We start from the raw sequence: 144,179 nt of genomic DNA, 5'->3' as shown, positions 1-144,179 counted from the left end.
GAAAATACCAAGATATTGATTTGAAAATTCTACATCGCCTCATTCTTGAGTTATAGCATTCACAAACTGTGGTGTCCACGCTGCCCAATCTCTTACAAAACTAAAATAATTAAGAGCCATCATTTTTGTCTTCATAAAGATTAAAACTATTATCACTATTATCATTTTTGAAAACACCATTTTGATTTTATCTAATGTAGTGTGATTCTATTCTTAGAAACTGCAACAGGTCATCCAACGAATGAGCTTGTTTTTAAGGCAAGACTAATCTGTACCCATCTGAATGAAGGTTTGTGAATGTGAAAATGATCAACTACGTTTGCAAACAGCATATCAGGGGCTGGGCCCCGCTAAAGGTGTGATCCTAGAAACTCCCCTTCTTTTTAACAACCAAATCTGTGTGAGATACATTGCTATAGCTGTATCTCACGTACGATTAAATAACCTGTTTGGTACTTGAATGAATGTAGGATCTTAAACTGAATAATTTGTGTCCTTGCATCTCTTGACATTCACACATTTTAATGCACCTACATATCCTGTCCCATTCCTCATCCATGTAAGTCTGAATTACTTACTGTTATGTATTATTAAGAAGGGAAGAAGCTTCACTGCCCAGTGAACCATCATAAAACATGACCTTTTTCAAGTCAACAGATGCATCTTACTAACCAAGCTTGCTAGCCAAGTGTGCTAGCCAAGTGTGCTAGCTAGCTTAAGATGCCGTTAAAGACAAACAAATACAATGGCCACAGGCAAAAATCCAAACTCAGTGTAGTTTACAAAAGTTAACAAACAAACACCACATCCATCCATTAGAGTGAATTGAACATAACTAAAACTTTCTAATTCTTAACCTGTATCATTAATAATCAAGGTATAAAAATTTCAGTTGTTAGCCAAGACTACTTTTTGACTCCTGTAGATTTCTTCTTTTTTTAAAAAAAATTATTCATATGCCTTAATTTAATACTTAACCTGTGCATCAGTGCTTCCTCTTGTCATTTAGCTTTTTGCAAGTAAAGTTCAGTACTGTTTGTCTCTTAGAGGCCTGAAACTTGTTTTCAACATCCAATTCATCAGTGGGGGAGAGGGAGAGAAACTCCCAGATTAGCTTTTTAATAGCCTGCAAACCCCTTAATTTAATTTGTTTGTTGAGGACACAGAGGCCCGTAGGAGGACTGAGGCTTTGAGCAGCAGTGACACGTACAGTTCAGCAGGAGATTTTGACCACCAAACAGTTTTCCGGGAGCACATTAATTATCTTCATATGCCAGTGCACCCTGCTTGTCTTATGTATGGCTATCAGAGAAAAAGATGAAAGTCATTACTCTGAATGATGAGTTTGTGTTCGCCTGGTTTACACAGGAGTTCAATTACAGCGCATAGAGCTACTTTCAGCTAATGTTTTCTGAAGACAAACAAACCTCCAACTTAATGAGCAGCTCGCTAGAACAAATTTGAACTAAATTGAATTAGGCCTTGTGCTGATGCGGCCCGAGCTGAGCGTTGCACAGGCTCGGTCGTTCGTCAGTGCCACAGAAGTGATGACGTTAACGTGACTTAAAAAACAAAACTCGGCATGTAACAAGCTCAGGACCTAGTTATGAAATGCGCAATATAATTACGAGTCATTTTAAATCTCATGACAATTATTGTTAGCTATTATCAACCACACAAAGCAGCAGCCACTTTACAGATGGACTGGAGGCTACTTCCATTTGTCACTGTCACACACACACACACACACACACACACACACAAAGAAAAACATACACACACGCACACACACGCAAACAGACACCAATAGGCATGTACTCACAGCTAAAAGGATGTATAGTGTAATACACAAAACCTAATTTAGCGTTTTGTGTGGCAGGCCCATTTACTCTGAAGGCCAGCAACACAACAATCCTGGTTTTGGAGGTGATGAAATTTTGGGAAAGTTTGGTTAAATTATTTTTAGGCTGGTGAAAACAAAGAATGGTAGAACTGTTGTTCTGGTCAATAATGAACTACACAGTATTTATAGACAACAGAAGTCAACATTTTTATGCACACAGCAGTTTGGCTGACGACCACATACATGTAAATCTGCATTTAAAACATTTCTATTTATTCCTGATATTGTTGTGAGCCAGGCCGGCTAAACAACAACAACCGCTGCTCATAAGCTAACATTATGCTAGCTAATGGTTCCCACTGACAAACAGTTGATTACATTCTCACATCATATCGGAGTTCATTGGCCTGAGTCTGACAAAAGTAGATCCATTTCGAAGAATGAGTGAGTGATTATATAAGAAGTACACATCAAGTACACATTCTTTGCTTTAACCAGCTCATGCCACTTACCTAACAACTACTCCTGGCCTTTTCCATCATTTCTGAATTTTTCATTAACTCCACCCCTTTAAATTTGAAAGGATTTTACTTTGTTATAATGTCTGTTTGCGATAGAGAGCATTGTATCAAAAAAGAATAACACTGTCTCCATCTGCTTTATTCACCATGCAGCCAATCACATTCTACGACAGACTTGGATCATACCATTATGTGAAAGGAGGAAGGGGGGCAGACGATACAAGGTAGCAAGTGTAGTGATAAAGGCTAGGCACACAGCTAAACAGGGAGTCAGAGCGAAAACGTAAAATGAACAGCGTCTAATAATGGAGTCTGCAAAAGCTGAGTGCAGATTTTATAAAATTTGAAGCTGGTTAAAGCCCGTTTTTATTTTTAGTGATTCTTCTAATCATGACTGTAACAAAAGGTTTCAAACGAGGCCTTAAACCTGGTGTGTGTGCTCCTCAGTACTAGCCAATGCATGAAAATGAGGCTTTCATGAAAACACTGAATAAAAATGTATTTGAAAAAGAATGAATTTACAGTTGAGTATTGAATATTACATAAACTACATACATACATAAAAAGTTTAGTTGACTCTTTTTAAGGTATGCCCCAATAAATTTACTATAGTAAGTTCATTATTTTGAAGTCATATATTGGCTTTTAAATATTTAAAACGTTTATGTAATGTTTCAAAAATAAATAAAAGCATCAGAAAGCAAACAAATAAAAAATACAATTTGTTAAATTTTGTGCACAATGTAAGTGCAAGAAGAACCTGTCAGCAACTGAAAAAAGACAAAGATTACTTTTTTTCATCGTCTTTTCTTAGATTCTAAATCAGGCATTATGTCAGACTAAAGATGAATATCCTTTAAGTTGACTGCCATGTAATCGAAATAAATAAGTAAAATTAAATTATATTTTCTTAGAAGGACTTAATGTGCTATTTAAGTTAGTTGGACTGTTTTTAAATGATTAAGTTTACATTAATTCATTTATTTAATTAATTGAGTGTTTGGGTTTACAAAGAGGAAACATCTGGATAAGTGTCCCATTTGTATAGGCTTTATTTCTCCAGGGGTAGCAGGGGTGATTTTAATGTTACCTGCCCTGGTCAGTCATTTTAATCAAGACTGGAGCACATATGGGTGTAAATGTCCACTTGGGAGTGATAATTAAAAGCAAAGTCATAGTATTTGATCAATTTAGTCCTTTTAATTAAGCCTGTGTTCCTTTCTTTTTCTTAACGTAATATAGTTCCCTCATGGTTGCTCTTAAGCCCACTCCAAATGAATTTGCAATTAGAGCATCTGTCTTGATTCTTTTTTTAAATGTGCAAAATGAATACAGAGAACTTGACTTTGCTAGTCCTCCTTTTATTTAAATACCATTAAGAAACAGTCTTGTTTTGGGGGAGTTTTTTGTAAGGCAAGAACATCCTGCTCTATTTTAGCAACCAGTGTAAAATTTGGCTTTTATGTGAACAGGAAATAGAAAAGAGTGAGAGTTGTTCTTACCAGACCATATATGCTTATTGAAGGAACCAAAGAATACAAAACCCCCCAACAAACTCATCAAACAAGCTTTTTTAATGTCCCTTGCAGGTAAGGACCATCCTCCCCTGGCTTTAACTGTTTTTCTGAAGTGCACAGGTCCCTATAACAAAGAAGAGATAAGATTTGTGGTAGAAATATTTCAACCCCCAGCTGCTACTAAACCAATTTTCAGGTTGTTGTTCAGAAAAATCTTCACCCAAACTGAAAAACTGGAACAAAAGCAGATAAATCTCTTCCTTTGAATCGTATTTGATCCGTCCGGTTAAGAAGCGGGACTCGCAGTCAAGTTCCTCTGTTGATGTCAGCTCCTTCTCCACTTCACATTCCAGCTGCCTGTCACTGTGTTTTACAGTTTTTCTCAGTCGCTTTGGTGCATTTCTCACAACAGAATTGAACTCTCCACCACTACTAAGGCACTTCTCAAAACAATTAGTGCAAACTGCAAAACATGGTGGATAACTTGCAAAAGTGAGTCACTCCATCAAAAAGAAAAGTCAGGTGTCCAAAATAAGTTGTCAATGCATCAACAACAAATCCCTTGAGCAAAACAGACAATACATTCATCAAAAGCAAGTACTGATACCAAACAAAGTGTCAGGGCTGTCACAATTACAAGTCATTAGACCAGCACCTTTGGTCACAAAATCACATGGTCTGAACATGTTCCCATTGTGACGGATGTCTTTGTAGGTGCTTCCCAATGACATGTCAAGTCCGGACCGCATGCATGGCATGTTGAAAACCATAAATTGTAAAGGACAATCAAGACACTCCATATGCACTCTTGATAATATTTAATTGAAACTGTTCACAGCATTGTGCAAACTGGGGAAATACAGTAAATCAAACATTTTACAGCAAACAAACTCACCTAGACAGTAAACCTCACTGCAGTAGTTACGACTCAAAAAAAACAAACTGAAAAACAGACACTGCTGCATATCAATCATTGATATCTAGACGCTCCCGTCTGTCTGCCCACATATTTGCATCAACATCACAGCGTATGTCAGCTCTATCGATGCATCGGGGAAAGTATCTTCTGGAGTGTCGAATCCACCCTCTGCAGGACTCTGCTGTGATGTCATCACAAGCTGCATCCATAGCTGCTAGCAGGGTCATTTGGGTATGTGGATGCCTGTCATATACCTTCCACCTCCAGGAAGAGAAAAACTCCTCAATTGGATTCAGGAATGGACTGTAAGGAGGAAGAAACTCCATAAGCATCCTGTCGTGTGCTGCAAACCACTGCCTGACTACAGCAGAGTGATGGAAGCTTACATTATCCCAAACCACTACATACATTGTCCGATTGTCACCAGGATCATCCCTTCCATTTTGTGGGATCAGGTCCCTATGAAGAGCATCCAGAAAAGCCAACAGGTGTTGTGAATTGTATGCACCAATACGAGGAATATGGGTGTGAACACCATTCTCTGAGATTGCGGCACACATTGTAATATTCCCTCCTCGTTGGCCTGGGACATCAATGGTGGCTCTTTCACCAATGTGATTCCGTCCACGCCGTCTGCCTTTTGCGAGATTGAATCCCGCTTCGTCAAGATATACAAACATGTGCAGGGGTTCCCTGGCCTCCAACTCCAGGATATGCTTTACAAAGGATGAGAATCAGACAGGTCTGTAATGGTGCATTTGGCAGAACAGATTGTACAGTTGGAATTGTACATAGGATTACAGTAACATGCATAAATGTAGGTTGAGTACATGGCCTAAACTGTTACAGTGAACAGAGGTACATATGCGAACATGTGTTACCTGTACATACTGGTGACGGAGCTCCTTCACTCGATCACTGTTCCGTTCAAATGGCACTCTGTACAATTGCTTCATGGACATTTCATTCCGTCTGAGGACTCTGTCTATGGTGGAAATTGATATTGACTGAATATTTCCGAAGATGGTGTCATCGTTTACGACAGTTCTTTGTATTTCTCTCAGTCTCAAAGCGTTGTTTGCAGCCACCATTGCACAAATTCTTTCCTCTTGCTGCGGAGTCATAAGTCGACCTCTTCCACCTCCTCTAGGTTGTCTGGCAGTCCTTTTTGAGATGCAGATGGGAAAACACACACATGTAAGCGCAAACATGCTTACAGTGATTGTCACAGGACTATCATTCAAAACTCCTTTCTTTACAGCATTACTGTATTGTACCACAGCACACTATGCCACACCTGGGCCAAGTCTGCGCTTCAGTTACAGTACGTCTATGTGTAAGGATCTGTAAGGTCATGTCCTAATGCAAGTCTCCTGTATGACTATGAAAGTGCAGAGCAAATTAGTTTGTGCTGCATACTGTAACTAGATTACGGTGTGCTCACCTGTTTTCCCGACGAAATGTCTGGATGATAGAACTTACAGTAGTTCTCCCAACATTTGGCTGCACCCTTCGACCAGCCTCGGCCATTGTGAGGCCATGGTTTATCACATGATCCACAAGTGTTGCCCTGATTTCGTCAGGAACGTGTCTATGTGGTTGGCCTCTTCTCACCCGGTTTTGTCCTCGTCCTCCACCGATCCTCACTCCTCTTCCACGAGGCTGACGTTCCATGTTCTGCTGTTTTGTAGATTCAGTATGCACCTCATGCCAATCCTGTCTGTTGGTTTACATTGCAGTATATATGTACTTGTGGAGTGGGGGATGCTGTGCCGCGGTTCACCTGTGACTGGGTAGGAGAGGCTTTTCATTGGTTGCAAGTAGGAGTGACACACACCAATTTTCATTAGTGTGAGATAAGGTTCACCTGAGACATGTAGTTTATGGAGATTTTCATGGGAACTCCTCCAAAATAGGGTTTTCAAAATGGGTGTATGAATCGTTTGACAAGCTGTTCAGCAATTTTGAGTGCACTGACACAAGCAATGCAATGAAGACTATTAGTTGTAAGGACAATGACTATTCAGCCGGTACAAGTATGAATAATTGTGACATTCATGATGAAAGAAAGGAGATAGTGATGAATAGGAAGTCAAACGTGACCATTCTTTAGATATTTGTACTCACTCAACTGCTTCATGTCCAAAGGCATTTGCCTTTGGACGCAGTGAACGTGAAACCGCCACAGGGTTGTGCCAAAACGACTACATGTTGTGGTGGTTGAACTAACTGTTGTGCAATGTTTAATTCTGTTGTGAGAAATGCACCAAAGCGACTGAGAAAAACTGTAAAGCAGCTCGTTATTCAGTGGTTCTCATTTACACATTTTTATGTCTGCATTATCAGACAACTTGATGAGCGAAAAAACTGTGATTAAACACAACTCATAAATTGTATGTGTTAACCAGTCAAACAGTAAACCCCGTTCTGCTGCACTGATGAATCAGTCAAATTGCTGCTATCATCAGAAATCATGTGACAATTTGAACCTGCAGTAAAAGAGACTTTACGCTGGTGGTCTCTTTTGGCTCCAATAATGTCAAACCATTGCATTTTCTTCTGGTCTTCTGTGTTCTCTCAGCCCTGATCTCTGTCTTCATATCTGCGTGGTACATTTTGTACAGGACACAGGTAAACAGAATTTGTTTCGTGCAGATCTTAACACAAGCTTGTCCAATTTATTTTGAAACCACAAAGCAAACACAAGCACACACACAAAAAAAAAACCCTCACAGACATTTATAACTGCATCCATGGATACTGTCGACTGGGTAACAGGGAAAAAGCTTGATCACTGGTTTGTTACTTACAGAGGAGAGGCACAGAAACGCTTTAAAAATAGCACTGAGGGTTGTTTAGTCCTATTAATGTAAATTCTGGTAGTTTATTTAATGTTCTTTTTTTCAGCCCCTCCCCCCCCAAAAAACAAAACAACCAAGATCCCAAAATACATTTTTAAATAAATGAAGAGCAATCACTTTTGAAGTGATCTCTCCATCACTGGGGGCTTCCTGCAGACATCCTGTGTGTGTAGGTGTGTGTTTTGTTGGTGGATACACTCACCTTCACCCATTTCCTTGACCCAGTTTCAGCGCTGTGTCTCTGCTGAACCTTTTTTAAAGCTGAAATCCCATTTAAATCCCCTCCAACCCCAGCCCCCCAACATCACTGACCTTCCCTATTGCCCCTTCCCACACACACACACACACACACACACACACACACACACACACACACAGAGAGAGAGAGAGAGAGAGGGGGGGGGGACAGACACTGCATGTTGTCCTCGTTCTGCCTGGCTTCACCAAAGAATTTGGACAGAACACTTGAATTATTCAGTATCACCCCTCCTTCACACACACACACACACATACACACACACACACACACAACGCCGCTCCATCTTCAGGTCTTCCATAGTTCTGAAGTAAATTAAACTCAGGGTAGAAAATATGAATAACTCCACGGATTAAAGTGTTTTTGTCTGTTCACTTACATTTTTAAAAATTTTTTACTCTTCCTCTTTCTCTCTCCGTTAAATGACAGAGTACACGCACTAGAGATTTTTGAACTAAATTTTAGGGAATGTTATTTCGCTGCATTATATATGCTAAATTAGAAATATATGTATGTATAGCATTAAAATGCCTTCCATGACCTGCTTCACAGCTTGTAGAGACACAAAAATGAATGAATACATAATTCGACACAATAAAGATGCTCATTACATGCGTAATGGTGACACTTATTTTGTAAGCCTAAAATAATAATAATCTTTAATTAAATGTTTAGCTTCCATTGAACAGTGGCTTGGTGACAACTACTTACAGTTGAACTCTGAGAAGTCAGAAACATTAATTATTGCCCGCGACAACCAGATATCTCTAATCAAACAGCATCTTGGTTCTCTTGGCTCATTTGTTCACGGAGCCTCAGGTACCTTGGTGTGATGTTTGATTCTGCCATGTCCATAGAACAACACTCTCACCAGTTGATTAGGAAATGCCTTTTTCAGCTAAGAAACATCTCCAAACTGTGAACTTTGCTGTCTAAATCTGAGTTAGAAATGGTTATTCTGCCTTTTCTTTTTCCTTATTAATAAGGAAAAAGAAAAGGCAGAAAATTCAGTTCAGGTTTAGTATTGTGTGGGTATGGAGAAATAGGCTAATAATTTAGTGTAACTTCATCTTGCTTAGATTATTGTAACAGCCTTTTTCTTTGTTTGAGCAAAAGGAATCTTGACCGTCTCCAGTTAGTCCAGAATGCTGCTGCAAGGCTTAAGACACGAAAAAGAGAGCACATTACACCATTTTAAAATCTTGGTACTGACTTTTAAAGCTTTGAATTGTGATGCCCCTGCCTACATTTCTGATCTTTTAGAACCCCACGCTCCCTTCGCAGCCTGAGATCATCTAATCAAAGGCTGTTGGTAGTCCCACAAACTCGTTTTAAGACCAGAGGTGATAGATCTTTTAGAGCGGTGGCCCCCAGGTTGAGGAATGCTCTCCCTCCAGCATTACGTTGCCTTGATTGTATTTATTCTTTTAAAAAGCAGCTTAAGACTCATTTATTTAGGTTGGCTTTTAATTAGATTTGTGCTGTATGTTTGATTATTAATGTATTTTATGTATTTCTGTTTTATATTACTGTGAAGCACTTTGTGGTTTTTATCCTGTGAAAAGTGCTATATAAATAAATTGATTTGATTTTGATTTGATAATGTCGAGCTGGCAGACCTTGGCAGAGAAGATATAAAACCACATGCTATGAATAACTATGAATTAACATATTTAGTCAACTGAAACTTTTTTTGTTTTAGTACTCAAAGTTCCTTCTTTAAAAAGTGCTTCTCAGTTAATCAAGTGTTCTTCCACAGAGCTTTTTAAATACAGCAGCCACTCTTAAAGTGGCTCGCAGGCGCACGAGAAGATGACCTTGAAGGAGAGACGGACCAGATTTAAATGAAAAAAGCTCTTTGATTTCTTTTGACCGTTTCCCTTTGGATCTTTGATATCTTTCTCTAAAGGAGATCACTGTTGTTCCTCCTTGATGCCTGTCCTGTTGTTTTGAACTGACATTGCTACAACAAAGAAAAAAATCCTTAAACAATCAACCTGCATGATGGTGCGCTGGGTAAGTTACAACAACTTGGTTTTCCCTGGTGTTGGTTGGGTTTGGGAGGGGATGCTGTGAGCAGCGTGTGGGGAAGGGGTGTAGCATTGAGCCTGTTTGCAAATTTGCAAATCATTGGTTGAGGCAGGTGTTGGTGTGATTTATCTCTATATGAATAGAATAGAATTGAATTAAATTCACTTTTCCATTTGTTACATCAGTGGATTCATCAGAGACAAATATAATGGAGCTAGCTGGTTAGTGCGCTAACTTCACAATACACTGAGGTCTTCAACATAAATGCAGAGCTGTTATTTCTTTAATCATTTCAGTTAAATTCTGAATGCTTACTGAAGAATCATAAAATTTGTTCTTAAACACATCATCAGTTTTATGATTATAGATCTAGTTTATCAGCGTGTATCACACTGTGGTCTGTTGGTCGTTTGGTAGGCCCCCAGAAAGATACCCTCGGAAACAAACAGCAACAATATCAACAGTCACATAAGAAGATTCCTGTCATCCAGAGTCTGTTATTTAGCTGTTCGTGTGGTTAACAGACGTCCAATAAAGATCACACTACTTTAAATCCCCATACTTTGAAACAACAGCGGACCCAAACAAACCAGAGAACAGGCTGTTAGCGTGGTTATTCATGGTAATCCATATTAGTGGATCATTTTTATTTAAAGGCAAAGTGAAATTTTGTCTTAATTTGGAAAAAAAGGAACATTCTCCAAGCACTTTGGGAATTAGCTATACTCTGTGCTGTTGTGCTGTCTTGTCATCTTTGTCCCTTGACATGTTTTTTTCTCTCTCTCTGTCTCTGGGTTGTTATTTTGGTTTAGTTTCTTCCCCTAGGCCAGGCTTATCAGACAGACCCTGAAGTATTGACGCCAAAATCCCAGTCTAGTTTCTATGCACTGCTCAGCAGGTGGCTGCACACACACACACACACACACACACACACACACACACACACACACACACACACACACACACACACACACACACACACACACACACACAGAAACAGATTTCAATGGTGATGTCCTAAGGGACAACAGCAAAAGAAAAAAATATAAAAAAATAATACCACTGCGGCCTCGCTCATATGGAATTAAAGAGCTTTCCGTCTTCTGTTTCAGATTCTTCTTTAACCTCCAGCTATCCTTCTAACAAGACAGATTTTATAGCCTGTGGTCCATCTTAACACACACACACACACACACACACACACACACACACACACACACACACACACACACACACACACACACACACACACAGATACCTATTAGATTAATGTTTTGCTACGAAAAGCTGCACTTCACCCCTGGGCTGATGAACGTTCTGCCAGCTTATGGCTCAAATATAATTACATTTACTGTAGAATATAGGAGCAAATGTTTTTAATTCTTAACACAGAACAGCTTCAAGCTACAACAATAGTTGTGTTTCACGTCAGGCTCTTATACCGTCAGAGCTCTGACATAAGCAGGGTTGTGAGGGTTTGAAGGAGAGAGCAACGAGCCAAATGGGTAAATAAAAATTTCAAGTTTGAGATTTCTTTTTCTCCAGCTTCAGATTTTCTTTCCTTTATTCACAATACACTGAGGTCATTACTTCATTTATGTGGAGTTTTCTGCTGTACCTCATTAGTACAGTCATGGTGGCAGCAGTTATGTTTTAGGACAAGATAAAATAATTTTAAAATCAAGTAAATACAACCTTAAATGAGTGAGAACATGATTTAATTAATACTTAAATAATAAATATTGAATATTTATTATTTTTAATACACAAGAAATTATTGATTAATACATGGGAAGTATTGCAATATGTCATATTTTGTTGTTCTTGTGCGATTTTATGTACCTAATTTTAAAACCTGCTATGTAATCGTTTCTACAAGTCAAAGACATATTAGTTGTTTTTCTTTTTTTTTCTTGTTTTAATCATTTTTGCTGATTTATTCAATTCCTAAATATTAGTCATTATACAAGAAAAGCAACTAATGTTGCCAAGCCTGCATTGAGAAAATACAATGTGTTCATATGCATCTGAGAAGCAGATGGTTTTATATCCTGATAGTGTCTTTCTTAGAGCTGTAGCAGATATTCAGGCAAAGATACCAAAATAAAAGCTAACTACCTGTGGCATTTATTCAAATGAATTACAGATGGCACAGAGGAGATAAGAAATCTGTAGAGTCTGTCTGGTGTCCTCATCTAAACACGGCAGTGTTGGCGAACAGTTCAGAGGAGATGAACTGTTGGCTTTGAGTACTGCTACAAAGGATGGTGCAGGTATCGTAACTGTCAGTACAAATCAATAAAGATTCCATATGTTAGATTTTTCTTCTTGCGTTTCTTGAAATTACAATATCAATAATATATTGTTTTCTTGTTTTGCAGAAAATGCAAGAGCCAATATAGCGTTAAGCTGAAAACATAGAAATAAATATATGTAATAAAATCAGCAGTTTAAATGCCTGGTATAAAAACCACCCACAAGGCTCATTACTTTTAAATAGCCCCCCCTTTTTGGTCCATTATGCTGCTTTTTACCACCTCTACAACAATGCGCCAACAAAGTGCTTTAGTGCAAGTGGGTTTTTGTTGTTTTTTACAATTGCTGGATAAATGAGATTTAGCTATCTGACACAGTATGAGGTAATATGCGGCAAATGGTTGGATGCATCTGTTGTTTTGAAGCAGGTACAGAGGAGCCACCAAACTTTATTACATTTAAGAAGACCACTCATTAATGCTCACTGGGTCTACTACGGTCTAAAATTTAAGGGGAGATCATCAATCATCTGTCTTCCTTTACCTCGATACTGATACACCGTGTGCTGCAATCAGTGGTTTCTATATTTTTTTATTCCCAAGAGAGACGTCCGTGCCAGGACCTCAAACAGCAGAGGAATTAGTAAGAGAGGAGGACGATACATGAGATATGAACCGAAAGACGGATGAGAGGATGGAAGGATAGATGGAGATGGAGTACAGACAGGAGGTGAGGAGGCGGGAAGCAGTTTGGGAGCTTTCAGACTGCACAGCGAAGAGTTTCAGAGGGGCAAATAGGCATGTGTGTTCAAGTCTATCCATGTGGGAAGCTCAACTGTGTGTGTGTGTAGGTGCGTGTGTCTGTACAGTATGTGAGTGGGTGGATACAGTATGTGCGATAAGGTTTGTGGTTCACAGAAGTTTGGAGAAAAGCAGCAGAAACACAAAAGTAGAAAAAATTATTTTAGAGCATTTGAAACAAAATTGTGTGTGTTTGTGCGTGTGTGTGTTTTTTAAATACAACCACACATACTTTGATTTCAGGCTGGTTTCTGCTTGACATGACCTTCAGTGAAGAGGGAAGCAAAGTCTTCCGGTAACATGATGTCATCTCTGAATAAAACATGCCAAAGCAGAGCAAGAGTTCTCCATTGGAAGAATGATCTCATCGTTTTAAAGCAAAAAAAAAAAAATCTTCTGCTTGGCACAAAAAGGTTTTAACACCGCCGTCATCACACCGTATCACATCTTCAAATATACTGTGACTTCATTTAAAATGCATTTAAAATGCAATAGCAACTCGCACACACTTGGACCCATTATGCACACACATTGTGATTGCAGAATGACTCATAACCCATCATCAAAACTTAATGGTGCACTCGCTGACTGTGTCAGACATTTCTAAAGGGTTCAACAGCTGCACCAGATCTTTGAATCCTGCCCATGGGTGAAGTTAAAAAGCTAAAAATGCTGTTTCTAGTCTTTATGCTAAGCCAGACTTTTGTCCTGTATATCAATCAGACACACGAGAAACATCTGCTGGTATTATTGGAGACATGATGTTTAAATCTTGTCCACCTTCCTATCCTATATTTACAGTATTAGTTGTTTTCACTGGCTGAATTTTGTTCGAAGGCAACTTTTTTTTCAGTGTAACCGGCACAGATGGTGGTCGGAGTTGATGGTGGGCTTGCAAAGCCCTGAAGAGACTGGACTGCAGGTGAGTCCCTCCAGTGGGTCAGTTTTAAATAACCCATTCTGTCCCTCATCTATGTATTAAACCACACCAAAATCTTTCCTTCAATACATTTCTGTGAGCAGTTAAATACCATATTTTTCAGACCCTAAGGTGCACCGGATTATAAGGCGCATTAAGTAAAACAAAACAGTCAGATAAGTCAAACTTTACTCAACTCATTCATCTTGCTTCCTCCACTTCCGTACCATTGATTCATTAATGTTGAATTCTCTCGCAGCTGCTCTATTCCCATGTTGTTGCAGTATATTAATGACTCCTGCCATGCGATTGCATTTGTCCCTAACCATCAGGTACTCTCACGTTAACTTTTATCGAGTGGAAAAAAAGTTAACGTTCATCCTCCAGCTTCACTGTGTTTATGTTACGCTAACATAGCTGTGTCGCTAGCAATCACGTAGCACATCATTATATAGCAGCTAGCCCAACTTCAGTAACCCTACAAACATCACTGCTGTTTAGTTTTCTGTCTTCATTTATGTTGGAAGTGATAGCAGAGCTGTATGTTTTCATTTTTTCACAAATCTCTCAGAACATGCTATATCATGCTTAGGTGGAAGCTAGCCAGCTAACTTCCTGCTAACTTCTAACTCTTTTCAATTTAATAAATTCTGTTTTCATGGATGCCTGGATGTTAAACTTATTTGTTACACCTCATAAAGCAGCAACACTGATCATTTAATTACAGATGAAAGAATTTAGATGGTATTTAAGTCTCAGTGATGTTGCAGTGTTCATTAGACTTTGGGACCTGAAGCGGACGGAGTTTTGGACCCAGATTACTATGAGACGTACCAAAGTCGAACTAAAACATTTTTTGACAGATTTCTGAGCACCGTGTACCACATAAAATCGGTTTGAGGTCAGTAAGTACAACCAGAATTCATACATAAGGCGCACCGGATTATAAGGTGCACTGTTGATTTTTGAGAAAATTAAAGGATTTTAAGGACGCCTTATAGTGCGGAAAATACTGTAATTGAAGTCACTACAAGTGGATAATGTGGTGCACATATTATAAAATGTAAAAAATACATGGTCGCTTGATGTATTGCAGTGTGACGGTTAGCACTGTCGCCTCATAGGTTTGAATCCACAGGCTGACTGGTGCCTTTCTGCTGGAGTTTGTATTGTCTCCTTGTGCCTGCATGGGATCTCCAGATTTCTCCCATAGTCCAAAGACAAGTATGTTAGGTTAGCTGATGATTTGAAATTGGCTATAGGTGTGATTAGTTGCCCATGTTAGCCCTGCAATAGAATGGCAGTCTTTTCAGGTCTTACCCTGCCTTTAAAACCTCTGACAGCAGGGATATCCTCCAGCCCACGGTTGCCCAGACCCTAATCATAGGAAAATGAGTGCATGTGGGGGTGGATATATTGTCGATATGCTTAGTGTGAAAGTGTTTGTGACTCACCTTCTGAGTACTGGAAGCGTTTCATTCATTATATTAAAAAAAACCCTCATGTTTGCATTACCTTTCAATGTATTTGTTGTTCATATTTATTTAGAAAGGGTGACATGTGACCTGCAACTAATAAAGAACAATTTGCATGGCTTTGGTTGGGAGAATATTTGAAAGAAGAGGGGAATTGCACACCAGTCCCTCTTTGTAGTACCACACACACACACACAAAACCAGTAATGACCATGGAAGCATAATGTGCAGCCAGCTCGCTCATTCTTTCTGCAACAACGGCATCATAAAATTATCCATGAGTGATTTGAAATCATCCTCAAGCCCAAAACTGCAGGTGCAAACAGACTGAATGTTTACAGCACCACATCAAAACAAATTTTAAAAAAGGGTGAAGAAAATCATTTAAATGTTCTGAAATAAAGTCATTTATGCTTGGAAAGTTGGCATCTACACCTTCTCAGTCATTTTCATCGCTGATCATTTTAATCAAACTAATGAGAGCAAAGAGGAGAAACTGAACATGCAGTAATTACAGGAGAACATCACGACCTCCTGCGTGCACACCCCGAGCACAGGAAGTGACACGTGAGAGCAGGCAGTGGTTAATTACTATTGGTCCTCCATTGCTGTCCCACCGGGCGTCAGCCTCTGTCGCTCCCGATGCTAAAATAATTAATGCTGTCGCCGTCATACCCGGTCCCTGTAGCCATGGCAATGAGAAGATTTTCCCCCAGGAGCCCTCCCGGTTGTCAAGCAGCAGTTAGTCAATGAGGAGAGTCAGTGAGTGTCTGAGTGAATATACCGTTCAGCAGTGATTGTTGTGAGTGATTTGAGGAATGGCTTAAAGCTGCAGGTACCAGCTGGCTTCAGTGAAGTCAGGTTCTTTGTCTTTTAGAAGGTAATTTGAAAATTTGAAACAATCTGCTGCATCTTATTAGCAAAGAATCATCTTGGGAGGTAAAATGGGACTCAAAACATCTTTCGACTCAACTCACTGAGTTTCCAACACTCAGCCGAAATTTGATTGAAAACTGCTTTCAACAGTCTGTAACAGTCCTGAAATGAAATAGTCCATGTAAGCATTGGATACTTTGAATTTTACGCCTGTGTTTTACTTTTATAATGCTTCCATTGTATTTACAGTGATAAAAGACAGCTTTCAGGCCAGTGTAACCGTGAAAACTAAACTCAAGAGGAGCTTCTATCCCCAAGCATCCGGGCCCTAAACACACACACACCCGCCCTCTCACATCATCTCTAATTGACTGAGACAGGACTCTTCCAGACACTCTAAACCCAGGCACAATGTACATTTCAAATTCCTTTAATTTTAAATATGTTTATATTGTCTATTCTGTAAGATAGTCAGATGTCTATTCTTATTAATGTACAGAATTCACCTGCCTGCTGCTACTACTGCACATTCACCCAATGTATATACTATATACATATAATGTTCTTCCTCTACCCCCCCCCCCCATTTTTGCACATGTCGAGGAGCGTGTCAGGCTACATTTCACTGTGTCTTATACTTGTATAACTATGCATGTGACAAATGTTGCTGAAACAACAAAGTAATAAAAAGATAAATCTATCTGATCGAGAAATCACTCATCTTTGGAAAAGAGAGTTTATTACAGAGAAATGGCTCTTTCCAAAATAAAAGCTATACTATACGCTTCTTCTGGGCTATATTCTCAGCAGCATATTAAACATATCAGGTCCCCATAAGGAGAATCCTGTGCTAACGGCTGTCTAAATGACTCGGGTAAAGTTTGTAGCATGCGTGCTTGTTGTTTTTGTCTGCTTCCACTTGTCTTTGCACTCGGATGATGTCGGCGTAAATGTGCAGTCATATTCGTTGTGTTCCCACTAGTGCTGTCAGCGTTAATCTCGTTGAAATGACGTTAACACCACAACACGGCAAATCTCCGTTAACGAGCTACCGCCGATCGCCCCGTGCGTGGGGCTGGATGGCCAACACGTTAACGAGCTAACTGCGCTAACACACTAGTTCCCACCAATGTAATTGAGCATTGCATGGCACATCCAACATACTGTTTTACTTTAGTCCATGACTCGCTTACCTTCAGGGTCATACATCACATGAAAACCAAAATAATTCCAAACGCCAGATCTGAATGAGGGTGGGGGAGGTTCAATTTGCCATGTTGCAAGGAGAGCTTAACTTCTGTCTCGCTAGCTTGCCCTGCGGTCAGTGAATCTGTGTTCGACTACTCCGCCTAAGCTGCACTGTCGAGCGCAGATCCACTGAGCGCTGAACACAGACAGCATAGTCAGAAGGAAAGTTGATAAAATTAATTAAACATTTTGTATTGTTCGATACATATGCGTACCGAACCGAAAGCACTGTATCGCTGTATCGAACGGTTCAATATCGATACGAATGTTGTTGCACCCCTAATATATATATATATATATATATATATATATATATATATATATATATATATATATATATATATATATATTAGGGGTGCAACGATATTCGTATCGATATTGAACCGTTCGATACAGTGCTTTCGGTTCGGTACGCATATGTATCGAACAATACAAATGGGAACACAACGAATATGACTGCACATTTACGCCGGCATCATCCTAGTGCAAAGACAAGTGGAAGCAGAAAAAAAACAAGCAAGCATGCTACTAACTTTAGCCGAGTCATTTAGACAGCTGTTTAATATGCTGCTGAGAATATAGCCCAGAAGAAGCGGATAGTATAGCTTTTATTTTGGAAAGAGACATTTCTCTGTAATAAACTCTCTTTTCCAAAGATGAGTGATTCCTCAATCAGATACAGGGCTTGCAATATCGCTAGCCCAACGTCCCGGGGCTAGCGATTCTTTCAGTCGGGCTACCAAAATCTATCTCTGCCCTGCCCGTCGGGCTATTGTAGGAAGGAAAAATATATGTCAATGCTTTTGCATTCTTTCAGAAATGTAGCTGGGTAATTATGTCATTGGCATCGGTGAGCCACTGTCAATATGTGACATATTGAAGTCGCGTTTGAATTTGCGCTTGTTTTTTTGCTTTCACTTTGCAATCGTGCGAACTGTGTATAGAGAGCGACAGCACTGATCTGTGAGTGATGATAATTTGTGCACCAATTCCTCTGACATCGTCTTATTAATTGTTAGCTTACTATGCAAACATGACAAGTGAAATCTCCCGCAGCTTAAACATGTGAGAGGTTGATCGCGCAGAGAATCGCTGAGCTTATGTAAGATAAGATAAAGATAAGATAACCTTTATTAGGTGAGTGCGTGTGTAAAAGCAGCAGGATTTATATTTGACTACGATGACCTGGATGACTGAGAATCTTCACAGACAGATATATATTTTAGTTCTGCTGAGCCAAATAAGACAGGTCAGGGTGAAGAAGTGACAGCCAAAGAAAAGCTTACCACAAAACGGAGAAGTTATGACAAATCAGACTATAAGGCAAAAAGAAAGTGCAGCTTTATGGTTTCATGGACAAAAGAATTTCTGTGGCTGCAATATGACGAGCTAAATAACCAGGGCTGCACATAAGTGGTCCGCAGGTGCGCATTCGCTGTCAAAATAAAAAACACGCACAAGGGTTAGGGTTAAATTTAAAAACTGTACTTTTGAGTTAAAATATATATTTATAATTTTAATAAATGACAAATTAAAAAGGCATGAACATTTTTTTTGTATCGAAAAAATATCGAACCGTGACACCAAAGTATCGAACCGAACCGAACCGTGAATTTTGTGTATCGTTGCACCCCTAATATATATATATATATATATGTGTGTGTGTGTGTGTGTGTGTGTGTGTGTGTGTGTGTGTGTGTGTAGAGAGAGATCCTGTTTCTGAACCATTACAATATGTATTTAAACTACTCATCTGCTGTCTACACTTGTTGTGTTACTGCCTCCAAAAGATTGTTATATGTCGTTGCTTCTATGATCATTTTAGAGAAACTGAGCTTCTCCAAGCCTCTTAAAACCACTGCCAAGACAAAGCCTTCCCACACCAAAGGTGGACAATGGTGCCCACACTGACCGAAGACACTTCAACATGTTCTCAAGAGAGCGTCTCCATTCTGAGTCACATTAGCAGCTCTTGTTCCGTCTGTGATAATCTTGCACCATTTCAAGTCACATTGACTGTCATTCTTCTTCCCCACAGTAATCTCCTACAATCTTCCCATGATGTCCTCCATGTTGTCCTCTTCCTCCTCTGCTTTCATATCCGTCAACTGCATTAGCCTTTATGGATTACACTGAAATGACTATACAGCCAAACAATTTGTGACAATGCACTTGAAAAAGATTATAGGACACATGACAAGCGCATGTGTGTGTGCGCATGTGCACGTGTGTGGATCAGAAGTTGTCCTGTGGTCCTCTGTTTTCTGCTGGACCCTCTAATCCTTTTAAATCAGCTTTGTTAATCCCACTTTCTTCTCACTGCGCCCGTGACTTCATGCAGGCACATACAAGAGTTCTCACTACTGTGTATGCGAGCTGTGTTTTCTTCACGTTTCAAAACGACCTTTTTAGATTTAACAAAATACATTTGTTAGTTTAAAAACAGAGAGTTCCCACTTTTTATATAATATACATGAAAAGTACTTGATGAAAACTTGCACATATGTTCAAGCACCAAAGGTTTTCCAGCAGAACATTGTATTATTTACAAAAAAAGGTTTTATGTTATTCTAAAGCACTGATCAGTCAGTTATAACACTGAACAAAGGTTTTAGGTAGTTTACCTGAGGAGGATTCTAACATATCACACAATACCAACACAAAGAGAAGGATTTTTAAAAAATCTTTTTTCATTTCATTTTGAAGCATGACAATCCCAGAAGTGGTGTTAAAGTCTATCTTCAGCTACATAAAATAAGAGTTCTGTCAGCAGATATTATCTAACTGTCGTGGACAAGAGGAGAGAGGAGATGAGACAACCTAAATCCTAAGTGTTCCTAAACGCTTAAACTCCCTACCTGCCAAAGTCTTGAAAGACTGAGCAAAGACGCACCAAAGCTGATCTGTGCTGTTTTTAAAGGGTGGTATCGAATAATGGTAAACAATCATAATTTTGTAAAAACCATTCATACCTTTATGATTAACTTTTACAAACATTGCTAATTAATGTAGGTTCAGAAACAATATACTGATTGTTAATGACCGCTAGTTAATATTAACACTCAATTATGAGTCAGTCACACTGGAGTAAAAAATTAAGATGGCAGCCTCCCTGTGCCCACCGACTGAACTGATCCTTTTGGGTTCGGCAACCAATTGTAAGTATCTTTTAATTCCAAGGTGACTCCACAGATCGGATTACCAATCACGAGTGATTACGATCACTTTTGGACAGACTGGCAAAAGGTTTCCAAATAACTGCCTAATCTAATATACAAATGCAGAGAGACTGCCAATAAAAAATAGATAGATAGATAGCTAGATAGATAGCTAGATAGATAGATAGATAGATAGATAGATAGATAGATAGATAGATAGATAGATAGATAGATAGATAGATAGATAGATAGATAGATAGATAGATAGATAGATAGATAGATAGATAGATAGATAGATAGATAGATAGATAGATAGAATCAAGGTTGTTTGTGGGAGCATTTCTGGATTTCTGTTCCAAACTTTACAAATCTGTTGATGTTTACATAAAAATGAATTAATTTTCACATATTTATCACAGTGAATTGCCCTAGTATTGTAAACAGTGCACGTTATTGACAACTTAACCCAATCAGTTGCAGACTAATTGCAGACTAATTCTGGCTTATTGCCCTTTCATCAACATCTTGATGCTCCAAAGTTACTTTTTAAAAACTGGGTGGTTGCAGACCTAGTCTACGAAGCAATCATATCAAAGGCAAATCGCAAGTTCATTGTATACGGTCACAGTAATTTTGGTCCTGCTCTGCACTTCCTAGTGCATTTTGAAATAAATTTTAATTTGTTATCTAAAATTGTTCTTAATAAGCTTATTTGCCACTGCAGCGATATCCTATACTTGATGTACTGTATCTATAAGATGTGATCACATGTCAGACTCCAACTTTTTAGAGCTCTTGCCATAAAGACAAGGTGTAAGAAAGAGAAGAGCAGCCGTGTTTTAACAGACAGAGAAACACTGTTTCTATGTTTGTGGCGTGTTTTTAATTTAGAGTCTGTTAAAAGTGTTAAGACTTTGGAGGAAAGAAACTTTTTTTGGCATTGCAAGTGTTATATGGACTAAATGGACGCCATCACCAGCACTCACCAGAACATGCACTCACACGCCACACTTTTCCAGTGCCATGTTCAAAAGCGTGCTTGAAAGTCAACCATGCAATTAGCCAGATATGTAGCCATTATGACATGTCATCAGGAGCAGGAAGAACAGCTTGTAATTATGAGCTTCTTAATATATATATATTTGCTTATTTCCCTACTGTGAGATAGTTCTTGTGCTACCACGGGGATTTTTGACTATTTTATTTTTTAAGTTCTGCAACTTTGCCCTGTTTCACCTTCACCAAATCACTTTCAGATATTCCCTGCAACTCACCCACCGCCCCCTTCCCAAAGATCTGTTTATGAAGGCAGAGTCTTTGAACCCCAGCAGTCTTTATAGTTCAGAGGCTGTGAGGTGGCAGCTGATAATGTCAGTGCTAATGATACTTCAACCTGGTAAACAGTCAAAACACTTCGGCGCTGCCAGCTCACTGAGGCCAAGGTGGCGGCGCTACTGAATTCTAATTTCGGAGAAGTTAGGTGGGGTGAATGTTTGAAGATTGCAATGAAAGAAGGGGGTAGTGCTTTCAGAATCATAAATGTATTCATGGGAAAACAAAGATGAATCAGACAAACAGCCCAAAGTTGCGATGCTTTTGAGTTGTTGCAGAAGTGACGAGAGAGTGTAACCCCAGGGACAGAAACCACGGGAAGCTCCCTTTTTCCAACTCAAATCCTGAGGATTGAAATAAAGAGAGAAAGGAGATTATAATGAGAGCTGTGTTTTGGGGGGATTTTTTTGCATGCAGCTGTGTCCCGTATCCGGCTCCTGCCCCTGTGAGGGTAGCAGCTCGCCCTTAAGGGCTGAAGGTCAGGGGGTGTGAACCTGCACGTCCCAATTTTTACAGTCTATAGAGGATTCACTGTTATTGTCAGTTCATGCCTTGGGCCCTCTGCACACAATCGCTAAAATGAGCAGTGCTCACCACAGGGTGGAGTCATTTTAGGTCACCAGTGTGCGGCACTGATGCAGCGTAGTCATCCTTCAAAGATCATGTTATGAAACAAAGAAAAACCTGTTTTGTTCGTCCCCGATGACATGAACCCAGAGTCTCATTGACTGTGCATTGAAGCTCTCTCAGACTCAGGTCAGGGGTGACGAACACTGAGCGCAGTGGTGAGGTGACCTTATTTGCATTGGAAAAAACAAAACAGCAGATGAACCATGAAGTAAACTTGACTATGTTCAGAGAGCATCTCAGTGAGATGTTACATTTTTATTGCTGCTTCTTTGATTTTTTTTTGTAGCTAAAGTGATGCTCAAACTTGTGACATATCCTGTATTCAGCCCTACTCCTCTTACTGCTTAGTTCAGGTTCTTTGTCTTTCGAAGGAATTCACCCTTTTCAGCTGCTTCCTTCGGTCTTCAGAGACGTCTTCCTACAGGCTGCTGCTGCAAAGCTGCTATCTAGTTATTTCAGGTTTGTGGATTCACTGTGTGTATTTCTGCCTTATATTTATCTACAGTCAATTTATGCCACGATTTAACCTAGTTTTCTACTCCCATGTTAGTTCTACTGTTCTTCACAATTAGTGTTCAACACTAACTGGCTGTTAGTTAGGAATTAGCGTCCTCTCCCACAGTAAAACGCTCTGGTAATAACTGTTGGTCTCTTCCCTCTCTCCCGTCTGAAAAAATACATAAATACATCAAAGCAATTCAATTAGATGCCCACGAAACACAAAAGAGAGATTATAAATTTAAGCAAATAAGGCTTCAGTAAATAGGCAGGTTCATCACAGGCTGGGTAATTAGGAATATTTTTGAATGGATTTTGAATCCAGCCCTCAAAGTGTTGCTGACTTGCTGCTGTCCTGCCATGTTGTTCTAAAAAATAATAAATTAAATGAAATAATACAGTTTAAATATTAAAATCCAATGTGTGATTTAAGTCATCCCTTATTTATTTTCAGGAGCATATTCAATAATGTAAAATAAGCTGTTGTCAAAGGCTCAAAGTTTTATTGTGATTGAGTCTTTTCCACAGTGTGAAGCAGGTTGCATGAACTCTCCAACCACGACCCTAAAGTGATTGTGCAGCTGTAAGGTCTACACCAGGTGTCCACATGAAGCTCTTTCCAAATGATTTTGAGTTTCAGTTTTGTGAAATGTTATGTCTGTCCATGGGAAATTTCACATGCTTTCGTACTCAGATGGGAATCAAAGAAAAATTCCTCCATTTACAAAACTTAAACAGGCCACACGCAATGCCGCCTTCAGACGGTGCTGCTTTTATGAAAGCTGCACTCATTACCCACAGACCCGATTAATAATGATTTATCTCCCGCTCCTGCTCGCAGGTTGAAGGATTCACTGTGTAGAAATGTGAGAAAAGACAAATAAATAAGGGCAAATAAATAACCTGCCAGAAACACATGAAACTGATAAGAGACACAGATTTAGTGTAAAAGTTAAAGTTATGGGTAATAACGGTGCTTTCAGACTTTCACAGAAGAAAATATCAACATTTTCGCAGCCTCGGGGGCAGAAAACCCAGATCAAGAGCTACTGTCTTTTTATCTTCCAGTGCAAAATGCAAACACTGAAGCGGTTGGCAGTTATAGAGCAATTAGAGCGAGAATAAATCAATACCTCGCAGAATACGACACAGTGAAAAGGTTTCCTTTCACACAAGCCATGAAGTATTACGCTAGGTTAAGAAAAATATTTAGTGATGAGAGATGTGAACTGTAGGTTGGTAATTACACTGCAGGGAGCTCACAATCAATAATCCCTGTCAGAACTGTTTATATAGCAGGAATACAAATATGTGCCAGTAACACGTTTAATGCAGAGTTCTGATCCTGTGTCAGGCCACGTGCTTATAATCAAACGCATTTGATTAACTGATCATCAGCGTGATCAGTTAATAAGTGTGAGCAGCTCTGGTTTTAGCAGTTTGCTGATCTGGCGCATTCAGGTGTGTGTGAACACAAGGCCACCATCTTCCCACGAGCAGACATCCCAGCAAATACACTCCAAGGTCAGACCGTGCAACAATCAGAAAAACTGCAAAACCAAATGAAAAATCTCAACAGCTCAGACTCTACAGGCCACAGGTAGCATGTTAAGTGTTAAAGTTCATGGCAGTACAGTTAGAAGAAATTTAAAGTGTGGTTTGTTTCTTCTCTCTACTGAGAGGATGGCAGCACAGCTTGGGTTTGCAAAGTTGCATCAGGATATAACAACAAGACAACAAATTAAACCAAAGTGGAGATTTTTTTTTACAATTATTGCACAGTGCAAAAAACATACAGTCATATAGAAAACCATTACTTCCAGTTATTGCTGCTAAGGCTGGTTACACAGTCTTGTGACCACTGGGACTGCATAGATGCAGTGGTGCTCATGATGTCTTGTGTGGCAAGTGGTTACACCCACCAACCTAAAAAAAATTTATATTTTGTAAACCCTTTAGATTACACCTTAATTGTTTAATTAAATCAAGCAAAACTACATAAATTGTGTCTTTGTTCGATAAATTATGGTCCCTAACTGTACATCAGCAGAAAACACAGTGGTATGATGTAAAAATAAAATAGTAGATGGAAAAACAAGACTTCCCATTTTCAAACAAAAAGTAAGTCTGCAGACAGAGTTTTCCTTTTTCCCACTTATTTCTTGGACTCAGTATGAGAAGAAAATGAGAATGTGACCCTGCAGCCTTCACAGTGCAGCATGTCGGTGATGGGAAATGGGGGGGAGTTCTGTGGCATTTTGTTAAGTTGGTGATTGGCCACAGCGGGAGCTGATTGATTCAATTAAACCAACACCTGCTGTGACATATGAACTCCATTCTAGCTATTCCCAGCCAAATGTTGCGCATGACACACACATGCACACACACACACACATCCTTATACATCAATATTATTTTGAGAACTTACAATATACAATGTCTCTTTCATTGTTTGCACTGAAATAAATCAAGCTCATACACTCGGGTAATCCTTATAGTTGGTTGTTTTTAACCGACTGCACTGTTTCTTTCAGTTTAATTAGTCTGACAGCACAGACAGAGAAATGTTACCGCTGACAAAATTGAGATTTTTTTTCTTTTTATTGGTGCAATGCAAATGTTAACCTTTTCCAAGCACTTGATTTATTTAATGAAGAAACGTTTCCCCGCTGTACCTACCACAGTCAAATTTCAGCACGTGTCGGCAGCAGGCTGATATTTCTCCCTACTTGCTTATAAAACAGGCAGTAATCATAAAGGATAAAGCCGGTATAATTTTTCTGCATTTTCTTGCTTTTAACAGGAGCTCCTTTCATTCAAATATAATGCTAATATTACATTATTACATGGATGCTAAAAACCCTATAGATTTTAATATTGCAATAACAGTTTATTAAAAAACAACCTATATCAGACATTAGGGCTTTGTCAAAAGTGGTGAAAGTGTTCTTATCCACTGACGTGGGACTTATTAGCTTGTAATATGTTTGGGCAGCAGTTGAGCTCTGTGGCAGAGTTGGGAATAAGCTATATGAGATAAGAGAAGATTACTTTATGGTCTTTGGTAGGAGAAAATCATCCTGCATTGGGCAACAAAATACACAGCAACAAATATCAAGACAAAAACTCTAATAGGTACACTTTCTTTAAAAAACAGACCTAGAATAAATAATTAATATACAATAATTACCTTGAAGCCTCTTTACTTCTCTGTTGTTCAGTCACAGGCTGAACTCTGTGTCAGACTTTGGCTATGCAGGAAACACTCGATAACAAGATCATTGTTTAACTCTTATAAAGAGATTTGTCGATTAAAAGTGGTAGATTTCAAAATGAGTTAAAATAATACCCTGATAGCACTTGAATGCTAAAAGTATTCCTTGCAATGCACATCTGGACGTCGCTATTTTAAGCCTTAAGTGAAGTGAAGGTGGTACTTCTACCTCTGCAAATAAATTTCGCACACAGGTGAGGACTGCACCAAAGGTCTGAAAATAATGATCACCCTCTCAATATAGACCACATTAGCATCACATTAACCTTTGGGAAGTGTGTGTGTGTGTGTGTGTGTGTGTGTGTGTGTGTGTGTGTGTGTGTGTGTGTGTGTGTGTGTGTGTGTGTGTGTGTGTGTGTGTGTGTGTGTGTGTGTGTGTGTGTGTGTTCAGAAAGAGAGTTTGAGGAGAAAGGGGTCAAATATTTTTCTCCTCCTCCTCTCTTTACGTCTTCTTCTACACACATACCTTTGTTCCTTTCTCTCCCCTAATATTCCTCTTTTATATATAGGTTGACTGAGTTAACCTTCCTGCCTTCTTGGGACCTTTTTGTGCCACTGCTATGTGTTAAATGGCTGCCATTTCCACTGTGTTCAGTGGAATATAACCAAACTTGCCACAGGATAGTTTTTACCTGTCAATGTTAATATTCCAGTGTGAATTCCTTAAATCAGCCTAAAATGGCTGAGCAGCAGAAATCCCCACACCCATCACCCTGGGGACCATTTTCTGCCCATTGACTTCCATTATAAACGCTATTTTTCAACCCCAAATTATCATCATATGATTTTATTTTTTCTTCTTTTCTTGGATGTCAATGAAGACTCAGGGCCTTGAAGTTTTAATTTTTAAATTGCAAAAAAAATGCAAAAAAAATAATGGCAGGTCAAAATGTATGTTGGTGCCAATCTTTGGTCCATCTAAAGGCCTACTTATAATGACAATCACATATTACTTCAACTGGTTTTTGTGGAAATATTTAGTTTCGTTTTTTGGTTTTTGGGGCTTATAACACAGGGCGCTCATGTAATAACACTGGGATTTGAAGGGTTAAAACAACGAAAATATAATTAAAACTTTACATGAATATTTCAGGGAGAAGTAGTTTTACAAGGTTGGCTAATTTAAAGTGGAATAAAATATGGATATATGGTCTTTTTATGGCGTGGCTGAGAATGGTCCCTAGGGTGATGGGTGTGAGTTTTTTAAAGGATGGCAGGAGGGTTAAGCCCACAGTAATGGCTGACTTAGGCTTCTCTGATCAGTCATTGTGGAGCTTTGTAGAGAGGAAGCTACGTAAAGTGGATGATGAAGTTTTCAGCAGTCATGCTTTTTGGTGGTGATAATAAACTTTTGGTTCCTGCTGTTCTACATGTGATGCCACCCATGATCCAAATAAACTTTTTTCCTCCTCCTGACCCAGAAGGAAAAAAGGTTGTTTAGTTTTTTTGTTTGTTTGGTTTTTCAAACATTTGTCCCTCAAGTTTTTGCACTCTCTCACAGCCATTTATTACAACTATGATGATTATTGCTTATACTGAAATAATGGTTATTTCTCTCAATGACCCAGTCATGCACTGTAACATTAAACTAGCTCTAATTTTCATGGTAGTTTCATGTTAATGGAGAGAAACCGAATATCAACTAAAAATCCAAAACAAGCACATGACATAAAAGTTCTAAATTGATTTATATGATTTATATGAGTGAAATAAGGATTTGATCCACAAGCAAAGCCTGACTTGGTGGAGAGGAAAGTTTAAGCCTCATCTTAAAATCTCCTGGACCCAAATTGGGAGCCGATTCCAGTGGATCCTCCCACTCTACTGTTGAAAACTCTAGGAACTACAAGTATCCCTATATCCAAATCCCATTGGGATAATATGATCCTTTATAAGTGAGAAGAAGCATTTTTAATTCAATTGTGAATCTAACAGGAAGCCAGTGGGGGAAGAAAAAGCTATCATGGGGGAAATATGATCTCTTGTTCTAGGCTCTGTTAGTGCTCTCACCTCAGTGTTTTGGATCAACTGGAGGCATTTCAGGGAGCTTTTAGAACAGCCTGATGAATAAAAAAGGAATGCTACTGAACAACCTGAGAACAACACCTAGAAACTGTAACAGCTGTGTGTAAAATTGAATATTAATTAAAAGTAGAATATTGTACACTTCTTTAGGAAGGCTGGCATTCAGATGGCTAGATGTTGTTGGTAGGCACCACAGAAGCAACATGTTTTGATGTCTAAATACTGCGTATAATGTAAGAAGCTGTTTCTCTATAGAAAGCAATAGTCAAAAATGTATTGCAATATCAAACCCCTGTGTGTGAAAATTTGAAAAGCACCTTCAAACCCAAATCTGTTTTTTTTTTCTCTTTGTTTTGTACAAAAAACTGAAAAGCTTGATTCTAAATATATCTTTGCTGCCATTTCTTCCTTGGTCTCACTTTTCTCTCCATGAAACATCTAGGGAGTGATTACACCTCCATCTCTCTCTGTCAAACTGAGACTCAAAGTCACACCCTAGTTTCACACACGCACACCTGCACACGCACACACACACACACAGAGGGGGATGCCAGTATGTTTCTGGTGCAGTGAACTGTCCTTGTGTGTCTGACTGACAGCTACCTCACTGTCAGTAAATATGGGATTTATGGAGTACAGTAACTGGCCTCGGGTGCCACATTAGACTATATTAATCCATCACACATTTATATGGCTGCAACTGACAAAAAAAGGCAACGTGTAAAATTCTTTTTGCCCTCTGGCTTTAACTCAATCAATAAAATGTTCCTATTTTTGTGGAAATCGGTTTAAGGTTGATAGTTTGATTTACGGGAAAAAAAAAAGATTGAACATGAACTTCACACTGCAACAGCTGAACATGGTGTAACTTTGGAAAATCTCATCAGTCAGTAGCAGTAATCACAGTCGCATCAGTTTATCCAACATGGCATGCGATGTGGAGTCTTATCATTTTTTTTGTACATTTTTTTTCTTGTGGATTTCACTGTGTAAGTATTTGAAAAATTGCTCATATAATTTTGACTTACTCTTAAAACTGCAATACACTTAGAGATGTACAGTATTTACAGTATTCGTTGAAGCATCTTTACCCTTCCCTATGACCACATTTGTCTCCGCCCATCAGGGACCCTCATGCTGACTTTAACATCGTCACTCTGCTAATGTGTTTGTATTATTCTAATCATAGCTCTGTAGCTAGCCACCAGCCAGCCCAAATTCAATACCCCTACAAATGTTGTTTTTCTATCTTCGTTTATGTCTAAAGTGGTGCTGTCAGCGATAATCTCGTTAAAATGACGTTAATGCCATAACCGCATTAAAGTGGCAAATCTCTGTTAGTGAGTTTTTGCGGCGGTGTGCGTGGGGCTGTACGCCGCTAGCATTAACGAGCTAACCGCGCTAACGCATTGATGCGGTGCAGCCCCATGCACGGGGCGATCCACACATACTCACTAACGGAGATTTACCACATTAATGCGGTTATGGCATTAACGTTATTTTAACGAAATTAATGCTGACAGTCTAAAGTGATAGCAGACCTGAATGTCACCTTTAGAGGGAAACTAGCAGGATAACTTCTTGCTAACTACAAGCACCATTAAACTTCACAAATCCTCTTTTTTTATGGTTGCCTGGGTGTAAAACTTTATTGCAACAGGAGTGCAGCCACACTGAACATTTGATTAGAGATGAAGGAATCTGGGCTATTTTGAACTGTGATACCACTGTGTTTGCTTGAGCGTGGGAACCGAAAAGAGTTTGGACCTTGAAATGGCTAAAAATGTCAGACTTCAGAGGTGGATTGGCCCCACCCACCACCCATACTGGATATGTGAAAGAAAATGGATGGATAATTTTTATACCTTCTTTCATCTTTTAAACAAAGCAATATGCACATGACAATCATAGCAGAATAATAAAGGCTTATTTTATGGATGAAAGTATCAAAGTTCGAGATCCTAATGTTTCAGTTCATGTGTTTTCTGTCCTGTTCTCATAGGTGTATAAAATCAAGTAGCCAGCCATAAAGTAAGCTTTTATGAGAGAATTGGATTTTTACATTTATGAAAGAATGAATTGTTCTAAAGAGCCCATTTAAAAATTCTACTGTAATAGGATGCCAGTGTTGGGACAAGCTAGAAATGTGTTCCCTTCGAGAGATTCCCCGATCGACTGTAAGTGGTAGTATTGCAAAGTGGTAACATATAGCAACTATAACTCAGCCACAAAGTTACAGAGTGTTGAGGTGCGTAAAAGTCGCTAACGCTCTGTTGACTCAGACCTCTGGCATTAACATCAGCACAAACACTGCCCCCCAGGAGCTTCACGGCATGGCTTTCCATGGCCGAGCAGCTCCTGGAGGTGCAATGTGTAGGTGGCCCAGTACTTTGTCCATGTAGTGCATCTTGAATGCTCATGCTGCTATTACATTTAAAAACTGCCTTTCGTTCAAGTGTGTGCGTGCACGTTTGTGTGTGTGTGTCCATCTTCCCTCCTCTCTTCTCCCTCACAGTTTTAAGCCAGTGCTGAGCCACTAATGGAGGACAGGCCTGTTAGAGCAACACGCTACGCTATACTGACAATACTCAAGGCATACACACACACACGCACGCACAGAAAAAAGATATCGCACAAAAATTCCCCAAATACGGAGGACATATAAATGCAGACAGCAACTATTTACTTCTACAAGAGCTGCACACAAATCCGACTACACAGCCTCACATGCATCCCAGCAGAGTACACCACCATGGCAACAGCCTCCAAAGAGTTAATCTATTCAGCGATGCAGCAGTGCGCCCAATTCTGCCTTCATTTGTTTGTCAGTCCTCCTGAAGGTGACGAGAAACCAGCAGAACAGACGTTTCATAGTTTATGTTGCTCGAAAAGCAGCATCATACAGCACAGTTTTATTCTGAGGAACAAAGTTCTTCACACCACAGGAAGATGGGCGCTGTTATAAATGCTGCTGAAGAAATTCATGATGTGTATTGGTAGCAGCAGTGTGCCATGAAAATATACATGTAAGCTTTGAGACACTGTTGCAATCCTTTAACGCACATCACACGTAGACATATATCCTCATTTAATGCAAGTATTAAAAATTGATTTCACACCTTTTTTTTCATTTTTATGTTTTTCCATGTCATGTGTATGTTTCCATGGATACCAGGACAAACATTTACCTTCAGATCATCAATTATTTAGTAAAGGTCATTTTCTAATTTTAACTTGAAATGCCAAATTCAGTATCTGACTTCCACAGTAATGAAAAACTCAGTCATCATTAGACTGACTCATCAATTCATTCTCGCTTTTGTCCTATAAAGTGTCTGTTTACCTCTGTGACAGTCAAACCTAATCAAATATAACTGGTCAATATATGATAGTGGACTATAAACGGAAACCAGGATGTTTACGGCTCTGTTGTCAAACGGTTCTGCATTTTAATATGCGGACATCACCGTATAGCAATTATCATCATCTGGAAAACTGGAACTTTGCTTCAGTTACTTCCATGTACACAGACTAATTCTATGATGGAGACGGAAAGTTTGGATGATGTCTTCCCTCTTTAATGCTTACAGCTCCAGGGAGGAAATGTGGGCTTTCTTTGAGGTGAGAAACAATAAGTTGCTCTTTCTATTCTTTTCACAAGCCTGGCCAAAATTTATTTCTGCCCATCTGACACTAGTTAGGACCTCAGGGTTTCAGTACACTTTTATCTCTGAGATGTGGGATGCTAGACAGTTAAAAAAAGGGGGGGTAGTGACAGAAGAGGGGGGAGGAGGGGGAGGCGAGTAGGAGAGAAAGAAGAGAGGATGTGAAAAAGGAAGGAGGGTTTCAGACACAGCAGTGTGTTAACGGGAGCCAAGCATGGCAAATTGGACTGAATTTTCCGCCTGTGTGATTTCAATACACAAACCCAGGCGTACATAACCATGTTTAATAAGCGCTGCACTAATGCATTGTATAATCTTCTCTAAATTAATATGTTAGACACAATTGCCTGGTAATTAATTTCTGTCACAGCATATCCAAATGAGAAGATTTATTCAGATCTGTCAATCATAATCTCCGGGGCCTGAGGCAGATTACTGCCCAGTGCAATGTGCTGTTGCAAGGATGATGATATGGTTATATGTGGTGGTATATGTCCAGTATGTATAAACATCCATTACCGGGGGTTTTAAAGAGCCCGTGAAGTGGGCTGGTCATCAAATGAAGGTCATTGTGGTGACGGGATGAAGGGAAAGGCAGCAGCCTTTTGTTTTATGGCTTCATAAAGAACATAATGTCTCTATGGGCTCCTTAGCCATCCAACATCCACCCACCATTCAGTTTCATGGCTTTTCCTTTCCCACACTTGTGTTTCTTCCTTATTGTTTCCTAAGATTCCCTTCAGATAAAAACGGCAGCTACAATCCACAAAGTGATAAGCTTCAACACTCACATATTTTCATTTCTGCAAATGAAGTCTTAAGTCTTTGTGCCCTAAAGCAGTAACTAGTGAATAATAACAGAGGGTGAAGGAAACTTACATATTCACTTTATTGTTAAGTTTTGTGAGATTTGGGAGGCTTTCTGCTCCACCTAAATGCTGTTTTGGATTATATTGTGTGGTATTTCTCAAAAGACAATTTTTAACTTGGCCTCTTTCCTCAATATTTTATATATGTTGAGTGATAGGAACTTATACTTAACTGAGCTTTCTATAGGTGTTAAACAAGAGGCACCCCAAGAGTCCAAACCACCGCTAAGGCAGCTTTCTGAGCAGTATTTTCTTTCTATTATACTGTGTGTAATACTCAGTGTTGGTCAGTTACTTGCAAATTGTAATTAGTTACTAATTACTGATTACTTCTCCAAGAAAATAATCCTGTTACTTTACTGATTATTTGAAAAAAGTAATCGGATTACAGTAACACGTCACTTTTAACGCGTTACTGCCCATCTCTGGTAACACTGTATTTTGTATATTTTCATTCTGTTTTCTTTGTTATTTTAAAGACACTTTGAGAAGTTTGTAGTGCAGTAAAAATCAGATAAGTGTAGCATGACTGATGTTTACCTTGTTTACACAAACATTATGTCGGAGAATGTGATGGATGATAGTTATTGATTTATAAAACTGGACATGAGTAACTTGAGCGTATTACATAATATTTTACTACAGTATATTTCTAACTAAATATAGCAGCTCATTGTCTTTGTTTTGACCTTACTTTCGTATTGATGCAACACATTTCAGGGTCAACTTGTCAACGCAAAAGGCACACGTGAAATAGAAAGCTGAAGTCAGAGGTCAAATGTGACATGATACCCGGATGTAAACTAAAAGTAAATATGTAGAATCCCCATATACCAGGATCATTTCCCAAATGTTGACAGTACAAACAAAGGTAGCAAGAATTTTAAGCATAATTTTGAAGATAAAAGACATTTTATGAAAGTTTGATCGTATTTGACCCCAAAGAAAAGGTCAAAGGTCAAATGTGACATGATATATTCAATCTTTATCCAGTAGAATCATAGTTTCTAAGTTGTTTCTAAGTTATAAGACTTTCTTATAAGTCAAATTTTAATGAACTTTAACTATGACCTCACTCTACACCCCTACAAAGTTTGATCAGAATTCATTTAAAACGTTTTGAGCTATCGCGTTTACAGACAGAATACTGCGCATGCATGCAAACACTATTAAAAACCCCGTTCGCCTCAGTGGAACTATTAAATATATTACAACCAGACTACAGAACTGACCTTGAACTTTTACTCCCTGCATGCTCCAAATGTTCGATTATAACCAATTCAGGCTGAAGGCTAATCCAGAATGTTAAACTCTCTGTTCGCCTTTCTGTCTTTCCCTGTTTTCCCACATGCTCAGCTACATTACCGGCAGTTGTCTCGCTGCTTTACCTATGAGTTGTTTTTTTCTCTCTTTTTTTCAGCAAGCATCGCAGTGTTAAGGCCAATATCTCTTACCAAGGCAGCCAATCAGGTCTGAGAGTAAATATTCTGCAGAGACAAGGACTAAACTCGCTCATTTAACTTTAATCACTGTGCCATTATTTGTTATGCTGGAATGATTATAATTTTAATTGTCTGATATAATTGATCAATTAATCACTTGGGTTAATCACCGAGTGAATCTAATTGTGCTGCTTCTGTAGATGTGAGAATTTTCTTTCCTTTTTTTATACGTTTTTTGTTCATCACTGCAATATATGTTTAATCCACCGGGGATTGAAAGAAGACCAAAAAGTGTTTGAGGTGGGATTTATTGACTAAATCACTGCCTGACTGGTTTTAAACCCTCTAACTGGTCATGAATGCATGGTCAGGGTCTCCTTGTGCACCCGGGGCCATCTTGCTTTTCTTTTTTTCTCCCCCTCCCTCCTGGTGTTGCTACTCACCACTTCCTGCTGGATTCCTGGTTGGCACAACTGCTCATCATCATCTATCATCTACCTGCACTATGTCAGGACTATTCTTCCACCCACTCTCTGCCTAATCGTTGTGGAAATCGTCACCGGCAGCAACTTTTAGAGTCGCCTCATGTTTCCGAGTTACTTTCGAATGTGAATAAAACATTTTTACGTCTAGCAGTTCTGGCTCAAAACCTTAACAGCCCTATTTAATAGTAACTAAGCTGAAAATAGGCAACAGACAACTGTTCCCCAATTGCTAGAAAATGATAGTCATTGCTCCTGCTGTGCATAATACTCTCACACACACATAGCCAAACAATATATCACTTTTTAACTGTTTCCACATCCCTGGCGCTTGAATACACACATGTACAGACGCACGCGCGTGCACACACAAACATGCACATGCACACAAGCCTGCAGGCATGTGGTTTTTCTTTATTAAAAACCAGAAAGCACAATTAGCTGCAGAATATGCTTAACCCTGTATCGCTCCCTCAGCTCGAGGATATATTGCTTCTTCTTCTCCATTATTAAAAAAATAACAGATGAGCGGAGGAGGGGAGCAGACAGGAAATATCACAGTTTCATGTTTAGCAAGTGGAGGCTGGGAAATGTGTTGTGGTGGAAAGACTGAACGTGTCCATATAGTATAAGACGCAGGCATTACATGTGAAATATGACAATGACGACAGTTATTGCTCGACCGTTGAGGTCCGTGAGCTACGACGGTGTCAGCGCCTCACTGACTGACATGGAAATGTGTATGTATGACAGTCTCACGGCAGTTTTTCAACCTGATGTCGTATACCTGAAACTGCAGCCATTAAAATTGTGTCATTTCTGCTTCCACTGGCCTGCTTCCCCCACTGATACTGTATTGTGCATGTTCACCTTTGCATAATCAGAGAAACTGCATTTTGTTTTATTAATTATTATAAATTAGAGATAAAAAAAAATTTGGTTTATTCGTTAACAAAATACAGCAAAGTGCATAAAAACACTTCTTCCACAGTGAGTTTCTGTCCTGTCTCCCTCCCTCCCCCTCCCCTCACCCACAACCAGTCGCATCAGGTGGCTGCCTCTCCCTGACAAATTTCTACCTGTTAAAGGGGAGTTTTTCCTTCCCACTGTTGCCATGTGCTTACCCATAGGGGGTCGTCTGCTTGTTGGGTTTATCCTGCAGTATAAAATGCCTTGAAGCAGCTGTTGTTGTCTAGGTTCTGCTACATGGCAGATAGGATATGGACACAGGACTCGGAAAACAGTAGGTAAACTCAAAAAGCAGCTTTAATGACGAGTACTTTCAAACAATACAAATCAAAAGCACAGCTGGAGTAAGGGATCCAAAACTAGGAAACGTAGGGGAAGCACAGAACAAAGGACCACACAGCCCAGACGGATGGTGTGACAATGAACAGATATAAACACACCAGATAACGAGGGAAATGGGGAACAGGTGAAAACATGGCTCAAGACAATTAACCTAATGAGCCTGATGGGAAGTAAACATAGACACGAGACTTAGAAAACAACCACTGTCAAAATGAACCAGGAAGTAACAAATATGGAGTAAGAACACACAACACAATGCCAGTGTACACAAAAGGAAACACTGGTGAGAACTGGGAGCTCCAGCTAAAAACATGGCAATAAGTAACAAAACAGCTCAAAATCCTCACAAATTCTAATAAAAAAACAAAACCACAGAACTACAGAGACCCTGGGACCATGTCAGCTGTTGTGATCTGGCGCTATGTGAATAAGACTGAGTTAAACTGAATTCAAATAGAGACAAAACTTTACTTCCCTAGATTAATACATGAAAAATACACAAATTCCACGTTTCTGTCACATTTACTACATAACTTTGTCAAGAACTCTCTTAATTCTGCAGTCACATTCTGCATACTTCTTTTGCCTTTAATTTAGTGGCACCCAAAAGGAAATTTAGCACCACAATCTGTTTATCTTAGTGTGCCCAATTTATAATATTGACAGCAGTGGAAAGAAAAAAAATAAAGGATGCATTTTTAATAGATGATAGATCTGCTGGAAACTCTGGAGAAAATTCTCTCGGCATTTGATGAAAAAGATAATTATACACACACACATCCACTGCCCTAAGTTTGGTAAGTAGTTAAGAAAGATGAGTGAGTGGATAGATAACAAGAATACAAACATATGGAGTCATGTTTTTGAAGTAAAGAGTCATTTTTGGTTTCTTTTGCTGTTCACTAGCCTTCAGACCACCTTGCTGCTCACGGTTCACAGCTTGTGGTTTCACCCCAGGCTCTCTCTGGCGCACAGAAATGTTCTGCTTCTCGTGATGTTGGGTTCAGTGATCCAGCTGTGACTCTCACAGCAGAACATGGTGTCTGTGTCGCCTCCTTCTGCCAGAGTCAGACAGACAGGCGTGTTTGTGCTCTATTTGGTGTGTAGTCCACCTTGAATCGGGGAGTTTTTTGAGATGCACTCCCCTCTGCAGGGAGGAGGACTGTGTTTGTATCCCAGGAGAGAGAAGAGCACTGAGACCTCAGGCCCACCCCAGGGTTATACAAAAATCTGTTGCTCTAGTTTTTCATCCTTAACTTTTTCAGGCAGGCTCTGATTTTTCACAGCAGTCGATAGATTTCTATTAGCCGTTTCCCAACTTTGCCAAGATAAAATTATACGATAAGATTTGTTGAAAGAAGATAATTGTTGATCTTCTCATTTATTCGTTGGCAGTTTCTTGACTGGCATTACTTACAGAAAATTTACATACCTCCCATAGGGACCACCATTTAAGCTACTTTAGCCTGTAGTTGATGGAAGTCTGAAAGATACTTTGCAACCCACCTAGATCCTTTTTTCATGCTGAGCCTGACTTCATCAGTGTGATATCTGCTGTCATTCATGCCTGCTCTTTGACATATTTAGGTCTTGGTATTGGATTCCCTGTCTCTGTCTTTGTCTCTGGAATGGGGAGGACCAACAACAGATCTATACTGCTAAATATAAATAGCTGCTGGTGGAAATAACAATCCTCTTTTTACTATAGTGTGACTGAAATGACATCACAAATCCAGACAGATGGTATTGTATCATTTAAAAGGTAAGATACTGTACCGTAGTGTGGCTGATGTGGTCAACTACAGCAGCGGTCCCCAACCTTTTTTGCGCCACGGACCGGTTAATATTTTCACGGACCGGCCTTTAAGGTGTCGCGGATAAATACAACAAAATAAAAGTAGTACCGGTTCCGAAAAAAAGAAGATTTATTCATAACACACGTGAAAAGACCCAGGAAAACTGAGTTAATGATACAAACGATAACAAAATAACGCTGAAAACCGATAAAAACCCTGAAAACCATACATTTCACACCTGAGCCTCAACTCTCGCGGCCCGGTACCAAACGACTCACGGACCGGTACCGGTCCGAGGCCCGAGGGTTGGGGACCGCTGAACTACAGTATACAGTGGGGCAAAAAAGTATTTAGTCAGTCACCGATTGTGCAAGTTCCCCCACTTAAAATGATGACAGAGGTCAGTAATTTGCACCAGAGGTACACTTCAACTGTGAGAGACAGAATGTGAAAAAAAAATCCATGAATCCACATGGTAGGATTTGTAAAGAATTTATTCGTAAATTAGGGTGGAAAATAAGTATTTGGTCACCTCAAACAAGGAAAATCTCTGGCTCTCACAGACCTGTAACGTCTTCTGTACGAAGCTTTTCTGTCCCCCACTCGTTACCTGTATGAATGGCACCTGTTTGAACTCATCATCTGTATAAAAGACACCTGTCCACAGCCTCAAACAGTCAGACTCCAAACTCCGCCATGGCCAAGACCAAAGAGCTTTCGAAGGACACCAGGAAAAGTATTGTAGACCTGCACCAGACTGGGAAGAGTGAATCTACAATAGGCAAGCAGCTTGGTGTGAAAAAACCAACTGTGGGAGCAATCATCAGAAAATGGAAGACATACAAGACCACTGATAATCTCCCTCGATCTGGGGCTCCACGCAAGATCTCATCCCGTGGGGTCAAAATGATCATGAGAACGGTGAGCAAAGATCCCAGAACCACACGGGGGGACCTGGTGAATGACCTGCAGAGAGCTGGGACCAAAGTAACAAAGGTCACCATCAGTAACACACTACAACGGCAGGGAATCAAATCCCGCAGTGCCAGACGTGTTCCGCTGCTGAAGCCAGTGCATGTCCAGGCCCGTCTGAAGTTTGCCAGAGAGCACATGGATGATACAGCAGAGGATTGGGAGAATGTCATGTGGTCAGATGAAACCAAAGTAGAACTTTTTGGTATAAACTCAACTCGTCGTGTTTGGAGGAAGAAGAATACTGAGTTGCATCCCAAGAACACCATACCTACTGTGAAGCATGGGGGTGGAAACATCATGCTATGGGGCTGTTTTTCTGCCAAGGGGACAGGACGACTGATCCGTGTTAAGGACAGAATGAATGGGGCCATGTATCGTGAGATTTTGAGCCAAAACCTCCTTCCATCAGTGAGAACTTTGAAGATGAAACGAGGCTGGGTCTTCCAACATGACAATGATCCAAAACACACCGCCCGGGCAACAAAGGAGTGGCTCCGTAAGAAGCATTTGAAAGTCCTGGAGTGGCCTAGCCAGTCTCCAGACCTCAACCCCATAGAAAATCTGTGGCGGGAGTTGAAAGTCCGTGTTGCTCGGCGACAGCCCCAAAACATCACTGCTCTCGAGAAGATCTGCATGGAGGAATGGGCCAAAATACCAGCTACTGTGTGTGCAAACCTGGTAAAGACCTATAGTAAACGTTTGACCTCTGTTATTGCCAACAAAGGTTATGTTACAAAGTATTGAGTTGTATTTTTGTTATTGACCAAATACTTATTTTCCACCCTGATTTACGAATAAATTCTTTACAAATCCTACCATGTGGATTCATGGATTTTTTTTTTCACATTCTGTCTCTCACAGTTGAAGTGTACCTCTGGTGCAAATTACTGACCTTTGTCATCATTTTAGGTGGGGGAACTTGCACAATCGGTGGCTGACTAAATACTTTTTTGCCCCACTGTATGTTAGCTCTAAATTTTTCTTCTGTACCTTCCTAAATGGGCTTAGAATAGAGAAATGCTTTTCACTAATCCTGAGCATAAATGTCAGTGTAATTTTGGACATTAAGTGTTTTCTTTGAAATGTTGTTTCCAGGATGGAACGATTGTACACGATACATCTTTAATGACTTTATAAAACAAAACAAACAAGTTTGAATTTATTTTAGATTTTCTATCATTTACACAGGATCAACATTATTGTCAGGGTCCTGGGACTGGGCGACCCAGGATCCCTGGGCAGTCATGGACCTGTGTATTATTATTATGTATTTTTGGTGTCGTTTCCCCTTCTCTGTGCGTGTACATATGTGTGTTTCTCTGTGCTGTGTTAGTCTGTGTCCCACTCATATGTTTAGGCGAGGTATGGGTGTGTATGTCTGCGGGTGTGCCTGGAGGATGGAGCTCGGCCACCTGCAGGCCTGAGGGGTGTGGCCCTGCGGACGGACTGGCCACACCCGAAGCCACACACCTGCCGCTGATCAGGGCTCGTCGGGGGAGCTACTTAGGAGAGTCTTGGAGGTCCCACCGACGCGGGATCATTGAGTTATCTTACCAAGTCACTGTGTGTTAGCGTAGGTCTGTGCTGTGCGTATATGCCCACCGAGGGTTAGTGTTGACGGCTGCGTCTCTGGTTTCCCTACAGGAGGAGGAGTGGTCTGGAGAGGCAGCACGCACGGGGGTGCGGAAACACAACAGCGGGGAGCACGAGCACAGATATCGGAGGGAAGCACGCACACGGGGTTCGAGGGAGCAACGGGGAGTTATTGTATTTACAGCCTTTTCACTGTAAATAAAGAGCACTGTTTGCATCGCAGAGTCTGCATTTTGGGTCCTCCTTTCCCCACATCCCCACGGTCTGCCAGCCAGACCGTGACAGAATGATCCCGCCAACCACCAGCTATGGGATTACTGCCGGAGCGTAATCCAGGCTGTAGACCCACACAAGAGACATATACAGGTAGTGTTCTTTGACAATTATCTCTCATCCACTACCTTCACCACGAACATTCTGGACATTAACAAACTTAGGCACCTGGTCGCTAGTTTAAGGGAGAGCTCGAGTTTTGAACTATTTGGCTTGGGTGGTCCGAGCATGGACAGTTCGGCTGCTCTCCTAGAGACTCTAGCCGCTTGGCTTTTCACGCGTCGGCGGAGGGCTTTCCCGTCGATGCTCGCGGCACAATCGTTTGATCCGCCGTTACGGAAGGCATGCCGCACTCTCTACCATCATCCCGTTACGCCTCAACCCACTCCTGCGGTTTCAGCCCGGTCAGCTGGCAACGGACCAACAGCGCTCATCACCGCAGTGAGTAAACCCGACTCATTTGTTTCTATTAATCCTGTCATTGAAAATCAAAACACAGATGAACAGCAGAGGACTGTTTCCGTACACCCGGCCCTGCCTTCACGGAGGAGAAGGCGTCCTCGCAAGCAGCGTTCAGCCACCTCTACACTCACTCCTGTGCTGGTCGAAGGCTCAGGACCAGCGGCTCTGGATGCCACAGTGAGTAAAATGGACTCTGCCCTTCCCTATAGAGACTATAGCCACTACGGCAATTAACAATGGAGAGACTGTAAGAGGTGTAACTGAACTCCCAGTGGGGATTTTTGGACCACCGACGGACGAAGGTGGCCTGAGTGCTAATACTGGGGCAGAATTTTGCATAGACAGCCCTGAGGTAGTTAGCTCAGAGTCGGTGGGGTCAGAAACTGTTTGCTTTACCTCCAAAAACTCAGAAGATGTTCACTCTGAGACTGTGAGCTGTGAGCTAGGGAGTTCACAGCATACAGACCCAGATGACTTTTTGGCTCAGTCTGGCCATATGGAGACAGAGGTTCTCCCCAGGGCTTCCCCAGAGGCCGAACTGGAGGCCTCAGTTGCCTCTGGACCCCTGGAATTTGTTGAGCCAGCTGTAACATTCTCATCCTCTCCACCCTTCATAATAGCCATATCACCCTCAACTCAGTCCGCTGCCCAGCTAGTAACGGAGTCTGCTGCCCAGCTGGTGACTGAGTCTTCAGTCCGGTCAGCCTCTCACCTTCATCCTCAGTTGGAGGTCGATATGCCTGCTGGACCACCTCTGCCATCATTTCACCCGTCTGTCCCTGCATCGCTGTCCAGTCCACCGGGAGCAGCTGCCGCACCATCATCACCTTCTCCCTCTGCAGCTACTTCTCCACCAGAGTCCCATCAGACTGCAGCGACCGCAGCACTCTCGGCTTCGCCATCTGCATCACCTACTCTACCTTCACCTTCCCCACCTGCAGACACCGCATCACCATCTTCACCTCCAGATCGACCGTCAGTAGCTGTAGCGCAGCCGGAGGTGCTCAGGGTGCTCGGAGAGCGGGAGGAGCCCGCACCGCCAGCTGTGGAGCCCTGCGAGCCGGAGCAGGAGCCCGGCGAGCCGGAGGAGCGGCTCAGCGTGGCGGAGCAGGAGCCCAGCGAGCGGGAGGAGCTCGATCTGCCCGAGCCGGAGCTCAGCGGGCGGGAGCAGCTCAGCGGGCGGGAGCAGCTCAGCGGGCAGGAGCAGCTCAGCGAGCAGGAGCAGCTCAGCGAACCACCAGCAGAGGAGCTCGGCGAGCGGAAGGAACAACCGGCGCTGCCAGCCGAGGAGGAGCTCGGCGAGCCGAGGGAGCTCTCGCTGCCAGCAGCCGAGGAGGGGCTCTCGCTGCCAGCAGCCGAGGAGGGGCCCGCTCAGCCGGAGCCGGAGGTCAGCGAACCGGAGGGACCTCCACATCTGGCACGGCCTCCACGCCATCCACGTCCTCTGCATCCACGTCAGCGACCAGCGCGTCATGAACCGTGGGCCACACCTCGCTGTTGCTCACCGGAGGAGCAGCGCAGCGCCACCGGACCCGTGGCAGGCCGCCTGGGGAGCAGCGCCGCCGCCGTCGGACCCGGGGCAGGCCGCCGGAGGAGCCGCAGCGCCGCTACCGTCACTGGATCCCGGGCAGGCCGCCTGGGGAGCAGCGCCGCCGCCGTCGGACCCGGGGCTCGCCACCGGAGGGGCAGCAGTGCCGCCGCCACTGGAGCAGTGGCAGGCCCCCAGAACCGTTTTTCTGCTGTTGCCGGACCCGTGGCTGCCCGCCGGAGCTGCAATGTCGCCACCATTGGACTCGAGGTAGGCCCCCTGAACTCTTTTGTTATGTTGATGGGCCGCCTGAGACTGTTTTGTGGCATTTTTTCTTTTTGTTGCTCCGCTGCGGGATGCGCGGTCGGACTCTGGGACTGTGACCTTGGGGGGGTTGTTTTCTTTGGGGGTTTTTGCTTGTTTTGGTTCTGCCCTCCGTCCTGGACCTCCCGCCGCCCGCCCTGGGTTGGTTGTGCTGTTTTTGGTTTGTGTTTTTGGGTCGTCGGGAGCCGACCCTTAGAGGGGGGGTACTGTCAGGGTCCTGGGACTGGGCGACCCAGGATCCCTGGGCAGTCATGGACCTGTGTATTATTATTATGTATTTTTGGTGTCGTTTCCCCTTCTCTGTGCGTGTACATATGTGTGTTTCTCTGTGCTGTGTTAGTCTGTGTCCCACTCATATGTTTAGGCGAGGTATGGGTGTGTATGTCTGCGGGTGTGCCTGGAGGATGGAGCTCGGCCACCTGCAGGCCTGAGGGGTGTGGCCCTGCGGACGGACTGGCCACACCCGAAGCCACACACCTGCCGCTGATCAGGGCTCGTCGGGGGAGCTACTTAGGAGAGTCTTGGAGCTCCCACCGACGCGGGATCATTGAGTTATCTTACCAAGTCACTGTGTGTTAGCGTAGGTCTGTGCTGTGCGTATATGCCCACCGAGGGTTAGTGTTGACGGCTGCGTCTCTGGTTTCCCTACAGGAGGAGGAGTGGTCTGGAGAGGCAGCACGCACGGGGGTGCGGAAACACAACAGCGGGGAGCACGAGCACAGATATCGGAGGGAAGCACGCACACGGGGTTCGAGGGAGCAACGGGGAGTTATTGTATTTACAGCCTTTTCACTGTAAATAAAGAGCACTGTTTGCATCGCAGAGTCTGCGTTTTGGGTCCTCCTTTCCCCACATCCCCACGGTCTGCCAGCCAGACCGTGACAATTATACATGCAGGCTCTAATGTAACACCTCCACTAATATTTGGTTCGATGCTAGTTTGAGGTGATGTTGAAGTATTTGGAGGGAGCCTTCTTTATTATCCTATTTGCTTTGAGCAGTGGTCCAGTTCTGCTGGTAGCAGAACAGCCCCAGAACGTGATGCTGCCACCACCATGCTTGGCAGCTGTTCTCGACAGTGACAAGGATTTGACAGGGTCCTTACGTTTGACACCCTTACCTTTATCCTTCCAAAGATACTTCTTCTCAATGTGGCCAATCTTTGTCTGACAATAAAACTTTTCTGGAAAGTATTGATTTTGAAGCAGAGTCTTCTTTCTTGGGCTGTGCTCTCTTCATTCATGGTGACATAAATGGTAAATGGACTGATTCTTGCATTTTTCTACTCTACCTGAGCACCCAAAGCACTTTGAACAACATGCCCCTTCACCCATTCACACCTATTCATACAGGCACTGTTTTTAAATGTGTAACTGCTTTCTATCAAACATTCTCACACATTTATACTCCTATGAATGCATTGCAGAGCAACCTGGGCTACAGCCACCCAATCCGGTTGTTCAGTGATGACGCGACGAATCCTACTTCCGGGCCTAAAGTAGTCTGCGTTTAATATGGCTTTTGTGTTGTTAACATGTTTAATGTTATGTATTTTCTTCTATTTGATCTCAAAAAGCTCCTAAAACAGTCAGTGATCACTGTTGACCTCCCTCGGCTTTTATTACCGCTAATCATTTATTTAAGCTCAGTTTTTAAAACCTTAGGGTGTAACTACAGCCCAGCCCATGCAGCAGTATATGAATGACTAACCTCGTATTGTGGATGGATTATCTCAGTTGTTCTCCTGGCTGAAGTTTGGTCCTTTTACAGCATCCTGCCATGCGATTACATTTGTTCCTGACCACCGAGAACACTCACAGTAACTTTTATCGAGTGGAAAAAAAAGTTAGCTTGTTTATATTATGCTAACGTAGCTGTGTCGCTAGCGGTCACGCAGCACATCATTATATACCAGCTAGCCCAACTTCAGTAACCCTACAAACGTTACTGCTGTTTAGTTTTCTGTCTTCATTTATGCTGGAAGTGATAACAGAGCTGTACGTTTTAATTTGTTTCCAAAACCCCGCAGTCAGGACATGCTATATTGTATTTAGATAGAAGCTAGCGAGCTAACTCCCTGCTAACTTCTAACTCCGTTAAATGTCATAAATTCCGTTTTCATGGATGCCTGGATGTTAAACTCAATTGTTACACCTGGTAGAGCAGAACGCTGATCATTTTATTAAAGATGAAAGACTTTAGACAGTTTTTCAACTCTCAGTAATGCCACAGTGATCGTTTGATATATGGACCTGCAGCGGAGTTTAGACCCAGACACGGCTAGTGACGTCAGACTGAACAACCGGATACAAATATAAAACTTACTTTTACAGTGGTGAATGATGGTGGTGTTCCAGCAGTTTCCAATTGATGGCAGGCTTGAGGCTTGGTGGTTTCTGGATTGTGCCTGAGCATCCTAACCAATTTCCTGTCACTTGAGTGTGACAGTTTGGGTTCTTCCAGACTCAAACTGTCAAGTATGTTGAACTAATGATCATAGAGTTGTTTAGAAACAGCTTCCAGAGGCCTTCCTAACTTGTGTAAATCTACAGTTCTTTTTCTTAGATCTTTCTTAGACTTTCCTTTTTTTTTTTTTTTGCAGCTTATAGATTTCACTATGCAAAGTAAACTACACTTTGGCCCTCTCACCACAGTGTTAGACATGTAAATATACCTTCTGAAAGCATGGGGCTTTATGCCAGCCAGCAGTAGACTCTTGGATGACTGATGAAATGTCAATAAAGAAAATTAAAAGGTTCTTGTTGCCTCAGTGCAGATCGTGCAGCAGGCACCAATCAAAACCCTGGATCAAATTTTTACCTTCTTCCCCGACATCTTGATTATTTCTGCTTCTTCTTTTTTACAGATGCACTCTGAGTTTTCAGAGCTTACCTGACAGCGGTGGTGTGTGTGAGCACAAAAGTTGATTTGCACCATTGTGACATTAGTGCAGGTACCAGTCTACTGAATTTACAACTACAAAGTGTTCAGCGCGTGTCCTGCCTCCTGCACGCTCTACCCAGATGGCACTGTAGCCTAAACCAAAAAGAATCCTCCCAGTAGTGAGAAGTTGAATGACAGGAAAAGTCCTTTCCTGTGCGATACATTTTAGAACAAGAAACTTTGGACAATGACGGTTCTCCTGACATTTACCAGTGAAAACACAAGTAACTGCCAGCATGGAGGCTTTTCTGAGTTTCTAAAGGTATAAAATGAATATGAGTGAACATAAATGTCTAATGCAAAACCTTAAAATGTTTCATTTTTTTTACACTTACTTAGCAATAGAAGGTTCATTTCCTCTGATAGTTTTGTAGTTCTGTATTTTTTAATCATTTAAGTCTGGTAAGGATTATAAATGTCATCCTTGAAAGCATGAAATTCCAGTTCAGTGAAACAATCCTTTTTTTCTCCTTCCCCTCTCATTGCAACATTTTTTTCCAAAACAACACAACACAATAATAAGATTACAACACTGAGTGTGTGAGGATCTAGGAAGCAATGCCCAGATCCTGTGTAGCCGTGTGTAGGCAAAAATGCAGCCCACACACACACACGCGCACACACACACACACACACACTTTCTCTCTGTTTTTCCCTTTGTTTTCTCCTCTTATGGAGCTTGGTAATTTTAGCAAGAAACTGAAAACATGTAACCACTTAGATTCATCTCACCACTAAATGAAAAAAAATCTCTTTTTTCTTTTCTTTTCATTTTTTATTCTTATCATTTTCCATTTCTTTTATTTTCCTGTTTTCTGTTGTTCTCCATCTTTTTTACAACAACAGAAGAAGAAAGCAAAGTACAGCTGTAACTTTAATGGTAACAGTACAGGCAGCAGATGGGGTGAAAGGAGCATTGAGTGGAAGTTATTCAAAGTAAACATGATAATGATTCTTTTATTCTGTTGTTTAATTGTATGCAAATCTTCTGAGGGCATCTTATAGAGGGTCAGTAGAATATTGATCCATACTCCTCCACCCCCAGACCCCTGCTCTCTGACTCCTGCTCCTTCCTCTTTCCTCTCTTCCTTCAGTGGCAGACAGAGCTGTGAAAATCAATGGGGAAAGTGTCCTGAAACAGCTGATCTAGAAGCCATCTGGCCCTCATATTCCTCCGAGACGAGCCGCAGGTCTCCAGAGATGAGACACGCGGAGAAGAAGCGGGGACAGAGCAAGAAGACGCACAAGCGCACAAGGCAAGTGTTAACTGGACGCCACGTAAATCCTCACTATGTGGCTGTTACATAAGAGAACAGGTGGAAGCAATCTAAGCTTATTTCAGGAACATTTGATCTGGCCCTTCACTCATTTAGCTGTGGGATGAGCATGAAATCGATTTAGTGGAAAATAACCTGCTCTACTGGGATTTTGATTTTGCACTATTCTGTCCTACCACGACTTAGATGAACACGTTCAAGTAATTTTGCATGATGTTCTTGTTTCAGCACACTGCCTGTCAGTTTCAGATCATTCATGACTCCTTCTTTATCATAGCCAATCTTTCCATCCATGTGTCAAATTTCTGAACTTTAGTGACCTCAGCGTTATTTATTAAGGCTGATTATCAATCTGTCACATTTACATGCAGTCAGGGGGGCAAGGGGGGGCAAAAGGGGAGCGGGGGGGGGGGGGGGGGGCAACTGCCCCTCCAGTAAAGCCCCCTCTTTACAAGTTAAAATACTTGTGAAAACGAATTGTTTATTTGTTATAAAAGTGTTTTTGTGGATATTTTATTTTGCCTCCATTTACATATGGAGAGATTTTTACATACTTCTCTGAAGTGGTATATGCCACCCTCCCTAGACATCTTGGCCCTCCTTTGCACCAAATTTTCTAGATCCGCCACTGCCAGCAGTTACTCTCATTTGTCACAGTAGCTAGAGAAGAAGGAAAGTGGGAGAGAAGCAGAGGAACTGACGGGAGGTAAGTGATGGAAAAACAAAGAAAGAAATTAAGCAGAGAAGAGAGGAAGGATGTGACAAAAGATCCAATCATCCTGTGAGAAAAACTGCCCACAGAGGTTTTATAAAACGGTGCTCCCCATCAAACACTTTCAGAGCGTGGAAATTATTTCTGCCATCTGATCCTTTAAAAGCCTATAACAAGTCAAGCGGATCCCGTCTGTCGGATCCTGAAGCCTGAAGACAGACAGTTACTTCAGTTTTCAATAGTAATAATAAAAAAAAAGTTAGTCGTATCAAATAGATCACAATGAACATTAGACACAGAAACAGTAAAAAGCTATTTATATTTGATTATGTTTTTTTTTTCTCTCTAAGCCCTAATATTAACAAAATGATGCTTTCAGAGCCTTCACGGCTCATTTTTATGAATATTACGTTTATTTTAAATAAGTCTCTATTTTATTTATCAAATTTGGTTTGATTTCTCTAAATCTATCTCCACAGGGTACTGCTTGCTCCAGCATATTGTTTCAGAAGTTATTTACATATAATTTGCACTATTCAGACCCAACTAGAACAATTTGGTGGAGGAGTGGCCTCAGGTTCACCTGAAGCCAATCAGAATACTGCATACTGAATAATATTTAAAGCAAGCAATGGCTGCAGCTGGGTGAAGAGGTTTGCATAATGGTTTTATGGAGTCTCATCCAGTCTTATGTTCAGGACCTGATGTTGCACAGGTGAGACTTATAGAGGAGGTATGGATGCACCACGTGCTTCAAAAGCTGCATATTCTCCTGTAATCACTCAATCAAGAAAATATCTTAGGAAGGGAAACTGAACTGTAGAGTGCAGGCAAATTTATTTTTGAAGAAGTGGGTGTTAAACTGTGAAGGTTATATTTATTGTGTGAAAAAAAGTGTAAAATGTAGCTTTATTTTAACTAAAAAAAACAACAACATGTAAACTGATCAGGTGGGTGGATGGCGCTGAGCTCTCCCCTCTGCATCAGTGCTCTCTGTGTAGACGTCGCCACGTGAAAACCACATGGAAGCTTCTCTGCGGTGAAGCTGTAACACCACCAAAGAAAAGAACAAACACACACATTTTTATTTTCACACCTCATCCTATTGCTCATGCTACTTCCACTTCTTTCTGCAGTTTCATAGGGCGGCTTACATTATTTTGTCACTGTTTCCTCGCAGCGGCGGTGGCTTCTCTCGTTTCTCTCCTCGCTGCTTGTGCAGTCTGTAATAACTGAGAGTGGAATGCTGGCGCTTTTATATAGGCCTCTAAAAATAACTCACCCCTCACTTCCATCTACAGCCGGAATGACAGCCCGCTCCAGCCAATAGCGACTCTGAATCCCCTGAACGCTCCGCCCCTCTCACTCTTTCTCCTCGCCTCCTTAATTGGACGCCAGTGACATCATCAACCCTATTTACCTTATAAGGTCACGCATGAAATTGACTGACAGGTGGCTCCTCCTCTGCTCCCCTCCCCTCTCGCACCGGTCGCTTGGAATTGCAGCGGGGTCCAGTCTGCTGCTGGAGGAGCAAACCTGGCAACCTGGCAGCTTGTACTGAGACCGATTGGCAATCTGGCAATGCGGAAATAGATCTGGCACCCCCCAAGCCAGGACTGAGGAGAGAGGCGTGACAGAGCGAGCGGAGAGGAGACGGGATAGCACTGACAGAGATCAAATTATCAACTCTTCTTTCCCTCTCAGCTTTTTGTTTTTCTTTTTTTCATCAAAGTGTTCAGGTGCGCTCATCCGCACCAGATTTGGGCTTTTTTTTTACATTTTTGTTTTGTTTTGGGGGGTTTTTGTTTTCTAAAATTTGTTTCTTTAATCTGTCAAGTGTGAGGAGAAGAACGAAGAAGTGCGTTTCTATCGTTTGGATTCTGGACTTCTTTACTGACTTCTTCTTTTTTTTCTTTTTTTTCGAGCATGGATGTGTTGGCGAATTACAGTATTTTCCAGGAACTCCAACTCGTCCACGACACTGGTTATTTCTCTGCGATGCCTTCCCTGGAGGAGAACTGGCAGCAGGTCAGAGACGATGCGTTTTTCTCGTCTTTTCCGGGAAACTGACGGGCTTAGAAACTGGGATGCGTGCGCTGGGTTGCTGTTTTCCGCGTGTGCCTGTAGTGTTTTGCACCAGCGGAGCTCTCATGAGCGCCAGCGAAAGCCCCGTGTAGTTGCGTCTTTTTTTTCTCTGCTCACATGGAGCACGGCGAGGTTCGCTGACAGGAGAAAACACGCACACGCATGGAAAACAGGCGCGGGTGGGGGGAATAAGCACGGAGCTTTACGCACTAATAGCAGTATCCCCCCAAAAATGCGTAAAAACCCTCTAGTCATACCAATGATCCCTTTCATTCCCTTTAACCACACTTTCGGCTTCATTAAAGCATCTTATTAACCATTTAAAAGCAGAAGCATGACGCTATCGCTCCGTGAAATCCACCGCTATGATTTTGAACTTAAATGGCTTAAATGTGAGAAACATGTGGCCACATCCAGGGTATGCATAGTGCCAACGTTTGAATGCTGTGGATGAAACTCTGAAAGTGAAAAATGCCGCTTCCGTCTAATTTTGCTTGTAGTTTTGGTGATGATAGTTTTTTTCCACGAGGCAGAGAGAAAGGGATCGGCGTTCAGTTTGTCAGATGAAAAGCAGATGAGGATGCTTTTAAAGTTACTCCAGTGTTGTTTTTAACGCTAGACTGAAAAGTCTGAGCGCTCTTATGTAGTTTTAAAATTAACCTTTTTTTGGTAACTTTACTGGGAAACCTTGATTGATCTGCGCTGTTGTAGACTGTGTAGAATGTAACTGACAGGGTCAGACGCGAAGTGAAGGTGAAAGTGAAATTTGTGTCTTTGCAGTCTGAGCCCATGATGGAACATTTAAGTGTCTGAATCCGAGAGCGTGATGCCGATGCTGATGTGATCGATAGATCAGATATGTTTGGACTAACACGCACACACACACACACTGGAGGAGAGAGAGGGGAGCTGTGGAAAATGGACACATGCTTAATAGCAAGTGACTTGATCTTAAATAATATATCCACATCTGCCACTGTTTGTTTGCAGATAATCCTGTTGAATTATACATTAAGCACGTCACCCTCTATAGAACATACAGTGGACCCTTCATGCGAGCCCGCAGACTATTTTATAACATTTTTATTCAAATGTAAAATCTTCATTTTAATGGCATGAATCAGATAAAGCGCGATTTTCTCTGTACGTACAGCCACGCGAGTTTTGTGGTCTGTGGGTCCAGATGTACCACATCTTTCATTTTTTCTGTTTCACACACAGAGGCGATGTTTAAAAGGCTAAGCAACACAGTATATCGTATGGGTCATGTTTTATGATTTGCTAACCAATCACAGGGTGATATTTTCACTTAAGTTTTCCCTGCTTGAACTTGAGAAATGGAAATATCTGTTAATTGGAATCCGCCTTACAGCCTCTTGTAAGTGTGTGGGTGCCTTTATATGAAATCTAATGTTCAGTAAATCAGTCCATCAAAAATCCCCCAGTGGACCCCTGCATGGCACAGTCCACTCCAACAATGCTGGATTGCTCTGTTTCATGTATTTGAGTAGTAGAACCATGATAATTCCCACGGTGCTGAATAAAGCCCAAACTGCGGTTCTCCTCTATGACTGTCTTACTGACACAAATTCACAATGTCTCATCCTATTTTTAGTGCAAACAGCACACACTTCCAGCCACAGTAACCTATTTTTTCTGTCTGTTATATGTTAATTGATTAAGAGTGTTGAGGAGGAAAACTAATTAGGACTAGTCTGGTGAGTTGGAGCAGTCTTTATTCCTGTTTGCTGTCCAGGACACCATGTCTTGGACACCTGAGTTATTGATTTTCTTGCAAATTTTTACTTGGAGATCTGGGGAAAAAGTATAAAAAAATAAAGGTTAATACATACATAAAACACACACACACACACACACACACACACACACACACACACACGCACACACACACACACACACACACACACACACACACAGCTACTCCACAGCAACAAAAGCAATACCATCTAGGTAAATAAAATAGTTGCCACACAAAAAGAGCTGACGCTGCCCTCTGCTGAGCAGTTTCCCCCCCCCCCCCCCCACTGTACTTCACACTGGGGTAAAATTTGTACTGGTTGTTGTTCTTTGCCATTGAAGTGTATGTGGTGTCTTCATACCAAAAATCATAGTTACATGTTCGTTCTTGTGTTACAAACTGAGCATTCGAAAGTCCTTAACTGTACGTGCAAAGTAATGCACACAGTAATCAGGTTAATTAGGGTAATCAAGAGATTTTTTTAAAGCTTTTCCAAGACAGAAGCACTAACTTGATGCTAAATGCAACAGAAATGTAGTCATTCATTACTTAGCTTACAAGACGTGTAGAAGACTCAAAGCCTTTCGTAGGTCAGCCACTTCATATCTACAGTATTACTGAGCCAGTCTAAAGCAGGCTCTTCTAATTAACTCGCTCCTGTTATGGCTAGTTAGCTTTGAGCAACTTCCTGCCAATCAGCAGGACTGGTTAGTAATAACATGTAAATTAATCAGTAGGTTTTCTTTCTTTTTTTTGCAGTGATTGTTCCAAACATGCTTAGCCTAGCCTATCACCAATACTTAAGGCAAAGTTGCCTTCCAAGTTATCAAAGTTATAACATGTACTTTTAAATACTGAAGTCTCTTGTAGTTAATGAGCAAATAGCAAGCTACATAGCATAGGGCTACTTTTTGACGTACAAAGCAGTTGCTGTAGTTTTCTTAGTAGGGACATTTTAAATGAAAAGAAGGCTAACTTCAAGCTTTTCTTTGGGTGGAAGCTAGCAGTTTTCACCTGCTCACAGTGTTGGTGCTAAGCTATGCTAGCAACCTCCCTGACCTCTCTCTACACAGAACACACAGAAACAATTGCAAATACTATTTTATGCCTCCAGGTAAGACATTCAAACAGCATCCAAAATATTAAGAATTTATTTACTTACCCTGCGACTGTTTAGCCGTACAAACTCCCCAAGACAAGAACTAACAGACTTAAAAACTCCTTTGTCCCACACGCCATCAAACTGTTTAACTCCTCTCTGGAGGGGAGAGGGAGGGGAAACAGGAGGACGAAGGAGGGGGGAACAACTAAGCTGTAGTGCCTCTTCACCTCACTGTACAACACCTTGTGCAATACTTTTTGTAAATAGTCAACAGTGCAATAGACTCAATACTTGAAATGTGCAATTCACTTGTATTTTTATTTTTTATTCCTATTTATTCTATTTATCCCCTTTGTATATTTTATTTATATTTGTCTCTGTATTTATATATGTGTGTGTGTATATATATATATATATATATATATATATATATATATATATAACAATTCTGTAACTGTAACTTCGGTCGTTGCTGTGCTTTTTGGAAGTCGAATTTCCCAGAGGAACCCACCCGAGGGATTAATAAAGTTCTATCTTATCTCTTATCTTATCTTAAACAGCTGAATGTGAGAGTTCATTTACATCAGAGGGAGCGTTTTTGATTGAAAACTCAGTTTTCATTGTGGAAAGTGCTGGGTGATTATGGATGGAAGGCCAAAGCTTTGAAAGAGGGAGGAAAAAAAATGTAAATGTGTTTTTGTCGAATTTATCTGCACAAGTGGCGACGCAGAGGGGAGAAAGACAAACATACACACACATAAACCAGGCACACCCACGTTTTTTTTTCCTACTCTTGTTCCTTCTGTCTTCTTCTATCCCCTTATTCACTCCATCACACACACACACACACACACACACACACACTCACACACACACACGCTTGGCTGGCATGCACTAATGGAAAGCTGTGGTCTGGCAGGACTCATCCCGCCACTTTCGACAGTAATTGGCCGTTTGCTGTCAGATGGACGGAACAACACACACGCACAGACACACACTCAGGCAAACAACACACACAAGGAAGCAGATTTGTGGATGTCATTTATCTTTCCTGACTGTCCCTGTTCCTGGTCTTTGTTTCCTCATACAGGCCTCTTTTATCAGGCTCTTTGCATCATGGCTAAACATGTGGAAAACACACTCTCGCTCTCTCTCTCCTGCCTATCCGCCTTAGTGCCTCTGACAGTATTGAGCCCATGGTCTGTGTGTAATTGCTGCATCTTTGCAGGTTTGGGATGATGTGATGGGCTTTGGGGATTTGTGAGTGTGTGCCGAGTGGCTCAAGGATCAAATAGCAAATGCAGGCTCCCCAATTAGATGTAATCCATTTATTTCAAAGCAAGGCTACTCCAAAATCTGATGAATGAGGGGGAAAATGGACACAGTGAGAAAAGAGGGACGACGAAACTGAACCCTGGAGCAGACGTTTAGGTTTCATGTGGTTGCTGTAAATCTGCGTTTACAGTCTAATACGCTATGTCGACAATCTTTGCAGGTGTTGAGCCTATTCCAACGCCCAACGGTGCTTTTAACTGGCCGACTCGCACGGTCTCTTTCTCATCTCATCCCTTAGTTTACATGCTCTGTGTGGCCATAATTCCTTTCAGGCTGATTGATTTATTTGCTGTGGTACCATTACAGCACTATGCTGGCCCAGCAAGCTCAGTGTCACTGAGATACAGTGTCTCCATTAGGCCAGCCTACAACCCTGTATCCTTTTCAGGAATGCTGTCTGCCAGTGTTGTGCCTATGTGTGTGTAGATTTAACCATGAAACAGCTCTGGCCAATCAGTCGGTGCCTTTTCAGAATGAATCCTCAGAAATCTAATCTTTCATATTGCTTGCCTTAATATGAAATAATAAAATTCAGAAGCAGAGATTCAAATCATAAAATGTATTAGCACTACTCGTGAACATCAAAACTCACGCCAGTAATAATTGACCGACTCGGCTCAAAAACTTGTCTTTCTCCTCATCTTCTTGGTAACCTGTTAATCTACTGCATGGACCATTACATGAACCCCTTTTTCTGTCTATGTCTCTTTCTCACTCCCATTTTTGTCTCTCTGTGTCTGCCCGTGGCTTGGGGCAGGCCCGGGGAAGTTTGACAAGATAATGAATTGCCATGCATGCTGCAGTTTTTCACATTTCACAGCCCAGTAACTCTGTATGTGGCGGTGGAGGAAAGAATGGAGGGGACGGAGGGGCAGCGAGACACGGAGTGAGAGGAAAGGATGAGAGAGACACCAGAAGACAGATAAAGTGAATAAAGGCAGATGAAAGTTAGTCAGAGAGAAGAGAAGATGTTTGTCCATCGCCTTTCTGCTCTCATCTTCTTTTTGCCCGTGTCATTTCCCGGCATGTGTTAATGCAGACACACTCACACACACACACACACACACACACACACACACACACACACACACACACACACACACACACACACACACACACACACACACACACACACACAGTTATGTAATTGTATGTGGAACACAGCTGCTTCCTCATGGTCGCAAAAAGAAGATGGGTGAGGAAAAAAAAACAAAGGAATGAAGAGAAAAAGAAAGAGACAGCAGAACAGAGAAATGTAGCCGTGGCTTGTGTAATGCCTGATTCAAATGTCGGAAAATCAACTTTTTAAACAAAGCCACTTAAAACTGAATTGATAAGTTCTATTCAATTCAGTTTTATTTATAAAGCGACAAATGACAAGAACAGTCACCGCAAGATGCTTTATATTGTAAGATAAAGACTTTAGAATAATACAGATACATTGATGAGCCCCTATGAGTAAGCACTTGGTGACAGTGGGAATGAAGAACTCCCGTTTAACAGGAAGAAGCCTCTAGCACAGGTTCAGGAAGAGACAGTCATCTCTAATAACCGGCTGGGGGAGTTAGAGGAGGGAGACACACTGGAAGAGTGCCAGAGATGAAGAATAAAAATTGTGATGTCTTGGTTTCAGCTTTTAATGCATAATATTAGTTAATGTTCTTTTATCCTTACAGTTCATCCCTTTCAGTTCTTTTTCTCTTTTTAGGCTATGCTTACTTATTAACACATCTTAACCGGACAGTGTTTTGCTGTTCATACAGCATCCATCCTTTAGTCTAGAGGGAAACAGATCAGACATTATGATCACGTGCCTAACATTGTGTTAGTCCCCCTTTTTGCTGCCAAAACACCTCAGACTCTGTAAGGCATGGACTCCACTAGACCAGTGAAGGTGTGCTGTGGTACACCAAAATGTTAGCAACAGATTCTTTAAGTCCTGTAATTTGTGAGGTGGAGGCTTCGTGAATCGGACTAGTTTGTCCAGCACATCCCACAGATGCTCGATTGGACTGAAATCTTGAAATTGCCAATTGAATGCCAAGTCAACACCTCAAAGTCATTCCTAAAACATTTCTGCTTTGTGGCAAGGTGCATTATCCAGGTACATTATAATTAGCTTTCAACAGTAGTCTTCATGGAATGAAAGGGGTACATGTAGGGCAGTGCGATATGACCAAAATCTCATATCCCAATATAAGAATTCTATCGTCCCGATAACGATATAAATCACAAAAATGTAACATTTTCTGTAAATTCTGTGAATCTCGGGCAGCTCGGAAGTGTTTCCAGCTGGGCGTCGTGTAGCTGGAGTCGAGTGTTTTAGCAGATGCATGAAACAATACATTTTTAGACATAAGTTGTAACGGCTGCCGTTTTCTTTGTGAGTATTTATTACACGGCGTGCTGCGGGGAAAAGCCTGTTCTAACGTTTGAGTCTAAGGTCTATTTTTTAGCACCTGGCGGCTCTTTTTTACTTCTCATCCGTAAATAATCTGGTCTTTCACGTGATTCAGTTTATTTTGAAAAGTCTCAACAGGATCTTGAGCTTTATTGTGAAAGGTTTATGTGGAACATAAACAAGCGGACACGCGATGGTTTTACCGTCGTTGTTGCTAACCACAACGCATAAAAACAGGCGCTTGTCTGTTAGTAGTGTGGTTATATAAAATATAAGAGAAAGAGAGAACTTTAAGAAATGAATATAGCCACTACAGTGACCATCAAAACCATGAAAAAATATTGCCGTAAACAGTTTATTTTGCGACACCACGAAACAAATGATAGCATAAAATGGAATGATAGACGTTTTTATATCGTCATCCGATATATATTGTTATATCGAACAGCCCTAGGTACATGGTCTGCAGAAATGCTTAGGTAGGTGGTACATATCAAAGTAACACCCACATGGATGGCAGGACCCAAGGGTTCCCAGCAGAATATTGCCCAAAGTATCACACTGCCTCTGCCTGCTTGCCTTCTTTCTATACTGTGTCCTGGTCCCAGGAAAGAAACACACTTGCTCTCGGCTTTCCATATGATGCAAAAGAAAACATGATTCATCAGATCACGCCGCCTTCTTTCATTGCTCCGTGGTCCAGTGTTGATGCTCAAGTGCCCAATGTTGGTGTTTTCAGTGGCCAGCTTGGGCATCATGACTGGTCTGTGACTATTCAACCCCATAAGCAACAAACTGTGATCCACTGTGTATTCTGATGCCTTTCTGTCAGAACCAGCATCACCTTTTTCGACAGCTTGAGCTACAGTAGCTCATCTATTGAATCGGTCGGTACAGCCTTCACTCCTCACGTGCACCAGTGAGCCTTGTGTCACCAGTAGGTCCAGGTGTACACTCTTCCAGTTCCAGTAGACCCGACCAGAATTCTTCTGTGATGGAAGATTGTGTTACTGGAAATTAAACCAAAAGCAGCTGTGTCTTCCACGATATATAAAACGCGATCGCTCCAGCTGAATTGTGTTAGTGCTTCTGTCAATTTTCATACATCTCTTACACTTCTTTTTTTGACACCTTTGCTGATATTGTAGCTGTCAGAAATATTTCACATCTGCAGCTACAACTTTTAGAAGCACCAGACTTCATCGTGTTAATGCGAGTGTTTCCATTCCTAACTGAAACTTGCCATGCTTAGACTGATTGGCAGAAGCCCTGTTTGTCTTCGTTTTTCATCCTGGCGATAGTCTAGGCTGACCTACTATTAGCCCTCTGCATGCTGGGTTGAACTACCCGGGAACTTTATGGTACAGCGGCTGTGTCTGTTTGCGTAGGTATTTGCCTATGCAGAAGAGTTGCTTGCAGTCCTCCAAAAAACCTACAGTGCGTAGCTCGGCATAGATGATGCTGTGCGTTTGGGTGAAGTGCTGATTGGGTGAAAAAGTGACACTTTTCAATGATTAAAATGAACCCCACTATGAAATTCTGACATATTCACAATTAGGAAGTAGTTGCAGATATTACAATCCAGTGACCGGCACAAATCAGAGAAGCATTTAAGGCTGTAACAGTAAACAGAGGCATTGAGACACAAGCACGCTGCTCCACTTCTTACAGTGTGGAAGCTGGTGCCAATTCTGCCTTCAATATGAGCCGCTCTAATCACTGCATTCATTCACTTTCTTTTTTATCGTGCTCCAAACACACACAGTTATTGTCTTTTCCTCATAATTTGAAATCACTCGAGTCAAACGCACACACACACACACACACACACATAGGCACTTGCCCGGGAACCCATAATTCAGTAAGTGAATAAGGCATTCAGTCTACGGTGGCAGAGATTAGATAAGAAAGTGAGCAGTCAGACTGCCGCGGCAGGAAAGCAGAACAAATGAACTGCACTCGTGATGGAGAGAGCTTATACTGTGAAAGCCATAGCCCTGATCTTTCAAGATGAGTGGTTTTCTATGGAGGGCAACTCTCCAGCAGTATTCACCATGGAGCGCGATTACTACAGTTTACAAGGAGATTTACCCATTCATATCTTCATGCTTCAAGCACACAGTGGGAATGTGCTATTGTGTAGTGAATCATCCTATTATATGTCATGTGTTGCATATATATCGATTTCCCACTTGCTTTTTTGTGGTATTTTAGGATCGGTTCTTGTCTGCCGCACTACCTGCCTTCAGATCTGAAGAGCTATCGGTTTCGTGTGGCTCTGGTGGAGAGAGCACTGGAAGCAGTGGGAGAATGGGTGCTAAGATGCTACAAAACGCTCTGCAGCACTGAAGGTGCTAAGCCTGGGAACAGCCTGCGATTTATAACCATTTAAATTCTATATAATTGTGTTCTGTAGGACATCAGAACTAAAAAGAAACAAAAAAAAAAAAACCAGAAGCTGTTTATTTAAATAGACCCCATCGAAATAACTGATGATGTTGTGTCTGGTTCCCATTGCCTTCTTTTAATTATAGCTTGATTTGACACCTGAAAAGTTTATGACTCCATCCTCAGTAACTGACAGCGCTGTTATCTTTCAATAAGCAGATTTTTACATTAGAAAAATATGTCAGTTTAATTGCAAAGCAGCTCTTTCTGTCAGATGTTTAAATGGATTACAGGATACAGTGTATCGCAATAATTACAGTAAGCAGGTCTGTTTTTTTTAGCTTTTAGAATGGAGTTTGTAGATAAATGCACTTGTATTCGGGACGTTATTGGAAAATAAAAAAACCCAGGCGTGTCTGATTTTATCCGCTTTTCTTAAGAGAAGTCCTCGTGGTGATCACAGGCTGAGCTCGGGTGAGACGCACTGTCATACGCACACACACACAGACACACACACACACACACACAGGTGTGTTGTATTGTGTATGTGTTTGTGTCTCCACATCCTGCTGAGCTAGTGTTTGCAGACCAATTGGCTCAGGGATAAAGACTTGTGACCTGGCATCCATCCAGGCCTCTTATTCTCTACTCAGCCATCTCTCTTTCTCTCTCTCTGCCCACCTCCCTCCTTTACTGCTCCCCCCGTTGTCTTCCAGACGCCTCTTTGTTTATGCACATTTTGAATTTGCACATTTAAAATGGAAGTGCGATGCTAGGAATTCGAGGAAATGCCTCACTTGCCTCGCTGGACCGAGGTGGAAAAGTTGATCAAGTTGTCATATAAAGGCAGACAGAAACCTATTTTTCCAAATAAACAATGACACTGTAGGGCCGGCTTCCTCTTCCCCCTTTGTTCTTCTGGGTTTTTTTTCTCATTTATTACTACAAAAGTGGAACATTGGTAGAAATCCCAAAAAGGGCAGCTAACAAAAACATGCCGTGTTTGGCCAGAAACATCTTTCGTGCACTGAAAGCAGCAGCACTGAAATGTCATGATGTTCCAGAAGTGCTGCTGCAGCTCTTTTATAATGTGATTTTCTGGGAGTCTCCCTTTTATTTTAGCCAATAAATGCACAAAATGTAAAATTTTACTTTTAACTGGATGGCACTATTTTCCAGATTTGTTAAGCTTTGCAAGCTTTTCATTTCTTTTTAGTTTCTAGCCTTTAGTTTGTACTTAACCATCAGCCACCTGGGTGCTCACATGCAGTGAGTGTGCGTTTGTGTTTGGGCAATGACATCATTCGTAGTGTGCAGAGGATGTTGACAGTGGCTGAGGAAATGAGTGTATGTGTGTGCTAGCTTGCCAAGGCCAACAGCTGGCAGTACACCATCCAGGAAGGACTTACACATGCATGCATCGCCATTGATTTCACAAAGATTTCATATAATAGAGTGAAGACCAAACTATGGCTTTTAAATGTGCCAGTAGATTTTTTATTAAATTGTAACTCAGTCTGTTAGTTAAAAAAAACCTAACAATTCATGAAGTTATGCAAGAAAAGAATTCTCACTTTGGGCCCAAAATGTTCCAAATGTTGGGCAACGATAAGAAAATGAAATATCGCGATAGAATATGGGTAAAACGCGCATGCGCAGTGCCTTTGTTTTTATACGCACATGGCGGAAAAAGCATGACGACGATGGAGAATAAGAAGGGCAAAAGCGGATCGTTGAATGAAACAGATGAACCAGAACTGGTTTGTAAAAATGCTGCAACTTCAGTGGTGTGGAACTGGTTTAGCTTTCGTCTGTCAAATACACAACAAAGCACATTTTTGGTAGAGCGTGCTAGCGGGCCGTCGTTATTACCGTGTTGTTTGGAAAATACGGCACACTTAAAATCAATCCTTTGATTTTTCTGAAAGTCGACAGAGCCCCTTATAATCCCGTGTGCCTTATGTATGAATTCTGGTTGTGTTTACTGACCTCGAAACGAGTTTATGTACACGGCGCTCAGCAATCTGTCAAATGTTTTAGTACGACTTTGCTAAGCTATGAAACCGCACCGCTTGATGGATTGTCGGAGCATTACGGCTATCGTAGGCAGGAGCCTCGCGGAGTGATACGTACTGTGCTTCAACATAATATTACCGTATTGTGTGTGTATAACCTCTTTTTAAGTTTTGTGGATATTATACATGGTTATGCTGAGGATATGTCGGCCAGTTTCCACTGGAAATGCCTTTTGGTTAAACTGTCAGCAAGGAATTTGCATTTGCACTGTTAATTTTTATATAACTTTAATGCACATAAAAAACAGCTGCTTGTTTAAGTGAAAATACATTGATGGTTTTTTTTTATTTCACTAATAAAGTTGTGGAGTTGTAAAGTATTTTGTCTAGTGTCAACTATATCGAAAGTTATATCGTTATCGCAAATTTTCAAATGTATATCGTGATAAATATTTTTGGTCACATCGCCCTGCTCTAGATGAGACCAGCAACACTTGTCTGAACCATTGATACACGACAGGATGGATCCATTATTTCAAGGCTCGTCAGGTTTTGTCCAGTTTTTGTTTTTAAGTTTTTAAGAATCGTAACCTCAGTTTCTTGTTCTTAGCTAACAGGAGTGGCACCTGGTGTGGTCTTTTGCTGCTATAGTCCATCTTCTTCAAAGTTTGACATGTTAAGTGTTGCTTGTAACAAGTTGCTATTTGAGTCGCTGTTGCCTTCCAAGCAGCTCGAAGAACTCTGGCATTGACAAGACGTTTTTACGCACTCTCAGTTACTCAAAAGATCATCAAAGATGGCCATTTGGCTCCAGCTTTGAGTATGTGTACTCCAGCAAGTTGAATTGTTTTATCTGACACTGAGGCATGAAACAGCTGGAACAATGGAGGAGCAATAACAGCAGAAGAAGAAGAAAGAAGAGTGTGCAGTCTTTTTATTTTACACAGAGACCACGAATTGCTGTTATTCCTATTGATTTTACTTCACTTCTCTGCACACCCCAAATCCCACCTACACCGGTGCATTGGTCTGACTACACATCAGTGTCTACTTATGGACCATATCAACACTTGTTTGCTTCTTTTCACAAGTGGACGGCTGCGATCCATGGCCATTTACACATTTGTCAGTCACGTGTCTTTAAGGTACCCAGCTGACCACTTATGTTCAAGGTCAAAGGGCACCATCCTCAGTTACTGTATGTGTCATATGTGTCATCAGTCAAGCTCTGAGACAGACTAGCAAAAAACTAAAAGTTTGAGAATAATGTACATGTGCAGGTTCATCCAGCTGTTGACATTTGAAGGAAAGTCCTTTGCAACAACCACCTTCGTTAAAGACAGATTATTCCCGACATCTTCTTGTTTGGGTTTCACCAGAACACATTAGAGTTCATCACATATCTCTTGAGTGATTGTGATAAACAACCATCCAACATTTGTTTGCTCCATATGAGGGTGGCTGGCAAAAATCACTAAAATAGTATATATGAATAGTAGAGCTGGGCGATATGAGATTTTTTCATATCACGATATGTTTTTTTCATTTCAGGCGATAACGATATCTATCACGATATAAGCCAAATAACTATATTTGTAAGATTTAAATGTGCCGTTGCTCACATGTAAAATGTGAAATAATCAGCAGCTTGTTTTTATTTAAATATTTATTTCCCATAATAAGTTCAACAGGGTAGATGTACTTAAGGAACATGAGACTTTTTCAGATAAATAAAGGCAAATATTGCAAACTACACAAAAGGCAGCCGCTAAAGCGTTTAAGTTTCAAAATAGAACAAACGAAACAGACTAAATTGTCAATTCCACTTAGAAACAAAATATTAATTCTAAAAATAAATCTTAGTTTGTTTTACAGAAGAACAGACAAAACTGACTAACTTTTGTCAATATCAAATAAACTGAGAACTAAAAGGAAATTCTCAATCTCTCCTTGTTGTATAGCTTAGCTTTTCAAACAGTTTTAACAGTTACTTTAGTCTGACAAAAGCCGAATGACGAATTAGCGCTTCCAGTCAGAGACTGAGGCTACGTCCACACGTACACGGGTATTTTTGAAAATGGAGATTTTCCGTTTTCGTTTTAAAAAATAATCCCGTCCACACATAAAGGCAGAAATGAAGGAAAACGCTGCTATGAACATGCCAAAGCAGCAGGTGGCGCTAGATTCCTAACCGTGCAGAAATGTTGGCCAATCAGAAGTCTAGAAGCCTCGGTGGGAAAAAGTAAACAAAGCTGGGGCATAGAAGCAGAACCGAGTCGTATGTGTGGAGGGACAGTAACTGTGTGTATATGTAAGCATTTAAACACTGCAGAGAGTAGAATTAACAGTATTGTAGAAATTCATTTCACCGAAACAATAACGTGGCGCACAGTGTGACGCATGCACCAGTTTATTGTATTTCCAGACTTTCTTTCGGCACAATTTACAGTGAGCGCTACTCTGTTTTTTGTCAGACTTGAAATAGCCGAAATACCTTCACACTACGGAACTTCTATGGCTCTTCCGTTCGACAATCTCTCTGGCATTGGAACCATCATCTGTTTTCTCTTCGGTCACGCTCGGTTGATTTTTCTAGTCGGCACACTCATTTCCTCCATTACCCGCTGGCTGCTTCCCAAACAAACACACGTGCGGCTTGGCACTTGTGCTGTACGTAACAAGTCACGCGACGTGACGCTGCGGCTGTGATTGGTTCGGCTCTGCACTACTTAGTTTGGATTGGCTGACCTTTTTTTTTTTTTAAATTTTAAATTTTATTTTAAGAGGACAAGAGCGGCGAGGTCTATCGCGATAGCTTAATTTCTCTATCGAGTAAAAGTTATATCGCGATACATATCGTTATCGTTCTATCGCCCAGCTCTAATGAATAGCACATTTATAGCAGGGCAACCTTTAGTCCAGATTAACAACATATATTTGAACATAATCTGAATAGAACTGTGATTTTTTTTAAACTAAATATTGAATAATTAGCGAACCCCACTTAAACCCACTGTTACAATGTGTATGTATGAGGTTTTTATTAAGGATTTCAGGCCATAATAAAGCATACCAGCACAACTCTGTCTGTGTGTGTGTGTGTGTGTGTGTGTGTGTGTAGGTATGACTGAGATGTCTGTGTTGAGGCTGAGACAGAGTTGAAGTGGGGACGGATCGTGCTGGGGTCTCAGTGCGCCTTTATGCATGCATGATTGGTGTGTGAGTGAGTGCGCAGAGCGGGACAGTAAATGGGTCAGATGCAGTGAGGGGGATGACCTTGGGAATTTGTCTTGTTTTTCTTCACGACTGTACTCTTTGTCTTGGGTTAGGGTTGGGGGTGTGGTGGGAGGTGAGACAACTCAGAAACAATAGATGCACCAGAGCCACGCAAAGCTGACTGAACTGTTTCCACAAAGCTGGAAACATGTCGACTGCGTAGAGCTGTGTGTTGTAGCATTGAGATTTCCTTTAACTTTGAGTACAGTGAAGAAGAGACACAGACCATCGTTTCACAAACTGAAGATGGGGTTTCTCATGTTGCCAGCAGTCTTGTTGTGCTGAAGTAAATCTAAACCCGGTCTCGTTCTCCCTCTACCTGCTTTGACTTTAAATTACAGCTAAATAAAACAAAATGAACTACTGAACATGAACAAAAATCCAGACTAATCCATGTAAAATGTGTGAGTCATTAAGTTGATCTACGTTTTATTGTTACCATGTAATCATGTTTTGAATGATAATGTTTCAGTTTGGGACTAAAATATAACTGACTGGTTCATTTAGCAAAGCTTAATCATAGACTATCATAGATTGCATATAAATGATGGGCAAAGACTCGGTGATGTCAGCCCATTTGTTTGTGAACTTTGTGTATTATCAACAAATGCAAGCATGCTTGAGTAACAAGGCACATCCATAGACTGAATGGATGCATTGTCTGATCTGCTAATTTGTGCTAACGTATAAATAATGCTAGAAGAGCAAAAAATTTAATATTTGCACATATAACTCAAATTAGCAGCTTGCTAGCAACCAAAGCAATCAAAAGGAGGGTTGCTTTTTCATGCACCACTCTAAACCTCCAACCAGTTTCATGCTAGTAACTGCTAGCACACTCCACACTGAAGTTACCAAGGTGTTACAGACCAGTCTCCACGTCTGTGTCTTTAAGGCCTAAATCTCCACATACCAACCAATGTCAATTCAGCAAATATCAAAAGTAAATCTATTCATAATAGTGTTCAAACAACACCATTTTCAGTGTTTGTTAAAAATAGCAGGCGTTGAATCGGACCAGCTGTGCTGCTTTAAGTGGACAAATACTTTGTTGTCTGTTGTCTGGTGAAACACTGCAATGCTTGCTATAAGGGGATATGTGGGTCGCCTGCTATTTTAATCCACAATGTTGCCAGGAATACCTGGGGGAATAGACAAGTGCTGCAGTGTGTGTGTGTGAGTACATGTGTACCCAATCCATATACGGTATACATGTGCATGTAGGGGGCCAAGGACAGAGGAGAGACAGGCAGTTTATGTCTGAGAAAAGGTGTGGAATTAGAGGAAAGTCTCTTCATTTCTTCATTTTTAAAATGTGTCAAATAAGTTTACAGATGTTTTGATGATGTGCGTACATACTGGGAGAGTACCAGTGGTAAGGTTTTGGAAAATGAGCTTATTTTCACTGTTTTATGTTAATATAAGCTTTTCAGTTTGGGGCTGTTGGTCTGATTAATCATCAAACACTGAAAGTTAAAAAATAAAAGCATACTTTTTCTTTGCTTTTTTGTATAGATCAGTTAATCAGTGAATATATTCATTAATCAATCAATCTTATTTTAAAAAACTGAGTCTCACCAGTGCAGACCAGTGTGGCAGTACTACAAGGAGTTAGAGAGAAAACAGCTTGGAGCCAAAATTATGACCCAAGATGGATTTCCGATTCATACATGACCTCTGTTTCCATCCAGATCAAAGGAAAATTAACTTTGATGCCAACTGAAGACATGATGTGTGTGAGTGGAAGTGGGGGAAAGAGGGAAGACATCTGAATTATTCAGGGATGAACTGCAGGACACAGGAAAGTGGAGAAACGGAGTGTTTCTCTTTTACCCCCAAGACTTTGTAATATAGAGAGGATTTTATCGGCCTGGTCTGTAAACCACACACACACACATACACACACAGGCATGTATGAGTCATGCGTACACCCGTCTGGCTTTTCCAGCAAGGCCAATGAGATCAGTGACTACCTCAAAATACAAAAACCTCTGGAGGTAAAAAACAGAGACCCCAGTGAAGAAAAGAAAAAGTGTGATGACAGTAGCAGCTTCCCTGGAGTCATAAATGCACACACACACTCCCAATCTCATACATGTATCCTCCCTGATGGCTTTCTAGTGAAAAACTTTCCTCTACTATTAAACCTGTAGCAATAACGTTTATTGTTAAAGTAGCTGCCATGTAAAAGGGAGAAACATGAAATCAGTGCAGTATGGATAAACTACGTTCAGGTGTTTTTATTACCATTAAAGGCTCAGCAAAACAGTATTAATGCATATTTTTAATGCCTTAATCTCATCTGTGTTAAAAGGCAAACACCCATATGTAAATGCAAAATTAAAAAAAATCTTAACAGGTGCTGAATGAACAAAAAAACAACAACAATCTATCAGAGCTCCAGCACTCCCAGTTACATATAAAATGTATTTAATATACTTTGGCAATAAGAAAGGATGTATTTACATGGACACATCTGTAGCAGGGATGCAAGTACTGCAGCATTAAGAAGGCTCTTCATTCTCCCAGGATGAGGTTTAAAATATCTTTTCAGTATCAGTGCAGAAAAGAAGGCTTCTCGTTCACAGTACCTGAACACAGAGGAGTAACGGGGGAAACTAAAAGCTGAGCGAAGAACCCTAACAAACCCCTGTGGGCACCAGGGCTTCCTGAATCGTTTGGGAAAATAATGTGAGTCACGATCTCAAAGGAACTCACCACCTGTGCCCTCCACACCCATCATTAAAACGCTTAATATGGAGTTGGTGTTTATGACACTTAACATCTGTGCTTTGTTTTATTCGAAAACCATCCCAAAGCAGAAATATTCAAGTTACAGCCAACGAGCAGAAGGCTGATACTGAAAACAACCCGAAAAGAGCTGAAAACAGTCATTCGCTACAACTGGTGCATTTAAAAAACGAAAGTAAAAACAGGAAAATGAAAAGTTTCCTCCGCCTGTCAGTGCAGTAAAAGCAGAATGGAAACACGCTGGATGTCTCGGCGTGGTAGGTGGTGGTTGCTCCGCTGTTGCAGCACTTTGGTGATTTTGGTTAATTTATGCGCTCTGGGATGAGAGTCTGATAAAAATCTGTTTGGAGCTTCTTGAAGTCGTAACAGTTTTATAAATGATTCAGTGTGATAAGATGTATTGTTTTTGAAGCTCGTGGTGCCTTTAATCTATCCAGTCTGTTACCCCCCCGCTCACAGTTTGTGCTGTAATAAAGCAAAAACAACATCACGCTTTATGAAATTGTTTGACATCATGTTGGTGATTACATATTCAGGTTCAGACCAACTCAGCTACTAATCCTGATATCCTAAAGCACTCTCTTTGATATATTTACATTTAGCGCAGACAATGAAATGAAACAAGCGGAAAATAAAGGAAGGGATCAGCTGCTGTTGCGTCTTAATGGATTGACCCTTTCTGTGTATGAGGGTGTGTGTGTGTGTGTATGAGGGTGTGTGTGTGGTTTGATGGGATGGAGGAGGGATGATGTGGGGGATGAGGTCATAGTGTAGTGTGAGCATGCGTGACTCTTTGTGTGTGTGAAATAAAGGCGTCTGAAAGTGTGTGTGTGTGTATAAATGATGACTTCATTCGTTATGCATTTATTTATGATCAGTGTTAGGTGTGTGTGTGTGTGTGTGTGTGTGTGTGTGTGTGTGTGTGTGTGTGTGTGTGTGTGTGTGTGTGTGTGTTTACCACTTTGAAGGCTAAGAAAAAAAAGAACAAAGAGAATTTTCTAGTCTTATCGCAGCGATTTTGGACGCTGAGGTCACAACTTTATCACATTTTTATTTTACTCTGCTCAAATCAGATACGGTTGCTTAGGACACTTCTCACAAAACTTCAAAACACAAGGAAGATACTGCATGATTCCTCGTCCAATAATATGATGCATCACCTATTTCTGTTGTTTGCTGTTAAACAAAGGAAGTCACGATCACACGTCGCTTATGATGCTTATTGTGAATATAACATCTACGTGCCTGAAAGAAAAACTTGAGCTTTTTTCAGTTTTGCTTGAGCTTCTGTGCGTGAATAAAGACGTGAGAAAGCCCAAAACTGCAGTGTTGTGTGTCCAGTGTTGTGTGTGTTTATTGATTTTGATCAGCTGTTCACCGTTTACATTTCTATAAACTCATTTCAAGCTGAGATGAATCTGATAATTTGGGGATTTTGATATTTTCATGTTGTGAGTGATGCAAATCTAATTGGAACAATCTAGATGGTGGAACTAGTTTCTCAATTATTTTACATCCTGAAGGATGTGTTCACTTTGAATGGACCATACATGTTTATATAATCCTTTCATTTTGTTTTTTCACGTTGCAGCGAGCCTTGTCTGTATCATCATATTTGATTGACTTTATGCTCTTTTTTAAGTTGTTGGCAGCAGTGCCACTATTAAAGTTTGCTTTTTCCATCAACAGTTCAGCATGTGAAAGCTAAGTGGGAACTCTGTTTTCCTCTGTTATCGAGCGTGAAGCGGCAGCATGTGTTTGCCAGGTGATGTCTGAGTCAGAGCACAGATGTGAACCCAGATGTGCTTTGCTTTATGAAAAGGACAGAAAGACAGTTTTGGATGAAAGACTTAACATTTTTGCAAACTAGAGGAGCGTTTGGAAGCGTGCTTAGGCTTCCATAACTTCGATTCTCAGAGTTTGGCTCTGGTTTTTCGATCAGAGTGTGCTGAAATCAGGGTAGCGACTTATGTCGAGATGGAGCGCTGCGTTACAAATACGCGCGCTCGGATTTTCCAGTCGGTTCGAGTGTTGACTTAAAGCTTCTCGCTCTCCTCCTCTTTCATCTGTAAACAGTTCAAACAGCATCATCGGCAGGTCAGTGGTGTTGTTGACTCGCTGGCGCTGATAGACATCAGCAATTCCTCTGCGCACTCCCCCTGTTAGCCTTGCTTTTATAAGTGCAAGGAAATGTGTGTCTAAGTAAACAGGGGAGCGGGTCTGTCTTCTCTACTTGTAGCAGTACTTCTAAACAGAACCCTCCTCCCTTTTCCCAGAAGATTAATTATAAAGGTTATAAAAGGGCAAACAATAGTCAGTCAGTCCTTTGAGATGATTGGCTCTTGGTGTCCAGCTCGGCCAGTCGATTTGTGGCCACACAGAACAATTTTCTCTTATCCAGCTTTCCTGCAAATAGATGCTTCCCGGCAGCTGACTTTCAGCTGTGATTCCCGTAGATTTGTTTACAATGCAAACTACTGTTGGACTGCAGCTCCCACTGAGGTGAGAGCACAGCACTAACGCACACGTCAGCAACTGCGGAACAAGCACAAGTTTTACCCATGTAACCATAGCTACATGAAATTGATATGAATACTGCTGATCTGTTTGTAAGATGGTTTATTTGTGTGTGTGTGTGTGTGTGTGTGTGTGTGTGTGTGTGTGTGTGTGTGTGTGTGTGTGTGTGTGTGTGTGTGTGTGTGTGTGTGTCTGAGGAATAAGCAGTCCTGTTAGGATCAAAGACTTTCTGTGAGGAGTGAGTTTAAAACTGTTCTTTTATAAGATGCAGACATGTTCAGTAGTGCAGGCATAAAGTAACAAAGTTATATGTTCTAATTCAGACATTGCAGAGCTGTTGATGTGACCTGGCTGAGTGCATCCAACTAATTTTCTGTGTGTGTGTTTTCTTTTGTTCTGCTCCCTCTCCTCCCATCTCTCGTCACGTCTTTGTTTCACTGATGTTCACCCTGCCGGCTGCTATTCTTTGGCCTTCACATCGCTCTGAGCAATGAAGATTAGCTTGACACATGGGACACGGACACACACACACACACACACACACACACACACACACACACACGATCGAGGGTCTTATAACAAGTTGTTAACCCCCATTTATAAGTGTGGCCTGCAAATCAGCTCAGTGAAAGGGAGTGTAATCCCTGCCGGACGATTTAATGGTAATCTCCATATCCTGAATAGATTACGTACACACACACACACACACACATGCACGTTTGCAACGAGATACCTCCTTTTCATCCCGCACTTCTGTACTTTATTTACTCTTCCCCTTGCTCGTCTCTGTCTGTGTTTCGGGTTATTAAGAGTTTGGGATGTTTCTTTCTTCTTCCAGGCTGCTTGTCGTTGTGACGGTGTTCATAGAGTTTCAAACGGCACTGATGTCTTTTTATAGCACTTTTATAACCAACAGTACAGAAATGACAAGAAGCGTGTAAAGTCTTTGCTGTCAGCAGTCATGCGGAGGGCATCGATGACTTTTATGCATTTGATTGATTCAGCTTTATTTTTAGAATTATTACCATCTGCAAACTGTGACACAGTTTGCACGATCTCTCCAAACTCGGGATGACGCCAAAATTATAGTTTCCACTTTTACACAAGGGGCCATGAGTGCCCAAATCAATGCTCCAGATACACAACTGTGGTACCTTGTGTCATCAACTGTGTGAACTCGTGAGTGTATGCAAACTTTTGTATAAACAGAACAGTGTTTATGCATTAGAAGACTTCCAACATCTCTGTGTATTTAGGCTGAAATCAGGTCAACAAAAGACCCCCCAAGAAAGATGATCAAATGCAGCCTCTCATTGCGTTGGCACACTGGCTGGACTAACAAGGTTTGCTAGAATTACATGTCTGTTGGCAAGCACAGGGTCCTGGAAATAGATAACTTTGTGATGTTTAGAAGTGCTTTTATGAATAATTCCTAATTTATGTCATGTGATGTAATATAAAGGCTGACAAACAGACACACAGTCTCACTTCCATTACTTGAAAATATAATTGTTTAAAGGGCTCCAGAAGCAAAATGTTAATTACAGAGTTCTTGCTGTTAGTTCATTCAGTTCAGTTTCCTCCATCTTTTTCAGTCGGATTTCTGTGCTCTGACCTTCACGCATGCTGTTCTGTCAGCAGTTAGGAGGCTGTTGTTGGCCCTGCTGATACACACATACACATACAGTATACACCCAGCAATCATTAAAGGAATGTATTCCTCAGACTGCAGGCTGTCAGCAATATACCAGGAATACATCAGGGGTAAAAGTCAGCATGTGTGCCTTAGTATATATGTGTATGTAAGGACACGCAAATACACGTGCGCGCCCACACACACCCACAGCACCACAATGCTGACATCATATATAAACACCATCATCATGAAGAACATCATTTAACAGCTTGTGGTGTCTGAGAGTGATGTGTGGGTGATAAAATCAGGCTTGTTGTTCAGAGTAGCAGCCATTTGAACTAAATGAGCATCAGCAACAATAACCTCATTTAACTGAGTGAGAAATGGGTGATGAGCGACAGCTCACCAAATAACTGCAGGGTGAGCTAATGAGCTCTCTGCCAGTGTGGCGTTTTTAAAAAGAAAGTTGGAGCTGCAGCTGGAAAAGAATGGATTTATAATTTTCTGTTTTATTTATGCATTAGTTTATAGCTCGCTCACTCCAGGGTGGGGATACAGTCGCGTCGCTGGTTTGTGCGAGCGCAGGGCCACGTCTGCAAGTTCATGTTAATAAACTGAAGAATTAGCAGGAGAAAAATAATAATCAGGAACTGAAACTTACTGTCTTGGAGTGGATGAATCTTTCTGTGAGTGCTTTTGATTGCTTATCCAAATATAGGTGAGGGGTCTTTTTTATAATATTAGCTGCCTGTCTTTGCAATCACTTTCACTTAATTTTGTGTCTTTTTAAAGTGTCAGAAGGTTCAATAAACACACCAGTTTTAATTTTTCTGGCAGTTATTTCATGGTTCATCAGTGTCTTCATTAAAGATACACAGATTAAAGTCGTCACTCTATGGTAACAGCACTTGAAGATACTCAGTTGTGGCTCATTTCCTTCTTTTTGAAGCTGTTCCTGCTGCTTGTGTAAAGTCACTTGTCCTTGGGAAAACAAGTGCTACAACCTCTCACCTCTCCAAATCCCCCAGCTTAGGGAACACTGTGGTATGGTCACGGATAGGTTTGCAGTCTTAGGCTTTGTTACATGTAACACTGGCCCTGCCCTTTGACAGCATCTGCAGGACTCAGGTGGCTCAGCCCGACGCTTTCGCTCCTTTTTCGTGACACCGACACGGCATAAAAAATGTCCGTGAACTCGGTCACGCAATGCAGATCGCCCTCCAGGACCCTCCTCAGTGGGACGGGAAAGTAAAGGGCACGATCAGGACAGCTTGACTGACCTTAAACAGGCGTGTATTTCACACACACACACACATACTCAGTTATAGATGGGTTGTCATATTGTCACACACCGTAGAAAATGCGGCAGTAATATCAGCATTTTCCAAAGCAGGGCTCAAAGCAGTGCTACCTGCTGACAGCAGCTGATAATGGACTCAAACTCACCGCAATCTACAAAGCACAAGTATAAAAGTTTCACATATAATTTGCATACTTATCATGATTGGGCCAGCTGCCATTCACATATTGCAGTGTGGTTTTCACACGCCTTAATAAACCTGATGTAGATGGGTGGAGAAGATATAATGTGCGAGTGTGTGTGGGTTGTTTTTTTTTTCCTTTTTTAGAGTCACATGCATGCAGTCTCGTCCCGAGCTAGTTGGCAGGAATTCAGGCTCATCCGTCAGCATTACCGCTCCACTCCGGAGGGTTCATTGGGTTCGTTGCAGCGTAGTTCAGAAAAGCTGGTGGATACACAAACGATCTTTGTGGGCCGCAGCCTCATTTTTTCATTGATTGTGATTCAGATTTTCTTTTATTTGATGGATCTATAGTATATGCTGTAATAATGAGGAGTTCTTTTGAAAAGATATATAATCATATGCATATATATGCAAAGGAGAGATTGTCTCTGATAAAGAGCGTTCATATATCATTCTGTACTGAAGCTTTTATGGAATTTTGAACCTCTTAGACGCCATTTATTAAGCCACATTTTATACACTTTGATGCAGGCATTGTGTACGTGTACGTGATTTATATTTACAGTGCACCAACTGTATGCACTGTATTACATGCAGTGTGACCTTTGAATAAAAGTTCAGTCAGTGGCGCTACAGTCAAAGGAAGATTGTGCAGTAATTCATATATGTCTTTTCTCAGGTTTTAACACGTCCATGGAAACCATGAGGCGTGGAAATTACACATTCCCGTTCTTCTATGTGCATTTATGGAAAGTCAGTGGTGGTTAAGTGGCATCAAGACTCTGGTACAGAGCAGAGGAGGCCACAATCACAATAATTATGACACTGATTGAGTTGGAGCTGGGGTGGAGGCAGGATGCAAAGCAGGGTGCATGTTTGCAGATGCGCAGTGACTGCGGGCAGGCTAAAGTGACTTAAACAGTGGCGCTTATATAAGATTTGCCAATTAGCTGCATTGAAGGCTCTCAGATGAGTCATCGGTTGATATGGGCCACCTGTTGCCATGCTCAAATTTTAAGGCTGTACTGCACACATCACACATTAAAGCATAATTGTACATAATTCAGTACAGTTGCCCACATAATTGTTCATAATTTCTTCTAAAGCGCTGTGAATTTAAGAAAAAAAGAACTAGAACACATCAAGTCTGACTGCAGGTCATTTTTCCTTTTGGTTGATAAAAAACAAAAGGAAAAATGTTCTTCCTGAATAGGCTTATTCAGTCATCATCACCGACATTATGCACGCACAAAATGCACTCGTGTGAAAATTAGTCCAGTATGTTGTTTTACACAGTTTCATAGATGTAATATTCATTTGAAACCAGATGACATCAGTGATTAAAAATGGCATAAATCCTTTTCTTTCTTTAATTATCATCAATTCAGCTTAAAAAAAACAGGCAATGTCACACAAAAAATGTCTCTTTTAATATTTCTCTCACCAGTATTCATCTGTGTAACATCTCCCAACTCGATACCGTTAAATCCTTTCACAAACAGCGGCATAGCACCAATTGATTTGGACCAGGGAAGAGCCAGGGGGCAGATTTCCGACCCGGTCCCAGAGTGTCTCGGCCTTGACAGACAGGGGAGGGGACAAATGAGACAGTGTCAATATTGAAACAGGCTAATGGGCTAATGAATGTGGAGAGTTCTGCCTAATGTTCCCAACAGAGCTTCTAGCAAAACCATTAAAGCACTTTTATATGAGTAGACAGGCACAATGCAGTAACTCGATTTATGGGGTACTTTCATGGTCAATTAGGATTGGAGAGAGAGGAGAAAGGCCTGATAGGGGAGGTTAGTGTGTGAGCGTGTGTGCATGTGTTCTTGTGTGCGATATGAGCTTATTAGCTTTAGACAGGGTTACGCCTGTTTTTGTCAATATTTTCCTGAGCTGCACTACTTGTGCCAGTGCGGTCATGCTGTTCACAAATGTGATCAGCAGATAGACTGAACACCCGCACAATAAATTTTCTGACAATCAAAGGTCATAATCCCTGTCATATAAAAGGTAGTCATGTGACGGGGCAGTTTTAAGGATTAATATCAGTAAAAATAGTCACCGGGGAATACTGCAGACCCGGTATGTCGGACTGGATAATAAAGCCTGACATTATTTTTATGAAATCTGATCTCCCCGTGGAACCATCTTATCACCTTCTTTATTACTTCTTGCACAGCTGGCTGCAGGTGTGACCAAATGTCCTTTAATCTTCAAATATGTCCGGATGATTCGGCCCTCGGGGGTCGTATATAAAATTTTAAAGATCTGACCTGGAGAGATGAGTTGGCCGATTAAATCTCAACGCCAGTAAAAACAAAAATGTGATTATGGATCTAAAAGAAAATGTGTTCTTCGCTCAAAAGTAATCCAGTGCAAGGAGAATAAGTAACAGATCCTATAAAATGCACTTAACAGAAACCATGACAACTGGTTTATAAATTTTCTTAGGGCCGTTGCTTGCAAAAGAAAACAGCAGTGAGGTCTTTCAGAGGAAGCTGCCTCAGCATAATGAAAAAAAAAAAGAAAACTAAAATTTGGGACACTTCATTTGTGGTGAAAACCTGACCTAAATCTGACTCAACTAAACCTAAACAGCTGCTGTTGGCAGGTGCTAACGTTATGCGGAGCAGCAAAATTAGTTGCCACCAGCTAGCCAGAGAAGTTTGGTAATCATGGACTAGAAATGGTAAATGGCCTGTATTTGTATAGCGCTTTACTAGTCCCTAAGGACCCCAAAGCACTTTACACAACAAATCATCCACACACAGGTGATGGCAGCTACATTGTAGCCACAGCCACCCTGGGGCGCACTGACAGAGGCGAGGCTGCCGGACACTGGCGCCACCGGGCACTCACACCACCACCAATAGGCAACGGGTGACGAGTGAAGTGTCTTGCCCAAGGACACAACAACCGAGACTGTCCAAGCCAGGACTCGAACCGGCAACCTTCCGATTACAACGCGAACTCCCAACTCTTGAGCCACGATTGCCTAGAAGCAACAAAGTATAAATTTAGACAAATATGTTGTACTGTAGGACCTTATTCCTCTTAGATTGCCCAAGGCACGGTGAACTGAGATAACGTTCTCAAGTGACTTCAGTCATTTACTACTATTCTCCTAAATTTTTGTATAAAAAGAAACAGAGAGTAGAGGAAGCTTGAAAAAAGAAAGTACTCAAATAGACGGTGGTGGTAGCTCAGTGACATGCTGACTGTGTGTGCCCTCAGGTGCTTACGGGACATTAGGTTAATGTGGTTGACTCACTGGAAGTACGCTTTTTGGAGCAGGGCATTGCGGGGGTTACCTAAAACTGGTGATAGTGAGACAGCTCAACAGTTTGCGGCTGGTCACAAAAGCGAACTTGTCACAGCTCGTGTCAAAACAAATCTGCCTGTAGCACAGGAGCTCTACAGTTGAACAGATTTTGAAAGAACACATTACAGCATAGGGCAGTTCTAGACTAAGAATGGGTGTGGTTTAATACTGCGATTGCTTCCATTAGACTAGGAAGCAATAGTAGCTCATGTTAATGCTCTACAGAATTCTGCAGGCAACACCAAGGTGGCTGTGGCGTTTGAGGTGAAGCTGGTACTAATTGGAAGGTTGGTGGTTCAATCATGGCTGCTCCAGTCTACATGCCAAGATGACATTGGGCAAGTTGCTGAAGCCAAAGGTTGGTCCTGACACATTTGTCAGAGTGTGACTCTTAGTTAGAAAGCACTGTCGTTTGGTGTTGTTTATTAGATCAAATGATTCAAGCCTGAATGGACCGTACATACCTGATTGTCAATACTTGGGGTACCAAAGCTCAAAACAAGCGTCAACAAAAGAGTAAGATCTTTGTCAAGTTTTCGTGAGCGCAACCCACATACTCAACTCTGCTGCTCAACTCACAAATGCATTTTCCTTACAGATGTGGCACCATTTAAGGGCTTTGCAACAGAATAAGATTTATTGACAAGTAAATGACCAAACATATATTTCCTTACTTCTTGTGTTAAGTTTAGTTTCTGTGTACACAGTTGGAATCACAGATTTAGCATATGCAAAACCAAAATTACAAGATCTTAAAATTGATGATTGTATATATTTTTTGTTAGTAGTAGTGACAGCTTCCGTCCCTAAATGTAAATGTATCATCAACATCAGCCCTGACAAATTATGGGAATGGCCAATTCATTAAACCTGAGTACATGGGCACACACCTTTCGGTATTCTGAGTCGTGCACATGCTGCTCTCTGTTTCACGCGCACACAAAGAAACTCTCAAACTATGCATCGTCTCTCTGTTGTGTTACTGCAGTTTTACCTCAGAGAGTTGTTGCAGCAGGCAGTCAGCGGAGGATATTTTTAGTTTGCTGAAAAAGAATCGAGTTGTACAGTTTCCCCCCGCCACCCTCTCTCGCCTTCTCACAATACATTCACAGAAAAAACGTTTGAATGAAACGGTTCATTGGTTTTAACAGCAGCTTAATGGGAAGCCCTAATGACTCAATGAACCCTGCAGGGTGAATCACAACATAGACCTCGGCAGGGGGTTATCGCTGTTCATGTGCCCATTTCAATTTAAAAGTTCATCAAATACAAGAGAAAAAACTGTCCGTATTATTAACGTAAATAATATTATATTGCAAGTTGCAGTCACATGCAACTCTGGATGTTAACAAGATGTCCTGTCTTGTAGCAAACACCAATTAATTGTAGAATATGGACAGAAAAACATGGCGCTGTTGTTAGCTTTTCAGAAAGACTGATGAAATACTTTTTCAGGCTAACAGCAAACATGCTAATGATGAAGCTTTACTGCACAGCCAGCATTGAACACATTACCATTGATTTAGGGTCATGTTTATATCCATATGATTAATTATTGTCCAATATTCATTGCCCTTAAGGTCTGTATATCTTCATTTTCTTAATTACCAGTTGCCGGACCTTCCTTCGATTAGCTATCCAGGATCATCCGTCATTTCATGCTAGGCAGTTAGCATACAGTTAGCATGTACAGTAAGCTGCTGCGTGATTACCTTTCAGTTAACTTCAGAGATTTCCTTGTGTGGGCTCATAGGTTTGGGCCCATGATGTTGCCGCAATCTCAGCAGCTGCAAGCTAATTTTTCAAGAATAACTTGTTGAGTTCAGAAAACATTTTAATGCCATGATGAGAAAAGTAGCTAACTCTTTCACTGACAAAGCTAATTTTCTCAATTGCTGTTAATTTGCAATGTAAATTTACACCAATTTACATTGATGTAAATTGGTGTAAGAAGTGGGGTAAAAGTCAGCAGCTTAAATGTAAATGAATACATTTGTGATGTCAAAACCATATAGTATTTAATCTAACCTTAAACATTATGTTCTTTATATTCACATCATTTTTTGTTCTCCACTAGGAGCTGCGTGAAGCTTCTATCAAAGCACTTTGCATAAGTGACTCTTTAGCTATCACATTTACTCTTTTTAAAGTTCTGGAGTCAATGGCTTTCCTAAAGTCAAGTGTTGCACAATCACTTTCAGGGTGTGGCTCTCAAACTGTAGTGTTAATCAAAGAGAACGACGGCCCTCGGAGAGAAAAACCACTCAGTGCTTCAAGTATCTCAGTTACTGTTTGGCTAATAAAAAGGGTATTTACATGAGAAAAAACATGGGTAAGCTTTATTCAGTGCTTTATTCTCAAATTAAATAGGAGCGGGCTTTAATGATCCCTGTGGGGGAAATCGAGTCACTGTAGCAGAATACTGGAATGAGATGCAGCAAAGACAATAGAATATAAATAAGAATGTCGTTAATGGGGGATTCAGGCATAAATATCTTTCAGTACACGTGCATAACAGAAAAGAGAAAATACTTGTTTAGGGGTTGTTTGAGTTTTTTGTTTTTAAACTTCAGATGCAAAAACACTGAAAGAAACGCGTGGGTTCTTTCAGCTGAACCCACGCCACTTAAAGGCTACACGGCTGTCTCAGTGTGCGTTTGTCTGTGTGTCTATGCATGCATGTGTGCGAATGTAACGTGTGGACAGCTACCCCATAATTTTTCCAGCCTGGACAAATGCCTCATGGTGGAGGACAGGCCGCCCGACATGAGTAATGACCTGCAGACACAGAGAGAGAGAGAGAGAGAGAGAGCAGCTTCATTAACAGAAAGCACAACAGACAGAGGAACAGATGATTCTGCCACAGATTTCAATCCCTCCATCTTAGCCAATTACTGAAATAGCTAGAACACACACACGCACGCACACACACACTGTCATATACAGACTGAGGGAGACAAAGGGAGACAAAGGCCATAAGCCTGGTTAAGCATTATTAAATTATTCCTCAAATTAAAAGGCTGTACCTGCCCTGTCCTTTTAGAGCTCCCTCTCTCCCTTTTTCCTCTCTCTTTCTGTGTGTGTGTGTGTGAGATTAAGCTGTTAATTAATTTTATGTCCTTGTATTTAATTACCACGGGCAGTGAAAATGGCGCGTGTGTGAGTGTGTGTGTATTTATTTGAAAGACAACGAGCTGATGAGTGTGTTCTGGTGAGCGTCTGTTATGACAGTTTGGAGTGCAAAAATCCCACACATGCATACATACACATACACACACACACACACACACTATATTCTGAGGGCTTTTTTTTAACTGTTTAACTTGTGTGTCCACGGCATCATTTTAAGTTACGTCACAACTCAGGTGATGCTGGTTACTGTTGTGAGCTAAACTGAAGGATAATGTGTTTTTTTTCCTCTCTTGTAAATAAGTGGAGCAATTGTGTAGCAGTGATATCGATGTTGGGGTATATTTGTTACTCTTAGTGTCTTAATGTCGAGCAGTGTGCAGATCTAGACTTAATAACTCAGAGATAACAGCGAGCAGACCACAGCCTAAAGTTACAGTCTTTAAATTGGAGTTGATTGGATATACGATCTGTTTTGGGGTTGTTGTTTTTTTTTGACACCTTCACTGCAGTAAAGCCCATAAATCTCTATAATTTTTATTTAAGTTCTATACAAAAATCCATAAGAGGCTTTTGGCTGTTTTGTTTTTTATTTATTTGTGACTCTGCAGCCAGAGTGCATATGGAAAAACTCAAAAAAAAAGCAATCATACTTAATAATTATCAGTTAAAGTTGAAGGCAGGATTTGCTTTAATGCTTGTAAGTTAAAAAAAAAAGAAGTAGAAGAAGAATAATGAGATTCTTCAAATGTTAAGAAATAGGCAGAGGGAGACATAAAGCGGGGGCGAGAACGAGAAACCGGAGAGGCTGAGACGACTAAAGAGAAGTGGAAGACAAGTGGAGCAGGTGACCTTTGCTTTGTGAATGAGAAAGGAAGGAGTGAAATGTGCACGATGAAGAGAGAGCGAGGGAGAGAGAAAGATGGAGTTTATAGAGGTGAGAAGGAGGAGAGGGAGGAGAGGGGGGAGGGACGGGCTGCTCAAAGGCATGAAAAGATGGAGAGAATAGAGGGAAGATGGAATTAGAGGGAGAGAGAGCAGTTACACAGCAGGAGAGTCTGAGTGCTCTCCTCCATCAGAGACCGTTGATTAAAATTTCATTGGCTGAGGCTGGAGGTCAGAGGTGATGCGGTGTGTGTGTGCGTGTGTGCATCTGTGTGTGAGCGCTAAAAGCTTCGAGCCTCCCGCCTTCATGCACTCGCTCACTCCAGCGCTCTCTCTCGCTCTCATTGGCTAATTACATTTCTTTGTCTCGTTCTTTGGAGCTCACTGCTTTTTAATTTCCTCTCAGCTGTTCGAGTCATCTCTTTCGATCTGTCTTATGTTAGATTAAACATGGCCGTTTGCATTACTTGTTTTTGCCACTAGTGACAATATATCTGCACAAACAACAACAGTTTGAAAGCTATAATTTAAACTCTGGCAATATAGAAATGATTTTTTTAAAGCATATTTGAAATTCTGCTCTAGTGGGGCTGTTGCAAATTTACAACTAAAAGATTAAAACCAAAAAAGACAATATACATTCATAGCAATCCCTGACTGACTGAGCCGTGTTTTTCTACCTTAACCTTCGCCCAGACTTTGATCCGAGCGATTTTCACTCATGTCGCCTTGTTCTTCCGTCGGGTCTCGTCTCTATTAACCTCTTTTGTTGAAGCCTCCTCCTGCTTTTCAAATCAGACCCCACAGGACTCTCTGTTTATCGTGCTGCGTTTTCAATCAAGGCGGAGTGAGAGGATAGCTGAATTCACTAACACCACACACAGGTGTTCGCACAAACACAGTCGGCTCTGTCACTGTAGCAGTATTCAGTGGTGTCTTTTTTTTTCTTTGCTCATTAGTGTGTGTGTGTGTGTGTGTGTGTGTGTGTGTGTGTGTGTGTGTGTGCACGCGCGTGTGCTTGGTAGGATGAACCTGAACCCTCTTTTGGACTTACTGCCAGTAATCAGTGGTGTTTGTGGATTTAATGGTGTCTTAAGATGTGAGAGCTGTGTGGGAGGAGCCTCGATCCTTTTTATTCACAGTTCCTAGGCAACTATGCTGCATTAGTATTACAAATTGTGAGATTGGTTATTAATTGATTTATGTGTTATGATTCTAATAAATATATGCAATAAATAAATAAGTTATATACAAAAAGATTCAAGTTGTGCTACCAGAATGAAAGTCTATCCTTCAGCTTTCCCTTTACCAGTAAAGGTAAAGGCTTTCTGCTGCTTTAGTTAAGTAAAAGTGTATGAAATCCCACCCACTGGTATTAAAATAAAGAAATGACTTCAGGTTTTTGTAAGACTTCTTAAAAGTCAGATGGCTTTTGTGTTCTAATATTTTACCTCTGCGGCGCACATGAGATATGTCAGAACGGCGACCTGGTCAATGAGGCTTCACTGCTATTGGAAACAGTTGCAGTGTTGTTATTGGAAGCAGAGGCGTGTGGGAATGGTCACCATCCAGCAGTTTTGGCTCATTACTGCAGCTGGCCAGTGCAGTGCAGGCATGAGGAAACTGGTGTCTCCAAAATGGCAGCTGTCTGTGTGCGTGCTGAGGTGCAGACTGCATTATTTATGCTGCTGTGTTACACTTCGTAGCGCAGTGGTTTGCAATGGTTTTGACCACCTCTGCTCATATAGATTTAGTCTGGGGTTTTTTTTTTTAGGAAATTATAAAATTATAAAATCAAACAGTACAAAGTGGCATGCCAGCAGATGTTGTGCTATCCTGACCTCAGCTACATCTGTGACACTGACTGTGAGCCAGGCCTTATCTCCCAGCATCAGTGTTGGACCTAGCTAATGCTCTTGTAACTGAATGGGATCAAATTTGCAGAGCCAGGCTCAGAAATCATGTGGCAGGAGTGAACCTAGAAGAGTTTTGGCTGTTACAGTAGCACGTGAATATGCATGGCATTGTAATTACATCTATGGCCACTTATGTGGGATGTTCAGGTGTCCACGTATTTGATTTATTTATTTATTTGGAGACTTGTATTAGCTGCATGATTAGCATAAAAATAACCAAAACCAGTCACGGCAGATGGCTAACCTCTGGGCCTGATTCTGCCTGAGGTTTCATCCTGTTAAAGGGGAGTTTTTCATTCCCATTGTCACCAAGAGCTTGCTTGCCATGCTTGTTGGGAGTTTCGCCGTAGGCTCTTTACAACCTAAAGGACCTTGAGCTGACTGTTGTTGTGATTTGGCGCTACATAAATAAAATAAAATAGCTGTTTTAGGTGTTCAGATGCACATCGTAACTGTAGCGTGAGGAAAATAGCTTGAAAAGTCAAGCTGTTCCATCCCTCGCCGTTCTCCCCCTCACCTGGGTAGTAATGCTCCTCGTTCAACAATCTTAGACTCCTTGTCGAAGTTTCACATTTTTAAGATTAAAGATTTACTAAATTGCCACACTAAATTAAAAGAAATGATTCTGGAAGGTTGTTGGATGATCTTTTTTGGCCACATCACCACCATCGCCTAGTTATAAACCGTAACTCCGTGCAGACACAGCTGAACGAGCGTCACATCGCTCAAGCTCGGCTTCAGTCTTCAACGAAACATCAAGCACGCATCTACTCTGCCGACACTGAAGCTTTGATATTGCGCACAAGCACTCTCAAGCACGAGGCGTCTCATATTCACACACATCAGTTAAAAGTCATTATGCTCCTCTCACTCTCACAAACATGCACATCCTCTGTGTACACAGTCACATCAGCAAATTAACTGAATAAAGAGCCTCTTTTTGCCTTTTCTTTTGAGTGGCTAATTAGCCATCAGAGCCCGCTGCGTGGAGAGACCGAGATCCATCAAGAGGTAGCGCTTCAAAGAGCAGTTTATGGGAGCCAAAGCACTTTAATTAGGACCTCTTTGTATGAGAAAGTAAAGAGAAAAACATAAATTGAAGCCAAAAGCTGTATAATGTGGAGGGGAATAAACATATTGGAATACACGCGCAGATAAAGAGAGACAGGAACCAACTGAAAGGATCAGACCGGAGAAAGTGTTTTACAGCAACATGAGAGGAAACTGATTCCACAATCCGGAGCGGCAGTAACAGTCTGTGGGGAGGTTTGCACAAGGGTAGCTGTCGCACCACTATATTTATGGTGACTAATGTGAGGAAGCACAGAAAACACTGGGCTATACTGAGACTGAGGCGAGAACAATCATGCAAACCCTGGGTTCTTTTGAACCAGAAGCATTAAAAAAAGAAAACACAGCAAACTTTAAAATGATCACATCACCCAGGTGGTTGCTTTGCATTCACGTACCTGAAGCAGACATTTGGAGTGGATATATTGGCTATACTCAACATGTTTTATATCATTGTGTTTAACTGGGAATTTGTGTGTAAGGATGTAAGAGCTACAAGCAAATACAAGATCCACGTTTCACTGGTGAATCCATCAGGTATGGACACGGTGCAGGAGCTGGAATGTGGACAACTAATATGGCTACTCAGCTTATCACAAGCAGTAATGCCTCTCTTTGACAAAAAGGCTGTTTTTTGTTGTTGTTTTTTAAATTTTTTTACCTAACCTCCACATTTGCGTCATGTGATTCGCAGCATGTTGATCCCCTGCTGACTGAGCTGCTGCTCTGCATTCTGTCTGTCATTAGACAGATGTCTTTACCCTCACAATGGGACCAAAAAAGAAATAAAAAAATACAAGGGTTTTTTAAGAGTTCGGTTGTTATTGCTGTAAGTCTGAGCTTTAAGGAGACTGCTGTCAAACCCTTTGTGTTTTTAGTGCCCCTGCTTTGCCTTAAAGAGCTTTTAACTGAGATTCCTTGTATAGCGTGTGTGTGTGTGTGTGTGTGTGTGTCGCCTGCTGACATCCGTGATAATAATGGTCACATCATGCCCTCTTTGCTCTCTACTGCTCCATCAAAAAATTTGTTTGGAAAATAAACCGGGCAGATTTGAGAATTTGCAAAACGATGCTTCACTTGACTCGACTAATAGATGATAGAGTGTGTAAAAGATTGTGTGGTCGTGTCACCCACCAACTAGTTAATGACTGGTTGGTACATGTTGTGTATCTTAATCAGTTTCAGTGCTTTATGAAATCTAAAGCCTCGCAGGGCAAAGAGCCTTTCGTATTTGTCGTGGCGTTCAGTCAGCCATTGACCACATGCGAGGCAGATCGTTGTTGGAAGTATCACTTTACAGAATAACATAAATGGCTGCATCTCGCCATTGTCCTAATGGAAATGTTGGTAATAGTCAGATAACCGTGCGCATGTAAACACAGACGGAGCATCTCCTGCTGAATCCACTTTAGTCTGTTTGTTGAGCTGCGTCCTCGATGATCCTTTGTCTGTCAAAAGCTCTTAGCGCTTCCATCCAAAGCCCTCTGCTTTCTGCATTCATTATTAATGGACCTCAGCAGGCTGAGGACACACACAGAGGCAGGACCTGCATATTAGTGCTAGCTTTTTTAGAAGAGATGTTCAATCAGGCACTCAGATACAAAGGGAAAATAGAGGATTCAAGGGGGACAAAGATTGAATTTTTATTTTTTTCCTGATTGTTTTTGTTTCATTCGATCACATGGAGCACATCCACTTGCTGATCTCACTCCAATGCACTGCAGTTGATTTTACAGATAAATAAATTGTAGAATCTCGGAATGGCTTTCAAATAAATTGGTCCGTGCTCACGGCAGCGGCGCCCCCCATATTTGCCCCTAACCTCGTTTGACTTGACTACTTTGAATCTTTCTTCATTTACTTCAATGAAGGAACACTAAAAAAAGCAAAATGAACAGCAGAGCTGCTGCTTCTGGAAGTATTTCTTCCAAATTCACAGAAATACCTGACGATCCTGAATCATTCAACAATGTTTGTAAATTATTGAGGCTCCTTTGCTAATGATAAGAAGCCAATCTGTAGCTCTGCTGTCACATTAGCACATTTACAGTGACGTTTATTACCTGTCGTACTTGTTTGCAAAGCCCTTGCTGCTTGCAGCTGTACTTAAGTAAAGCAATTTGACGTGTATTGTGCATCTTAATGGAATAACTGCTCGCAAGTCAAAATACCTTTGTTTCTCATTCATCTGCTCATTTTTTCTGGATGTTAGCTGCTGATCCGAAACTCCATCCTACAGTGAGTTTTTTTGGTTTTGTCCTGCAAAGGTTTGCTTGTTTTTAACCTTTTTTCTCAGTAAACGAGATTTTCTTCTGCTCCGTGTTGCATTGTTTGCACTGATGATTCAACAAGGAGAGTTTCGTTGTAAAATCCACGCTGTGCTTGTGTGTGTCTGTGTGTGTCTATGTGTGTGTGTGTGTTTGTATGTGTTATTCGATGTGACCTTTCTCCATATGGTGTGGGACTAAGCAGGGAAACAGGAGGTGAGCCCTGCACATGCTATCAGTCTGAGCTGTTAGCCAGCATCCACAGTCATACACACACACACACACACACACACACACTAATATGCTGCAGGCCCAACATGTCATTGTTACCTGATATTCATGGTGTGTAGGAGAGACAGATGAAGGAGAAGGTCATGTGTGTGATGTCAGAGGCGGCGCGTTCAATGCTGGCCGTGGGTTTGATTGCCGCTCGCTCTTCTTGCACAGCCTCGGGCTCCCTCTACCCTCTGTCCTCCCCACCCACCTCCCACTATCGTCAGCATCGGTCCAGCCCCCACCAGGAGACAAGCAGACCTTTCTATTTTTGATTTCTAGTCCAAGATAAAACAATAGTACAGCATGCTCTCAGAAATCACTGACAGAGGCTGTATTTACAGTATCAAAGCAAGCTAATATTAATGGCTCGGCGGCTGTGTTCCAGGATGATGAATTATGTATGTAACACATACAGTACAGCAGCCAAACTTTATTCTGCTGAGACCCGGAGAGGATAACAGTGTTTTAGTGAAAATCTTGCAAAACTTTTCTTTTTACCTCTAGTAATACTTTGCATGTACTCTGCAAGCTTTAAGAGCCTAATCCCTCAGGATGAAGGCATAATCTCCAATAATATTAACAAACACACAAACAAAGAAGCCCATAAATTCAGAGCTCCTCATTTAGATGACCTTTACAACTCGATATCGTCTTAAGCCCGTTGAGTTATAAAATGTTATTAAAATCAACTCAGACAGACTTGTTTTTAATAAAGAAGCAAAAGCACAGAAAAAAAAGGTTAAAAAGTAGGACCTGTCATGAAAATATGAAAATATTCTCTCTCCATTCAGTTTTTATCACATGCTGCGTTGTCACATTTGTCAAATCCATGTGGAGATGGAGGGAAAAGGTTTTTTTAAGCATTTCTAAACTCATTTCATACTGTTGAAAGTAAGTCATTGTTTCTTCCAGTTGCTCATGCCAGGATTAGGATTAAACCAGGATTGCACCAAGTTCTCCAGCACCTGCCAGATTCTGTTGTAAAACTTAAAATCTCAGCAACTAAATTCAATCAGAATCCAATCAGAACAACAAAAAACAAGAATGGTAAATTAAGTTTAAATTACCACATTTATTGGTTTGGTCTTTATTTAGAAATTGAAAAATTAAATCCTTTCTCAAAGATCCAAAGCCATCTCAAATAACCTCTTCCATTAAGTTTCAAATCATTGAAGGTGACTAATGTGTCATTTCATTATTTTTTTCTTGTAGAGCTTCCTATCGTTGTAATCATTATTCCAATATCCAAGCATGAGGCTCTTTTATCTCACCATAAAACAGTTGGCAGCCTGAGTTTCGATTTGCTTCCTGATCCATTAGCGGTACCTAATCTTTAAACGGAGATATAACAGACCCTTTAGCGTGCCCTGCTCTGTTGTGTTGCACACAGCAATGAATGAGTTGAACACAAACGCTAACAAAACAAAGCAACTGTCTGGACAAAAGGCTAACAAGAAGGTTTTTTCCTTGCAGCACTGGTAGCTTTACAAAAGTCATTGTTGCAAGATGTCGGTACAAACATGCTTATCATTTTCAAGTTTCTTTATGGAAGCCCCCCCCCCCCCCCCCAACCCCACCCCCTAAGAAATATCTTTGATTTTTATTCAGATGCAAATGTGCATCCTTAAGGGGGGAAAGGGCATTCTTTTAAACAGAAGGAAAAAAAGGGAAAAGAAAGACGGAGAGGAAGTTCAGCTTATCACCACTCAACAGATGTTGTGACTAAATGTGTTGGTTTGTCTCATCACTCAGGCTGAGCGAAGTAAAGCTCCAGAGCCGGCCCGTCTGAATGGACGGAGTCAACCAGCTGCAGCTAAAACACACACACACACACACATTTATCTAGTAGCTGTAATTTGCTTCAATGACAGAGGTGGAAGGAGCCAGAGGATCAGGATGAGAACTTTGAGGCTGCCAAAGGCCGTTGGCCAAACGCAGGAAATTCATTTTCCAAGAGGAGACATTAAATGCATCATGCAGCAGGACAGACAGTGCCACAGCCAGGTAGCTTTCAGAAAGTGCTGAGTGGACAGAGTGGGGGACTTTTGACATAAAGAAAAAAGATCAAAACATTTTGTTTAGTTCCTGTGAGACCGAACAGCAACACAGACATTGAAAACATATTTCTGTCTACTACATGGTTTGAAGCCAGGTTTTCCAAATGTATTTTCTATGAAACACATTGTGATGAGATACAAAAGTAGCTGCATTTATCATATCACAGTCTGGTCTTCTACATATACCAGCGTCCGGGCATCCAGTGTTTACTGTTTCCGAGATAAGCGTCCCATTTTGTGGATGGTGTTCGTAAACTTTTCACCGTTATTAGGAAAATCATTCCAATAGAAGTTAAAGAATAGAGACAAAGATGGAAAGACTAAAAGAAAAGCAAACTCATGACATGCAAATGCAAACCCCTCATGTCAAAGGTCTTTATAGAGAATAAAAGTCCTCCAAAATTATGCACATTAATTTAATTTAGTTAATTTACTGCTTGTTACCGCAGTATGATTGAGTCTGAGCTGAAGGGAAGCTACAATTTAGTCCAAATTAGCTTCTGTTGTTTAAAGTTGCGTATTGAAAGATGTGTCACCAATATGAAAAAGTAAAATACAGAGAGCAAAAACATTTGCTCATGAAAACAGGATCAGATTTGACTTTGAGCAGTCACGAAATCCATCCTTAAGTATTTTCAGGATTACATTTCCAAACCAAAAGTGCCTTATTATTGTAAACATGAAAGAATATGATAAGACATCATAAAAATGTAGCTGCTGCTTTGAACTCCTGTGGTCTAACATCTGGTTTGTATCCGTTTCTGTATTCAGTAACATGTACTTCTCAGTGTTTCTCCTTTTACCCTCTTTTTACTCTTTAATGAAGGCTGTTTTTTTTAGCTAACCCCCATATTAGCAGGTGTGTGAGCTTTACTTGTATCTCTTTAGATCATGCACCTCTATAGGTGGTACACATGTCTTTTTTTTCATGCCTGAACATGCAGGCGGGATTTCGGCAGTAAGCTGTGTTGTGGGTCGGAACGTTCAAAGCAACAACAAGATCAATCGAACAGCTTCTCTGAGACCTGAAAAGTGCAGTAGGTAGATTTTTAGCAGAGACAAAACAAGAATCACAGAAAGCATAAAAGTTTTCAAAGGAGAAGTGCAGCCTCGCAGTAGTAAAAGTAGGTTAGTGACTGGAAGGTTTTTGGCTCAGATCCCTTGAGATAATGTGGCAGGTGCCCTTGACCGAGGCACTGAAGGCTGGCAGACCAACAACTGTGGTGATGCTGCCAACAGCAAGTGAACAGTGGTTTTAAAAAAAGTGCAGATGTCTCTGTTGTTGCTTGATAAATAAAGAATTTTAGGATCACTCGCTTATTTTTCCTTATTTTTTCCCCTCCTTGTCTCCATTACTTCCTCTGTGTCATTCTTGGACTTGTCCTCTTGTCATCTGACTTCCCTTCTTTTCCCTGTCTTGCGATATAACGTCCATGGTTGGTTGATTTGGGTGAGCGGGGGTGGGAACAGGAAAGGCTTCCACAGTTCAGGGCTCCAGAGAGCTTGGCCGGGCAGCAGCAATCAATCACAGGCTAAATCCCTCCTCTCTCAGGACAGCCGTGTGCCAGGTAACATGGTCAACAGCTGCAGAGAAATATTAAGCCTACAGCAGGTACCTGAACTTAAACAGACTGGTAAACAAGGTCTCTGAAATGTCTGCAGTTTGGAGAAACGTACTGAGTATAGCAATGTACAAAAAAACAAACAAAAAAAATCACACCAGGCAGTGCGTTGGCTGTTTGTTCAAATATTTGATGCCAAACTTTTTCATGCATGAAAACAATAACTGTCCTTACTTTATGTCAGCAGTAAAAGTACCAGGATAGGCAAAAATCTCAAGGTGGTCAGTTGTGGACACGAGAAAATTTACTTTTTTAAACTCTTAATCACACAAGTGTCATAGAGGTCAGCAGGACTTATTTATGATTTTTCATCTTTAGGAAAGCATTTGAATTTCTTGCCCAGAGTGATTGAGGAGTCACAGTCATGTGAAGCGCACCTCGGAGGGGCTGATTTTTCTGTCTGCTTGTCCCTGTGTTGCTTTGGTACACCGTGAACCTCCGTAAAGCTCCTCTCTTCTTTCCAAAACCCTTTGAGTTTTAGCACTAACGGTAACAGTTACAGTCGTTTAAAGAGCGTTTGTAAAATAGGAAGCTTGTGTTATAATCCTGGATAAACTGTGATAGCCAACTGTTCTTTTTAAAGGTACACAAATATTGACCCTCGGTTTGTGCTTCTCTTGCAGACGTGTCTAGAGTTGGAGCGGTATCTACAGACCGAGCCCAAGCGACTCTCAGAGCTCTTTGACGATGAGCTGGACTGCCTCTTAACGCCAGCGTTTATGCAGGGGGGTGACAGTGATGAAGACCTGATGGACCCCCTCCTTCCCAGCCTCCCTGACCAGCCCAGTCCACCTTCGCTACTTGTGACCCTCCCCAAGGTGCAGGCCAAAATTCTACACGTTCCCAATCCCAACAAGAACCAGACATCAGCTGGGCCTGAAACCCTCACAGGCAAGGAGCAAGTCCTCGGAGGAGTCAGTGCAGCTCAGCTTAGTGCCGCTGTCACTTCCCTAACACCGCCATCATCACCGGAGCTTGGCCGACACCTTATTAAGCCCACACAGACGCTCACTGCAACAGCAGACGGCACATTAACGCTCAAACTGGTGGCAAAGAAGGTGGGATTAGGGGCGGCTAAGCTGGTAGCAGCGCGAGCGTTACCATCCCCACCAGGCCGAGGAGGAGCCCTCAGTGACAGCGAGCAGGGAGGGGTGGGAAGTCTGGCAGGAGACATACCAGAGAACAAGAAGAGAGTCCACCGGTGCCAGTTTAATGGTTGCAGGAAGGTTTACACCAAGAGCTCCCACCTGAAGGCACATCAGAGGACCCACACAGGTAAAACCTTAATTGCATTCCCAGGAATTCAATTCACGATGCCACTAGTGTTTCTGATGAACTTAAAGTTTTCCACGTGGCGTTTTTTCCTGCAGTTTGAAAGCATGCAAGAACTTGTAAAACACAACACTGAAAACATTTTGATCAGTGCACAGAGTGGGCTCAAAGTTGTCACTGTGAAATGCTCCCCATGATTTTAGTGCAGCACACAGACGTGGCAACTAAGAAGTTTCGGACAAACGTGCCTGACTATTTAACTGCCCTCAGTTAGTGAAGCGGAAGAAAAGTACAACTCTGACTGGCAAGGAGGGAAGAGGTGTTGTCTGATGATGTCTGCGGGTTAGAAGCTTCTGATTTTGAATTAAAGACTCTAGCCTGGAGCTGGAAGCTTTGAGTACAGCTTAGCGTGCTGTTTTATGATGTTTCACACTATGATTTGGTTGAGTTTCCGCAGAAATCTGCAAAGAAAACATCTGATGGATTTTTAAAAGAGATTAAAAGCTCTTTTCTTCTTCTTGTGCTTCTCAGATGATCCTCCAGAATTATTCATTTGCTTCTTGATATCACCTCAGTGCCAGAAAGGCCCTGCCTCAGTAATTGCCTGATGATTGATAGACTGGTAGTAAATTACTTTGCGAATTCAGCCGTGTCCAACTGGGTCTGACGTGCAGCTTTAGCTGCTTACTGCAGCTGCCCCATCTGTGACCCTCAAACAGAACACATGCCGGCTAATACGACCAGGAAGGGGCAGGGAGCTGTGAGTTTTCTGTAGTGAAAGCATGAGGAGACAGGCTTTGGCTTGTTGAAGTAGACTCATAATCAAAGATGGATTTGACTGATGTAGCCTAAGATGAATAAACTTTATATTCCTTGTATTTTACTCTGTAATAATCCATCTGTATAGGTCACAAAGTAAATTATGACAGAGAAGCAGATCCATGTTTCTGAAGGTTATTCAGATTTAAAAGATTTTACCAAGACATTTATCATTAGTCATAACAAATGACAGATAAATAACCGAAATATGGTATTTATGGCTTATAAATACCTGACTCATAACTGGATCATTAAGCTCCAGGGTAGAAACCCATTCAACAAAACTCTCCGCACCTCAGCATCCACTAACCCCACTCTGTGATTTTACATGGCCGAACACTTCATGGCGGAGTTGCTGGCGCTCCTGAGAGCCCCCCATTCTTTCAGAAATGTTTGGAAAAGCGGTCTGCATGCCCAGTTGCTTGATTTTATACACCTCCGGTCAGGGAAGTAATTGGAACACATGAATTCAATGATTTGGATGGGTGAGTGAATACTTTTGGCAGCATAGTGTATCTCTAGTTTTAGTGACAGGAACCAGTGCACAGTTGATTTTCACATTCTGACAAATCCACTCATCAGTTTCGAGGTAACAAAAAAAAGCCTCCTGGATTTAAAAACTTCTGCCTGAGTGACTCGGGCTGAACCCATCATTTATCTGCAGCATAGGGGATGTGCAGATTTGTACCACCTGAAGGTAGCATTATTCAACTTTAGCTTTAACCACACCATCATTTACTGTAGCGGTTTATGTCCTCCAGTTGTCATCATACAGTGTTAGCAGTTTCACCAGGATCACAGTACGTAGCCTGAAGACCTCGTCTGTATTAATACCGGCAACTTTGGCATCATAAATCCAGCATGTTACAGGCTTATATGATCCCCAGCAACCATTGCATGGCTTTAAGTATAGCATTACATTCCAGGGCAGCACCTGGCATAGCTGGGGGAACCCACCACTGTAGCTTTATTGTAGCTAATCCAGAGTGGAGCTGCTAGTTTTCTGGTGCCCTGACGCGAGCTCGGGTATCTTTAATCTTCTGATTATTCCACAGACGAGTCATGCTAACCAACGATGAGCTTTTAAAGGCAGAATCCTTCACTGTGGGGAAAAAAGACGAAGAGGACACCCTGAAGACACAGTAGCTTCCACACTCTGTATGTGTGTGTGCGCGCGCGTGTGTGTGGCATAAATGTGGGGGTGGTGTATTCCCTCCCGATGTGTTCATTACAAGCGCAGTGCTGTGGTTTAATTAGCTTAATCCTCTTTTTGGGTTATTATAACCATAAATCATTGAACATACATGTAGGGAGGGATTAGCATAGCAGAAACTACAGGGAGGAGCAGCAGTAGAAAGCCTGCACAGTGTCAATACACTTACTGTCACATAGTGCACACCAGAGGCCATTAGAAACATCATTATATTGAGGTCTGTCAGCGGCTATGCTGCACGTGTGCTTCATTTCCTTTTTTTGTAGAAAACGTATTAAAGCGTTCATACTGAAAACAATTTCTCCTTTTTTTCCTTTCTTATACGGAAATGTTCAATTAGGGGTGAACAGAAACATTAATAGATGCAACGGATAGACGCAAATGAATTCACTTAATCTCTAAAGTGCCCAGCCGGCGCTGTTCTGAGTCGCAGCCAGGGTTTGTCTAGTTCTCCACTGTTTTACTTTTCAGTTTCTTGGATGTGGTTGGATCTTTAAAAGCAGTACACAGCTAATTGTATCACTTTGCGCTTCAACACAATATACTTAACTACATATTTGGCAGCCAAGTTAGCGGGATAGTTGGCCAGTTTTGGAAAGAGGCTTTGCCTTTCAAAAGTCTTTGCTGCACATTTTTGAATGAGCACGAGCTCAGTGTGGAGGAGTTTTGTTCTACAGCCAAAAAAGTAAATGAATAAATACATAAGAGCAATAAAATATGAGGATTTGCATGCATCACTTTGCAGCTCGCTGGAATGCTGATTGTCATTATCATCTTATGCCTAGCTTCTGCAGGCAATCAGTCAAAATCCTTCCTAACTTAATTTAGTTACAATTATTAATGCATTGTTTGATTAAACAAAGTAATAAAAGATACATTGGCTGAACCAGTGTAAGCATATATCACTGGTGTCTTTTTTTGTTGTTGTATAAAATAGAGATGCAAACAGCAGTGATGTAGTCAAACTGCAGAAACGCCCGTTTGTCAGCCACAGGCCACATAAGTTCAGCAAGAGAGGAAGAGAAAAGAAAATGGTAGTTAAAGTGAAAATGAATTTCTCAGCAGTCTGCAGCACCTCACTCAGTGTGAGTGATTTAGTGCAAGTTAGCAGGTATGTTGCGCTAACTGAACCTTTCACGGTATCCGAGCGATGCAGCTGCAGCAACAGAAATAGTTAATGAAGCAAATGAATAGCAGCCTTGTTACAGCCATAAAGTGTACAGATAAACTCAGTGTGCAATAAAGTAGCTCCTGGAAGTATTTTTACTGAGGAGGAGAGGAGAACGACAAAAAAATGTAAAGTCGGTATGTAACCTTAAAAGGGGGGGAGTATATAACCAATTATTATAGAATGGTAAATAAATTAGGAATTATATAAATTGCATTTTACCTTTTCTATTATACCTGTGTAACCAGAGCACAGAATGTCACTGCCAACCAACCACCAGCCACAATATGCAACAAATACCTTTATAAGTGAGCTGTGTCAATAGTGGTGATCCTGAACTGTTTACAGTATTAGAATTTTATGCATTTTTACCAAGATAACATTTTTTATTTTGAAATAGTACAATAGTATAGTTCATGTCGTAAGATTCGGTAAGCATGTAGTTACCTGTGATTATTTGTTGTTTGTAGAATTAGTTATTTCTTGGAAACATTAAGCAATAGAATAAAAGTTTAAATAAAATAAAAATTCACCTCCATCAGTTTTTTATTTTTACAAAACAAAATTAACCAGGGTGACACTTCGGCTGGCCACGTTTCACCCAGACTGGGTCCTGAACTTGTCAACATTTTCAAGTTCATCACAGGCGGGTGTAGGTGACAGTGTGTAAATGCAGAGTCAGACACTCCTCAACAGTCCTATGTCACATGCAGCAGTTCCTCAACAACAAATCAGTAGGTTACAGTTTCATGTAGTGAAGGAGAGGCGTTATTTTCCACTCGGGTCTGTGTGGTTCGGAAACTTCTTTAGCATACTGTTGTAGCTTGCTTGAGTCACTGCATTCAAGAGCAGTGGGACCGCATTAACATTTGTGAAGCTTTCCATGGACATGAGGTGCATGTTCAATGAAATCTGCATAACCTCATAATGATGATGCTTGTATTGTGTGACTCAATATTACGTGATGTGAGGTGTATTCTGTCTGTGTTCTGTCATGCAGGTTAAAACACTGGTCACTCCGGTTTAAGTCGAGACCTCCACTTCCCCCCCCCCCCCCCCCCCCCCCACCTCCACCCCCATGAGGTGACACCACAACCTCATGTGGAGTCAGGAGAAGCCCTGCTGTAACCCCTCGACATCCCCATAGAATCAAAACTCCAACCTGTCTCTCTCTCTCACTCTCTCCCTTTTGCTTATTCAGTTTGGGTTGCCAAGCAACTGCATCACACTCTTCCATAATTGGTTGGTGGCTGGTGGATTGTCCATGCCTGTTAATCTCTCTCCGAGTCGCTCTCTCACTCTCTCTTTTTCTCTCTCTCTTTCTTTCACACACACACACACAGACACGCACACACACAGACACACCACTACCCCCCTCCTCTCTTCTCTCTTTCTCTCAGTTGCTAGGTGACTTTATCATGCATCCTTGCCTTGCCGTGCTATAATTGGCTGGCGTCATGGCTGCTGTGGCGTCAGGCCCAAGCTGGCCTTGCTTCATTCCTCTAACACTGTGTGCGTGATATGGTGTGTGTGCGCGTGATATGGTGTGTGTGTGTGTGTGTGTGTGTGTGTGTGTGTGTGTGTGTGTGTGTGTGTGTGTGTGTGTGTGTGTGTGTATTTGAGGGGGGTCCTATTGAAGGAAGACGAGGGGCTTGGGCCAATTACAGAAAACGAGTGTGAAACGACAGCCTGTCTGGCACCTGCGGCCCGCACTCATACCCCGTATCACACACACACACACTCAAGCACATACATGTAGGTTGAGATTGTAACATTTCTTCAACAGGCCTACAGGATAAGCTGCCAAGTGCTTTTCTATTCTATGTAGAAAATATTGGTCCCATAGTCAGACCACAGAGGACTCTGAGGAGTGAAGTAGAAGGATTCACACATTCAGATACTGCTGCTGAACATGGGTGGTATTTTGGTTCTTTGCAGAGCTTGAAGTGATCTGCATATATATATATATATATACACACCCAGCACGCCCCTGCGGGCGGTTTATCCTTCAAGCTCGGGTCCTCTACCAGAGGCCTGTGAGCTTGAGGGTCCTGCGCAGTATCTTAGCTACTGCGCTCTTCTGTACAGAGATCTCCGATGTTGTTCCCGGGATCTGCTGGAGCCACTCCCCTAGCTTGGGAGTAGGGCTGCTCAATTAATCGAATTTTAATCACGATTACGATCTGGGCTTTCAACGATCATTAAAAATGACTGAGCCGATTATTAGCCCCTCCCTCATTTATCCGCGACACCTTAAAGGCCGGTCCGTGAAAATATTGTCGGGCATAAACTGGTCCGTGGCGCAAAAAAGGTTGGAGACCGCTGATTAAGAGGACCCGAGGGAAGCTCGGAAAGCTAAGCAGAAGTTATTTGGAGAGTGACTGCCGTTGGTTGAAAAGAGAGGTTAAAAAAAACTTCAGTGGTGTTGCACACTATTTTATATTATTTTTTAAAGTCATTATTCAATACATTGTTATTGTTAACCCTTTAAAGCCGGTCAGAGCAGCACGCTCCGTTTTGTGTAACTATTTTTAAATCCCTGAAGAACCCTGAGCCGTGTAAGCTAGCGCAATAGTTTTTTTTTTGCATATGAAACCAGAGGAGTTGTACTTACAACTTATGCCATCAGCTTGTCCTCGGTCACGGTTTCCTTCCACATAAAGCTTTGCAAAAATTGCATAAAAAGCGCTTGCAGCAACAAAAACATAATATTCCAGAAACATGCTTTGCCGATCCGATCAGCTGTTCATAACACTTCGCACAGTGAAACAGACGTCAGCGTGAATTATCGCATGTCCGCCATTTCCTGCCCGAAACCGGAAATGACGTCATTTTCGCGGAAATGTAGTTTTTTTTTACTTGTAGGCCTTAAAAGCCTATACTGGTCATGTTTGACTTTTCTGAATAGTTTCTGGGATGCTTAGAACTCAAATTGCACTGCTGGAAATAGTTTATTTTGATGCACCTGCTGTTTTCTTTGCAAATTTGCATCATAGGATTGTTTTTTCGTTTTTCCTGCAGTATATAAAAATTGGTGTATCTCCAAAATAAAACTATGAAGACACTCAAAATAAATTTCCTGTTGTTGTAAACTATTTTTTGCAACTTTTTTGTATTTAAAGTTTTGAGGGATAAACCTCTTAAATTTCTCCAAGTAGAAATATATGTAAAAAAAACAAAAATGATTTTCAATTTTTTTGTAGTTTATTGCACTTTTTTGCAATTAATGTAGTTACTATGGACTTAATGCATACATATTATTAAAATATGGGCTATAATAGTTGTATAGCAACTTGAAATGCTCCCACAAATGGCACTACAGCATGTAAAAAAAATAATATAAGCTCTGGCGGACTTGGTTCTATAGTAGGTCGTAAGGGTTAAATAAATGTCGTCAAATAATCGAGATCTCAATTTCAGTGAAAATAATCGTGATTATCATTTTTGCCATAATCGAGCAGCCCTACTTGGGACTCACCGCACCTAGTGCTCCGATTACCACGGGGACCACTGTCACCTTCACCCTCCACATCCTCTCGAGCTCTTCTCTGAGGAACCGCTACATCGATCACTACGGCCGTCTTATTCTGTTTGTCTACCACCACTATGTCCGGTTGGTTAGCGACCACCATTTTGTCCGTCTGTATCTGGAAGTCCCACAGGATCTTAGCTCAGTCATTCTCCACCACCCTTGGGGGTGTCTCCCATTTTGACCTCGGGACTTCCAGGTTATACTCGGCACAGATGTTCCTGTACACTATGCCTGTCATGATCCTGGGTTCTTTTGACCCAGCGTTTTGTGTTTTCTCTTCGAGATTTTGGTTCTGTTCACCTCTAATTGGTGTTTACCCTGTTCCCCCCCGTGTGTTCCTGTTTTATTGTGAAGGTCTGCGTCTTATGTGAGTGTTTTCAGTTTGCCTCCCTGGTCTCGTCATGTTAATCACTCCCAGCTGTGTCTCCCACCTGTGTGTAATCTCCCTGTGTTCTGAGTGTATTTAAGTTGTATTTTCTGTCTTAGTAATCGCTGGTTCGTCTGTGTTGTTTCCCCTCGGTCTCCCTGCGTCTCCCCGTATGTATTTCTCCGGACCTCCCTGCATCCTCATTCTGGTTTGTCTTATTAGTTTACCCAGTTTAGGTTTCCGGTTTCATGTTTTGTCGCCACCGCTGTTTGTACTTACACCCCTGTCAATAAACACTCACCTGCACCAGAGCTGCCGCCTTTTGGGTCCTTTTCTACATTCCACACGGCTTGCCCCGGCAATCCGTGACAGTACGAACCAGCCACCATGGACCCAGCGGCAGTAAATCCGTCCGAGGAGCTCCAGGACGACGTTACGTACAATGTGGAGATTCTCCTCGGGCTATGGCTAGAGAACCCTCCAGAGGAGCTCCGTCGTGCCGTGGAAGGTCGGCTACAACGGCTCTTTTCTGGCCTGCCATGGCTTCTGCAGTCGCTCCCTCCGACCATGCAGGCTTTTCTCCGGCTCACACCGCACCTTCTCTCAGCCACTACTGCCTCGCTGCCCGACTCGCCGGATGTGATCTTGCCCGGCCCGTCGGAGCCGTCTGCGGGGAGGAGACGCCGATCGCGCCGCAAGCGCGCCACCCCACAGCCGGACGTTCGGGCTTCTAAATCGCCGGCTGTGGTGAGTGAGGACTCTTTTTCATTTTCGGACTGTATGACTGTTCATTCAGGGGCGATGTTCTGTGCAGCATATGATATTGTGAACAGCATATCACCTGCTCAGTTAGCTCCCCCGCAGCCACTCCCAGCTCAGTTAGCTCCCCCGCAGCCACTCCCAGCTCAGTTAGCTCCCCCGCAGCCACTCTCAGCTCAGTTAGCTCCCCCGCAGCCACTCCCAGCTCAGTTAGCTCCCCGGCAGCCATTCTCAGCTCAGTTAGCTCCCCCGCAGCCAGTGCTCCTCTCAGCTCAGTCTCCTGTGCCTCCTTCAGTTCAGTCTCCTGTGCCTCCTTCAGTTCAGTCTCCAGTGCCCCCTTCAATTCAGTCTCCAGTGCCCCCTTCAGTTCAGTCTCCAGTGCCCCCTTCAGTTCAGTCTCCAGTGCCGCCTGTAGCGCAGGCCCCAGTAGCTCCAGTGCCGCCTGTAGCGCAGGCCCCAGTAGCTCCAGTGCCGCCTGTAGCGCAGGCCCCAGTGGCTCCAGTGCCGCCTGTAGCGCAGGCCCCAGTAGCTCCAGTGCCGCCTGTAGCGCAGGCCCCAGTAGCTCCAGTGCCCCCGCTACCCGTAGCTCTGGCTCCAGTATCACCGGTTTCACTCATTCACTCCATGCAGGGAGAAAGTCTAATTTCACCTCGAGGTGCTTTTCATGGTTCAGCCGCCATTGGCACAGTTTGCCGCTCCAGGGCTTCCCCAGAGGCTAGGTCTCAGTCCCCGGCTGATTCTGGACCCCTGAAGTTTATGCAGCCACCTGAGAACTGCACCATGTCAGCGTTGCCTGGGCAGAGCCAGTGCTCAGTGCATCGCCAGTTGCCTTCGTGTTTGCCAGAGGACTCCATGACTGCTGGCTTAGTGGTGACTTCTGCTGGAGGGTCCGTAGGACCGCTCCGGCCTTCGTCTCCTGTCTCCGCTGGAGGGTCCGAGGGACCGCTCCGGCCTTCATCTCCTGTCTCCGCTGGAGGGTCCGAGGGGCCCGTTCAGCCTCCTGCCTCCGCTGGAGGGTCCGAGGGGCCCGTTCAGCCTCCTGCCTCCGCTGGAGGGTCCGAGGGGCCCGTTCAGCCCGTCCAGCCGCCTGCTGTAGCTCCATCATCATCCTCGCCTGCTGCAGCTCCAGGGCCTTCAGCCTCGCCTGGTCCAGCCTCCGTGTCTTCAGCCTCGCCTGGCCCAGCCTCCGTGTCTTCAGCCTCGCCTGGCCCAGCCTCCGTGTCTTCAGCCTCGTCTGGCCCGGCCTCAGAGCCTTCAGCCTCGCCTGGCCCGGCCTCAGAGCCTTCAGCCTCGCCTGGTCCGGCCTCTGCCTGTGCTTCGCCTGGTCCGGCCTCTGCCTGTGCTTCGCCTGGTCCGGCTTCAGCCTGTGCTTCGCCTAGTCCAGCCTCTGCAGCCTCGCCTGGTCCGGATCGCCATCGCCTGAGTCGCCGCTGTTGCCTTCCGCGCGGTCGGCCCCCTGAACTGCTCCGTCGTCTCCCTCGTCGCCGCCGTTGCCTTCCGGACGGCCGGCCCCCGGACCGCCATCGCCTGAGTGGCCGCCGATGCCTTCCGCACGGCCGGCCCCCGGACCGCCATCGCCTGAGTGGCCACCATTGCCTTCCGCACGGCCAGCCCCCGGACCACCATCGCCTGAGTGGCCGCCGTTGCATTCCGCACGGCCGGCCCCCCGAACTGTGTCCACGTCGCCGCCGTTGCCGTCCGCACGGTCGGCCCCCTGAACTGTTTTGGACTCCTGTGCTGTCGGCCCCCTGAACTCTTCTGTTTTGGACTCTGTTTTTTCCTGTGTTCTGGTGTGCTTCGTTTCTTTTGGTTTTGGACTCGTTTTTTGTTTTTGTCTTTTGGCCTTCTGGTGCTCCGGTTTTGTTTCTGGTTTGTCTTATTAGTTTACCCAGTTTAGGTTTCCGGTTTCATGTTTTGTCGCCACCGCTGTTTGTACTTACACCCCTGTCAATAAACACTCACCTGCACCAGAGCTGCCGCCTTTTGGGTCCTTTTCTACATTCCACACGGCTTGCCCCGGCAATCCGTGACAATGCCGACCACTTGGTTATGGCGTTCCATGTATGCCTTGCTTGCTAGCATATTGCACCCTGCTGTTATGTGCTGGATAGTCTCTGGGGCATCTTTACACAGCCTGCACCTGGGGTCTTGCCTGGTGTGATAGACCCCAGCCTCTATGGATCTTGTACTCAGAGCTTGTTCTTGTGCTGCCATGATTAGTGCCTCTGTGCTGTCTTTCAGTCCAGCTTTGTCCAGCCACTGGTAGGATTTCTGGGTATCAGCCACCTCCTCTATCTGCCGGTGGTACATACCGTGCAGGGGCCTGTCCTTCCATGATGGTTCCTCGTCTCCCTCCTCTTTCTTGGGTTTCTGCTGCCTGAGGTATTCACTGAGCACTCAGTCAGTTGGGGCCATCTTCCCAATGTATTCTTGGATGTTCGTTGTCTCATCCTGGACTGTGGTGCTGACATTCACCAGTCCCCGGCCCCCTTCCTTCCACTTAGCGTACAGCCTCAGGGTGCTGGACTTGGGGTGAAACCCTCCATGCATGGTAAGGAGCTTTCTTGTCTTTATGTCAGTGGCTTCTATCTCCTCCTTTGGCCAGCCTATTACCCCAGCAGGGTACCTGATAACGGGCAGGGCGTAGGTGTTGATGGCCCGGATCTTGTTCTTACCATTCAGCTGACTCCTCAGGACTTGCCTGACCCTCTGCAGGTACTTGGTGGTTGCAGCCTTTCTAGCGGCCTCTTCATAGTTCCCATTTGCCTGCGGAATCCCCAGGTACTTGTAACTGTCCTCTATGTCTGCAATGTTGCCTTCTGGTAGTTCAATCCCCTCACTTCTGACTACCTTCCCTCTCTTTGTTACCATTCGACTACACTTCTCCAGTCCGAACGACATTCCAATGTCATTGCTGTATAGCCTGGTAGTGTGGATCAGTGAATCGATGTCTCGTTCACTCTTGGCATACAGCTTGATGTCATCCATGTACAGGAGGTGGCTGACAACTGCTCCGTTCCGTAGTCGGTATCCGTAGCCAGTCTTGTTAATGATCTCACTGAGGGGGTTCAGGCCTATGCAGAACAGCAGTGGGGACAGAGCATCTCCTTGGTAGCTTGATGGTGACTTGTGCTATGGGCTTGGAGTTGGCCTCTAGTGTTGTACGCCACATCCCCATTGAGTTCCTGATGAAGGCTCTTAGGTTCCTGTTGATCTTGTAGAATTCTAGGCATTCCAGTATCCAGCTGTGGGGCATTGAGTCATAGGCCTTCTTGTAATCAATCCAGGCAGTGCACAGGTTGGTCAGTCTGGTCTTGCAGTCTCAGCTGACTGTTCTGTCTACCAGTAGCTGGTGTTTTACGCCTCTGGTATTCTTGCCAATCCCTTTCTGTGCCCCACTCATGTATTGACCCATGTGCCTGTTCATCTTAGCCGATATGATGCCTGACAGGAGCTTCCATGTAGTACTGAGGCAGGTTATTGGTCGGTAGTTGGATGGGACCAGTCCCTTCTTGAGGTCCTTGGGGATCAGGACCGTTCGACCTTTGGTTAGCCATTCCGGGTGTCTCTTGTTAACTAGCGTGGAGTGCAGTCAGCTTCTTCAGCCAGTAGGCGTGAACCATGTCGGGCCCTGGTGCTGTCCAACTCTTCATACTAGAGACCCTTGCTTGGATGTCTGGTTACTGGACCCTGTTCTAGGTTGCTATGGTCTGCCCTCAGATCCACTAGCCACTGAGCATTGCCGTTATGGGTTGCGTCCTTCTCCCATATGCTCTTCCAGTATTGCTCCGTCTCCAGCCTTGGTGGTGCTGTTCTCTTATTGTTCCCTTGCCACTGAGAGTACACCTTTGCTGGTTCTGTGGAGAACAGCTGGTTTATTCTCCTGCCTTCTATCTCTCTGGTGTACCTCTGCAAGCGGCTGGCCAAGGCTGTGAGTCTTTGCTTGGCAGTTTCCAAGGCCTCAGGTATGGACAGCTTATATAAATATAAATATATATATAAATATATATATATATATATATATATATATATAGACACAGTGCTATGCAAAAACATTGAGAAACCCATTATTTCTTTATTATTTGCTAGGAAACACTATTGAAATGTATTTAAACCTGTTACACATATATTATAGAAATAAAGCATATAACACAAAAACAGAGTTTGTAGACTTCAAACATTAAATATGATTGTTTAAGACCACCGTTACTCTTCAACAAAGCATTAGGCAGCTTTCTTGTAATTTCTGTAAGTAGTCTTCAGGAATATGTTGGGTTTTTTTGTTCTGTTCTCAGTCAAGATTATCCCATACTCCTTGTTGAGATCAATCGACTTCTGGTAGAGTGAAGAATGGAGTAGGCGCGTATATTGTGCTTTTCCGCCCTGACCTGAAACCCATCGTGGGGTTTTTTCGTCCCAACTTGATCGGCTTCTAATTTAAATGAATAGTATTTCTTTGAAAAGCTACATGGCCTCTGGAACCAGACTGACGAAATAAAAAGACAACAAAAGAAATGACTCGCCTTCCTCAGCTAGCCAGATGAGCATGCCCGCCTTGGCCAGCTTACTGGAGGAGCACCAACAGTCCATATCAAGGACCGTGTCCTCCGACATTAAAGCAGTGCTTGCCTCTCTTAAAGCTAAACTGGACACGGACAAGCTACACTGACTGACCTGAAGACCAAAGCCAGCTCGACAGAAGAACGCATCCAGGCCTCGAAGCATCATTCAAGCTTGTGCTAAACTCAAGAACAAGAATATTGACTTAGATGGACGTACTCACTGGAACAACATCAGGATTATTGGCCTGTCAGAGTTCATCGAGGGACCCTGACCCTCAACTTTTTTCTCTAAAGTCCCAATGAAGATATTTGGGGAACAAGTGGAACTCCGCCAGAGCTGAATCGCGCCCAGTGCACCCTCGTTCCCAAACCACGACAGGGGGACAAGACCGGGGCCAATGATCATGTTTTCATCGACACCAAACTAAAGAGTTGGCCTGTAAATGGAGGAATGACTTGAAGCACAGAGTCAGTGTTGGGTTGAGGAGCAGAATGAGAGAGTTGGTTTATCCATTCATTTATTTCCAGAGAGATGCGGCGGGCAGAAGGGCAGGGAGGTGAGGTGAACGCGGCTGAAGCATGTAGCCTGAATGGATGAGTTGTGACGGACAGCCAGCGAAGGTTATGCAGCCTGAGCAGGTGAGTAGTGGCAAAGTAGAGACACAAGGAAACTGCAGTTAAAATACGAAGATGCAAATAACAAGAGAAGAGCTGAGTTACCACGATAGGAGTAGCTGACGGACTGGCGATGAGTAGAAGGCTGCAGTGGCCTGCTGATTGCCTCTGATGGAATCACAGATGGGTGATGCAGGTCTGGAAACAAGCCAGCACGAAAAACATCTAAAAACAGCAGACACTCACTCAGAACATGACACATCTGCCATAGATTTCTTTCTTCTTTCTTTTTTTTTAGTTCCTCCACTGCTTCTTTTGTCCTACACTTGTCCAGCTCCCTCAAATCTTTTAAGGACACACTGCACACCATGGAAAGATATGCCATGTTTTCAGCTAATAGCCCTTTGATTTTTACCTTGTTGGTACAAAGTCTTTTTTATGTGTTACTCACATATTTTAAAGTACCTGTCCAGTTTAGGTGGCATTTTGAATCAGATAGTCAAACGCGCTAAATCTATTCAAAGCTATGATCCAGTCCTGGTTTTACTTTTGGCATCTGACATAACTGGTCTGGAAATGTTCAGCGTGTTTTTGTTTCATCACAGATCATGGGCTGCTTTCCTGTGATATATGTGCTTGTGCATTTATTCAAGTGCCCTGGTGAGAGTTTAATTTACAAGGAGTGAAATGCAGTAGCTTGTATTTTAAATGAGCTGCTCTTACGTTTTTTAGTCAAACCTCCTTCTACCATTTATGCTACCTTCAGTCATCGCCACTTCTCAGACTAAATGATCAAATGAATTTTACACCAAAGCCATCAGCATAGTTTCTAAATCAGAAACTTCACTGATTCATTCATAAAAAACTTTAAATCTTCATATAGACCAGTTATAGCAGTACCATTGATAGATGTGCTATGTGAAGCCTACTAGGTCCAGCCAACAAGCTGTACTGTCTCAAGACATGTGGTGTCACTTATGGAAACAAACCTCAGCATTATAGTTGACTCTTAATGATAAAACACAATGAAATACAGATGGCAGCTGCAGAAGTTTGGAGAGATGAGATTACCCTGCTCTGAGCCCCCCGAGACACTCTGTCCACAGTGATCCACAACACATCAGAAACTACGGTGGTTAAGAAGAGCTGTCGCTAAAAATTTACAGCAGAGAGACGGGAACGAAACCCAGATCCCTGTTGTGGGAATCTGCGTCAGGCTGCATGAGATTTGACTGGAAAATTTGAATATGCAAATCCTGGAGAGCAGAGCTCGTGATCTGGAATTAATTTAGTCCAACTGAAACTGCAGTGATGTTGTGTCTACGGAGAAAACACGCAGCCGATCAAAGAGACGCACTAACTGTGGGGAAATAAAGGGGAAGAAGGGCATCATTCACAGTCGGATGTTCCTGTAGCACATCATCTTTTACTTCTCGTTGCATCACCTTGCTGTCAGAGCGGCTCGCCACCTCACATCATGGTCCGCATGAAGGTGTACTTTCTTGTAGCTGTACTATACTGCTGCAATGATTCAAGGTGATGAATTGAGACAATTAAACTTCATAAAAAAATTATAAGACAGAGACGTTATGGCCTGCAGTAATACTGCGGACATAAAAAGCAAAAAAAGATAAATAACCTGAGAGAAAGGAAGGAAGCTGTATATGTAAAAATGTCTGAAATGTTCATGTTTCTTTCAACTACTCAGACTTAATTTTCAAACCAGATTGCCATTTCAACTCACGCAGTTCTGTGCTAGGCACCTAAAATGGTACCTTAGTGGGCAGCCTGGTGAACCAACCATTTAGTCGTCTTTCATGCTGCACGCATTCTTCATCCCTCGGCCCGTCAGAAGCGAGCAACTTAGCGTCTCACCAACATCATTTCAGTTAAGGCAGAATCTGTTGTTCCTCCAGCAGTTACTTTGTCTCAACCTTGCTCAAGCTTTTCATCATTTTTCTGGCTCTGACACAAGAGGATGATGATGATTAAAGTGAATCCCGCCAACAAAATTCTGATTGGTTTTATTTTTTTATTTTTTTTTGTAACACCAGACTTGTTTGAATCACTGACAAAGCCAAGTTGTGGGTGGGTCTGGCACCAGGTTTTTTTCTTTTTCTTTTAAATATATGCCTGAGACTAGTTTGTCCATCTTGGCTTGGTGTATTTCTAGTCTGATTTTCCAGGTTGAAAATTCTAAATTTTGATGGCAGTGACGGCTGACTTTCAGGTCCATGTTGTGTACCGCTCGGGCTCCACGTTAGTTCCACTTAGCTCTGAATTGGTGCGTGTTTGTGTTTGTCTCCTTAAGAAGATTGGTGTGTGCTGTGATGAGAGTAGAGGGGCTGCAGGGACATCTGGCTAACTGACTGTAAGCTGCTGTATTACTTCCCATTAAGAGTCATTAAGACCCCAATTATAGTTACCACCCCACAGTTCACACGCACACACACCGGGGGTCTGCAATTACATTCAGACAGTCTTTTTTTCCTCTTCTGCACAGGGTGCAGTAGAGAAAACCCAGGTTTGGTTTATATTTAAAAGCATTGTCCCGCATTTCTTTAAATACTGGACTGAAGCAAGAGGAGCGCTGAAACAAAAGAAAAGTTCAAGGTCATCTGCAAAAATAATGAGCCTCGCTGAGCTTTTATCACAAGCCAAAATCCTCCAACAAAACACAGCATATGGACATTAGATAACTAGTAAGCAGCTATCAAACTACTTTAGTTTTTAAACCAGCACCGCTACAGGTCCAAGGCACTGATGAAATGAAAGAGCAATCCGTGCAAACTGAACTCACGGTTTGGGTAATGCCAGAAGAAAACTTCTGAGTTCAGCCTGCATAAGATACAGAACAGAGACACAAAGATACTAAAACAACATTTACTGCAATCCAGAACCGGTCGTTAGCACTGATGCTATTAGGAGCCTAAGTATGAATTCATGTCCAAAGGAGATAAATAAAGGAGATATTCATGTGCACTTCTGAAACTCTGTTGTAACATAGCTAAATACTCATTTTATTATTAGTTGTGGTATTTATTTATTTATTTTTGTGGAAGTGTGCAGGGGGGTTTTGTCAGAAGGCCCAGATTCGCTGCTTTATCTGCTCATCCCGCACAGACGCACAGAGAGAGAGAAATCTCATACAAGCATGTACACAGTCGGACATCTTCAGGTCCCATCTGAAGACAGTCTGCTCCTGCACACCACACACACACCTCTCAGCGTAATACACACATGCACAGCTGGAAGGCTTTCTATCATGGAGAGATAACTACAGGCTGAGAACAATAGACCATCTCTTCTCCCATCTGGTGAACCGGGGGATGAAACTTCATTTACATTTCAGACCCACCCCAACCCACCTCAGGGTGTGCGTGTGTGTGTGTGTGTGTGTGTGTGTGTGTGTGTGTGTGTGTGTGTGTGTGTGTGTGTGTATGGTGGGATGGAGGTGGTGAGTTTGTGGGGTAATAGAGGGAACAAAACGAGATTCATTTCAGGGTGAATTTGGGATTATGAATTAACATGCCGCTGTGCTGAAAGACTTCATTTACAGCTAATTGAGTGTGTTGGCTCATTGAAATGGCTGTTGTGTTAAAACTTGTCTGCCTGGCTGGTCTCTGGGCTGTCTGGGTGTGTGTGTGTGTGTGTGTGTGTGTGTGTGTGTGTGTGTGTGTGTGTGTGTGTTTGGAAAAAGCCAGGGGTGGTAACCTGTACATTAGCGAACAGCTGTAGTTTAGACGTGTGAAATTAGATGTAAAAATGATTATAAAATGTGACACCTTCCCCCTCTCTCTTCCTCCCTGTCTCTCCTTTGCAGGTGAAAAGCCCTACAAGTGCTCATGGGAGGGCTGCGAATGGCGCTTTGCCCGCAGTGACGAGTTGACACGACACTACCGCAAACACACCGGAGCGAAGCCATTCAAGTGCAACCACTGCGACAGGTAAACGGATAGGCGGCACAAACACAGCAAACACGCAGTGCAGTTTACATTTGGAGGACTTTGACGTCCTTTATCTGGCCAGGATAAAAAATAGTTTTTAATATACAAGCCAAAGAGTTGTGTATCTGTAAGGTTTTGTTTGCAGCTAATTATTTCCAGTTTGTTTTTGGTCACTGTGACACATTTCTATGTATAATTAGCAGGTATCTCTTCCTGTGCGAACCACCCATACAGTCAATTGATGCACCCTGCAAAACAAATTAGCTTCCTTAGTTGACTGCACACTACTGTCTTATCCAAATATGGTCTCTTCTGCCTCCATAAAGCCAAATCAGAGATGGTGATTCCATCGAGCTGCTTCACTGTTTCAGTGTAATTCCTGCCATTCTTGAAGGCTTCTTCTGCCGGGACAAGTCAAGATGCCTAGTGAAAAAAAAAGACTATTTCCCTCATTAGGTTCCACCAAAAACCTCTAAATCCATTGATTGTTAGTCGTACTTTCACTTACTTAGAACTTCCACCTATGCTGAGCGGTGCATTGGGCAGCTAACAATCTCCATCGTCAGTCAGCGGCGACTGCTTCGGCTTCATCCCAGGCGATGTCGACAGTTTTCAGATCATCCATAAACGTTCGAAGCCATGTGATCTTTGGTCAGCCTCGCTTTCGCTTGCCAGTGTTGGGAACCATGTAATGGCAATCTTGGCCAGGCGATAAGGGGGTAGATGTAGAATATGGCACGCAAAGTGGAAGCGCGTTTCTGCGACAACATCGGCTAAAGGGCGGGTGCCTGCTCTTTGAAAGACCTCTTTGTTCGTTATCCCGGTAGGAAGTTCTCAGTTCGCCATAGGCCTCGTTGCATATTCAAGCAGTCCAAAACTTAGATGAAGAGCTATTCATTTGCAGAGTTGCAAATGAATAGCTCTTTGTTACACCCCGGCCTAGGCAACCGGGGTGCAACGCAGGAAAATAAAAATAAGGCAAAAACACACGAGAAAAAACTAATACGGGCTTCCACAAAAATAATCCCAAAACGAGATTTAAAGCAAGATACGACATTTATTTACATCACCAAACACAAGACGTCAAACTATTTACAATGGGGGGGAAGATCGCGACCATGACATACTGAAACACAAGGCTTAAATACATAGAAGGAGCAATCAGGGAATGGACCACAGGAGGGAAACACAGCTGGGGCAAAGTAGACCTGACGAGACAGGGAAACGTAAACCGAAAACACTAAGATAACACAGACTTTCAAAGTGAAACAGGAAACACATAACAGTCACGCAAAAAAACAAAAAACTGACAACACCGAAACGTAACATTTCCCCCCCACCCAAAAATCAAACATGTAACCCCAAGTGAAAAGTTTGATCCAGACAGATGAAGCCGATGAAGGCTGGAGCGGTCCCACGGACCCTCCAGCAGACGATGAAGGCTGGAGCGGCCCCTCGGACCCTCCAGCGAAGGCGGATGAAGGCTGGAGCGGTCCCTCGGACCCTCCAGCGGAGACGGACGGCGGAAGCGAAGGCAGACGAAGATGATGAAGGCTGGAGCGGTCCCACTGACCCTCCAGCAGACGACGAAGGCTGGAGCGGTCCCTCGGACCCTCCTGCGAAGGCGGATGAAGGCTGGACCGGCCCTCGGACCCTCCAGCGAAGACAGACGGCTGAAGCGGTCCCTCCCTCGGACCCTCCAGCGACGGCGGACGGCTGAAGCGGTCCCCTCAGCGATCCCGGACGAGCCCCCATATGTTACACCCCGGCCTAGGCAACCGGGGTGCAACGCAGGAAAATAAAAATAAGGCAAAAACACACGAGAAAAAACTAATACGGGCTTCCACAAAAATAATCCCAAAACGAGATTTAAAGCAAGATACGACATTTATTTACATCACCAAACACAAGACGTCAAACTATTTACAACGGGGGGGAAGATCGCGACCATGACATACTGAAACACAAGGCTTAAATACATAGAAGGAGCAATCAGGGAATGGACCACAGGAGGGAAACACAGCTGGGGCAAATTAGACCTGACGAGACAGGGAAACGTAAACTGAAAACACTAAGATAACACAGACTTTCAAAGTAAAACAGGAAACACATAACAGTCACGCCAAAACAAAACGCCTAAAACAATACACTGCCAACGCCGAACCGTAACACTCTTCAAGTTGAAGCACAGCTTTATCAGTTTGAGTCAGAGCCATCTAGTACACATCCATCAACATTGGGAAAATGGCACTATAAACCTTCTCGCAGAAGAGGTGAGATCACTGATGTAAGTGTATGAAAACTAAGATAATGTATTAGTCTTTCACTAGTAGGTTAAAGGTTTAGTACTAATACTCTACTAAGCTAGGCTTGGACCTTGACTCTTGAGATCCATTTTTCCCAGCCTCAACAGTTTGCTAGCCAACCATATTTGCTGGTACCTAAGGGCATGTTTAAGGTCTGAGCATTAGCCTGTGATGGAACCATTTATATTAGTTCTTCCTGTCAGCTTTTGTTGTTGTTGTTGTTTGTTTGTTTTTTTAATTGCTATAGTTTCCAAAAAAGATGTTTCCAGTATGTAAAGTCCATTTTGGGCACAGACACAGATAGCTGGAGATATGACAGCTGAGCGATTATTCCTGTTATGCTTCTGTGAAGTTCGCTTAAAATCCTCCACAGAGGGCGGATGAGTACTTGGTGCATTGTATATATAGAAAACAGACCCTCACGTCTGATGATGAAATTTACATCATTTGGACATGAGTGGACCTCGGTGGATTCACGTATTCGAAAAGTATAACTGAGACCATTTGGCACATTGAATGTAGGCTAAATATATCACAGAGATATCTTATCAGAATCACTGAAAATGATCAAAGTTGCATCTGGTAAGACAAGAGCTGCTAATGAGTTTTCTACTTTTCATGCTCGCTGTCAAATGCAGGAAAGGTTGGCTACAGTATCACAGTGCTTTAGTAAAATGACCTCTGAACATTGCTGACTGTTACATCCAAAATAGCAGGAAGTCAGGTCATTTTTTAAAAAGTTAATAAATAAATTACATGTTTTTCCTACATTTACTGTAGATCTAAACTTTAACAAATTTTACCTTCTTTTATTACAAACAAGGGGGTAAATAAGCACAAATATTAAATGCGAGAAGAGATTTTAAAGGAACGTGAGCAGCTGTGTGCAAGAGGAGTTCAGGATAAAGTGTCAGGATGAAGAGTCACGACTTTATTTTAGAGTATCGTCAATTTAATGGTGAAATATGCTATAATGCTAAATTAAATCAGTTCCCAGAGGAATACATGTTAATACTAACGTGTAGATCATGTTATGTATTAAATTGTATTTTTTGTGTGTGTGTTGCTCCTGCTTTACCAACTCATGTCTGATGTGGACAGAGGAAAACAAAAGAGAAGCAGATGAAGGGGCGTACGCTCTAAACTAAAGTCTAAGTCTCCTGCTAGAAAACAACCAGGGATGTGTTTGTGAGTCTGTTGAGAGTCATCTTGTCACTGTTTTGTGTTTGCTTCTTAGAGGAGAGAGAGTGTGTGTTTGAAAGTGTGTGTGCTTACTCATGCTTCTGTGCTGGCAGTTAAATGGATTCTGGCTATTGGCAAGCAGGCTACAGCTAATTGAGTGGCACCAGATGCCAGCTCCACTTTAACATTCACTCTCTCTGAATGTGTATGCGCCTGTAATACCTTTCGAATGAAAGAAACACACGCACACACGCAAACTTTTGCCCTAGAGACAGTGTAATTGGCTGTTGTGGGTTCTCTCTAGTTAGGATTTTAGACATAAACCCCCCAGAAACCTGCTGGAAAGCTTCATAATCCAGACTGAGAGCTGGGACTGTATTAGCTCTTTCCTGGCACATGCATAAATGCACAAACACAGTATGCAGACACCTCACACTCGCATGCATATTGAGCGCAAAGATGTTTAGATGCAAAGTCATATCGACTTGCATGAATAATTAAATGTCCGGGCGTATAAACGCAACACTTTTGACACACAATGGCGCAGACGTAAGCCGATTCAGTCGTAAGCACAGCTGAGGCTCTACCTGAAGCAGGGCTTTCAGTGCGTGAGGTAAGGGCGCCGTTCATCCGCACAGACGCAGATGTTTGCTGAGGCTCTCCAAAGTGAGTCATCAATGCAAAGCATGAACGGCGACATCGAAAAAATAGCAGCTGCTTTGATTAAAAGTCCTTGCCTTTAAATATAACTACAGACATGGATTCAGACTCTTTGTGCAGCAGGCGCATTTTTTCCATCTTTAGGTAAAAGTTTGAATTTGTCCAACACTTTCCTCTTTTCTTTTTGTTAATCTTAAACAACGTCACTGCCTTTCAGAACAACTCGTCTTAATCGTGTTTTCACGTCTCCCTTTTTGGCTTTTTAGTGTTCAAATTACAAGGTTAACATAGCGAGGGCGCACGCTGATTTGTACAGTAGTGGACAAATGCACACACAGACACACACATCTGTGGTGGGTGGAGTCAGGCAAATATTACCATGAGAATGGCAAGAAGTGGCAGGCATGGAGAGGTTAACATTAGCTAGAATGTTCAATCTGACACAATTTCTCCTGGGGAAACAGACACACAGACACACGGCGGTCTGTTATTAATCTCGCCTAATCAAGCGGGGACCCCCCGATGGTTCCTTGGAGCTGGACAGAGGAGGTGCGGGGGGAGAGAAAGGGAGAAAGCAGAGTTTTGAGGAGGAAACAAGGGAGTGGGGGGTTACCAGCTGGTCCTGAGACTCCGCCCCCCCAACATTGACAAAGTAACTTACATGGCCATCTGTCCAGCCACACACACACAGACTGGTGCAGGTGTACAGTAGGTACCACACGGCGAGCTTAGAGCTGAGGGGAAACACTAGACCACAAAGCAACAAGGAGCAAAGTTCAGCTGCACCCTCACTCCACGCTAGATTTTAGGTGAATTAACAGCTGGTCCACGTATACAGAAAACCTACAGCAAAGACAAAAAACCAAAGAAAAGAAAAAAATACAAGAAGTCGTCTTCTTCTGGCATGAGTTTAAAAGCTGACTTTTCTTTTCTTTTTTTAGACGTACATGTTTTGTTTCAACAGCATCCCAGCAACCTTGACTAAATGCGCACTGGTGCGTTGGTAAAGTCTGCAAGCAAAATTGAATCCTGTGGACTGAAGGGCCAAAACTAGAGAGAGAGAGAAAATGACTTTTATTAAAATCAGCTTAGAAGGATCTCACACAGGAGCAGAGATGAAAAAGCAAAAGTGGCTGACAGATGGTGTGACTCAAAACAATCGTCAGAGGGATTTAATGACACCCAGTAGGAAGCGGCACGTTTACGATTCTAGCGAATGCGGCTGGCATCTTATCCTAGTCAACCTGTTGTTGGCGTCTCTCTGCATCAAACACTGTTGCTTCATGGAACAGTGTTTCTCTTATTTTCTTATTTTTTTGTTGTTTTTACTGTCAAACCTTGAAGTAGAGATTATTATTTTATTAGCGCTGGGGAGCAGAGGTTTGTATGAGCAAACAGTAATATATGTATCAGAGCCCATCACTCGCCCCTTAGTGAAAGTGTCTGATCACTTATTTTGCTTTGAGCTGATTGGCTTTCACTTCATATTGGGATCTTCTTTTTTTTTTTGCTATTTTCATCTGGCTTTCTAGCAGCTTGCCCAGCTCAAGGCAGCACACAACTTAGCGTCCTTCAAATGAGGTTTTCTGTAGAATCGAAAGGCTGAAATTCAGAGAATAAATCTCAGCAGAAGCAGGTCGTGCTGCAGTTTAACGATTTGGGTGTTTGGCTGTGTCTGGTTGTCTCTATCTGGAACGAACAACAACCTACCTATACACACAACACACGCGTGCACACGCTCGCACAAAGAATAGGCTTGACTAATTAATAATGAATAAAGCCTCTGGCAAATTGAATTTTTAATTTTCTCATTTAAGTCTCGCCCACATTTTGTTTTGCCTTTCCTTTAGTCATATCGTTTGTGATTTGTTTTATACTGGATGTTCAACTTTAATGTCCTCGCAATTAATAAAGTACTGGCAATAAAATGAAAATACTTGTGACGCTGTCAGTTTAATATTATGTATCACCAGCACCTGGTTTTGTGTCCCTCTCTTGCATCAGGTGCAGCCAGTACTGAGTTAAATGGTCCGGCATCAGAAAGCACTGCCAGCCTGTCTGCATTAGTGTCCATGTTCACGGTGCATATCTAATTAGTTTCTACAGTACTGTTTTACTCTGAGCTGGAGGACTGACTTGGGGGTCTGGCTGTGATTTATGGCGGTGTTTGAGTCGCATTTAGGAAATCACCGAGGCTGGCTTGGCCTCTATTCATCTTTACATCACGGTTTCACTGGTGTGACCCGGTGAAGCGAGAGCACTTAAATTCACCGTGGTGTTGAAATGAACTACTGTGCTTCTCTACTTGTAGATAATCTAGCTCTCTTTCTTCTTCTCTTAGTCTGTCTCTCTCTGGTTGCATGTTGGAATCTTACTCTTACCTCTAACTCAGATGTGACTCTCTACAAAGAGCTTTTGGAGGTGTCAAAACCATGTTTTAAGAAAGTATTTACTTGAATTTATCCTATAGACTGCAAAATGAATAGTTTGAAATTCAGTGTTTAGAACTGTACATGAAACCAATATTCATTCATTCCTCTTATCCAGTTCAGGGTCATTGGGACTGGGGCCTGTTCCAGAGGTAATTCCTTCTTGGGTACATGTTTCTCCATCACCTTAAACAGACTTGGATAAACTGCAATAACACTGGTCAAGAGTATTGTAAGTGTTAAATGCTAACATTTGCACAACAGTTGGTAAAGAAAAGAAAAGAAGAAATGATTACTTCAATGTCGGAGAAAGCTGATGCTGATTTGTTGTTGAAAAAAAAAAGAAAAGGTCGAGAATTTTACAACTTAGAATAAAGGAAAATTCACGTATTTTGAAATAAAAATTATGTGTGATCATCATAGTTGTTCTACTGATAAAATTATTTCCCTCAGTGGTGGAACACTGATAACTAATTCCATTGCTATTGTATATTCATACATCTGAAAAAGTGCCGCAGGCCTGGCTAGTCATAGTAATAAAGGTAACTTGGTACTTTGCATCATTGGTCACGTAGGACTGAAGTTCTAATACTGCACAGTAGAAAAACACAGGATAACACAGTAGAGGCTGGGCAGTTCTGCCAGTTTGGGTTTCAAGTATTCCTTGTAAATACACAGAAAAGTATTTTAGTGGATTTTGAGGTCTGTAGACTTGATGCTTTTCATTTGATGTCCTCACATCCCCTCTGCCATCATTGAAACTTCCAAACTCTTAAATGCATGTCATGGAGACAAGCAGCACAGAGGCGTCTTAGAGAACAGAAATAAGTGTGTCCTTCCTCCCCCCTCTCTCTCTCCCCTCCTTATCCTTTTTGGGAGAAGCTGTAACCTAAGGAGGAGAAGCTAGCAGAGACATTAGCATAGTGGGGGTTATCATCAGGGTGCGAAAAGTGTGGAGAGTTTCCAGCAAGTACACATTGCCGGTGGGAAGTTCAAGGAGCCTGTGATTATAGGGATTTTCCAAAAATTACACAGAGCCAGTGGGTATTTCAGGGCCCTGGGACTGTGGCTTATTCTCAGATAATAAACAGAGCCGGTGGCATCAATTAGCAACACTTGCCAACCTGATGCATTGTGCTTATTTTAGTGCGAATATACAACGAAAGAGGGCTAATTGAGCCTTTGCAGAGCTGCACATTTGTCATTTATATAACTCTTTTTTTAAATTCATTTTTAAAAATTCATCTCCTGCTTTGCCCAAGCTCTCATTTCACATGCATATTTCATGCTTTTCTTTGGATAATAAAAGGAACATTTCTATGTTTCTCCACAGGTGTTTCTCCAGGTCGGACCACCTGGCCTTGCACATGAAGAGGCACATCTGAAGGACAAGAAGAAAAGAAAAGGAGCAGGAGGAGCACGAGGAGGAAGAGGAGGAGCAGAAGGAGAAATAGGAGGAGAGATAGGAGGACAGAAGGATGGGCAGCCATGCTATCGACTGCCTGCGTCATATCCCCCCCGCCGCCCCTCCCCCAATCCAAACACCAGTAGGCTCAAACAGCCATCGGGGGGAAAGTTGGGCAGGAGGAAAAAGCGAGGAGTAGCTAGATTGTTGTTTTTCTTTAAAATTACACATCACGTTTGCAATAGTAAACACTTCACACACACCTGTCTTTGAATGCATCACCCCGGTGAACCCCGGACACTCTCATGCAGCTCTGGGGGCTTGGACACTGCCAGATCAACATGTACTCAACTTGCTTGACAAAACATTTTCTCGCCTTCTTTCTTTTTTTCTTTTTTTTGAAACTTTCTCCGTAGTCAGTGTGTTAAACTTATCGAGTCACTTTGGATGAGCAGAAACTTTTAAATATCCATGTAGTCAGCTGTTAGTGCTTTACCGGCTTTTGAAATCAGATATTCGACTGTTTTTTCTTTTTCAGCTTTCTTGCTCTTTTCTTATCGACGTTTCTCATACACGGAACACACAAACCGTCACCTGCCGCAGTCAGCTCCAGTACTCATTGTGAAGAAAACAACAATGCCAAATCTGCAGGAGAGAGACTGTACGGATTGACTCCCAGCACGGGTGACAATCGAACCCACGGCCCGGGACACCGCTGGTGTGCCCACGGGGCCTCGGTCAGCGGGTGCCGCTGCAGCTCTCAGGCTCTCCTCCAGTGGGTGTTTTGCATCTCTCACCTTCACCGAGATGCCTGCCGCCTCCGCAGGCCATCTGACAGAAATGCGCAGCGACACTTTCTTCCCTTTTTTCTACTTAGAGGACGATAATTCTTCTTCTTATTGTTATTTAAAAAAAAAAAAAAAAGAATGACACATTTTTTCTCTCTGTGAGGAAAAGATGTCTTAAAACTCACAGCAATGTGTTTGAGAAGAAAAAAACTACAAAAAAAAAACTAAAAAAAAAATCTAAGAAGACTTTAACAGAATGTGTGGGATGAGAAGGAGAGCGTTGTTGGTCTTTATAATCTCCATGTGCACCGACTGCATCTGCAGACTGCAAGAAATCAGTGGATGAACAAACAACAGAATCACACAGACTCTCAGAAAAGGGGTTTGTGTCTGTGCTTTTTTTTTTGGACTAAAATAAAAAACAGAAAGTAGAGAGGTCTTCATTTGTGTGCTGCTCTTTCTGCCCTGTGACTCCCTGCAGCTGAAAAACAAAACCTTGTTATGACCTCTGTGGTCTCGTACTCTACAGCAGCCGGGCAGAGGATTGCTTAAAAACTGGGAATATGTTTCTTGGTTATTTGTTTTTCTTTTGTTTTGTTTTTTATTTTCTTTTTCATTCTGATTCTGAAAGTCATCCTCGAGCGCTTTCACAGACTCTGAGATCTCATCTCCCTGGCAGCACTGCGGGGCGAGAATGGAAGCTCAAGAGCTGCTTTTTGGTTATTCACGTGGAACTAAAGATGCCAGCCGACCTTTGTGTGGTGGCTCTGAATAGACACGGTCACATCGACCTGTCAATTTTGCTTGTTTCATATCCACTGACTGCACTGACTTTTCTTTTTAATTCTTTCCAATGTTATCTGTGCTTTTTCCTTTTTCTACGGCGAAAAAATAAGGATAAAAGGAACACAAAGGAAAAAAAAATCATAAAAGACTTGGAAAAAAAACAACACAAAAACAATTCTGTCTCACTCTACACGCTGCATACAGAACAAGCACACATGCTCCGTCAACACACACACACACACACACTTACACTGCAGTTCTTACGCTCACGGCTCCTCTTGAGATAAGACTAATAAGATTTAGGAAAATAATTATTAAACTAATGAACAGAGTTGGGGGAAACAACACACACTGCATGGCAGGCTTTGTTGCAAACGCACACACTTGCTCATGAACACACATGCACGCACGCACACTCTTCCTGGAATTATATGTTCTGCTCCCAAATCTTTTTTCACAGTAGGAATTTAGCAACTGTTGTTTAGCAGAAGAGTATCTTAGCTCTCGGCTGGAGGTAACAAATGATTCCAAATCCTTTGAAGTGAGAAATCAGCTTGTTCTCAGTTCCAACAATCACCCACATATCCCTCACTACAGCTTGTGCCTCTCATTTAATCAGCGTTTTTTCTGGTTTTTGGTTGTTGTTTTTTTACTTCAGAGACTTTGGTTACGTTGTTGGTTACAGTTGAGTCAGTGGTCAATGTTTTCATCTGAAATAATCATAAGAAAGCAGCTGCGGCAGATCTGAAACATTAAACCAGCAGCAGGCGTGTAGTATTATTATTAAAGATGGTTTATGCTCGTGGGAAAAAGTGCTTCAAGATGACAAAATTGCCTGAAACGTTCAGGATAACCCCTGATGTAGCCTGAAAATTGAAGCTGTTAGCTAGACTGATGGGGGATGTCAAAGCTTGCTGTGTAGAAATTCCAGCTCTGGTTTTGATCTGGCAAATCAAATGTATTTTCCAACTTGATGGTGCTGTGTAAAAACTATGTTATTTTTGACAAAATACTCAGCACCCACAACCATATAGATGCGTCCTTTTCATGACTGATTTAACACACGTAAGGTTGAATCACCTGAGGTTCATAATGTGCAATGAAAACACTGACTTTTATCTGTGCCCTGAAAGTAATCAGCAACAATTTTAATGTAAAAAAACAGAAAAGAAAAAAAGATGGATCTGAGAAAACTGAGGTAAACGTGTGTCCACACTGCCTGCTTTCTTTGCTCAACAGTTGATGGGGAAAAAAAATTAAATTAAAAAAAAAATGCACTCGCCTTGCATTCGGGGCACTCGGCACCAACAGACGCTACCGCTGCATCCGCCCACCACCACCCACTGTATATGCCCCGCAGCACGTGCAAACAGTCCATTATTCACTGCTACTGACTGGGTGCAGTTGGGGTGAGGGTGCAGGTTCCTGAAGCTCGCAGGAGGTTTTCACATCCCAGTGTACCCAGTCATCGTGCCAGTTGGCTTCGCCAGCCTTCATTAGGTGAAGCAGCGAAAACATTCCCCTCCGATGGGGAATGTTGGGGGGGGTTATGGTGCAGCTTCGAACAATCGATACCAAAAACCTCCAGCGTGGAACTGCCCTTCAGCCACGGGCAGAGTCTCACCACTCAGGAGAGATCAGTGGGAGACCGCCTCCGTATGAATTCAGTGTATCTAGTGGCAGCTTTCACTATTAACTCTCTCTCTTTCTAAATATGACAAAGCAGCCCGTGTGGGAGGCGAATCCAGTGTTTCACTTTTGATTTCATTTGCCCCGTTTGCTGGTTTCCGTTACAGAAGCTGTGTCGATGGTCGTGTTCGTCGTTATTGGATAATGCAAAGTCATGCCGTCGGCGTCGAGGCATGCAAAGAGGCCCTCCCATACAACGTACAATCATAGAGGGATCAGGATTGTAGCACTTTTGTGAGGCTTTTGATGGCATGAATGTGTTTATGTGTGCATGTATGTGTCCCTGTTAGGCATACTGTGATGGGAAGCAGTCATTCAGCAAAGAGGTTTATAACTGACTTTTTAAACTGGTAAACAAGTGTGCGGCTGTGTGAGGGAAGAACTGGTCAATGCATTTGCTGTTGGATTTTTTTCTTTGGTCAAAGCAATGGCTGACAATGTGTTTATTAGGGTTTTTTTTCTTTTTCTTTCCTTTTGACCCTCCAATTATTCATTCATCCATGCATACAAGTCATTGAGCTTGATGACTTGCATCGCATTAAAGAGATGCTAATTCATGCCTTGCACTACACAGGTTTATCTTAAACCATGTAAAATCAGACTGCCTGACAGATTAGTTGGCATTCGGTTCAAATTATTTGGAAGACGGCTGTCGTTTATATGTTTATATGTAACTATAAAAAAACGTAAAAAAAAAAAAAAATCAATTAGTGGTTTTTGTGCCTATTTATAAAAAATAGGAAGCAGCATTTTGCATTCATGCTAATTTAAACTTGACTTAAATTAATCTTTCACAAACTTTGAATTAAAGAATGCTAAAAAGCAAAAACATTGTGCTTAAAGGATTCTCTAAGAAGATTTGTCGCTTTGAGCACATTTCTGTGTTGGTTTTGAGCAGTTGTGCCACTCGCCACACGGGCAAAAAAGCTAAATTGTTTGTTACAAAAACAAAATTAAAGATTGTAGTGCTTGCCAGCATGAAGCGATTGCAACTCACAGTTCATCTCCTCGTAAATGATAACCCCTCTTGACATTCGACAGATCGCAAAGTCACTTCAGATACAAATTCACATTTCATTCCCTTCACGTCTGAGCCTGTCAAAGCAGGTTTTCTGTCACAGTGTTGCCCGGGTCTCCTGTCGTCTCTCAGGCTCCTCCAGGCCCGGCTAGCTGCCGTCCCACAGCTCTGATTAGCATTAACTCTCGGTCCTCTTCTCAAGTTGCAGTTCAGCTAATGAGATAGCTCTGGGTCACAGGGAAATTTAGTGGTCTGGAGAAAGAGAAAAAAAAAAAAAACAACAACAGGGACCTTGAGCCCGACTTACACCCAGTGGACACATTTGATGTAGAACAAACAGAAAGTCCTGTTAGCGCAGAGAAATATCAGGAGACGGTGAGATACTCACTGAAGAGGCTGAACTTTCATGGAAAAAAAACAAATAAAAAAAATCATTTACCTACATGAATATCCAGATCATTAAATCAGCCATTGCATTTTATCTCATGGATTACAGATAAAATAAATTACCATTTATCTGCAAAGTCCCAACAGATATTTAATCCACTCCACGTCCCCCGATCCTCCCCCGTGGTTCACAGTTAGTGCCATTCTAATTTTCCTCTCTCCCTCCATCCTCACCCCATCTCTCCCTTTCTGTCCACAGCAGTTGTCCATGCACTATCAGCTGCGGGAATGCTGAATGCACACTTTACACGTTTTGCCCAAAGATTTGCATATCTGCAAGTTAACTGCTGTGAATGTAGTAGATGTAGTGGAAAGAGCTGAGATGCAGAGGTGCAGAAAAGGAGTGGTGGATGGACGGTGGGAGGAGAGGGACTGTTGATCTTACATAACCGTTCCTGTTAAAGCGTAATTACTGGTATGCTCCAACGCTTCATGCTTCATAACATTCTCGGTCCTCTCGTCTACTGTCAGCTGGAGCCGAACTCATTGTTCACAAATGTAAAATAACGTTTTCATGGTCTTATAGGGTGCCTGGTATAGTGGCGCTAGCAGCTTAAGCAGGAGTGAAGTAGCTTTAGTTTAAGTTAGCTTCTTAGCACACTGCAGATAGCACTGTCAAGTCTCATTTCAAAGTCAAGGTGGGCTTGAGTCTTTGGGAATGTTTAACCATTATATAAGCAACTTCAGACAGGTTTTCCATTCCCTTTCATTAAATGGATAGAGTTTAGGGAGAATCTGGAGAATTTGCTGAAGGTGGTTTCACACTGAAGGAAGAGTCTGAATCTTGTTAGCTCTCTAAAAGCCTTGGTTATGTTAATGGGAATAAACCTTTTCTCTGACAAAGAAAACTTACTAATTCTAAATTTAGTGACCTGAAATTCAGTTTTAGATGATTAGCCTGTTAATGCTGTTTAAATTAAGTGTAAGCTTTTTCAGTAAGAGAGCAATAGCTATGTATATAGCTAGTATTCGCTGGCTAAATAGCTAGCTAGCACTAGCTATGTATAATAGTAGTGCTTTTACACCAAAAAGCACTAGCTATATAAAAACATATGTAGCTAGAGAACTAGCTTGCGAGCACTGATTATGTACAAGTGTAAAAGCATAAAAGCACACCCAGTGTGAAAACGACCTTCAGACATTCTCTGTGGCCACAGTTAGTTGTTTAGACACAGTCCTTTGATGGATAAGGCTTCAGTTTTCACAGTTTTCCACCATATCGTCCTGATGAAGGATTGTCACTTCTGGCAGCTTTTGTAAATAGCGTGAGATCTTTCATGCAGACCGCTCTGTCTGTAATTAACCATATGTGGCGAACAGCATCGCTCAGACATTTCAGCGTTTCTATAGATCTGCTTTAGTTCTTGCAAACATTGCACTACATGATCATACTTAGCTATTGCACTCTTCATGTGCGCGCACTGCTAGCATAGTCTGTTGGAGCACTCTGTCAAATATCCACTTAACATTTGTTACATGACCAGGATGCACATGGCCACCAAGAACTATTTTCCACAGGTCACCTTGCAGCAGATCAGACTGACATATCTGCTTAAAACTCCAGTTAAATGCCTTTTTCATCACTCTTTCTCTGGAGGAATATGTCGTACTCTGAAAACACTCAGTCATGCTGTGACTTGGTTGAACTTTCTTGGTATCAGTGGCATCCCAGAGTGACGCTGTCTGTAACTACTGTGTTTGTCCATGCTTGATGTGTCAGTATATAAGAGATTCACAGATCTTAACCCTTCTCCTTGTGTCTGTATGTTTCACTTCACCTACACCAAACCCTCTCTACCAAAACCACGACCATCAGAGCCCTCTGGGACCCAACACGCTCATAGATATCCAGCTGTTCTGAGAAGTATTCTCAAGAGCTATGCAGCTTGGGATCCCCAAGCAGTTCTTTGGTGAGACTGCAATAACTTTTCAACTTTACCAGCTTAATGTCCTCACTGGGTACAGTTTTTTTTTTTTTTTCAAATGACTCATCCTTGTAGGTGCTTTACACACTCTGTCAGTTAATCTGCTCAGTTGGCCTGATGCCTGATGCTTTTAGTTAACAGACTCCTTCTTGGAGTCTATCCTGTTCTGTCAGTATGTATGTGGCAAAAGGATTGGTACCAAAGAATTAGGTTTCTCTGTGCTATATTGTTATGGGAAATAGTGCCCTGTCACAGCCAAGGTAATATTTGTTTCACTGACTAACAAGTTTGCGTTGAAATATTTGATTTTTGGCACATTATTTTTTTAGGGTATCAAAATGTTCAGTCCAGAATGGCTATTGTCTGTTTAAACATTTTTTTTACGTGTGATTTTATGACAATTTTATGCAATCATATGCAATCTATACAATTTTTATTTTAGTTACAGTCACTTTTGAAGACTTCCCATCAACATTTCAGTCTACAAAAGTCTATAGCTTTAGCAGGCTATCAACCGTATTCCTTAGAGATTACATTTCTGAAATAGTACAGCAAAATGATTTTGAAGGAAATATAACGTAACTGTTAAAATGATGCAATCATGCTGCCAGGCAACCTCAAATCTTTCAGACAGAACACTTATGTAATTTAGGTTTAACCTTAGCTTTCAGAAAAGATCTTACTTGTTCAAAGTGACTGTGTATTTATATGCCTTTTGTTGTAAGTAACATGGTAGAAATGACATGCACTTTTCAAGTATTACCGTCCACGCTAACAGAAAGTTTATTTGGTTCCAATCCTTATGCCACATATCGTGTGGCCAATCCAATATTTGTATTAACTGTGAGTGGTATTTCAGCACCTTTGTATGGCCCACTGTGTGTACTCAAACCACAGCTGTTGAGGGATCCCACTTATATATTTTCTGGGATGAATGGACATGTAGAAAAGTGAATTAAGACAAGCAGATGTGTTTTCACCATCACGACATCCTTCTCACCTGCCCTGCAAGGGCTCTGTAACTCCGTTCATATCAACCTTGGATCCATGACCCTTCACTCCACCCCGCCCTCCTCTCTTCTCTCACTGTCACCTCTGTTGAGTTGAGTTTCTTTTCCGTTCTCTTGTTTTACTTACGATTTTTTGCTGTACAAAGTGTTTAAAATATTATTTGTATTATATGATGTTAGTATGGTAATGTTCTTTATTAAGGAAGAAGAAAATTTATTTTTGTTACTGGTCTGTTTCATAATTCTTTTCTAAATTGGTATTGTAAGATATCTATGCAAGAACTGTTAAGTGGAGCATTTTTATTTAAGAATGTAATATGTGTAATAAATGGTAGAATCTGCTTTTGGCTCTTTTCGGTTTTGTTCAGTCAAACCTCACATAAGCGTTTAACATTAATGAAGACGATTCAAAGCACAAAGTGATCCCATCTGGTGAAGTTCAAATTAAAATGAAAAATACGGTAACTAAAATTTATCACGTTATTTGCATGCTGTTACCGCTGCCTGGAAATGTTTGGTCATCTCCCAACACACTAGGTTAGAAGACAAACACAGTGATACACAGTGATTCAGCATGAATACACATTAATGTTGCTGTTTAATTACAGTGGTTATTATTGTTGTAATGACAAATGTACTGAACAATCTTTTCTTTAATATTCTTTTGGTTGTTCCTATTAAAAGCTGAACATTGTGACCCAAACTGAATCACCAATGACATCAACATAAAATTCCAGTTTTTTATTTAGTTTTTTATTTTGCACAATCTGATACTGATATGGTACTGAAAACAGGAATGCATTTATGTGCTGAAGGACAGATGGTGTTATGAGCTGATAATTCAGTCCTAACTCCTGGAATGAAAAGTTTGTTTTACAACTTTTTATTTCTAAGCAATTAATGCCACGATTAAATTTCTTGAATAAATTGGTTGGGTGACCAAACAAAAAAGTAGTGATTGGCCTTTTTACTGATGGCCTTTTTACTCCTTACAGAGGCTAAATGGTTTAGGTTAACCCACACTCTGTGAAAACAGCCTGAGGGCTAATGAAATACAGTCAAAAATGAAAGGAAAGAAAGGGCAACAAGGGGAAGTAAACTGAGGGAAGCCAAATGTTAACAACACAACTTAGCACCATGAAATGCCTTAATTTCAGTAACAGCCAGAGAGAGCTAGCAGCAGCAGGTGATGTGCCAGCAGGCTCAGTTCAGTTCAGTTTTATTTGTATAGCACCAAATCACAACAGCAGTCACCTTAAGACGCTTTATATTACAAGGTATAATTGAGTTGTTGGTTCAATTATTTGTTCAAAAGCAGTCTAACGATGTGTGAGAGATCGAGAAAGTAAGGGGGCCCGCAGAGACTGCTTATGTATGGGGCCCCGAATTCTGGACTGTGCCCCTGTCTCTGCATATAACGCACACATTTTGCTTGCTGTGGGTGTCAAAATGACATTTTTACTGTGCACTTTGTGATTCACACACACAAAAAGGGATTTATGTTAGGCTAGTGTAGCTGAGAGAAGAAGAAAAAGCGAATAAAAGATTTGTCTCAACAACAAACAGCAGGACTTATTTTTCCTGTTGAGATACAAGAAAAAAACTATTGTTTGTTTACATTACAGATTTATCTTCCGATTTCATTTTAGGATCCATGAAATGGGAGAAAACAAAAAAATATTTCATCACAGTTTAAACTTCGTTTTTCCCGATCAGTTGAAGGAAAATCCAACACAATGTACCAGAGTGCAGAAAAGCTGTTCCTTGATCATGTCAGAAACGTTTGTGAATAATAATTTTTCTCTCCGGAAACACTTTCAGTCTGTGACTTTTCAGCGGCAGATTACAACGAACCGACCGAGGAAACAACAGCCATCCATCCATCCTTAAGAGAATCAAAGAGATGTTTCCCGCTCTGGGTCTGTTTGATTTCAGTCACCTTTTTTCAGAGTCTGAATCTGGCTTTCACATTTACAGTGCAGGTGTGGGACGATTTCCTTTTGCTTTGAATTTCTACATAAACATCACCTCTCCAATATAACTCTTGAGATTTCCATATTATGTACCCCATAAAGCTCAATGCAGCTGTAAAAACCAGCGAAATCTTCTTCTGTTAAAGGGTTTGGTTCCAGAGCACTTTGACAAGACAGGCAAAAAAGAAAAAATCTTCTACAGAATTACTGAAATCACCCCGGTGTGGCCAGCCAGATGTAATTATGAGTAACATGGTAGCACATTACTCCTGCGTAATGGCCATTTAAGGCAGATGGACACATCCTGTCAGGCCGCAGGCGAGAGCACAGACGTATGGAGGGACAATGGCACGTAGCTGCGACAGAACAGCTCATAGTCTCAACACTGGTGATAATTTCGCTCTTTATTACAAATTAAAACAATCTCATGAATATCTATTGCGCCCCTCCTGGTAAATGGCTTCATGGTTTTTAATTAGAGCTAAGTTGTCAGTGACTGAGCTGACACAAACCCATGTCATGCGGACTAAATGAGGTAATCAAATAATTAATGGCTAACTGGGGATCAATTAAGCAGAAGATACGGTGCTCATAGAAAGCATATCTGCTCTGTTAGTTTGTCCTCTTACATAGAAAATGCCAGTTAACTAATTAAAAGGGACCAAAGTGTGATTGTATTTTCCTGGCAAGACAGACTTGACGCTCATTCCTTGGATTTAAATCATCTTAACAGGTCTTTTACTGTAAATACAGACTTGGCACTTCTACATTTGCCCATGTTTTCTTTGCTTACAGAGCACTGACGATGAAGACATCTCAGCGGAGCCAACACGGAGGATTATTATCATTTCTCAGCAGTGGGCTGTGTTGGCTAGAAAATGGGAATTCACAATGCTGATTAGTGTGGGCATTTTGAAGTTTTGCAAGCTTATTCACTTCTTGTCAGAGGTGGGGAAGGGAGGCGAGCGAGCTGTTTATAATCTTATTCAGCAGCATTAGCCCGTGTAGTGTTGGTGTAGTGTTTACAGAAACAGCAACCATCAGCCTTTCTTAACAGCAGAAATAAACAGAAATGTGGTGAATTGCCCCATAGCACGCTCTATACTTATCTCCCAGAAGGACCGTGTCAGCTCATTTAAGTGACTCTTAGACCCAACTGCCCACCAGCAGCCACCCAGTATAATGCTGCTCTGTACTAAAAGAGGAAATCATCACAACAGCTCTGCACAGAACAACAGCAGCAGATTTAAAATTATTCATGATGGTGGGAAAACAAGCTGAAATAGTATGAATGCTAGTGCATTTTTTATTTAAAAAAAAAAGCATGGTGAGTTTAAGTAACTCAACATGCTTAGGAACGTCACTCAGTATTGCACAATTATCCAAGACCTTCAGTTTACTTTCAATGTTGTGTTTCACCACTGCTCAAATGCTAACTTTATACACTGTCTAGTACTGACAGACCAGCTATTGCTGTCCAACTTCTGGCCACTTTAGTGCAACAGAAAGAAGATCTGGCAAGCAACACTGCTATGTAAGTATTTAGATTGAAAATGAGAGGTTCAGCAACAAGGAGTAGCTGTTATTACTGTTATACTGTGAGGACGAGGCAACTGAAACACTTTAGAGAATGTGGAAGAAACACTACACCATCTGCAGCCTTAGATAGCCACACCCTTCTTTTTAGCTCCCACTTCAAGTAAAATCAGTGTGTCATCACTTCCTGTAATGACACATAACTTAAATCATAACAGGCAGAAATATCTGATGTATATGTGTTTTTTTGTTCTTTATATAAAGAGCCAGTGTAATTAGACCAGGTCCCACCCTGTTCCAAAACATGTTAAATCTGCAACATTACGCCAGGTTGTATGAAAGCACTGCCTACTGACCTGCCAGGGTTTTGCTGTTTGTTTGGTTGTTTGATTTTTTTGGAAAAAGGCACCATAATTCACAAAGATCCAAGGATTGTGGTGTAATTGTGGTGTGCACACACCTTTGGCTTTACTTCACAACTAACTGTAGGGAGTAGGAGATCTAGCAACATTTCAAAGCATGTTTTGAACTTTGAACATACAGTGGGGCAAAAAAGTATTTAGTCAGCCACCGATTGTGCAAGTTCCCCCACTTAAAATGATGACAGGGGTCAGTAATTTGCACCAGAGGTACACTTCAACTGTGAGAGACAGAATGTGAAAAAAAAATCCATGAATCCACATGGTAGGATTTGTAAAGAATTTATTCGTAAATTAGGGTGGAAAATAAGTATTTGGTCACCTCAAACAAGGAAAATCTCTGGCTCTCACAGACCTGTAACGTCTTCTGTAAGAAGCTTTTCTGTCCCCCACTCGTTACCTGTATGAATGGCATCTGTTTGAACTCATCATCTGTATAAAAGACACCTGTCCACAGCCTCAAACAGTCAGACTCCAAACTCCGCCATGGCCAAGACCAAAGAGCTTTCGAAGGACACCAGGAAAAGTATTGTAGACCTGCACCAGACTGGGAAGAGTGAATCTACAATAGGCAAGCAGCTTGGTGTGAAAAAATCAACTGTGGGAGCAATCATCAGAAAATGGAAGACATACAAGACCACTGATAATCTCCCTCGATCTGGGGCTCCACGCAAGATCTCATCCCGTGGGGTCAAAATGATCATGAGAACGGTGAGCAAAGATCCCAGAACCACACGGGGGGACCTGGTGAATGACCTGCAGAGAGCTGGGACCAAAGTAACAAAGGTCACCATCAGTAACACACTACAACGGCAGGGAATCAAATCCCGCAGTGCCAGACGTGTTCCGCTGCTGAAGCCAGTGCATGTCCAGGCCCGTCTGAAGTTTGCCAGAGAGCACATGGATGATACAGCAGAGGATTGGGAGAATGTCATGTGGTCAGATGAAACCAAAGTAGAACTTTTTGGTATAAACTCAACTCGTCGTGTTTGGAGGAAGACGAATACTGAGTTGCATCCCAAGAACACCATACCTACTGTGAAGCATGGGGGTGGAAACATCATGCTATGGGGCTGTTTTTCTGCCAAGGGGACAGGACGACTGATCCGTGTTAAGGACAGAATGAATGGGGCCATGTATCGTGAGATTTTGAGCCAAAACCTCCTTCCATCAGTGAGAACTTTGAAGATGAAACGAGGCTGGGTCTTCCAACATGACAATGATCCAAAACACACCGCCCGGGCAACAAAGGAGTGGCTCCGTAAGAAGCATTTGAAAGTCCTGGAGTGGCCTAGCCAGTCTCCAGACCTCAACCCCATAGAAAATCTGTGGCGGGAGTTGAAAGTCCGTGTTGCTCTGCGACAGCCCCAAAACATCACTGCTCTCGAGAAGATCTGCATGGAGGAATGGGCCAAAATACCAGCTACTGTGTGTGCAAACCTGGTAAAGACCTATAGTAAACGTTTGACCTCTGTTATTGCCAACAAAGGTTATGTTACAAAGTATTGAGTTGTGTTTTTGTTATTGACCAAATACTTATTTTCCACCCTGATTTACGAATAAATTCTTTACAAATCCTACCATGTGGATTCATGGATTTTTTTTTCACATTCTGTCTCTCACAGTTGAAGTGTACCTCTGGTGCAAATTACTGACCTCTGTCATCATTTTAGGTGGGGGAACTTGCACAATCGGTGGCTGACTAAATACTTTTTTGCCCCACTGTACGTTTTTTTCCTTACTTACGAATGTGAATCACTATTTTTTATTTACTTTTACTTTCTTTTACTTGATTTACTGTTTATAACTCTTAGACCGATGAATGTTGCCTGGCTTGCAAGTGAAAGTATGAACTGTCTCACTGTCAAACAGACTGGTAATTATGATGATAATGTTAGGGCAGAGATATTGAAATGACTATGAACCACTCTGTATATATGGTATTTAATTATTGTCATTTGCTCGCACTGATGTGGGACAATACCCCAGCTTCTGATGTACAGTGTGACTGTGCAATGATAGTAAAGAATGAAGAGAGATGAAGCATGTACGCTTGTCAGCCTTTATGATTGGTCATATAGACCCAATGTGTTTTTTTACATGATTTAGAAACCCTTCATTTTCTTAATGACTTGATAAAGACCGCCATGACACCACTTAGAGTGATTGCAGTTGTTCGGATTAGTGAAGTTAGGTAATGGAAAGATACGAGTCTACTGAACTTGCACGAATCCTTTAGTCAACCTCAAAATGTGCCGTCTTCTTGCACCTCATATCTGCTCCATTCCAACTAAGCAATGACTGAGATGCAGGAAATTTATAATATTTATTTCAATAATATTAATATAATAAAGTTCAATTTAATTTGTAGCCATGATGGGCATCTAACTGGTTCAAAGGTCAAAACTGTGTCTCGAAGACTGTGGCTGTGATTTCAAAGATGTTCATACAGTTAATGTTTGCAAATTGAGTTAATTATGGACTTTTAGTGACAGACAGTAGTTACAGTTCTCTACCACGCTGCATGCTTGTCTTCTTAAATAATATGTTAGCACTGAAGCTTTGCAGCGTTTCTCAGCTCTTTGTCTCAGAGCTGGAGTCTAATAGAAAGGAGTCAGCCTGCTGTGAAATTTGACAGAGTAAGTGTGTTAGTGCATATTATGGGCGCTGCAGTAAGAAGCACGACATTCGTTATAATTTGTTTATACAGAAACCGGCCTTGGTGACACGAGAAAGTGAATTCTGATTGCTCAACAAAAAGGAAACATGCTGTAAATTTTTGAAGTAAGCTTTTCCTACGAGTTTGATGAAAATATATCAGCACAAATGTCATTTCTGTGTGCTCGGCTCACAGGTCCGAGACTTGTTAGCCTAGCTTGTAGCATAAAAAGAAAGCACACAAAGGGACTGCTGTAATGAATGTACCCTCAACCGATCATCTTTTTTTCACGTGGCATGTCAGAGTAACTGCCTATGCCAAAAACTGTAGCGCAAATGACATAAGTCTGCAAGTCAGTCCATATCGAACTTCATATTATAAAGCATGTTTACAACCTGGGGGGGTTGACTTGATTGGAAGGTGTCCCAGCACATTCAGCTGTAGCCTGTTGGCGTCTACTAGGCCCCACTTCCACTAATTGGAGTCTCTGAAGCTGTTTGTGCTGTCGGTGCCTTTGGAGCATTTTAATAGGCTTATCTGACAAATACTGGGGCTTATTTCAAGGTACCATCAGCCCAAGAAGTTTCTGCTGCAGTTCAAAAGATCTCTGGTGTGAGGAGGAGACACAAATGTCTTGGGCTGCACGTGTTAGCAACTCCTTGTAAATAAGGGAGCAGCTGAAAATAGCTTTGTGTTTTTGTATTGTACTTGTATAACTTGTTGGCTGGTAACTTATCGCCCACCTTCTCGTGGAAATGTGATCACTTCTGGCTGTGTATGAAACCAGTGGGTGATGTCACAGTGGGTAAATCTGATCTTTATAACATCTGGATGTTGTTTAGGATCAGGAATCAGTGCATTCTGCCACTGTGTCCAGCTGCATTCAGTAAACAAATACCAACAACCCTATTAGTAGGACTGATGCAAGAGGATCATACATGTGTTGTACAGATATTGTACAATATGGACGGGACAAAAGACACACTGTGGAAGAGAGCCAGAGATTAATAATAACTAATGATTCGATGCATTAAACATATAGACAGCAAAAACAACTGAGTGAAGAAGAAAAATGTAAAATACTTTTAAATATCCCGGGAACCACAAATACCCACAAGTAAGAGACTGTACTACAAAGCAAGTTTGACATAGCCAGAGTTTCCCTGCATTAAGCTTGATAAAACCTAAAAACCCTCTTCAAGATATTTGGTCTCAGAACTGTGGTTATCACCTTTCTTTGCTAAGCCGCAGAAATCAGAAACCAGTCAGTTAAGCATAATTATTCATGTCTCTCACTTGTAGCAGGTAAAGGTTGATTAGTAACTTTCATCCATACACTGAGGTGCATCACACAGAAACAGGTGGTAGCAATACAAAATACAGATAAAATACTAGAATTATATTCACCAGAACTAAAGCACAAACATGTTGGGTCAGCTGTGTAACCCTGCAAACCAGAGTACCATTTATCAGGTACTCTCGTTTATAATTTGAAAGTCATCGACATCTTAAAAATCTTAAAAGCATCGGAATGACGTCAAAGGAAGTGGACATCCCTAATCACTGGAACACAGCTCTGCTTGTGAGAACAGCAGACCCGCCCACCTGCTCTTCAAACCTTCTTTTTGGGAGGGGCAACCAATCCAAAGACAGCTTAACTTACCTTAAGGAGAAACCCTTGAAGCCCTTGAGTGCTTTCTGTCACATTTCGAGCCTGCGTATAGAACAAAATAACTGAGTGTGCATCAGGAGTTAGTGATGGTGGACTCTGCTAGCAGCTACATCTGCAAAAACCAGAAACTATTCAAATGGTTATTAAACCACATCTTTGTTGATATGTACTGGTATAGGTACGAGTACAGGCGAGGTCATCAAATGTTGTCTTTATGGGGCACGAAAAGCAAAGGATGAACTGACCACAACTTTTTAAATAGAGCTTAAGTTTCTGTGGGCTCTAGCTTTTTCTTCAAAACCATTGGAAATATGTGATGATACTAACTCTTCACAGATTAACAACTGGCGAGCAGATGGAATCAACTTCAAAAACAAACAGCTGGGTTGTGGGCAGTAATGGGCAGTGAGTGATATCGGTCCATTTACAGTTTTAAAAGTTAATAGTTAATAGTTAAAAATAATGTGAAACATTAGTAAAAATCTTTTGACCAGATGCTCTGTAGCTTGAAGGTCAGTTTGACCTTTAAACTTTAGCGGTCGAGTCCACCCAATTTTTTCTAAGCTATACTAACAGTTTGTTTAATAAAATACTCCTTTGGCCTGCGGAGGAGTATCTTGCCCTTGTAAAGTGTTTGCAGTCAATAAATGAACCCAGAGCTCCCACTGTGTTGCCCTTGGACAGGTGTGTTTCTCTGCTATTGGGCTCCTGGTGCTCTGGTTCATCTCTTGCTGCCAGACTCAATACAGCGCCTGCCAGCTTCTGAAGGTGGGAACTCTGATTAGCTGTGACTCTGTCTTCCTAAGTTTTAAACACAAGCTTGGAGAAGAAGTCAAGGTTGACAGCATCTAACTGCTCGTCTCTTGGTTTGAGTTTTGCCCAGTCATTATACTCTGAAATAAAAGTGTTCTCTAGATTTTTCCAACACCATATATTCTTTTTATACATATGGAAGCGTGCCTGCATAATAAGGATGCTAACAGTGGGAGGAAAGAAGGGTCAAACAACTTCTCTGAGACTTTAGCGGTTAACTATGCAGAGGCCAAAGGTCAGGAGTGTGTACTCCCATGGGCCACTGGAGCAGAGAGAAGTGGTCTGTGTAAATTCTGTCTTTACATGTTCAGATAGATGAACTAATTACAGTGAGTGTCTGCAGAGGTCTACAGGCAATCAAGTCTTTACCTTATCTGCTGCTTACAGCCACTCAGGAGGTCAAACACACATTAGCCTGCTATCACTGCTAATCTCTGTCTCCCTGTCAGTCTCTTCTTCCTCCTCACTCCACTTCAATAGCTCTCTCACACTCTCTTGCAGAGACACACACCTAAACACACGCACACGAAAAGCCAGTTTGTCTTTGGTTTCCTGCAAAACAGTCTTTTAAAAAAAAATAATAATAATTTCTGATTTCTTTCAGTTAAATTCACAGGTTTTCTGTTAATGCAAGCAGCTTTCAACCTGAGGATTTTTCATGTGCACGGCAAAGGGACCTCAGTTTTATCTGAAACTTAAAGGTTTCCACAGTAAAATATTTTTAATAAGAAAAAAAAGGATAACCTGTGGACTCTTTCACTGCAGAGTGTCTGCTCTCACCAGAGCATCAGTCTTAAAGGGTCTCAGTCTTCTGTGCAGGAAACATATTAACCACATTAGTTAAAAATTATAGTCATCATCAGTGACAGCAAAAAAATTCTTTCCACATTTAAATATAATATCAATATCAAATATAAAGATTTCATTTTTCATTTTTGTATTTGCACAGTATTGTTATACTCTTCTCCTTCCACCTTGCACAGGACGAACACCCAGAAGCAGACACACAGCTCAAATAAGGCTCCCAAAAATGACAAGGTAAAATTGAGATTTGATATGGTGCCATTACAGGTTTATCGAGAACAGTAATCTTGGAAATTGTCCTCTTTGTGCAGACGATGAGCGCGACGTGTTCTGCTTATCACAGAGAGTCAAATATCGAGCAGTGATGTTTCTACCTCCATTTCTCTGTCTCAGTCAGAGCTGCTGCTGTTTGATTGACTTTATCACCGGCTGTACTGTAAAGCTTTAAATTATTTAGTGCATGCCAAGATCCAGAGAGAGAGAGAGAGAGGGAAGAGGGCGAGGTGCTGTCTTCAACAACAGCCTCTATTTTCTCCTCTTCCGTCTCGCTGCACATCAGTTCAGACAGTGTTTACCAGAATAAACCCTGTCCTCCTTCCTCTTCTCTCCTGTCTTCTGGGTGGTTTCTTATTCCTTGTCTTTCTGTGGAGATGAATCCGTAGCCAGCAGAAGTGGTAACTTTACTCAACAGCTGTGGATTATCTAGTCCGTACACGCTTATCAGAACTTTAATGACTGTAATGCAATTCATAATGCTTTCTCATGGACTGGCATTGAGATCTGGAGGTCAAAGCGTCATTGCAAACCTACCAATGGACAAGAAAACTTATTTTCTTCAGGGATTAATAAAGTGTTCTGATTCATATTTTCCAAGTGTTTCAGACCATCGACATTTAGACCACTGCAGAGATATAAACTGCAGTAACAAATAACAACCATCGGAAATTAAAAGCACATTAAACATTCAATTCAATTCAGTTTTATTTATAAAATTGCCTCGAGGCACTTTACATTGTAAGGTAAGACCCTACAATAGTACAAAGAAAACATAGAAAACCACAACAGTCATATGACCCCCTTAAAGCAAGCACTTTGGTGACAATGAGAAGGAAAGACTCCCTTTTAAGAAGAAGAAATGTCAAGAACCAGGCTCAAGGAGGGGCAGCCATCTGTTGGGAGCAGTTGGAGTGAGGAGAGGATGACAGTACGAAGATATGCTGAGGAGCGTCTTGATGCATTCTCAATCATCCAGGAAAGTAAATCTCTGAAAGTTGAATCTGTTCATCTGGATGTAGCGTTTTTTTGTCCCACAAAAAAAAAAAAAAAAAACCCGCTACGTCCAGATGAACAGATTCAACTTTTGGAGATATGCTGAGGAAGAGAGCCTTATTACTTAATTCCCAGCTTATTGTCAAAAAACAATTAAATCATAACTAATAATGTGTAGTAGCTAGTTTATAACTGAGTTGTAAACCATCTAACAATTAACTGGATATAAATAAGTAAAAACTGTAACATTTATTATTATTATTAGTTATAATTGCTAATATATAGTGTTCTTTAGCAAGTTTTATTATAATCTGTCCAACCACTGATTTCATCACAGGGCATATCAAACGGGCTTACATTCACTCCTGCTGCTAATTCATAGCCACTAATTTACTTAACATGTACGTTCATGTGGAGCAAGCACTGTGTTCAGCTAACATTTGGTGTAAACATAGAAGTCATTGCACAGCAGATCAGCTAAAACATGTGGAAATGTGAAATTTTTCTACAGACAAGCCTATTTTTTGCTTGAAAAAGCAAAAACAAGCTAAACTTACAAGGTACTGCCTGTTGTGCTATAAGCACCAAACTGTATTTGAGAAACTTACGAACTATATTGTAAAGTAATGTCTCTGTAAAGCACTTTGAATCACCTTGTTGTTGAATTGTGCTATACAAATAAACTTGCCTTGCCTTGCCTTGCCTAAAGTGTTCTGTGCCCTGTGGTACTTTCGGCTGAATCGATAACTGTATTTGAGCAGAAGCTTGTGGTCCATCATGGAAATGAAACTCTCTCACTCTGTAGCCACAGTGGACAACACTGGACATCACTTTAATGATGGTGGGTCTTTGAAGGGAAGAGTCTTCTTCACCAAGGCCAGGATTTCTTTAAGACTTGTCGATTCTCAGCTTGCTTTACTTTCCCTAATGGACTCGGTGCTAGCGCTGTTGCAGAGGTTAGAGCCTGTAGGTTCTAAAGAAACACGGGAATTTTCCTTTAATCAAAAAGGTAATGATTCTCATCAGACTCTAGCCTTTGATAAAAGACCTGAAAGAGCACTGTGAATTCCTCCTGTCTGTGCAGTTAAAAGCCTCGAGCTCTTTGTGTCTCTTCTGTCAGTCTGTAATCATCAAACTTGAAACAGTGTAAAAAAAAAAGAGGAAACCAAAGAGCTACTGAAGAACCCGTTTCTCCTCACAGGAAAATGGTTGAAGGGAAACAGGTATTTCTTTTTAGACAAAGTTGGCTTCACAAGCTTGAGCTTTAGAAGCTCATCATGCCAACATTTTCTAGCTGCAGAGGATGTCATGTGTCAAAGGGTAGTTAGCAAAGTGGACTCAAAAGCAAAATGCAAAGCAGACCAAGTCAAGGTTCAGATGATTTATTAACAACAGCAACAGGACAACAGGATTCCAGAGGACAGTTTGGTTTACAGGGACTGGTGTCACTGACAGAGAGAAGTTAAGGTAATCTAAGTGAGTCTACAGACAAGCGGTCCACAAGAATGTTCCAGATTTTGTGTGTCGTGTCTGAGGCATGTGCGATTGCTTAATTGATCGATCGGAGGAGGACTCTTAGAAGGGGACCGCTGCTCTGATTGAGTCTGGTGAACAGAGTCGTAGGAAGGTGAGCAGGCAGGTGAGTGGATGTGGCGAGATCTCAGATAAAGGACTCAACAGAGGGAGGACCAGCTCGGCGGGGGGACAGGTCTGTTAATCTGGAGAAGGAGCCGCTCTTTGGTCTAACAGGGAAACGCAAGGAAGACGAACCGTTTGATATTTGTTCAGATTTCTTTTGTGTGTGTGTGTGTGTGTGTGTGTGTGTGTGTGTGTGTGTGTGTGTGTGTGTGTGTGTGTGTGTGTGTGTGAGAGAGAGAAAGAGAGAGCGAGAGAGAGAGAGAGCACAACAGCGAGTCCATTTGTCTGTTTTCTGCACCTGGTGCTTCCTGTGTGTCGGCCCTCACTGAAGAGGAAAAGGAAGAGGAAGCATGCTCCACCACACAAACGCACAGAGCAATTCAGTTCACATGCATACATGATCCTCTGCTTCTGAGTCTCAGGTCAGCGATGGAGGATCTGCTCTGATAGAACTGCAACAAAGCGCACAACAACACAAATCTCCCCTACACAACTGTTTTCCATCACAATAATCAAGGTTGATGCAAGGTACTCAAAAAAGTGAAATCTTAAAGAATCCTCTTTAGCTGGACTAACTCAACAAATTAGTTCTTTTTTATTTTGCTAGACTGTTATTTCAGCAAAATACTGTGCACTTGTCCCACGGTCTGCTCAAGAGACCAACAGGAAGAGATTAGTCCTACTGATATGACATATAAGTTGAGCACACAAGTAATTTTCAAGACTTCAAGAAAGAAGAGGAGTATTATCAGAGTTTATAATGCCAGTAACATGTATACAGTTCTGAATTCCTGCTTCAATCACTTACAGCAACACAATAAAGAACCCCAAATACAAAAATGTGCACAAATATTAATTTTGCTTCAGTGCAAATGATTTATGAACTACTAACCATACACTGGGCAATACATACAAAATGCATATTCAGATGTAAGGTAATGGAACTTCCTCCATTTATATTTCCAAAACATAGCAAATGTCAGTGTGGCCCTTTAACTCTCTAAAGTTGACTCAGAATTTAAAAGCAAAGACTGTCAGGCTTCTGACCTCGCGCGACCTCAGAGCAGAGAATTCACGAGAAACTACAAGAACAGAGCGACACAACTTTAAAGGGAAAACGTTTAAACATCATTTCCTTTTTAAGGCCAGCATTTCAGGAACTGAAAGCGAATCATCTTGATTCATGTCTGGCCTGTGAACCAGAGACACAGCTTTGCAGCAAGGCTTTTAGTTTCTAGACATTTACTTGATTTACATATTGTGTTTTTGTTTTGTTTGTTTTTTTAACAAAATGAGTTTAATGGAGTTTCAACTGTAATAAACACATATGGGTTTAATTGTTCGGTCAGTGTGTGTGCTGTTGGTGCATGTGTCCGTCTGTCCTTGCTGTGTCCAGCGGTGACAGCAGAAGCTTTGGACCTGTCACTGCTCATAGTTGCTTCACATCCACAGCACTCACAACGTGTCAGCGTTTCTTTTCCACATGGAGGCCAGTGGGGCATCATTACCATCTGGCTATAAGGCTATACTGATGTCAAATATAGGCCAGTGAACACACATACACACACACACGTGCACACGCTTACACACCGATCATCCAGACAGTTTGCTGTTAGCGCTTGGAGAGCAACAGGGAGAAGGAGGCAATGTGGAAGAGAAGCGGGCCTCTGTGACAGTCCGTCCAAAGCTGACCGCCAGCACTCTGGTGGCAGTTGGCCTGGTTCCTTCTCAGTGCTCTGTGACATTCCCTCAATCAGCACTGCAACACACAAGTACATACACACACACACACAAATGGAGCTTCCAGCGGGCCTCATTGTCTCACTAGACGATCCATATGAGTCACACTGCCCCTACAGCTCCCAGAAAAAAACACATACACTAATTTTTCCCTTATTTTCACTAACAATAAAGATCAACACTTGTAGTCAAAATAAGCTCTTTACAGGCGGCATGCAAGGGCATGATTTCCTCTTGCAGTGGGTATTTCCTCCTCACTTGTCAAAATTCGATTTTTGTCTGCTTCCCTTTCCACAGTTTCTGTGAAACTGGTTCCTCTTACTGTCAGAAACAACAGCATCATGAGACTAGAAAATATGATAGCCATCGTGTTTGTGGCTTATTGCTTTACGATTTTAATGGAGGACACTACTTGCTCAAAGGTGACTCCTGTGGATGTCAGACAGTTCAAAAAGAGAACACACACAGGGACACAATATGAAGATGCTAGTGTAGCTCGTATAAACCTTTCAGAAACTCCAAAGTTGTCTCCTTAATAGAAACTCACCAGTCATTTTGTCTGGTAGGAATATTCAACTGCTCGTCAGTGCAATAAGGCGTGTAGACAACCTGCTGGTGTTCAAACCGAGCATCAGAATGAGGAAGAAAGATCTGAGAATGTCAGAAATTGCTGTTCTACTCAGATTTTCCTGCCCATCTCCAGGATTTACATAGAAGTGGACAAAAAAGAGAAATCAGAAAAGGATGATCAGATCGTTTTAAGCTAATAGAAAAGAAATAGTAACTAATTTAACCACTTGTTACAATCCAGATATGCTGAAGAGCATCTCTGAATGCACAACAAGTCAACCCCTGAAGCAGAAGGAGTACAGCACCGCTACTGTCAGGAAACTGATGCTATAGTTTGCACTGACTCACACTGGACCACAGAAGTTTGGAAAAATGTGGCCTGGTCTGATAAGCCTCAATTTCGGCTCAAACATTTGGATTGCAGGGTCAGAATTGGGTGTAAACAGCATGAAAGCATGAATCCATAATGCCTTGTATCAGTGGCTCAGGCTGATGCTGGTAGGGTGATTGTGTGGGGGCAAGCTTTGGGCCCCTCTGTACAAACTGAGTATTGTTTAATTTTCACAGCCTACCTGAGTATTGTTGGTAGGCTATGGCCGTTCCTTTACAACCACAGTGTACCCATGTGCTTCCAGCAGGATAACACAGCATGTCACTGCTCTCAGATCATGTCAAACTGGGTTCTAGGACATGACAATGAGTTTGCTCAAATGTCCTCCAAGGTCACCACATCTCAATCCAATTTAAATAAATTGTCTGGTGAGTGTATTTCAATATGTCATTCATATTTTATTAGATTAGATTTTTTTTTAGCAGAAAGATTATAAAATGACTCATTTGAAGTTTTGTTAGTGAAGTCTGGCTGGAAAATATTTATAATGAGTAGCGTTTAAATGAAGGTTTATACCGTAACCCTAACCCAGTAGCACATATACAGTGTCAGTACCGTACAAAAACTCCAGGGGGCACTCCCTGATGTGCTCTAATCACCATCATGTTATAAACAATCTGACAAGCAACAAAAATAACAACAATGAAAATATTAGTCTATAAATGGCAGAGGCCATGTTTAGTCTATGGCCGCCCCTCCTTGAGCCTGGTTCTGCTGGAGGTTTCTTCCTGTTTAAAAGGGAGTTTTTCCTTGACGCTGTTGTCTGATTGTTGGGGATTTCTCTGTATTATTGTAGAGTCTTTAACTTAGAATATGAAGCACATTGAGGCAGCTGTTGTTGCAATTTGGCGCTTGAATTGAATTGAATTATAACACCCAACACCAAGTTGGCTGGCGATGAAGTGTTAATACTGTAGCTAGCTAACTAGCAGGTTGAGTGTTGGTGCCCCAACTCTGACTCATTAAACATTAAAATCAGTCATGGTCAGAAGAGCTGGACAAACTATCTGAGTTAACTAATGCTAAACAAAGTCAACTAAAGAATTAATTTATTCAAATTTAACTTTATCCAAGTGTCTCTCTCACAGGTAAGGTTGGACTAAAAGCATTTAGTATTGTATTTATTTGTTATTATCTGCTTCACTCTCCACTATCTTGCTTTCCCCTCCCTGTCCTCTTTTTTTTTTCTCCTCTTGCTTTTCTCACTACCCATTTTATGAGGTAATAACTGCCCACTGAGCCTGCTGGTTGGTGGATGATATGGCCGTATGTACACGAATGCGATGGCCATTCAATAGGCTTTTATTTGTTTGTTTGTTTGGCGCTGGACAGAAAGTAGTGGGCTTAACAGAGCTTGTTTGCTGAAAAGAGTTGCCTGCTGTTGCCGTAAACAATGTTGACGAGTGTTATGAGACTGAAGCAGTAAATGTGTCATAAAACCTAAAGCACTCGCCAAAAGAGGCCCGAACAGCTACGCTGAGCTGTGGGATTATCTGATCGCTACTTTTGCTCGATTCACTGAAGAATATTGATTAGTGGAGTTTTTAAGTAACGGTGCATTTGCATATTTTTTCATGTGAAATTCTCATATTTCTTCGCTCAGCCAGTAATCTCGTTGTATTTTAGTTCGGGGATCAAACCAAGCGGAATGATTAAATGTTGCATATATTTAGCAGAAAACCAGGTGATGTGTGTGGCTATCATATATAAATTATTTTTCGTATAACTGGTAGAAAACAGATGAATCCACAGCACTTGTTATCCCTGGTGAGTTTCACCTTGCCCAGCAGTCTTCTGAGAGCTGTTGGTCTCATTAATCTCGTTTTCTCTCCCCTGCCTGCTTTCCACTCTTTTTTTTCCTTTTTTTTCCTCCCTCATCCTGGCTCCTCCTCTCTCCTTTGCAGACAATGATCCAATTAGCTGCTAGCTGCCATGGCACCAGTTGCCTGCAGATGTCGGATGCCTGTGTGTGTGTGTGTGTGTGTGTGTGTGTGTGTGTGTGTGTGTGTGTGTGTGTCTGAATGTGTGTGTATTTGTGTAGCTGCCTCAGTAATTACCAGTCTGATGCTCCTGCAGCTCAGTAACCTTGTTCTGACTCCATGCCTTCCTCTGCTGGGTGAGGACTGCAGTTTGAAAGGTACATATAAAGCTGTGAAGCATTCCTATAGCTTTAATCGGGTACTGAAGTCACGGATGAGCACGCACATTAATTCAGAGTAGAGCAACAAGTGCAAACACCATGTCAACTGTTGTTAGATTTAAAAGCAGACTGGTCATTGGGGCACAGACTGGTGGCCTGACAAGCTGCTTGGCCTCAAGTGTCGGGCTGAAAGATATGAGTAAATTAAAGGGAAATAGATACAGGTCAGCTGAAGCCACTCACACAAGTTCACTGCTATACAAAACTAAAATGTGCAAAAGTCTTGAGCTACACCACATTTTGCTTGGAAAATGGGAAATAGGTGTAGAAATGTATTAAAATATGTGCTATAATAAAGTATACAAGACAATTTATACAATTTATACACTTTATACAATTCTAACGAGCTTGAAAGTCAATATTTCTTCAAGTAGTTTCCACAAAATAGTTATCTGGGCGTCTTGGGCGACACTCTGTACTGTTCTCTGTCAAGAAGATCCCACAATAATGTTAAGGTTCAGACTGTGGGGAGGCCAATCCATGACTTATAGCACTCCATATGGTTGATAGGAGAACAATGAAGAACATGTCATGCCTGTCAGTCAAAAAAGCAACATTAAATGTCCCTAAAATCACATAATCTGTAGGGGTGCAACGATGCACAAAATTCACGGTTTGGTTCGGTTCGATACTTTGGTGTCACGGTTCGATATTTCTTCGATACAAAAAAATTTTCATGCTTTTTTCATTTGTCATTTATTAAAATTATAAATATATATTTTAACTCAAACGTACAGTTTTTAAATTTAATGTTGCTGAAACAACAAAGTAATAAAAAAATAAATCTGAGAAATCACTCATCTTTGGAAAAGAGAGTTTATTACAGAGAAATGGCTCTTTCCAAAATAAAAGCTATACTATACGCTTCTTCTGAGCTATACTCTCAGCAGCATATTAAACATATCAGGTCCCCATAAGGAGAATCCTGTGCTAACGGCTGTCTAAATGACTCGGGTAAAGTTTGTAGCATGCGTGCTTGTTGTTTTTGTCTGCTTCCACTTGTCTTTGCACTACGATGTTGTCGGAGTAAATGTGCAGTCATATTCGTTGTGTTCCCACTAGTGCTGTCAGCGTTAATCTGAAATGACGTTAACGCCACAACACGGCAAATCTCCATTAACGAGCTACCGCGGATCGCCCCGTGCGTGGGGCTGGATGGCAAACTGCGCTAACGCAGTAGTTCCCACCCATGTAATTGAGCATTGCGTGGCACATCCAACATACTGTTTTACTTTTGTCCATGACGCGCTTACCTTCAGGGTCATACTTCACATGAAGACCAAAATAATTCCAAACGCCAGATCTGAATGAGGGTGGGGGAGGTTCAATTTGCCATGTTGCAACGAGCTTAGCTTCTGTCTTGCTAGCTTGTGCTGCGCTCAGTGGATCTGCGCTCAGCCTAGGCGGACGGAGAAGTCGAACGCAGATCTACTGAGCTCTCAACACAGACAGCATCGTCAGAAGAAAAATTGATAAAATAAATTTAAAATTTTGTATTGTTCGATACATATGCGTACCGAACCGAAAGCACTGTATCAAACGGTTCAATATCGATACGAGTATCGTTGCACCCCTAATAATCTGATGCAGTAACCATGGTAGCAGAGAAAAATGTTATGTAATCTGATAGGGACAGAGGAGACACAGAGGTGTAGTGGTTAGCACTGCTGGCAAAGCGTTTCATAGCAAGTCAGCTGAGCTAGGCTCCAGTTCCAGTTAGGGTTGCCAACCGTCCCTTAAAAAACGGAATCGTCCCGTATTTAGAAACAAAAGTACACGTCCCGTATTGAGCTAATAAGGGACGCACTTTGTCCCGTAATACAGTGAGAATCAAAAGTAGTCTATAAATGTTAATGGAATTAACGCTTTGTTGGAAAGCATAATTCCCAGCCCCTCTCCTGCTTTGTGACCAATGAGCTGACAGCACACTTATGACAATTCGAGTATGACAATTCAGATTACCGCTCATCTCATTGGTCGAGGAAAGGTCGCTTACGGAGAAAATACCGGAAGACAACAGATGACCACAACAAGAAGCATGGCCAACAGGGAAACAAACGCCGACACTGCGGTGCAAGTCTCGGACGACAGTACACCTAAAGCTGGGCAGACACTGTGCGATTTTTTCAGTCGCGTTATTCAGCTCCTGCTCAAACTGCACAATTGACTCGCAGGGGTTAAAAGTTGGTAGGTCACGATGCAGGTCTCACACTATACGGCCCGATGCTGTGATGCGACCTGAGTGCTCACACTGTGCCTCCATAAAATGAAAGTTATAACAGAAAATCTGTCGCGCTCTCCCTCTGGCTTTCACTCACACAGACACACCACCACCATCAACTTTGCTAAATTGCTAATGAAAAACATGGTCAGGCAGCTGTGATTGAGCAGCATGTAAATCCAACTATTTTCACGGTTGTTGTGGTCGTGATAATTTTGTGAGGCCACATCGAAAAGGCTCGGATGAGCTTTCCAAAGTTCTACAAGTTGTGCCTCCATCGCTTGTGTCCAGATCACAGGCTGCACAGCCCTGCTGCTCCGTCTTTTACACCGACATTTGTGTTTGCGCGTGCGCAGTGTGACAAACTGCGGTGACACCCTCACGGCCAAGCGATTGATGATCGGGAGCTGGTCGTGAGGTGTTAATCGCGTCTCGTTACCCCACGTATACTACACGACGCACGATGAAGGCCAAAATCGGGCCGATCGCCAAATCGGTCGCACGACTCAAAAATCGGTTCAAAATGGGCCAAAAATCGCACAGTGTAAGCCCAGCATTACACTCACACAGACACACACACCACCACCATCAACTTTGCTAAATTGCTAATGAAAAACATGATCAGGCAGCTGTGATTGAGCAGCAGTGTAAATCCCACTATTTTCACGGTTGTTGTGGTCGTGATAATTTTGTGAGGCCACATCGAAAAGGCTCGGATGAGCTTTGAAAAGTTCTACAAGTTGTGCCTCCATCGCTTGTGTCCAGATCACACGCTGCACAGCCGTGCTGCTCCATCTTTTACACCAACGTTTACGTGTTTGCGCGCGAGCAGTGTGAGCGGCTGTGATGAGACCCTCACGAGCGATTGATGATTGGGAGCTGGTCGTGAGGTGTTAATCGCTTCTCGTTACCCCACGTATACTACACGATGCACGATGAAGATCACTCAAAAATCGGCTCAAAATGGGCCTAAAACCACACAGT

At 42.0% G+C, this 144,179-nt stretch overlaps 1 protein-coding gene and 3 long non-coding RNA genes across 4 annotated transcripts; 2 read left to right on the top strand and 2 right to left on the bottom strand.

Moving 5' to 3' along the window:
- Positions 1-4,682: 4,682 nt before the first annotated feature.
- On the bottom strand, positions 4,683-7,088 carry LOC113030533 (uncharacterized). The gene is made up of 2 exons (XR_013902457.1): positions 5,682-7,088; positions 4,683-5,516 (listed from the first exon to the last, which is right to left on the bottom strand). It is a non-coding gene; the product is annotated as an uncharacterized LOC113030533 (long non-coding RNA).
- Positions 7,089-42,956: 35,868 nt separating this feature from the next.
- LOC145421196 (uncharacterized) lies at positions 42,957-44,352 on the top strand. Its single transcript, XR_013902497.1, has 2 exons — positions 42,957-43,723; positions 43,811-44,352. It is a non-coding gene; the product is annotated as an uncharacterized LOC145421196 (long non-coding RNA).
- Positions 44,353-48,909: 4,557 nt separating this feature from the next.
- LOC145421129 (uncharacterized) lies at positions 48,910-49,352 on the bottom strand. Its single transcript, XR_013902426.1, has 2 exons — positions 49,246-49,352; positions 48,910-49,136 (listed from the first exon to the last, which is right to left on the bottom strand). It is a non-coding gene; the product is annotated as an uncharacterized LOC145421129 (long non-coding RNA).
- Positions 49,257-123,631, top strand: klf7b (Kruppel like factor 7b). Its single transcript, XM_026143987.2, has 4 exons — positions 49,257-50,119; positions 90,015-90,666; positions 107,522-107,645; positions 115,556-123,631. Exons 1-4 carry the CDS (start codon positions 50,018-50,020, stop codon positions 115,605-115,607), a joined length of 930 nt encoding a protein of 309 aa, XP_025999772.1. The 5' UTR covers positions 49,257-50,017; the 3' UTR covers positions 115,608-123,631.
- The last annotated feature ends 20,548 nt before the right edge of the window (positions 123,632-144,179 follow it).

The sequence above is a fragment of the Astatotilapia calliptera genome, chromosome 16 (assembly GCF_964374335.1).
Source record: "Astatotilapia calliptera chromosome 16, fAstCal68.1, whole genome shotgun sequence".
Lineage (NCBI taxonomy): Eukaryota > Metazoa > Chordata > Actinopteri > Cichliformes > Cichlidae > Astatotilapia > Astatotilapia calliptera.
The sequence above is the reverse complement of the archived record's forward strand: the minus strand, read 5'-3'. Positions and strand labels throughout refer to the sequence as shown.

What these genes read in the sequence shown, in the direction of transcription:
- klf7b (XM_026143987.2), top strand. Translation starts at nt 50,018, where the DNA reads ATGGATGTGTTGGCGAATTACAGTATTTTCCAGGAACTCCAACTCGTC. An exon ending in TGGAGGAGAACTGGCAGCAG is followed by an intron (nt 50,120 to 90,014) that starts GTCAGAGACGAT and finishes CTTCTCTTGCAG; the next exon opens with ACGTGTCTAGAGTTGGAGCG. An exon ending in AAGTGCAACCACTGCGACAG is followed by an intron (nt 107,646 to 115,555) that starts GTAAACGGATAG and finishes GTTTCTCCACAG; the next exon opens with GTGTTTCTCCAGGTCGGACC.